Here is a 138,361-nt window from a genome sequence, read left to right as displayed (position 1 = left end):
GGCTGCAGGAGGTTGTGTATTAGGATATATTATACGTCGTCAGCCTTGTCTCCCCTTTATGTTACAGTCGTGTGATATTGGCTGCAGGAGGTTGTGTATTAGGATATATTATACGTCGTCAGCCTTGTCTCCCCTTTATGTTACAGTCGTGGGGCTGCAGGAGGTTGTGTATTAGGATATATTATACGTCGTCAGCCTTGTCTCTCCTTTATGTTACAGTCGTGGGGCTGCAGGAGGTTGTGTATTAGGATATATTATACGTCGTCAGCCTTGTCTCTCCTTTATGTTACAGTCGTGGGCTGCAGGAGGTTGTGTATTAGGATATATTATACGTCGTCAGCCTTGTCTCTCCTTTATGTTACAGTCGTGGGGCTGCAGGAGGTTGTGTATTAGGATATATTATACGTCGTCAGCCTTGTCTCTCCTTTATGTTACAGTCGTGGGGCTGCAGGAGGTTGTGTATTAGGATATATTATACGTCGTCAGCCTTGTCTCTCCTTTATGTTACAGTCGTGGGGCTGCAGGAGGTTGTGTATTAGGATATATTATACGTCGTCAGCCTTGTCTCTCCTTTATGTTACAGTCGTGGGGCTGCAGGAGGTTGTGTATTAGGATATATTATACGTCGTCAGCCTTGTCTCCCCTTTATGTTACAGTCGTGGGGCTGCAGGAGGTTGTGTATTAGGAAATATTATACGTCGTCAGCCTTGTCTCTCCTTTATGTTACAGTCGTGGGCTGCAGGAGGTTGTGTATTAGGATATATTATACGTCGTCAGCCTTGTCTCCCCTTTATGTTACAGTCGTGGGGCTGCAGGAGGTTGTGTATTAGGATATATTATACGTCGTCAGCCTTGTCTCTCCTTTATGTTACAGTCGTGGGGCTGCAGGAGGTTGTGTATTAGGATATATTATACGTCGTCAGCCTTGTCTCTCCTTTATGTTACAGTCGTGGGGCTGCAGGAGGTTGTGTATTAGGATATATTATACGTCGTCAGCCTTGTCTCCCCTTTATGTTACAGTCGTGGGGCTGCAGGAGGTTGTGTATTAGGATATATTATATGTCATCAGCCTTGTCTCTCCTTTATGTTACAGTCGTGAGGCTGCAGGAGGTTGTGTATTAGGATATATTATACGTCGTCAGCCTTGTCTCTCCTTTATGTTACAGTCGTGGGGCTGCAGGAGGTTGTGTATTAGGATATATTATACGTCGTCAGCCTTGTCTCCCTTTATGTTACAGTCGTGGGGCTGCAGGAGGTTGTGTATTAGGATATATTATACGTCGTCAGCCTTGTCTCTCCTTTATGTTACAGTCGTGGTGCTGCAGGAGGTTGTGTATTAGGATATATTATACGTCGTCAGCCTTGTCTCCCCTTTATGTTACAGTCGTGGGGCTGCAGGAGGTTGTGTATTAGGATATATTATACGTCGTCAGCCTTGTCTCTCCTTTATGTTACAGTCGTGGGCTGCAGGAGGTTGTGTATTAGGATATATTATACGTCGTCAGCCTTGTCTCCCCTTTATGTTACAGTCGTGGGGCTGCAGGAGGTTGTGTATTAGGATATATTATACGTCGTCAGCCTTGTCTCTCCTTTATGTTACAGTCGTGGGGCTGCAGGAGGTTGTGTATTAGGATATATTATACGTCGTCAGCCTTGTCTCCCCTTTATGTTACAGTCGTGGGGCTGCAGGAGGTTGTGTATTAGGATATATTATACGTCGTCAGCCTTGTCTTCCCCTTTATGTTACAGTCGTGGGGCTGCAGGAGGTTGTGTATTAGGATATATTATACGTCGTCAGCCTTGTCTCCTCTTTATGTTACAGTCGTGAGCTGCAGGAGGTTGTGTATTAGGATATATTATACGTCGTCAGCCTTGTCTCTCCTTTATGTTACAGTCGTGGGGCTGCAGGAGGTTGTGTATTAGGATATATTATACGTCGTCAGCCTTGTCTCCCCTTTATGTTACAGTCGTGGGGCTGCAGGAGGTTGTGTATTAGGATATATTATACGTCGTCAGCCTTGTCTCCTCTTTATGTTACAGTCGTGAGGCTGCAGGAGGTTGTGTATTAGGATATATTATACGTCGTCAGCCTTGTCTCCCCTTTATGTTACAGTCGTGAGGCTGCAGGAGGTTGTGTATTAGGATATATTATACGTCGTCAGCCTTGTCTCTCCTTTATGTTACAGTCGTGGGGCTGCAGGAGGTTGTGTATTAGGATATATTATACATCGTCAGCCTTGTCTCTCCTTTATGTTACAGTCGTGAGGCTGCAGGAGGTTGTGTATTAGGATATATTATACGTCGTCAGCCTTGTCTCCCCTTTATGTTACAGTCGTGGGGCTGCAGGAGGTTGTGTATTAGGATATATTATACGTCGTCAGCCTTGTCTCTCCCTTTATGTTACAGTCGTGGGGCTGCAGGAGGTTGTGTATTAGGATATATTATACGTCGTCAGCCTTGTCTCCCCTTTATGTTACAGTCGTGGGGCTGCAGGAGGTTGTGTATTAGGATATATTATACGTCGTCAGCCTTGTCTCCCCTTTATGTTACAGTCGTGGGGCTGCAGGAGGTTGTGTATTAGGATATATTATACGTCGTCAGCCTTGTCTCCCCTTTATGTTACAGTCGTGGGCTGCAGGAGGTTGTGTATTAGGATATATTATACGTCGTCAGCCTTGTCTCCTCTTTATGTTACAGTCGTGGGGCTGCAGGAGGTTGTGTATTAGGATATATTATACGTCGTCAGCCTTGTCTCTCCTTTATGTTACAGTCGTGGGGCTGCAGGAGGTTGTGTATTAGGATATATTATACGTCGTCAGCCTTGTCTCTCCTTTATGTTACAGTCGTGGGGCTGCAGGAGGTTGTGTATTAGGATATATTATACGTCGTCAGCCTTGTCTCTCCTTTATGTTACAGTCGTGGGCTGCAGGAGGTTGTGTATTAGGATATATTATACGTCGTCAGCCTTGTCTCTCCTTTATGTTACAGTCGTGGGGCTGCAGGAGGTTGTGTATTAGGATATATTATACGTCGTCAGCCTTGTCTCCTCTTTATGTTACAGTCGTGAGGCTGCAGGAGGTTGTGTATTAGGATATATTATACGTCGTCAGCCTTGTCTCTCCTTTATGTTACAGTCGTGGGGCTGCAGGAGGTTGTGTATTAGGATATATTATACGTCGTCAGCCTTGTCTCCCCTTTATGTTACAGTCGTGGGGCTGCAGGAGGTTGTGTATTAGGATATATTATACGTCGTCAGCCTTGTCTCTCCTTTATGTTACAGTCGTGGGGCTGCAGGAGGTTGTGTATTAGGATATATTATACGTCGTCAGCCTTGTCTCCCCTTTATGTTACAGTCGTGGGGCTGCAGGAGGTTGTGTATTAGGATATATTATACGTCGTCAGCCTTGTCTCTCCTTTATGTTACAGTCGTGGGGCTGCAGGAGGTTGTGTATTAGGATATATTATACGTCGTCAGCCTTGTCTCTCCTTTATGTTACAGTCGTGGGGCTGCAGGAGGTTGTGTATTAGGATATATTATACGTCGTCAGCCTTGTCTCTCCTTTATGTTACAGTCGTGGGGCTGCAGGAGGTTGTGTATTAGGATATATTATACGTCGTCAGCCTTGTCTCCCCTTTATGTTACAGTCGTGGGGCTGCAGGAGGTTGTGTATTAGGATATATTATACGTCGTCAGCCTTGTCTCTTCTTTATGTTACAGTCGTGGGGCTGCAGGAGGTTGTGTATTAGGATATATTATACGTCGTCAGTCTTGTCTCCTCTTTATGTTACAGTCGTGGGGCTGCAGGAGGTTGTGTATTAGGATATATTATACGTCGTCAGCCTTGTCTCCCCTTTATGTTACAGTCGTGGGGCTGCAGGAGGTTGTGTATTAGGATATATTATACGTCGTCAGCCTTGTCTCCCCTTTATGTTACAGTCGTGGGGCTGCAGGAGGTTGTGTATTAGGATATATTATACGTCGTCAGCCTTGTCTCTCCTTTATGTTACAGTCGTGGGGCTGCAGGAGGTTGTGTATTAGGATATATTATACGTCGTCAGCCTTGTCTCTCCTTTATGTTACAGTCGTGGGGCTGCAGGAGGTTGTGTATTAGGATATATTATACGTCGTCAGCCTTGTCTCTCCTTTATGTTACAGTCGTGGTGCTGCAGGAGGTTGTGTATTAGGATATATTATACGTCGTCAGCCTTGTCTCCTCCTTTATGTTACAGTCGTGGGGCTGCAGGAGGTTGTGTATTAGGATATATTATACGTCGTCAGCCTTGTCCCTCCTTTATGTTACAGTCGTGGGGCTGCAGGAGGTTGTGTATTAGGATATATTATACGTCGTCAGCCTTGTCTCCTCTTTATGTTACAGTCGTGGGGCTGCAGGAGGTTGTGTATTAGGATATATTATACGTCGTCAGCCTTGTCCCTCCTTTATGTTACAGTCGTGGGGCTGCAGGAGGTTGTGTATTAGGATATATTATACGTCGTCAGCCTTGTCTCTCCTTTATGTTACAGTCGTGGGCTGCAGGAGTTTGTGTATTAGGATATATTATACGTCGTCAGCCTTGTCTCCTCTTTATGTTACAGTCGTGGGGCTGCAGGAGGTTGTGTATTAGGATATATTATACGTCGTCAGCCTTGTCTCCTCTTTATGTTACAGTCGTGGGGCTGCAGGAGGTTGTGTATTAGGATATATTATACGTCGTCAGCCTTGTCTCCCCTTTATGTTACAGTCGTGGGGCTGCAGGAGGTTGTGTATTAGGATATATTATACGTCGTCAGCCTTGTCTCTCCTTTATGTTACAGTCGTGGGGCTGCAGGAGGTTGTGTATTAGGATATATTATACGTCGTCAGCCTTGTCTCTCCTTTATGTTACAGTCGTGGGGCTGCAGGAGGTTGTGTATTAGGATATATTATACGTCGTCAGCCTTGTCTCTCCTTTATGTTACAGTCGTGGGGCTGCAGGAGGTTGTGTATTAGGATATATTATACGTCGTCAGCCTTGTCTCCCCTTTATGTTACAGTCGTGGGGCTGCAGGAGGTTGTGTATTAGGATATATTATACGTCGTCAGCCTTGTCTCCCCTTTATGTTACAGTCGTGAGGCTGCAGGAGGTTGTGTATTAGGATATATTATACGTCGTCAGCCTTGTCTCTCCTTTATGTTACAGTCGTGGGGCTGCAGGAGGTTGTGTATTAGGATATATTATACGTCGTCAGCCTTGTCTCCCCTTTATGTTACAGTCGTGGGGCTGCAGGAGGTTGTGTATTAGGATATATTATACGTCGTCAGCCTTGTCTCTCCTTTATGTTACAGTCGTGGGGCTGCAGGAGGTTGTGTATTAGGATATATTATACGTCGTCAGCCTTGTCTCCCCTTTATGTTACAGTCGTGGGGCTGCAGGAGGTTGTGTATTAGGATATATTATACGTCGTCAGCCTTGTCTCTCCTTTATGTTACAGTCGTGGGGCTGCAGGAGGTTGTGTATTAGGATATATTATACGTCGTCAGCCTTGTCTCCCCTTTATGTTACAGTCGTGAGGCTGCAGGAGGTTGTGTATTAGGATATATTATACGTCGTCAGCCTTGTCTCTCCTTTATGTTACAGTCGTGGGGCTGCAGGAGGTTGTGTATTAGGATATATTATACGTCGTCAGCCTTGTCTCCCCTTTATGTTACAGTCGTGGGGCTGCAGGAGGTTGTGTATTAGGATATATTATATGTCATCAGCCTTGTCTCCTATTTATGTTACAGTCGTGGGGCTGCAGGAGGTTGTGTATTAGGATATATTATACGTCGTCAGCCTTGTCTCCCCTTTATGTTACAGTCGTGGGGCTGCAGGAGGTTGTGTATTAGGATATATTATACGTCGTCAGCCTTGTCTCCCTTTATGTTACAGTCGTGGGCTGCAGGAGGTTGTGTATTAGGATATATTATACGTCGTCAGCCTTGTCTCTCCTTTATGTTACAGTCGTGGGGCTGCAGGAGGTTGTGTATTAGGATATATTATACGTCGTCAGCCTTGTCTCCCCTTTATGTTACAGTCGTGGGGCTGCAGGAGGTTGTGTATTAGGATATATTATACGTCGTCAGCCTTGTCTCCCCTTTATGTTACAGTCGTGGGGCTGCAGGAGGTTGTGTATTAGGATATATTATACGTCGTCAGCCTTGTCTCTCCTTTATGTTACAGTCGTGGGGCTGCAGGAGGTTGTGTATTAGGATATATTATACGTCGTCAGCCTTGTCTCTCCTTTATGTTACAGTCGTGGGGCTGCAGGAGGTTGTGTATTAGGATATATTATACGTCGTCAGCCTTGTCTCTCCTTTATGTTACAGTCGTGGGGCTGCAGGAGGTTGTGTATTAGGATATATTATACGTCGTCAGCCTTGTCTCCCCTTTATGTTACAGTCGTGGGGCTGCAGGAGGTTGTGTATTAGGATATATTATACGTCGTCAGCCTTGTCTCTCCCTTTATGTTACAGTCGTGGGGCTGCAGGAGGTTGTGTATTAGGATATATTATACGTCGTCAGCCTTGTCTCCCCTTTATGTTACAGTCGTGGGGCTGCAGGAGGTTGTGTATTAGGATATATTATACGTCGTCAGCCTTGTCTCTCCTTTATGTTACAGTCGTGGGGCTGCAGGAGGTTGTGTATTAGGATATATTATACGTCGTCAGCCTTGTCTCTCCTTTATGTTACAGTCGTGGGGCTGCAGGAGGTTGTGTATTAGGATATATTATACGTCGTCAGCCTTGTCTCCCCTTTATGTTACAGTCGTGGGGCTGCAGGAGGTTGTGTATTAGGATATATTATACGTCGTCAGCCTTGTCTCTCCTTTATGTTACAGTCGTGGGGCTGCAGGAGGTTGTGTATTAGGATATATTATACGCCGTCAGCCTTGTCTCTCCTTTATGTTACAGTCGTGGGGCTGCAGGAGGTTGTGTATTAGGATATATTATACGTCGTCAGCCTTGTCTCCCCTTTATGTTACAGTCGTGGGGCTGCAGGAGGTTGTGTATTAGGATATATTATACGTCGTCAGCCTTGTCTCCCCTTTATGTTACAGTCGTGGGGCTGCAGGAGGTTGTGTATTAGGATATATTATACGTCGTCAGCCTTGTCTCCCCTTTATGTTACAGTCGTGGGGCTGCAGGAGGTTGTGTATTAGGATATATTATACGTCGTCAGCCTTGTCTCTCCTTTATGTTACAGTCGTGGGGCTGCAGGAGGTTGTGTATTAGGATATATTATACGTCGTCAGCCTTGTCTCCCTTTATGTTACAGTCGTGGGGCTGCAGGAGGTTGTGTATTAGGATATATTATACGTCGTCAGCCTTGTCTCTCCTTTATGTTACAGTCGTGGGGCTGCAGGAGGTTGTGTATTAGGATATATTATACGTCGTCAGCCTTGTCTCCCCTTTATGTTACAGTCGTGGGGCTGCAGGAGGTTGTGTATTAGGATATATTATACGTCGTCAGCCTTGTCTCTCCTTTATGTTACAGTCGTGGGGCTGCAGGAGGTTGTGTATTAGGATATATTATACGTCGTCAGCCTTGTCTCCCCTTTATGTTACAGTCGTGAGGCTGCAGGAGGTTGTGTATTAGGATATATTATACGTCGTCAGCCTTGTCTCTCCTTTATGTTACAGTCGTGGGGCTGCAGGAGGTTGTGTATTAGGATATATTATACGTCGTCAGCCTTGTCTCCCTTTATGTTACAGTCGTGGGGCTGCAGGAGGTTGTGTATTAGGATATATTATATGTCATCAGCCTTGTCTCCTATTTATGTTACAGTCGTGGGGCTGCAGGAGGTTGTGTATTAGGATATATTATACGTCGTCAGCCTTGTCTCTCCTTTATGTTACAGTCGTGGGGCTGCAGGAGGTTGTGTATTAGGATATATTATACGTCGTCAGCCTTGTCTCCCCTTTATGTTACAGTCGTGGGGCTGCAGGAGGTTGTGTATTAGGATATATTATACGTCGTCAGCCTTGTCTCCCCTTTATGTTACAGTCGTGGGGCTGCAGGAGGTTGTGTATTAGGATATATTATACGTCGTCAGCCTTGTCTCTCCTTTATGTTACAGTCGTGGGGCTGCAGGAGGTTGTGTATTAGGATATATTATACGTCGTCAGCCTTGTCTCTCCTTTATGTTACAGTCGTGGGGCTGCAGGAGGTTGTGTATTAGGATATATTATACGTCGTCAGCCTTGTCTCTTCTTTATGTTACAGTCGTGGGGCTGCAGGAGGTTGTGTATGATATATATATACGTCGTCAGCCTTGTCTCCCCTTTATGTTACAGTCGTGGGGCTGCAGGAGGTTGTGTATTAGGATATATTATACGTCGTCAGCCTTGTCTCTCCTTTATGTTACAGTCGTGGGGCTGCAGGAGGTTGTGTATTAGGATATATTATACGTCGTCAGCCTTGTCTCCCCTTTATGTTACAGTCGTGGGGCTGCAGGAGGTTGTGTATTAGGATATATTATACGTCGTCAGCCTTGTCTCTCCTTTATGTTACAGTCGTGGGGCTGCAGGAGGTTGTGTATTAGGATATATTATACGTCGTCAGCCTTGTCTCCCCTTTATGTTACAGTCGTGGGGCTGCAGGAGGTTGTGTATTAGGATATATTATACGTCGTCAGCCTTGTCTCCCCTTTATGTTACAGTCGTGGGGCTGCAGGAGGTTGTGTATTAGGATATATTATACGTCGTCAGCCTTGTCTCCTCTTTATGTTACAGTCGTGGGGCTGCAGGAGGTTGTGTATTAGGATATATTATACGTCGTCAGCCTTGTCTCCTCTTTATGTTACAGTCGTGGGGCTGCAGGAGGTTGTGTATTAGGATATATTATACGTCGTCAGCCTTGTCTCCCCTTTATGTTACAGTCGTGGGGCTGCAGGAGGTTGTGTATTAGGATATATTATACGTCGTCAGCCTTGTCTCTCCTTTATGTTACAGTCGTGGGGCTGCAGGAGGTTGTGTATTAGGATATATTATACGTCGTCAGCCTTGTCTCCTCTTTATGTTACAGTCGTGGGGCTGCAGGAGGTTGTGTATTAGGATATATTATACGTCGTCAGCCTTGTCTCCTCTTTATGTTACAGTCGTGGGGCTGCAGGAGGTTGTGTATTAGGATATATTATACGTCGTCAGCCTTGTCTCTCCCCTTTATGTTACAGTCGTGGGGCTGCAGGAGGTTGTGTATTAGGATATATTATACGTCGTCAGCCTTGTCTCCCCTTTATGTTACAGTCGTGGGGCTGCAGGAGGTTGTGTATTAGGATATATTATACGTCGTCAGCCTTGTCTCCCCTTTATGTTACAGTCGTGAGGCTGCAGGAGGTTGTGTATTAGGATATATTATACGTCGTCAGCCTTGTCTCTCCTTTATGTTACAGTCGTGGGGCTGCAGGAGGTTGTGTATTAGGATATATTATACGTCGTCAGCCTTGTCTCTCCTTTATGTTACAGTCGTGGGGCTGCAGGAGGTTGTGTATTAGGATATATTATACGTCGTCAGCCTTGTCTCCCCTTTATGTTACAGTCGTGGGGCTGCAGGAGGTTGTGTATTAGGATATATTATACGTCGTCAGCCTTGTCTCCTCTTTATGTTACAGTCGTGGGCTGCAGGAGGTTGTGTATTAGGATATATTATACGTCGTCAGCCTTGTCTCCCCTTTATGTTACAGTCGTGAGGCTGCAGGAGGTTGTGTATTAGGATATATTATACGTCGTCAGCCTTGTCTCCCCTTTATGTTACAGTCGTGGGGCTGCAGGAGGTTGTGTATTAGGATATATTATACGTCGTCAGCCTTGTCTCTCCCTTTATGTTACAGTCGTGGGGCTGCAGGAGGTTGTGTATTAGGATATATTATACGTCGTCAGCCTTGTCTCCTCTTTATGTTACAGTCGTGGGGCTGCAGGAGGTTGTGTATTAGGATATATTATACGTCGTCAGCCTTGTCTCCCCTTTATGTTACAGTCGTGAGGCTGCAGGAGGTTGTGTATTAGGATATATTATACGTCGTCAGCCTTGTCTCTCCTTTATGTTACAGTCGTGGGGCTGCAGGAGGTTGTGTATTAGGATATATTATACGTCGTCAGCCTTGTCTCCCCTTTATGTTACAGTCGTGGGGCTGCAGGAGGTTGTGTATTAGGATATATTATACGTCGTCAGCCTTGTCTCCCCTTTATGTTACAGTCGTGAGGCTGCAGGAGGTTGTGTATTAGGATATATTATACGTCGTCAGCCTTGTCTCTCCTTTATGTTACAGTCGTGGGGCTGCAGGAGGTTGTGTATTAGGATATATTATACGTCGTCAGCCTTGTCTCCCCTTTATGTTACAGTCGTGGGGCTGCAGGAGGTTGTGTATTAGGATATATTATACGTCGTCAGCCTTGTCTCCCCTTTATGTTACAGTCGTGAGGCTGCAGGAGGTTGTGTATTAGGATATATTATACGTCGTCAGCCTTGTCTCCCCTTTATGTTACAGTCGTGGGGCTGCAGGAGGTTGTGTATTAGGATATATTATACGTCGTCAGCCTTGTCTCTCCTTTATGTTACAGTCGTGGGGCTGCAGGAGGTTGTGTATTAGGATATATTATACGTCGTCAGCCTTGTCTCCCCTTTATGTTACAGTCGTGGGGCTGCAGGAGGTTGTGTATTAGGATATATTATACGTCGTCAGCCTTGTCTCCCCTTTATGTTACAGTCGTGGGCTGCAGGAGGTTGTGTATTAGGATATATTATACGTCGTCAGCCTTGTCTCTCCTTTATGTTACAGTCGTGGGGCTGCAGGAGGTTGTGTATTAGGATATATTATACGTCGTCAGCCTTGTCTCCCCTTTATGTTACAGTCGTGGGGCTGCAGGAGGTTGTGTATTAGGATATATTATACGTCGTCAGCCTTGTCTCCCCTTTATGTTACAGTCGTGAGGCTGCAGGAGGTTGTGTATTAGGATATATTATACGTCGTCAGCCTTGTCTCCTCTTTATGTTACAGTCGTGGGGCTGCAGGAGGTTGTGTATTAGGATATATTATACGTCGTCAGCCTTGTCTCTCCTTTATGTTACAGTCGTGGGGCTGCAGGAGGTTGTGTATTAGGATATATTATACGTCGTCAGCCTTGTCTCTCCTTTATGTTACAGTCGTGGGCTGCAGGAGGTTGTGTATTAGGATATATTATACGTCGTCAGCCTTGTCTCCCCTTTATGTTACAGTCGTGGGGCTGCAGGAGGTTGTGTATTAGGATATATTATACGTCGTCAGCCTTGTCTCCCCTTTATGTTACAGTCGTGGGGCTGCAGGAGGTTGTGTATTAGGATATATTATACGTCGTCAGCCTTGTCTCCCCTTTATGTTACAGTCGTGGGGCTGCAGGAGGTTGTGTATTAGGATATATTATACGTCGTCAGCCTTGTCTCTCCTTTATGTTACAGTCGTGGGGCTGCAGGAGGTTGTGTATTAGGATATATTATACGTCGTCAGCCTTGTCTCCCCTTTATGTTACAGTCGTGGGGCTGCAGGAGGTTGTGTATTAGGATATATTATACGTCGTCAGCCTTGTCTCTCCTTTATGTTACAGTCGTGGGGCTGCAGGAGGTTGTGTATTAGGATATATTATACGTCGTCAGCCTTGTCTCCTCTTTATATTACAGTCGTGGGGCTGCAGGAGGTTGTGTATTAGGATATATTATACGTCGTCAGCCTTGTCTCTCCTTTATGTTACAGTCGTGGGGCTGCAGGAGGTTGTGTATTAGGATATATTATACGTCGTCAGCCTTGTCTCTCCTTTATGTTACAGTCGTGGGGCTGCAGGAGGTTGTGTATTAGGATATATTATACGTCGTCAGCCTTGTCTCCTCTTTATGTTACAGTCGTGGGGCTGCAGGAGGTTGTGTATTAGGATATATTATACGTCGTCAGCCTTGTCTCCTCTTTATGTTACAGTCGTGGGGCTGCAGGAGGTTGTGTATTAGGATATATTACACGTCGTCAGCCTTGTCTCCTCTTTATGTTACAGTCGTGAGGCTGCAGGAGGTTGTGTATTAGGATATATTATACGTCGTCAGCCTTGTCTCTCCTTTATGTTACAGTCGTGAGGCTGCAGGAGGTTGTGTATTAGGATATATTATACGTCGTCAGCCTTGTCTCTCCTTTATGTTACAGTCGTGAGGCTGCAGGAGGTTGTGTATTAGGATATATTATACGTCGTCAGCCTTGTCTCTCCTTTATGTTACAGTCGTGGGGCTGCAGGAGGTTGTGTATTAGGATATATTATACGTCGTCAGCCTTGTCTCTCCTTTATGTTACAGTCGTGGGGCTGCAGGAGGTTGTGTATTAGGATATATTATACGTCGTCAGCCTTGTCTCCCCTTTATGTTACAGTCGTGGGGCTGCAGGAGGTTGTGTATTAGGATATATTATACGTCGTCAGCCTTGTCTCTCCTTTATGTTACAGTCGTGGGGCTGCAGGAGGTTGTGTATTAGGATATATTATACGTCGTCAGCCTTGTCTCTCCTTTATGTTACAGTCGTGGGGCTGCAGGAGGTTGTGTATTAGGATATATTACACGTCGTCAGCCTTGTCTCCCCTTTATGTTACAGTCGTGGGGCTGCAGGAGGTTGTGTATTAGGATATATTATACGTCGTCAGCCTTGTCTCTCCTTTATGTTACAGTCGTGGGGCTGCAGGAGGTTGTGTATTAGGATATATTATACGTCGTCAGCCTTGTCTCCCCTTTATGTTACAGTCGTGGGGCTGCAGGAGGTTGTGTATTAGGATATATTATACGTCGTCAGCCTTGTCTCTCCTTTATGTTACAGTCGTGGGGCTGCAGGAGGTTGTGTATAAGGATATATTATACGTCATCAGCCTTGTCTCTCCTTTATGTTACAGTCGTGGGGCTGCAGGAGGTTGTGTATTAGGATATATTATACGTCGTCAGCCTTGTCTCCCCTTTATGTTACAGTCGTGGGGCTGCAGGAGGTTGTGTATTAGGATATATTATACGTCGTCAGCCTTGTCTCTCCTTTATGTTACAGTCGTGGGGCTGCAGGAGGTTGTGTATTAGGATATATTATACGTCGTCAGCCTTGTCTCCTCTTTATGTTACAGTCGTGGGGCTGCAGGAGGTTGTGTATTAGGATATATTATACGTCGTCAGCCTTGTCTCCCCTTTATGTTACAGTCGTGGGCTGCAGGAGGTTGTGTATTAGGATATATTATACGTCGTCAGCCTTGTCTCCCCTTTATGTTACAGTCGTGGGGCTGCAGGAGGTTGTGTATTAGGATATATTATACGTCGTCAGCCTTGTCTCCCCTTTATGTTACAGTCGTGGGGCTGCAGGAGGTTGTGTATTAGGATATATTATACGTCGTCAGCCTTGTCTCCTCTTTATGTTACAGTCGTGGGGCTGCAGGAGGTTGTGTATTAGGATATATTATACATCGTCAGCCTTGTCTCCTCCTTTATGTTACAGTCGTGGGGCTGCAGGAGGTTGTGTATTAGGATATATTATACGTCGTCAGCCTTGTCTCCTCTTTATGTTACAGTCGTGAGGCTGCAGGAGGTTGTGTATTAGGATATATTATACGTCGTCAGCCTTGTCTCTCCTTTATGTTACAGTCGTGGGGCTGCAGGAGGTTGTGTATTAGGATATATTATACGTCGTCAGCCTTGTCTCTCCTTTATGTTACAGTCGTGGGGCTGCAGGAGGTTGTGTATTAGGATATATTATACGTCGTCAGCCTTGTCTCCTCTTTATGTTACAGTCGTGGGGCTGCAGGAGGTTGTGTATTAGGATATATTATACGTCGTCAGCCTTGTCTCCCCTTTATGTTACAGTCGTGGGGCTGCAGGAGGTTGTGTATTAGGATATATTATACGTCGTCAGCCTTGTCTCTCCTTTATGTTACAGTCGTGGGGCTGCAGGAGGTTGTGTATTAGGATATATTATACGTCGTCAGCCTTGTCTCCCCTTTATGTTACAGTCGTGGGGCTGCAGGAGGTTGTGTATTAGGATATATTATACGTCGTCAGCCTTGTCTCTCCTTTATGTTACAGTCGTGGGGCTGCAGGAGGTTGTGTATTAGGATATATTATACGTCGTCAGCCTTGTCTCTCCTTTATGTTACAGTCGTGGGGCTGCAGGAGGTTGTGTATTAGGATATATTATACGTCGTCAGCCTTGTCTCCTCTTTATGTTATAGTCGTGGGGCTGCAGGAGGTTGTGTATTAGGATATATTATACGTCGTCAGCCTTGTCTCTCCTTTATGTTACAGTCGTGGGGCTGCAGGAGGTTGTGTATTAGGATATATTATACGTCGTCAGCCTTGTCTCTCCTTTATGTTACAGTCGTGGGGCTGCAGGAGGTTGTGTATTAGGATATATTATACGTCGTCAGCCTTGTCTCTCCCTTTATGTTACAGTCGTGGGGCTGCAGGAGGTTGTGTATTAGGATATATTATACGTCGTCAGCCTTGTCTCTCCTTTATGTTACAGTCGTGGGGCTGCAGGAGGTTGTGTATTAGGATATATTATACGTCGTCAGCCTTGTCTCCCTTTATGTTACAGTCGTGGGGCTGCAGGAGGTTGTGTATTAGGATATATTATACGTCGTCAGCCTTGTCTCTCCTTTATGTTACAGTCGTGGGGCTGCAGGAGGTTGTGTATTAGGATATATTATACGTCGTCAGCCTTGTCTCCCCTTTATGTTACAGTCGTGGGGCTGCAGGAGGTTGTGTATTAGGATATATTATACGTCGTCAGCCTTGTCTCCCCTTTATGTTACAGTCGTGGGGCTGCAGGAGGTTGTGTATTAGGATATATTATACGTCGTCAGCCTTGTCTCCCCTTTATGTTACAGTCGTGGGGCTGCAGGAGGTTGTGTATTAGGATATATTATACGTCGTCAGCCTTGTCTCCCCTTTATGTTACAGTCGTGGGGCTGCAGGAGGTTGTGTATTAGGATATATTATACGTCGTCAGCCTTGTCTCCCTTTATGTTACAGTCGTGGGGCTGCAGGAGGTTGTGTATTAGGATATATTATACGTCGTCAGCCTTGTCTCCTCTTTATGTTACAGTCGTGGGGCTGCAGGAGGTTGTGTATTAGGATATATTATACGTCGTCAGCCTTGTCTCTCCTTTATGTTACAGTCGTGGGGCTGCAGGAGGTTGTGTATTAGGATATATTATACGTCGTCAGCCTTGTCTCCCTTTATGTTACAGTCGTGGGGCTGCAGGAGGTTGTGTATTAGGATATATTATACGTCGTCAGCCTTGTCTCCTCCTTTATGTTACAGTCGTGGGGCTGCAGGAGGTTGTGTATTAGGATATATTATACGTCGTCAGCCTTGTCTCTCCTTTATGTTACAGTCGTGGGCTGCAGGAGGTTGTGTATTAGGATATATTATACGTCGTCAGCCTTGTCTCTCCTTTATGTTACAGTCGTGGGGCTGCAGGAGGTTGTGTATTAGGATATATTATACGTCGTCAGCCTTGTCTCTCCTTTATGTTACAGTCGTGGGGCTGCAGGAGGTTGTGTATTAGGATATATTATACGTCGTCAGCCTTGTCTCTCCTTTATGTTACAGTCGTGGGGCTGCAGGAGGTTGTGTATTAGGATATATTATACGTCGTCAGCCTTGTCTCCCCTTTATGTTACAGTCGTGGGGCTGCAGGAGGTTGTGTATTAGGATATATTATACGTCGTCAGCCTTGTCTCCCCTTTATGTTACAGTCGTGGGGCTGCAGGAGGTTGTGTATTAGGATATATTATACGTCGTCAGCCTTGTCTCTCCTTTATGTTACAGTCGTGGGGCTGCAGGAGGTTGTGTATTAGGATATATTATACGTCGTCAGCCTTGTCTCCCCTTTATGTTACAGTCGTGGGGCTGCAGGAGGTTGTGTATTAGGATATATTATACGTCGTCAGCCTTGTCTCCCCTTTATGTTACAGTCGTGGGGCTGCAGGAGGTTGTGTATTAGGATATATTATACGTCGTCAGCCTTGTCTCTCCTTTATGTTACAGTCGTGGGGCTGCAGGAGGTTGTGTATTAGGATATATTATACGTCGTCAGCCTTGTCTCCTCTTTATGTTACAGTCGTGGGGCTGCAGGAGGTTGTGTATTAGGATATATTATACGTCGTCAGCCTTGTCTCCCCTTTATGTTACAGTCGTGGGGCTGCAGGAGGTTGTGTATTAGGATATATTATACGTCGTCAGCCTTGTCTCTCCCTTTATGTTACAGTCGTGGGGCTGCAGGAGGTTGTGTATTAGGATATATTATACGTCGTCAGCCTTGTCTCCCCTTTATGTTACAGTCGTGGGGCTGCAGGAGGTTGTGTATTAGGATATATTATACGTCGTCAGCCTTGTCTCCTCTTTATGTTACAGTCGTGGGGCTGCAGGAGGTTGTGTATTAGGATATATTATACGTCGTCAGCCTTGTCTCTCCTTTATGTTACAGTCGTGGGGCTGCAGGAGGTTGTGTATTAGGATATATTATACGTCGTCAGCCTTGTCTCTCCTTTATGTTACAGTCGTGGGGCTGCAGGAGGTTGTGTATTAGGATATATTATACGTCGTCAGCCTTGTCTCTCCTTTATGTTACAGTCGTGGGGCTGCAGGAGGTTGTGTATTAGGATATATTATACGTCGTCAGCCTTGTCTCCCCTTTATGTTACAGTCGTGGGGCTGCAGGAGGTTGTGTATTAGGATATATTATACGTCGTCAGCCTTGTCTCTCCTTTATGTTACAGTCTTTGTGCAGTTTGTGGCTGCGATGTAGTAACCACAGGCAGGAAGTCATTGAGGTGCGAGAGACTACTACCCTGTGCAGAGTAACTGGAGATGGTGATACACGGCCTGAACCCAATATTCTCTCTCACAGTATCCGGCACCGCACGGTACCGGTTCTGTACCCGGGGATCGGATGCATCAATCACGGCTGGTGCGGGGCAGCGAGGCCGGGCACTGGTTAATGTCCCACATTGTGTATTACTATTACTTTATTGTATTACTGAGGCCGGCAGTGCGTTATGTGGGTTCTTATGGTTCAGTGTAAAATATAAGACATTTTTGGTGGTCCCCATCACCGGTCCTGACTCCCTCATGAATTCTTACAGATTTGCCTCCATCCTCCCAGGAAACCAAGTTCTGCAAATCTGATCCGATGTGTAAGTGAGGACTTAGTGCTGATACCTGGATGTACTATGTGCTCGGTACTGACTGGGCTGGAGATCTCAGGAGCCCCTGAGGATGGGACAGCCTGGAGGACCCTGAGAGAACGTGAGTAACTGTATGGGCAGAGTAGCAGACACAGATCTTGTCACATTCAGAGGAAGCCTCCAGTGCTCAGCCGGTCTCCTCCTCTTCCTCCCTCGCTTCACTCGGCTTTCATGTCATGGTGTCACAAAGTGCATGGCGGGTCTTCTCCTTGACCAGACTCTGCTTCATCCTCCTTCTCTCAGGTAAATACTCTCATCATCTACATCTCAATATTCGGGGACGGGAGGGCAATGGATTGGGGGACGGGAGGGCGATGACCTTCTATAGATCCTAAAAATTGTCTCTAATAGCAAAAGGAACAACAAAAAGTCTAAGGAGGAGAGAAGAGTCTAAGAGGGACACAAAGAGGCAAGTGATGGCACAGAAGGGTCCAGGACAATAGGAGAACCAGAATAATGATCCGATAGAACAGAAACCCAACAGAACTGGAGGAAGACTCAACTCATCATCCATTATATATAGAGATACAGAGGAGTATAACCCCCATCATACTGATATCATACAGCGGAGTCATGTCAGATACAGAGGAGTATAACCCCCATCATAGTGATATCATAGAGCAGAGTCATGTCAGATACAGAGGAGTATAACCCCCATCATAGTGATATCATAGAGCAGAGTCATGTCAGATACAGAGGTGTATAACCCCCATCATAGTGATATCATAGAGCAGAGTCATGTCAGATACAGAGGAGTATAACCCCCATCATAGTGATATCATAGAGCGGATTCATGTCCGATACAGAGGAGTATAACCCCCATCATAGTGATATCATAGAGTGGAGTCATGTCAGATACAGAGGAGTATAACCCCCATCATAGTGATATCATAGAGCGGGGTGTGTAGCTGCAGAGCGTTGTGATCTGTGGGTGCGATGCTCTGCAGTTTGAATGTTCCGCTCTTGTGGTTGTGCAGTGGGTGACGCTTCTCTGAGGTTGGAAACATTCGTCTCTTCCTGTGACACATAAAGGGTTAATTATCAATGTGTGAAAATACAGACATGTAATGTCCCTGCACTCCCTCCTCTCCCTCCACTCCCTGCACTCCCTCCACTCCCTGCACTCCCTCCTCTCCCTCCACTCCCTGCACTCCCTCCACTCCCTGCACTCCCTCCTCTCCCTCCACTCCCTCCTCTCCCTCCACTCCCTGCACTCACTGCACTCCCTGCACTCACTGCACTCCCTCCACTCCCTGCACTCCCTCCACTCCCTGCACTCCCTCCACTCCCTCCACTCCCTGCACTCCCTGCACTCCCTCCTCTCCCTCCACTCCCTCCTCTCCCTCCACTCCCTGCACTCACTGCACTCCCTGCACTCCCTCCTCTCCCTCCACTCCCTCCTCTCCCTCCACTCCCTGCACTCACTGCACTCCCTCCACTCCCTCCTCTCCCTCCACTCCCTGCACTCCCTCCTCTCCCTCCACTCTCTCCACTCCCTCCTCTCCCTCCACTCCCTCCTCTCCCTCCACTCCCTGCACTCCCTGCACTCCCTCCTCTCCCTCCACTCCCTGCACTCCCTCCACTCCCTCCTCTCCCTCCACTCCCTCCACTCCCTGCACTCCCTCCTCTCCCTCCACTCCCTCCTCTCCCTCCACTCCCTCCACTCCCTCCACTCCCTCCACTCTCTCCACTCCCTCCTCTCCCTCCACTCCCTCCTCTCCCTCCACTCCCTGCACTCCCTCCTCTCCCTCCACTCCCTCCTCTCCCTCCACTCCCTCCACTCCCTCCACTCCCTGCACTCCCTCCACTCACTGCACTCCCTGCACTCCCTCCACTCCCTGCACTCCCTGCACTCCCTCCACTCCCTGCACTCCCTCCTCTCCCTCCACTCCCTGCACTCCCTCCACTCCCTGCACTCCCTCCACTCACTGCACTCCCTGCACTCCCTCCACTCCCTGCACTCCCTCCACTCACTGCACTCCCTGCACTCCCTCCACTCCCTGCACTCCCTCCACTCCCTCCTCTCCCTCCACTCCCTGCACTCCCTCCACTCCCTGCACTCCCTCCTCTCCCTCCACTCCCTCCACTCCCTCCACTCCCTGCACTCCCTCCACTCACTGCACTCCCTGCACTCCCTCCACTCCCTGCACTCCCTCCACTCCCTGCACTCCCTCCTCTCCCTTCACTGCCTCCATTCCCTCCACTCTTTCCACTCACTGCACTCCCTCCACTCCCTTCACTGCCTCCATTCCCTCCTCTCCCTCCACTCCCCCTACTCCTGCCACTCGCCCCTCTCCCTCCACTCCCTTAATTCCCTCCACTTCTTCCACTCCCACCATTCCCTCCATTCCCTCCAATACCTCCAATACCTCCACTCCCTCCATTCCCTCCACTCCCTCCATTCCCCCCATTGCCCCCACTCCCTCCACTCCCACTCCCTCCACTCCTCCCTGGTGGTGTCCACTACTCTATTCCCTTCATTCCCCCCATTTCTTCCCTTCCCTCAATTTCCTCCTGGTGCTGTTTACTACTCCATTCCATCCACTCCCTCCATTCACTTCACTTCCCCCATTCCCTCCATTTTGTCGTGGTGTTCACTACTCTGCTCCCTCCTGGTGGTGTCCCTCCTGGTAATGTCCACTACTCCATTCCCTCCGTTCCCTCCTGGTGGTGTCCACTACTCCATTCCCTCCGTTCCCTCCTGGTGGTGTCCACTATTCCGTTCCCTCCTGGTGGTGTCCAATACTCCGTTCCCTCCTGGTGGTGTCCACTATTCCGTTCTCTCCTGGTGGTGTCCAATACTCCGTTCCCTCCTGGTGGTGTTCACTATTCCGTTCCCTCCTGGTGGTGTCCACTATTCCGTTCCCTCCTGGTGGTGTCCACTATTCCGTTCCCTCCTGGTGGTGTCCAATACTCCGTTCCCTCCTGGTGGTGTCCACTATTCCGTTCCCTCCTGGTGGTGTCCACTATTCCGTTCCCTCCTGGTGGTGTCCAATACTCCGTTCCCTCCTGGTGGTGTCCACTATTCCGTTCCCTCCTGGTGGTGTCCACTATTCCGTTCCCTCCTGGTGGTGTCCAATACTCGGTTCCCTCCTGGTGGTGTCCACTATTCCGTTCCCTCCTGGTGGTGTCCAATACTCGGTTCCCTCCTGGTGGTGTCCAATACTCGGTTCCCTCCTGGTGGTGTCCAATACTCGGTTCCCTCCTGGTGGTGTCCAATACTCGGTTCCCTCCTGGTGGTGTCCAATACTCGGTTCCCTCCTGGTGGTGTCCAATACTCGGTTCCCTCCTGGTGGTGTCCAATACTCGGTTCCCTCCTGGTGGTGTCCAATACTCGGTTCCCTCCTGGTGGTGTCCAATACTCTGTTCCCTCCTGGTGGTGTCCAATACTCCGTTCCCTCCTGGTGGTGTCCAATACTCCGTTCCCTCCTGGTGGTGTCCAATACTCCGTTCCCTCCTGGTGGTGTCCACTATTCCGTTCCCTCCTGGTGGTGTCCACTATTCCGTTCCCTCCTGGTGGTGTCCAATACTCCGTTCCCTCCTGGTGGTGTCCAATACTCGGTTCCCTCCTGGTGGTGTCCAATACTCGGTTCCCTCCTGGTGGTGTCCAATACTCCGTTCCCTCCTGGTGGTGTCCAATACTCCGTTCCCTCCTGGTGGTGTCCAATACTCGGTTCCCTCCTGGTGGTGTCCAATACTCGGTTCCCTCCTGGTGGTGTCCAATACTCGGTTCCCTCCTGGTGGTGTCCAATACTCGGTTCCCTCCTGGTGGTGTCCAATACTCCGTTCCCTCCTGGTGGTGTCCAATATTCCGTTCCCTCCTGGTGGTGTCCAATACTCCGTTCCCTCCTGGTGGTGTCCACTATTCCGTTCCCTCCTGGTGGTGTCCACTATTCCGTTCCCTCCTGGTGGTGTCCAATACTCGGTTCCCTCCTGGTGGTGTCCACTATTCCGTTCCCTCCTGGTGGTGTCCAATACTCGGTTCCCTCCTGGTGGTGTCCAATACTCGGTTCCCTCCTGGTGGTGTCCAATACTCGGTTCCCTCCTGGTGGTGTCCAATACTCGGTTCCCTCCTGGTGGTGTCCAATACTCGGTTCCCTCCTGGTGGTGTCCAATACTCGGTTCCCTCCTGGTGGTGTCCAATACTCCGTTCCCTCCTGGTGGTGTCCAATACTCCGTTCCCTCCTGGTGGTGTCCAATACTCCGTTCCCTCCTGGTGGTGTCCAATACTCCGTTCCCTCCTGGTGGTGTCCACTATTCCGTTCCCTCCTGGTGGTGTCCACTATTCCGTTCCCTCCTGGTGGTGTCCAATACTCCGTTCCCTCCTGGTGGTGTCCAATACTCGGTTCCCTCCTGGTGGTGTCCAATACTCCGTTCCCTCCTGGTGGTGTCCAATACTACGTTCCCTCCTGGTGGTGTCCAATACTCCGTTCCCTCCTGGTGGTGTCCAATACTCCGTTCCCTCCTGGTGGTGTCCAATACTCCGTTCCCTCCTGGTGGTGTCCAATACTCCGTTCCCTCCTGGTGGTGTCCAATACTCCGTTCCCTCCTGGTGGTGTCCAATACTCCGTTCCCTCCTGGTGGTGTCCAATACTCCGTTCCCTCCTGGTGGTGTCCAATACTCCGTTCCCTCCTGGTGGTGTCCACTATTCCGTTCCCTCCTGGTGGTGTCCAATACTCCGTTATCTCCTGGTGGTGTCCACTATTCCGTTCCCTCCTGGTGGTGTCCAATACTCCGTTCCCTCCTGGTGGTGTCCAATACTCCGTTCCCTCCTGGTGGTGTCCAATACTCGGTTCCCTCCTGGTGGTGTCCAATACTCGGTTCCCTCCTGGTGGTGTCCAATACTCGGTTCCCTCCTGGTGGTGTCCAATACTCGGTTCCCTCCTGGTGGTGTCCAATACTCGGTTCCCTCCTGGTGGTGTCCAATACTCGGTTCCCTCCTGGTGGTGTCCAATACTCGGTTCCCTCCTGGTGGTGTCCAATACTCGGTTCCCTCCTGGTGGTGTCCAATACTCGGTTCCCTCCTGGTGGTGTCCAATACTCCGTTCCCTCCTGGTGGTGTCCAATACTCCGTTCCCTCCTGGTGGTGTCCAATATTCCGTTCCCTCCTGGTGGTGTCCAATACTCCGTTCCCTCCTGGTGGTGTCCACTATTCCGTTCCCTCCTGGTGGTGTCCAATACTCCGTTCCCTCCTGGTGGTGTCCAATACTCGGTTCCCTCCTGGTGGTGTCCACTATTCCGTTCCCTCCTGGTGGTGTCCACTATTCCGTTCCCTCCTGGTGGTGTCCAATACTCCGTTCCCTCCTGGTGGTGTCCACTATTCCGTTCCCTCCTGGTGGTGTCCACTATTCCATTCCCTCCTGGTGGTGTCCAATACTCCGTTCCCTCCTGGTGGTGTCCACTATTCCGTTCCCTCCTGGTGGTGTCCACTATTCCGTTCCCTCCTGGTGGTGTCCAATACTCGGTTCCCTCCTGGTGGTGTCCACTATTCCGTTCCCTCCTGGTGGTGTCCAATACTCGGTTCCCTCCTGGTGGTGTCCAATACTCGGTTCCCTCCTGGTGGTGTCCAATACTCGGTTCCCTCCTGGTGGTGTCCAATACTCGGTTCCCTCCTGGTGGTGTCCAATACTCGGTTCCCTCCTGGTGGTGTCCAATACTCCGTTCCCTCCTGGTGGTGTCCAATACTCCGTTCCCTCCTGGTGGTGTCCAATACTCCGTTCCCTCCTGGTGGTGTCCAATACTCCGTTCCCTCCTGGTGGTGTCCAATACTCCGTTCCCTCCTGGTGGTGTCCACTATTCCGTTCCCTCCTGGTGGTGTCCACTATTCCGTTCCCTCCTGGTGGTGTCCAATACTCCGTTCCCTCCTGGTGGTGTCCAATACTCGGTTCCCTCCTGGTGGTGTCCAATACTACGTTCCCTCCTGGTGGTGTCCAATACTCGGTTCCCTCCTGGTGGTGTCCAATACTCCGTTCCCTCCTGGTGGTGTCCAATACTCCGTTCCCTCCTGGTGGTGTCCAATACTCCGTTCCCTCCTGGTGGTGTCCAATACTCCGTTCCCTCCTGGTGGTGTCCAATACTCCGTTCCCTCCTGGTGGTGTCCAATACTCCGTTCCCTCCTGGTGGTGTCCAATACTCCGTTCCCTCCTGGTGGTGTCCAATACTCCGTTCCCTCCTGGTGGTGTCCACTATTCCGTTCCCTCCTGGTGGTGTCCAATACTCCGTTATCTCCTGGTGGTGTCCACTATTCCGTTCCCTCCTGGTGGTGTCCAATACTCCGTTCCCTCCTGGTGGTGTCCAATACTCCGTTCCCTCCTGGTGGTGTCCAATACTCGGTTCCCTCCTGGTGGTGTCCAATACTCGGTTCCCTCCTGGTGGTGTCCAATACTCGGTTCCCTCCTGGTGGTGTCCAATACTCCGTTCCCTCCTGGTGGTGTCCAATACTCGGTTCCCTCCTGGTGGTGTCCAATACTCGGTTCCCTCCTGGTGGTGTCCAATACTCGGTTCCCTCCTGGTGGTGTCCAATACTCGGTTCCCTCCTGGTGGTGTCCAATACTCGGTTCCCTCCTGGTGGTGTCCAATACTCCGTTCCCTCCTGGTGGTGTCCAATATTCCGTTCCCTCCTGGTGGTGTCCAATACTCCGTTCCCTCCTGGTGGTGTCCACTATTCCGTTCCCTCCTGGTGGTGTCCAATACTCCGTTCCCTCCTGGTGGTGTCCAATACTCGGTTCCCTCCTGGTGGTGTCCACTATTCCGTTCCCTCCTGGTGGTGTCCAATACTCCGTTCCCTCCTGGTGGTGTCCACTATTCCGTTCCCTCCTGGTGGTGTCCAATACTCGGTTCCCTCCTGGTGGTGTCCAATACTCGGTTCCCTCCTGGTGGTGTCCAATACTCCGTTCCCTCCTGGTGGTGTCCAATACTCCGTTCCCTCCTGGTGGTGTCCAATACTCCGTTCCCTCCTGGTGGTGTCCAATACTCCGTTCCCTCCTGGTGGTGTCCAATACTCCGTTCCCTCCTGGTGGTGTCCAATACTCCGTTCCCTCCTGGTGGTGTCCAATACTCCGTTCCCTCCTGGTGGTGTCCAATACTCCGTTCCCTCCTGGTGGTGTCCAATACTCCGTTCCCTCCTGGTGGTGTCCAATACTCCGTTCCCTCCTGGTGGTGTCCAATACTCGGTTCCCTCCTGGTGGTGTCCAATACTCGGTTCCCTCCTGGTGGTGTCCACTATTCCGTTCCCTCCTGGTGGTGTCCAATACTCCGTTCCCTCCTGGTGGTGTCCACTATTCCGTTCCCTCCTGGTGGTGTCCAATACTCCGTTCCCTCCTGGTGGTGTCCACTATTCCGTTCCCTCCTGGTGGTGTCCACTATTCCGTTCCCTCCTGGTGGTGTCCACTATTCCGTTCCCTCCTGGTGGTGTCCACTATTCCGTTCCCTCCTGGTGGTGTCCACTATTCCGTTCCCTCCTGGTGGTGTCCAATACTCCGTTCCCTCCTGGTGGTGTCCACTATTCCGTTCCCTCCTGGTGGTGTCCAATACTCGGTTCCCTCCTGGTGGTGTCCAATACTCCGTTCCCTCCTGGTGGTGTCCAATACTCCGTTCCCTCCTGGTGGTGTCCAATACTCGGTTCCCTCCTGGTGGTGTCCAATACTCCGTTCCCTCCTGGTGGTGTCCACTATTCCGTTCCCTCCTGGTGGTGTCCAATACTCCGTTCCCTCCTGGTGGTGTCCAATACTCGGTTCCCTCCTGGTGGTGTCCACTATTCCGTTCCCTCCTGGTGGTGTCCAATACTCCGTTCCCTCCTGGTGGTGTCCACTATTCCGTTCCCTCCTGGTGGTGTCCAATACTCGGTTCCCTCCTGGTGGTGTCCAATACTCGGTTCCCTCCTGGTGGTGTCCAATACTCCGTTCCCTCCTGGTGGTGTCCAATACTCCGTTCCCTCCTGGTGGTGTCCAATACTCCGTTCCCTCCTGGTGGTGTCCAATACTCTGTTCCCTCCTGGTGGTGTCCAATACTCCGTTCCCTCCTGGTGGTGTCCAATACTCCGTTCCCTCCTGGTGGTGTCCAATACTCCGTTCCCTCCTGGTGGTGTCCAATACTCCGTTCTCTCCTGGTGGTGTCCAATACTCCGTTCCCTCCTGGTGGTGTCCAATACTCGGTTCCCTCCTGGTGGTGTCCAATACTCGGTTCCCTCCTGGTGGTGTCCACTATTCCGTTCCCTCCTGGTGGTGTCCAATACTCCGTTCCCTCCTGGTGGTGTCCACTATTCCGTTCCCTCCTGGTGGTGTCCAATACTCCGTTCCCTCCTGGTGGTGTCCACTATTCCGTTCCCTCCTGGTGGTGTCCACTATTCCGTTCCCTCCTGGTGGTGTCCACTATTCCGTTCCCTCCTGGTGGTGTCCACTATTCCGTTCCCTCCTGGTGGTGTCCACTATTCCGTTCCCTCCTGGTGGTGTCCAATACTCCGTTCCCTCCTGGTGGTGTCCACTATTCCGTTCCCTCCTGGTGGTGTCCAATACTCGGTTCCCTCCTGGTGGTGTCCAATACTCCGTTCCCTCCTGGTGGTGTCCAATACTCCGTTCCCTCCTGGTGGTGTCCAATACTCGGTTCCCTCCTGGTGGTGTCCAATACTCCGTTCCCTCCTGGTGGTGTCCAATACTCCGTAACCTCCTGGTGGTGTCCAATACTCCGTTCCCTCCTGGTGGTGTCCACTATTCCGTTCCCTCCTGGTGGTGTCCAATACTCCGTTCCCTCCTGGTGGTGTCCACTATTCCGTTCCCTCCTGGTGGTGTCCACTATTCCGTTCCCTCCTGGTGGTGTCCACTATTCCGTTACCTCCTGGTGGTGTCCACTATTCCGTTCCCTCCTGGTGGTGTCCACTATTCCGTTCCCTCCTGGTGGTGTCCACTATTCCGTTCCCTCCTGGTGGTGTCCAATACTCCGTTCCCTCCTGGTGGTGTCCAATACTCCGTTCCTTCCTGTTGGTGTCCAATACTCCGTTCCCTCCTGGTGGTGTCCAATACTCCGTTCCCTCCTGGTGGTGTCCAATACTCCGTTCCCTCCTGGTCGTGTTCACTATTCCGTTCCCTCCTGGTGGTGTCCACTATTCCGTTCCCTCCTGGTGGTGTCCACTATTCCGCTCCCTCCTGGTGGTGTCCAATACTCGGTTCCCTCCTGGTGGTGTCCAATACTCGGTTCCCTCCTGGTGGTGTCCACTATTCCGTTCCCTCCTGGTGGTGTCCAATACTCGGTTCCCTCCTGGTGGTGTCCACTATTCCGTTCCCTCCTGGTGGTGTCCAATACTCGGTTCCCTCCTGGTGGTGTCCAATACTCGGTTCCCTCCTGGTGGTGTCCAATACTCGGTTCCCTCCTGGTGGTGTCCAATACTCGGTTCCCTCCTGGTGGTGTCCAATACTCGGTTCCCTCCTGGTGGTGTCCAATACTCGGTTCCCTCCTGGTGGTGTCCAATACTCGGTTCCCTCCTGGTGGTGTCCAATACTCGGTTCCCTCCTGGTGGTGTCCAATACTCGGTTCCCTCCTGGTGGTGTCCAATACTCGGTTCCCTCCTGGTGGTGTCCAATACTCGGTTCCCTCCTGGTGGTGTCCAATACTCGGTTCCCTCCTGGTGGTGTCCAATACTCGGTTCCCTCCTGGTGGTGTCCAATACTCGGTTCCCTCCTGGTGGTGTCCAATACTCGGTTCCCTCCTGGTGGTGTCCAATACTCCGTTCCCTCCTGGTGGTGTCCAATACTCCGTTCCCTCCTGGTGGTGTCCAATACTCCGTTCCCTCCTGGTGGTGTCCAATACTCGGTTCCCTCCTGGTGGTGTCCAATACTCCGTTCCCTCCTGGTGGTGTCCACTACTCCGTTCCCTCCTGGTGGTGTCCAATACTCCGTTCCCTCCTGGTGGTGTCCAATACTCCGTTCCCTCCTGGTGGTGTCCAATACTCCGTTCCCTCCTGGTGGTGTCCAATACTCCGTTCCCTCCTGGTGGTGTCCACTATTCCGTTCCCTCCTGGTGGTGTCCAATACTCCGTTCCCTCCTGGTGGTGTCCACTATTCCGTTCCCTCCTGGTGGTGTCCAATACTCCGTTCCCTCCTGGTGGTGTCCAATATTCCGTTCCCTCCTGGTGGTGTCCACTATTCCGTTCCCTCCTGGTGGTGTCCACTATTCCGTTCCCTCCTGGTGGTGTCCACTATTCCGTTCCCTCCTGGTGGTGTCCAATACTCCGTTCCCTCCTGGTGGTGTCCAATACTCCGTTCCCTCCTGGTGGTGTCCAATACTCCGTTCCCTCCTGGTGGTGTCCAATACTCCGTTCCCTCCTGGTGGTGTCCAATACTCCGTTCCCTCCTGGTGGTGTCCAATACTCCGTTCCCTCCTGGTGGTGTCCAATACTCCGTTCCCTCCTGGTGGTGTCCAATACTCCGTTCCCTCCTGGTGGTGTCCAATACTCGGTTCCCTCCTGGTGGTGTCCAATACTCGGTTCCCTCCTGGTGGTGTCCAATACTCCGTTCCCTCCTGGTGGTGTCCAATACTCCGTTCCCTCCTGGTGGTGTCCAATACTCCGTTCCCTCCTGGTGGTGTCCAATACTCCGTTCCCTCCTGGTGGTGTCCAATACTCCGTTCCCTCCTGGTGGTGTCCAATACTCCGTTCCCTCCTGGTGGTGTCCAATACTCCGTTCCCTCCTGGTGGTGTCCAATACTCCGTTCCCTCCTGGTGGTGTCCAAACTCCGTTCCCTCCTGGTGGTGTCCAATACTCCGTTCCCTCCTGGTGGTGTCCAATACTCCGTTCCCTCCTGGTGGTGTCCACTATTCCGTTCCCTCCTGGTGGTGTCCAATACTCCGTTCCCTCCTGGTGGTGTCCACTATTCCGTTCCCTCCTGGTGGTGTCCAATACTCCGTTCCCTCCTGGTGGTGTCCAATATTCCGTTCCCTCCTGGTGGTGTCCACTATTCCGTTCCCTCCTGGTGGTGTCCACTATTCCGTTCCCTCCTGGTGGTGTCCACTATTCCGTTCCCTCCTGGTGGTGTCCAATACTCCGTTCCCTCCTGGTGGTGTCCAATACTCCGTTCCCTCCTGGTGGTGTCCAATACTCCGTTCCCTCCTGGTGGTGTCCAATACTCCGTTCCTTCCTGGTGGTGTCCAATACTCCGTTCCCTCCTGGTGGTGTCCAATACTCCGTTCCCTCCTGGTGGTGTCCACTATTCCGTTCCCTCCTGGTGGTGTCCACTATTCCGTTCCCTCCTGGTGGTGTCCACTATTCCGTTCCCTCCTGGTGGTGTCCAATACTCCGTTCCCTCCTGGTGGTGTCCACTATTCCGTTCCCTCCTGGTGGTGTCCACTATTCCGTTCCCTCCTGGTGGTGTTCACTATTCCGTTCCCTCCTGGTGGTGTCCAATACTCCGTTCCCTCCTGGTGGTGTCCACTATTCTGTTCCCTCCTGGTGGTATCCAATACTTCGTTCCCTCCTGGTGGTGTCCACTACTCCGTTCCCTCCTGGTGGTGTCCACTATTCTGTTCCCTCCTGGTGGTGTCCACTACTCCATTCCCTCCTGGTGGTGTCCAATACTCCGTTCCCTCCTGGTGGTGTCCACTCTTTTAGGGGGTTTGGCAACAAGAGTATTGTAGGCAGCAACTTTCATTCCCAAACGGATCTGGAGCATCTGTGTAATATCTGGTTCCATTGAGGTCCATGATACCTTGTAATGCTGTGGAGGAGCAGCACGAAGCTGCAGGTTTCACCCCATTATGCAGCTAATTCTTGGGGGACACCCATATTATCTTTTCCCCAGTGCTTTAAGGGTTAATATCAGAGTGGCCAAAAGATGAATTTGCTATGGAGGCTCCTAAACGGCTGCACATCATAAGTTATAAAACACTACGGGGCAGCGATGCTGAAGTCCATGATACTGGAGACATGACCCTGTCAGATATCCTATAGCTATATCCCACAGCTAGAGGGGGGGATGACCGGCGTCATGGATAGGATCACACAGAGGCCGGCGCCCAGGGTCAGAGAAGGGATCTACGTGTTGCCATCCTCCATCAGAGACACTGATCAGACTCTGCAGGAAGTGGGAATCCTGGTCACATGTGACGTTGAGATTCTCTGCACCAACATCAGCAATCACCGGAGACGCAAAGCAGCAGAACATTTTCTTTGGTCCAAGTCAGCGGGTTCAGCACTTTGTGCAGATTCATAGCAGCTTCACTTTCAATAGGTTTTACAATGTATTCAAATAAAGGGGACCGCCATGGGGACGTCCTGTGCCCACTGTGCAAATGTACTCCTTGGTGGTGGGAAGAACTACAAGAAATCAGTAATACCCTAAATAACCACATCATCGCTATCACATTCTCCCTGCAGTATTGTAGGAGGGAGATCCATTACTAGGAGGGGAGTATTCTACTAACAGAACCAAAAACTACAAGACAAACCCAGCGACAAGAGTCATGGAAGCAAAAGGGAAAATCCTGCGTCTGAGATGGACGCTAGATCTATTCAGAGGGCTAAGAAACAAAAAGAACCCTCCAAGATAGAAACTATGATGTGAAACATTTACTAAGGGTCCGAATCGCGCATTTTCGTAGAATTTTTCTGATTTGCGCCGGATTGCCCCGGGATTTTGGCGCATCGGCGCCGGCTTTCACGCGACAGAAATGGGGGGGCATGGCAGTCTCAAAACCCTATGGATTCGAAAGAACGTGGAATTTTTTTTAAAAATTGTGTTGCAAAAATATACACCGAGACGGAGGAGGTGAATTCCGGCGGACTTCAGCGCAGCAGCGACACCTAGTGGACATCGCGCGCACAACCTTAGTGAATCCCAGCAGAACCCGAATCAGCGTCGGAGAGCGCGCCGCTGGACTACGACTGGAATGGGTAAGTAAATCTGCCCCAGTATAATACACAATATAGTACACAGTAATCCCTCTAAACTGTTGTTCACCAAGGACAGAACAAACTATGAAAAAGTGAGACTTATGGCCAGGACTCAGCAGTATAAGAGCCGGTCACGTGTCCAGATGCTATTACACACAGGAGACTCAGTAGAGGTTGATGCTCATCATAGAGTCAGTCACATAGGCAGGAAATTGCCCTTGTCAGGACACTAAGGTGTATAGAGGAGTCTCCTATAATTAGGGACAGGCAAATAATTGCCCTCATAGGGTGATAGTACAGGATTATACAACAATATCTGCCAGGCAGGATTATTAGCAACTATTGCATCATCCAGCAAGATCCTATCTCTGTCTAGTATTCAGCCGCAGAAACATCATCACTCATCATCATCAATCATCCCTTTTTTGCAAAGTTCCAACTATGAAAGAATATTGATCACTTTTGGTTAGTAAATGGCCCAACAATTGAGCTGCATCCCCAATACAGAGAGGGAGAATATATACCCTGATTGCCCTCTGGTGGGCTCCACTATGAAGGTCCCATGAGGGGTTAACATGATACCGATGAGGAGAAGCCGAAAGGTTTTGGTTGCTTTATCCAAAGGTTTTAAGATACGACGAAGCTCCTCATCTGCTTCCCGTTCCCCTGCAGTAACCGCTGAGCCTCTCCGGAAATCAATGGCACAGCTTGTATGTTTCTCCATCATTACAGATCCTGCCCTTGAATAGTGGTCATCCTCCAGCGAGATCCTATCAGTTCTACACTGAATATAATCTACACCAACATTATCAGGGTCCAGGAGAGGAGCATTGTCCTCTGTAACCACCGCTGACCCTCCGCTGTCACATGGGACCCCCCCCCCCCCCTCTGGTACCTGCTCTCACTACCATGAAAGATACACATTACTAAAGAGGACAATTGTGTCGCTTGTAAATAGTTTTAAAAAAAATTATGAAAACATTTTTTACACAAAAAGTTTTAATTTAATGTTTTCAAAAAGTTTCAGTTGATTCAGTGGGAGGAGAAGGCAAACTGGAGGCGAGGAGTGATGTCCGGGAATGCTGGGTGGGGGCAGGATGTGAGTCAGAGGGCCTCCTGCCTCGGGCCCAGTTGCCATTGTAGTAACCCAGTGGCAGTTGATGTAACGTCCCTGCCCGGGCTGACTTGTCCACCTATCAGTTGGGATGAGCACCCTACGACTATTGGCGTGATACAGTGCACACCCTGTTGGTGCTGGACAGGGATGGTCTGCCAGAAAAGTAATGGCGGCTGGGAACGACGTATAGTGGGTCAAACCTCCGCTTTCTCTCCATTGTTTGGGGGAGAGGAAGCTGAACCCTTCCCTGAGGTGGTGAGGACCGCCTTGGTGGTGGAGGTGTCACATCCCCTCTTGGGGGGGCCTCGTCCTTCGGGAGGAGGTGGTAGAGGCCGAGACGTCAGAAGCAGCAGAGGACCCTCAGGCGTTTCCACGTCTTTTCCCCTGCGTCACCCACTGCGGCTCATGTCGTGTTCGCCAGGGTCTGGTCCTACGTGTGGGGCTCAGGTTGTTCCTCACTTCAGGGACTGGGAGCACAGCGTGAATATGACACGTTTTGTCTTCTGCTCATTCCTCTGAGCCGCGCCTTTGTGTGCTCACGGTGACCACAGCCTCTTCCTCTGAACTATCTGGGTCTAGGACACCGTCCTCACCCCTCAGATCTTCTTCCACTGACCTCGCTGCTGCTCTCATTGTTAATCTCCACATTGCAGAGAGCTGACAGGTTGCTTTCATCATCAGGGTAGATGTCCTGCGATGGTCCTGCGATGGTCCTGCGATGGTCCACTGTCCACATCCTCATCCTCCAGCACAGGTTGTTGTGGATCTGGGGACTCTCTGGGGGAATTCATTCATGTGCTGCAGGCAGTGCGGAGCAGGAGAACGCTGGTCTAGTGTGAAGAAACACCCAGTGTAGGTCTTAGCTTGTCTAAACTGTGCGCCACAATGTGACAGACTAGGTTTTATCTGACGAGTCGGATGAGTTAAAGAAGTGCCAAAAAATGGTCTAAAATCCATCAGAAATGTGGGCACAAATTTTCCAGAAATCTGCTGCAGGAGATGAATCCCGGCTCGGAGAGTTATCATAGAGCATTAGCGGCCGCTCCGTGACCGGTGGCTGAGACGTCCTTGGTTTGTACAACATCCCCACCGGGGACTGACCTTTACCGCTGGCTGGAGAAAGCTGGGGTTTGATTACCGGAGGGTCTGGATAGTGCGGTCTTGTGCACGGCGATGATCACGGGCTTGGTATCAGGAGTGGAGGCCTTGTCCACAGCCTGGAAGGTCTCCAGCAGGTGGTGTGTGCAAGAAAATGGAGGAAAGAGTAGGTTTCTCCCTAGGGCAACCCCGGTGTGTAGAAGTGATCCCTGGGGATGGAGGATGGGGGACCCTTGGTGGTATACAGCCTAATCCAGGGATCACTCAGAGGCACGTTGGTGAAGAATAACTTACAGTTCTTTATTGGAACAGACAGCGGCCTTAACAGCAGCAGAACTTCAGCTGGGGGTAGGTTGCTGGTTGGAGTTCTGGCCTAGGTGGCATAATGATATACATATGACATACAATATATTATACCTGCTGTCTCTATGACATCTAGGTGTCACTGTTTAGACACCCCCGGTCCCCTAAAGACCCATGGTTAACAGAGGCCACACAAGTACAAAGCTTCGGTTTGAGGGATAAGCCTGCGGTCAGGATTTGACATAGATACAGATAGACGGTCTGTATCTATCCACAGCTGCAAAGCTGCAAACTAACATATAGGGGCAAATTTACTTACCTGGTCCTGTCCCGATCCCTGATTCGGACGGTCCGATGAGATGCATGAAGATTGTGCGCCCAGTTCCTGCATCCGTCGCTTCCCCGCCATGGTCCGCCGGAGTTCACCTTCTTCTTCTCGGTGCTTGCAAGTGCATGTCTTGCGACACTATTCAAAATGTTAAATCTTTCGCCAAATTCTGATCGCGCACGCCAAAAAACCCTGTTAAATGCGGCGAAATCACCGGTAAACCTGATGAAAATGCACTCCGCGGACCCTTAGTAAATGAGCCCCATAGTTTTTGTTACTATAATTGTGCAAAACTTCTCATTGGCAGTAGGCGTCACAAGGGGTACATCATTCGGAAAACATTATATAACGTTGGCTACTTTTAGCAGCAGTAGAAATGTCCATTTCCTGAAAGAGAAAGGTATAATACGCATAAAATCAATCAGCAGCAATAGTTTTATTATCTTAGTCCTTTTTCCTGAAAGGGAAAGCAAATATGGATAGCCACAACAATAATAAGAGTCCTTTTCCTTGTAGAATATAATGACCATCAGTCTCTCAGAGGGCTCCATTCTCTGGCAACAGTCCTTGCTGGAAGGAGAAGGGCAAAGAATCTCCTCTGCAATGAGGGGCACAGTCCTTGATAGATGAGGTAGTTGTATCTGCTTTCAGCAGAGATGGGTGCTTTCAAGCAAAACAGGGAATAAGTCCAGGAATGTCTCTAGCTTGGAAACAATTAGATAGGAGTCCAGGATAGTCTCTGGCTCCATAGGATAAAGGATTTTGGGCTCAGCTCAACTGGGATAGCAAGAATCAGCATTGTCATGTTTATGTACAAAGATGAAAAGTAGCTGTTTAAGGGTTGCAGCCTTTGAGGCAATCATTTCTGGAACAATTGTAGAAGGATCTTCCACAGGCACAACAGCAGCCTGGATGTTGTCATCTGCAGAAAGCTGAAGAGCCGTTCCTGTAGACTGGAGTGCATTGGTAGCAGCAGCCGGCTTGAGACACCAGGTACTGCAGGCGCAGTCAGGATGTTGTCTGTCACTGCTAGGGCTGGAGCAGGAGCATCATCAGCCTGGGTGGAGGCAGCAGTGGTTGGATCTGTTGCCTGGAGACATCTGATGGTGTAAACTGATCCCTGGATACGGCTGCCTGAGCAGCAGGGTTAGGCAGCACAGTCTAGTAGTAAAGGACAGTCTATAGTGCCAGTATAAGGCACAGAAGTAGATATCCTGACGCTACGTGTAACATCTCCCACAGGGGCCTTTTCTCGGGGCCTGGAGGCAGCCGGGGCCCAGAATACCGGAGTGGCTGGCGGTCGCGGCCTAGGCACGCTAGTGTCACGGTGCTTGGTATGGGGACCGGAGGGCTGTCCTACAGCCTGGCAGCTCTCCAGCAGGTGGTGTGTGCAAGAAATATGGAGGGAGAGGCTGAGGTACTGGTTCTCCCTGGGCCAACCCCTGAGTGTCTGTAAGATAAGTCCCTGGGTAATGGATGGGGAGCCCGTGGTGGTGACAGCCGTATCCAGGGATCGGACGGAGGCAACGTTGTGCAAATTAACTCACAGTTCTTTATTGGAACAGCAGCAAAACTTCAGCTGGATGGAGCTCAGGTAGTTGCCTCAGACCCTGCTTCTTCTTGGGTAGACTTACTTGTCCAAACTAAGACCATGGGCTCCCATCCACAAGTGATTTTATAACCTCCCCTTGTGAGGTCGCAGCATTTGTCCAACCAGCTTATTCCTTCCTTACAGCAAGTACAGAGCATTTAATTGGATAATGCATTTAACTCCTGACCTCCCAGGCAGAATCTACAGCTGCATTTACCAGGTTTCTCATGCTGAAGACAACACCTACCTCTCCCATGCATCGGCAGGGAGGTTGCAGTTGATGTTCAGAACTGTGGACAAAAGAGATGGAACTCAGTTGTAGGAATTCGGCGAACACGCTCATCTCTACTCAGCAAATATGTTCCAATCCATTGAGTCATCATTACCTAGGTTTGCATGTAGAAGAGCCTTTAGGCTTTGAAGCTGAAATATAATTTTGAGTTTATACTTAAAAATGACTGGAAACAAACTAAAGAAGAGCCAGAGAGACAGGACAATATGACCGGAGCTCAGGTATCCGTTGCACGGCGCCCAGGTGTCCCCTCCGTTGCACGGCGCCCAGGTGTCCCCTCCGTTGCACGGCGCTCAGGTGTCCCGTCCGGTGCACGGCGCTCAGGTGTCCCCTCCGTTGCACGGCGCTCAGGTGTCCCCTCCGTTGCACGGCGCTCAGGTGTCCCCTCCGTTGCACGGCGCTCAGGTGTCCCCTCCGTTGCACGGCGCTCAGGTGTCCCCTCCGTTGTGACCAGTGTTGTGTTTCTTGCAGGGACGGCGGTTACGAAGGACTCTGTGATCTATACGGCCCCGGAGCGAACTGTGGCCCTCAATATCCCAGCATGCTCAGTTTCTGATGACAATACTGTAGAATGGGAAACAAACAACACCCGCCTAGCAAAATGGTTCGTGATGAAGCCCCAATTATACGACTTCTGCAATTCCAGCTGTATCCTCTACAAGAACGGGAGCCTCATCATCCCCAGTCCAAAGGAGAAAAACTCCCAATACACAGTGAAGGTCTTCAACAGGAACGGCTCCGCAAAATGTACCAAGTTATTGGAGGTGGTCGTGCAAGGTAGGTGGGCAATTATATAGGACACCCCAAAATGCTGACACAAAAGACCCTAAAATAACGTTTGGAGAGAGGAAGAGCTGGACGGCTCCAAGTTCTCATTTTTCATTCGATCAAATTCCATTGGCCATTAACCCCTTCACGGTGACCTGGTTTTAGTGGATTATAGAATCCACATGAAATCCACCACGGCTGCAACGCACCACCAGCAGTGACCAAGACCCAGCAGCCCCCCAGCACGCATACGGGCAGGCATAGCTTCCGACCCGGATCCCCACCAGCACCCATACTCGCAGGCTAAGCCCCCATGGCTCCAGGCCCCCTCCAGCACCCATACTGGAAGGATAAGCCATCAAGGCCCCGGGTCCCCACCAGCACCCATACTGGCAGGTTAAGCCCTCATGGCTCCAGGTCCCCACCAGCACCCATATTGGCAGGCAAAGCCCTCATGGCTCCGAGTCTCCACCAGCACCCATACTGGCAGGCTAAGCCCTCATGGCTTCGGGCCCCGGGGCCCCTCCAGCACCCATAAAGATAGGCTATGCCATCAAGGCTCCGGGTTCCCACCAGCACCCATACTGGCAGGCTAAGCCCTCATAGCTACAGCCCTGAGTGCCCAAAATCTCCCATACTGACAGGCTAAGCCCTCATGGCTCCAGGCCCCGGTCCCCACTAGCACCCATACTGGCAAGCTAAGCTCTTATGGCTCCGAGTCTCCACCAGCACCCATACTGGCAGGCTAAGCCCTCATGGCTTCAGGCCCCGGGTCCCCACCAGCACCCATACTGGCAGGCTAAGCCCTCATGGCTCCGGGCCCCTGGTCCCCACCAGCACCCATACTGGCAGGCTAAGCCGTCATGGATCTGGGCCCCAGGACCCCACCACTACCCATGCGGGAAGCCTAAACCCTCATGGCTCCAGACCCCGGGTCCCCACCAGCACCCATCCTGTTGGACTAAGCCCTCATGGCTTTGGGTCCCCACCAGCACCCATACTAGTGAGCTTATCCCTCATAGCTCCCGGTCGCCACCAGCATCTATCCCGGTAGACTAAGCCCTCATGGCTCTGGGTCCCCACCAGCAACCATACTAGCGGGCCAAGTTCTCATAACTCCTGGTCCCCACCAACAGCCATACTGGAAGGCTAAGCCCTAATGGCTCCAAGTCCCAGGACCCCACCAGCACCCATACTGGAAGGCTAAGCCCTAATGGCTCCAAGTCCCAGGACCCCACCAGCACCCATATTGGAAGCCTAAGCCCTCATGGCTCTGGGCCCTGGGTCCCCACCAGCACCCAACTGGAAGGCTAACCCCTTATGGATCTGGACCCTGGGTTCCCAACAGCACCCATTCTGGTGGACAAAGCCCTCATAGCTCCGGGTCCCCACCAGCACCCATACTAGCGGGCAAAGCCCTCATGGCTCCGGGTGCCCACCAGCAACCATACTGGCTGGCTAAGCCCTCATGGCTCCGGGTGCCCACCAGCACCCATACTGGCGGGCTGCGCCCTCATGGCTCCCGGTCCCCACCAGCACCCATACTGGAAGGCTAAGCCCTCATGGCTCCCGGTCCCCTCCAGCACCCATATTGGAAGGCTAAGCCCTCATGGCTCCGTGTGCCCACCAGCAACCATACTGGCTGGCTAAGCCCTCATGGCTCCGGGTCCCCACCAGCAACCATACTGGCTGGCTAAGCACTCATGGCTCTGGGTCCCCACCAGCACCCATATTGGCAGGCTAAGCCCTCATGGCTTCGGGTCCCCACCAGCACCCATACTGCAGGCTAAGCCCTCATGGCTTCGGGCTACTAATCTCCACCAGCACCCAAACTGGCAGACTAAGCCCTCAGGTTGACAGGCCCCTGGTCCCCACCAGCACCCATACTGGCAAGCTAAGCCCTCATTGCTCGGGGTCCCCACCAGCACCCATACTAAAAGGCTATTCCCTCACGGCTCCAAATCTCCGCCAGCACCAAGACTGGCAGGTTAAGCCCTCATGGTTCCAGGCCCCGGGTCCCCACCAGCACCCACACTGCAGGCTAAGCCCTCATGGCTTCGGGCCCCTAATCTCCACCAGCACCCAAACTGGCAGACTAAGCCCTCAGGTTGACAGGCCCCTGGTCCCCACCAGCACCCATACTGGCAAGCTAAGCCCTCATTGCTCGGGGTCCCCACCAGCACCCATACTAAAAGGCTATTCCCTCACGGCTCCAAATCTCCGGCAGCACCAAGACTGGCAGGTTAAGCCCTCATGGCTCCAGGCCCCTGGTCCCCACCAGCACGCATACTGGCAGGCTAAGTCCTCATTGCTCCAGGTCCCCACCAGCACCCATACTGGCAGGCTAATCCCTCGTGGCTCAGTGCCCCAGGTTGCCTCCAGCACCCATACTGGCAGGTTAAACCCTCATAGCTCCGGCTCCCTTGTCCCCAAGAGCACCCATACTGGCAGGTTAGGCCCTCATGGCTCCAGGTCCCTGGTCCCCACCAGCACCCATACTGGCAGGCTAAGCCCTCATGGTTCCGAGCCCCAGGTCCCCTCAAGCACCCATACTGGCAGATTAAGCCCTCATGGCTCCGGGCTCCCTGGTCCCCACCAGCACCCACACAGGCAGGCTAAGCCCTCATGGCCCTGGACCTCGGGTCCCCACCAGCAGCCATACTGGCAGACTAAGCCCTCATGGCTCCGGTTCCCCTCCAGCACCCATACTGGCAGGCTAATACCTCGTGGCTCCATGCCCCAGGTTCCATCCAGTACACATACTGGCAAGTTAAGCCCTCATGGCTCCCGCCCCCTGGTCCCCACCAGCACCCATACTGGCAGGCTAATACCTCGTGGCTCCATGCCCCAGGTTCCATCCAGTACACATACTGGCAGGCTAAGCCCTCATGGCTCCGGATCCCCACCAGCACCCATACTGGCAGGCTAATACCTTGTGGCTCCGTGCCCCAGGTTCCATCCAGCACACATACTGGCAAGTTAAGCCCTCATGGCTCCCGCCCCCTGGTCCCCACCAGCATCCATACTGGCAGGCTAAGCCCTCATGGCCCTGGACCCCGGGTTCTCTTCAGCACCCATCCTGGCAGGTTAAGCCCTCATACCTCTGGCCCCCGGTCCCCACCAGAAACCATACTAGCAGACTAAGCCCTCATGATTCCAGGCCCAAGGTCCCTACCAGCACCCATACTGGCAGGCTAAGCCCTCATGGCTCCGGGCCCCAGGTTCCCTCCAGCACCCATACTGGCAGGTTAAGCCCTCATGGCTCCAGGTCCCTAGTCTGTGTATAATGCGCTGTGCGGGGAGTCACTAAGATCATGCGCCTGATATCCTGCATGTGTCGCTTCCCCGCTCAGGTCCCCGGAGTTCACCTTCTTCTTCCTGGTGCATGTAAGTGCATTGTCCGTGTATAATGCGCTGTGCGGGGAGTCACTAAGATCGTGCACCCAATATCCTGCATGTGTCACTTCCCTGCTCAGGTCCCCGGAGTTCACCTTCTTCTTCCTGGTGCATGTAAGTGCATTGTCTGTGTATAATGCGCTGTGCGGGGAGTCACTAAGATCCTGCGTCCGATATCCTGCATGTGTCGCTTCCCCGCTCAGGTCCCCGGAGTTCACCTTCTTCTTCCTGGTGCATGTAAGTGCATTGTCTGTGTATAATGCGCTGTGCGGGGAGTCACTAAGATCCTGCGTCCGATATCCTGCATGTGTCGCTTCCCCGCTCAGGTCCCCGGAGTTCACCTTCTTCTTCCTTTTGCATGTAAACGCATTGTCCGTGTATAATGCGCTGTGCGGGGAGTCACTAAGATCCTGCACCCGATATCCTGCATGTGTCACTTCCCCGCTCAGGTCCCCGGAGTTCACCTTCTTCCTGGTGCATGTAAGTGCATTGTCCGTGTATAATGCGCTGTGCGGGTAGTCACTAAGATCCTGCGCCCGATATCCTGCATGTGCCGCTTCCCTGCTCAGGTCCCTGGAGTTCACCTTCTTCCTGGTGCATGTAAGTGCATTGTCCGTGTATAATGCGCTGTGCGGCGAGTCACTAAGATCCTGCACCCGATATCCTGCATGTGTCGCTTCCCCGCTCAGGTCCCCGGAGTTCACCTTCTTCTTCCTGGTGCATGTAAGTGCATTGTCCGTGTATAATGTGCTGTGCGGGGAGTCACTAAGATCCTGCGCCTGATATCCTGCATGTGTCGCTTCCCCGCTCAGGTCCCCGGAGTTCACCTTCTTCTTCCTTTTGCATGTAAGTGCATTGTCCGTGTATAATGTGCTGTGCAGGGAGTCACTAAGATCCTGCACCCGATATCCTGCATGTGTCACTTCCCCGCTCAGGGCCCTGGAGTTCACCTTCTTCTTCCTGGTGCATGTAAGTGCATTGTCTGTGTATAATGCGCTGTGCGGGGACTCAGTAAGATCCTGCGCCCGATATCCTGCATGTGTCGCTTCCCCGCTCAGGTCCCTGGAGTTCACCTTCTTCTTCCTGGTGCATGTAAGTGCATTGTCCGTGTATAATGCGCTGTGCGGGGAGTCACTAAGATCCTGCCCCCGATATCCTGCATGTGTCGCTTCCCCGCACAGGTCCCCGGAGTTCACCTTCTTCTTCCTGGTGCATGTAAGTGCATTGTCCGTGTATAATGCGCTGTGCGGGGAGTCACTAAGATCCTGCGCCCGATATCCTGCATGTGTCGCTTCCCCGCTCAGGTCCCCGGAGTTCACCTTCTTCTTCCTGGTGCATGTAAGTGCATTGTCCGTGTATAATGCGCTGTGCAGGGAGTCACTAAGATCCTGCCCCGATATCCTGCATGTGTCACTTCCCCGCTCAGGTCCCTGGAGTTCACCTTCTTCTTCCTGGTGCATGTAAGTGCATTGTCCGTGTATAATGCGCTGTGCGGGGAGTCACTAAGATCCTGCCCCCGATATCCTGCATGTGTCACTTCCCCGCTCAGGTCCCCGGAGTTCACCTTCTTCTTCCTGGTGCATGTAAGTGCATTGTCCGTGTATAATGCACTGTGCAGGGAGTCACTAAGATCCTGCGCCTGATATCCTGCATGTGTCGCTTCCCCGCTCAGGTCCCCGGAGTTCACCTTCTTCTTCCTGGTGCATGTAAGTGCATTGTCCGTGTATAATGCGCTGTGCGGGGAGTCACTAAGATCCTGCGCCCGATATCCTGCATGTGTCACTTCCCCACTCAGGTCCCTGGGGTTCACCTTCTTCTTCCTGGTGCATGTAAGTGCATTGTCCGTGCATAATGCGCTGTGCGGGGAGTCACTAAGATCCTGCACCCGATATCCTGCATGTGTCGCTTCCCCGCTCAGGTCCCCGGAGTTCACCTTCTTCTTCCTGGTGCATGTAAGTGCATTGTCCATGTATAATGCGCTGTGCGGAGATTCACTAAGATCCTGCGCCCGATATCCTGCATGTGTCACTTCCCCGCTCAGGTCCCCGGAGTTCACCTTCTTCTTCCTGGTGCATGTAAGTGCATTGTCCGTGTATAATGCGCCGTGCAGGGAGTCACTAAGCTCCTGCGCCCGATATCCTGCATGTGTCACTTCCCCGCTCAGGTCCCCGGAGTTCACCCTCTTCTGTAAAGTGGGGTGTATACTGTGGGGGATGTTAAAGGTGTCTCTAGTGTCACATGTTCCTCTTCCCCGCAGACATCTTGGAGCAGCCGATGCTGGAATACAACTGCTCGGGGAAGACGACCTCCATTATCTGCTCCTCCGACGCCTCACGACCCTTTAATTTAACCCTTTACTACAACAGCAAAACTGAAACCACAAGTGAAAATAGAAAGATATTTATCAACACAAAAGAGCAAAAGGTGGAAGTGACCTGCAGCATCAGCAACCGGGTCAGCGCCAGCAGAACCACCCACAGCATCCGCTGCATCGGTAAAACCCGACCCAAATATAAGGAGGCGCATACAGATTATACACCACCACTAGGGGGAGATCACTACATACACATTATACACCACCACTAGGAGGAGATCACTACATACACATTATACACCACCACTAGGGGGAGATCACTACATACACATTATACACCACCACTAGGGGGAGATCACTACATACACATTATACATCACCACTAGGGGGAGGTCACTACATACAGATTATACACCACCACTAGGGGGAGATCACTACATACAGATTATACACCACCACTAGGAGGAGATCACTACATACACATTATACACCACCACTAGGGGGAGATCACTACATACACATTATACACCACCACTAGGGGGAGCTCACTACATACACATTATACACCACCACTAGGGGGAGATCACTACATACACATTATACACCACCACTAGGAGGAGATCACTACATACACATTATACACCACCACTAGGGGGAGATCACTACATACACATTATACACCACCACTAGGGGGAGATCACTACATACAGATTATACACCACCACTAGGGGGAGATCGCTACATACACATTATACACCACCACTAGGAGATCACTACATACACATTATACACCACCACTAGGAGGAGATCACTACATACACATTATACACCACCACTAGGGGGGAGATCACTACATACAGATTATACACCACCACTAGGAGGAGATCACTACATACACATTATACACCACCACTAGGGGGAGATCACTACATACACATTATACACCACCACTAGGGGGAGATCACTACATACAGATTATACACCACCACTAGGGGGAGCTCACTACATACAGATTATACACCACCACTAGGGGGAGATCACTACATACACATTATACACCACCACTAGGGGGAGATCACTACATACACATTATACACCACCACTAGGGGGAGATCACTACATACAGATTATACACCACCACTAGGGGGAGCTCACTACATACAGATTATACACCACCACTAGGGGGAGATCACTACATACAGATTATACACCACCACTAGGAGGAGATCACTACATACAGATTATACACCACCACTAGGGGGAGATCACTACATACACATTATACACCACCACTAGGGGGAGATCACTACATACAGATTATACACCACCACTAGGAGGAGATCACTACATACACATTATACACCACCACTAGGGGGAGATCACTACATACACATTATACACCACCACTAGGAGGAGATCACTACATACACATTATACACCACCACTAGGGGGAGATCACTACATACACATTATACACCACCACTAGGGGGAGATCACTACATACACATTATACACCACCACTAGGGGGAGATCACTACATACACATTATACACCACCACTAGGGGGATGTCACTACATACATATTATACACCACCACTAGGGGGAGATCACTACATACATATTATACACCACCACTAGGGGGATGTCACTACATACATATTATACACCACCACTAGGGGGAGATCACTACATACACATTATACACCACCACTAGGGGGATGTCACTACATACACATTATACACCACCACTAGGGGGAGATCACTACATACACATTATACACCACCACTAGGGGGATGTCACTACATACATATTATACACCACCACTAGGGGGAGATCACTACATACACATTATACACCACCACTAGGGGGATGTCACTACATACATATTATACACCACCACTAGGGGGAGATCACTACATACACATTATACACCACCACTAGGGGGAGATCACTACATACACATTATACACCACCACTAGGGGGATGTCACTACATACATATTATACACCACCACTAGGGGGAGATCACTACATACACATTATACACCACCACTAGGAGGAGATCACTACATACACATTATACACCACCACTAGGGGGAGCTCACTACATACACATTATACACCACCACTAGGAGGAGATCACTACATACACATTATACACCACCACTAGGGGGAGATCACTACATACACATTATACACCACCACTAGGGGGAGATCACTACATACAGATTATACACCACCACTAGGAGGAGATCACTACATACACATTATACACCACCACTAGGGGGAGATCACTACATACAGATTATACACCACCACTAGGAGGAGATCACTACATACACATTATACACCACCACTAGGGGGAGATCACTACATACAGATTATACACCACCACTAGGAGGAGATCACTAGATACAGATTATACACCACCACTAGGAGGAGATCACTACATACACATTATACACTACCACTAGGGGGAGATCACTACATACACATTATACACCACCACTAGGAGGAGATCACTACATACACATTATACACCACCACTAGGGGGGGATCACTACATACAGATTATACACCACCACTAGGAGGAGATCACTACATACACATTATACACCACCACTAGGAGGAGATCACTACATACAGATTATACATCACCACTAGGGGGAGATCACTACATACACATTATACACCACCACTAGGAGGAGATCACTACATACACATTATACACCACCACTAGGGGGAGCTCACTACATACACATTATACATCACCACTAGGGGGAGATCACTACATACACATTATACACCACCACTAGGGGGAGATCACTACATACACATTATACACCACCACTAGGGGGAGATCACTGCATACACATTATACACCACCACTAGGAGGAGAGCACTACATACAGATTATACACCACCACTAGGGGGAGATCACTGCATACAGATTATACACCACCACTAGGGGGAGATCACTACATACACATTATACACCACCACTAGGAGGAGATCACTACATACAGATTATACACCGCCACTAGGAGAAGATCACTACATACACATTATACACCACCACTAGGGGAGCTCACTACATACAGATTATACACCACCACTAGGGGGAGATCACTACATACACATTATACACCACCACTAGGGGGAGATCACTACATACACATTATACACCACCACTAGGAGGAGATCACTACATACACATTATACACCACCACTAGGGGGAGATCACTACATACACATTATACACCACCACTAGGGGGAGATCACTACATACAGATTATACACCACCACTAGGAGGAGATCACTACATACACATTATACACCACCACTAGGGGGAGATCACTACATACAGATTATACACCACCACTAGGGGGAGATCACTACATACATATTATACACCACCACTAGGGGGAGCTCACTACATACACATTATACACCACCACTAGGGGGAGCTCACTACATACACATTATACACCACCACTAGGGGGAGATCACTACATACAGATTATACACCACCACTAGGGGGAGATCACTACATACATATTATACACCACCACTAGGGGGAGATCACTACATACAGATTATTCACCACCACTAGGGGGAGATCACTACATACACATTATACACCACCACTAGGGGGAGCTCACTACATACACATTATACACCACCACTAGGGGGAGCTCACTACATACACATTATACACCACCACTAGGGGGAGCTCACTACATACAGATTATACACCACCACTAGGAGGAGATCACTACATACACATTATACACCACCACTAGGAGGAGATCACTACATACACATTATACATCACCACTAGGGGGAGCTCACTACATACACATTATACACCACCACTAGGGGGAGATCACTACATACACATTATACACCACCACTAGGAGGAGATCACTACATACACATTATACATCACCACTAGTGGGAGCTCACTACATACACATTATACACCACCACTAGGAGGAGATCACTACATACACATTATACACCACCACTAGGAGGAGATCACTACATACACATTATACACCACCACTAGGAGGAGATCACTACATACACATTATACACCACCACTAGGAGGAGATCACTACATACACATTATACACCACCACTAGGAGGAGATCACTACATACAGATTATACACCACCACTAGGGGGAGATCACTACATACACATTATACACCACCACTAGGAGGAGATCACTACATACACATTATACACCACCACTAGGAGGAGATCACTACATACACATTATACACCACCACTAGGAGGACATCACTACATACACATTATACACCACCACTAGGGGGAGATCACTACATACACATTATACACCACCACTAGGGGGAGATCACTACATACACATTATACACCACCACTAGGGGGAGATCACTACATATACATTATACACCACCACTAGGGGGAGATCACTACATACACATTATACACCACCACTAGGGGGAGATCACTACATACACATTATACACCACCACTAGGAGGAGATCACTACATACACATTATACACCACCACTAGGGGGAGATCACTACATACACATTATACACCACCACTAGGAGGAGATCACTACATACACATTATACACCACCACTAGGAGGAGATCACTACATACAGATTATACACCACCACTAGGAGGAGATCACTACATACAGATTATACACCACCACTAGGGGGAGATCACTACACACACATTATACACCACCACTAGGGGGAGATCACTACATACACATTATACACCACCACTAGGAGGAGATCACTACATACAGATTATACACCACCACTAGGGGGAGATCACTACATACACATTATACACCACCACTAGGAGGAGAGCAGTACATACACATTATACACCACCACTAGGAGGAGATCACTACATACAGATTATACACCACCACTAGGGGATCACTACATACAGATTATACACATTATACACCACCACTAGGAGGAGATCACTACATACAGATTATACACCACCACTAGGGGATCACTACATACAGATTATACACATTATACACCACCACTAGGAGGAGATCACTACATACACATTATACACCACCACTAGGAGGAGATCACTACATACACATTATACACATTATACACCACCACTAGGAGGAGAGCAGTACATACACATTATACACCACCACTAGGAGGAGCTCACTACATAAAGATTATACACCACCACTAGGGGATCACTACATACAGATTATACACATTATACACCACCACTAGGAGGAGAGCAGTACATACACATTATACACCACCACTAGGAGGAGCTCACTACATACAGATTATACACCACCACTAGGGGATCACTACATACAGATTATACAGATTATACACCACCACTAGGAGGAGATCACTACATACACATTATACACCACCACTAGGAGGAGATCACTACATACACATTATACACCACCACTAGGAGGAGATCACTACATACACATTATACACCACCACTAGGAGGAGATCACTACATACACATTATACACCACCACTAGGGGGAGATCACTACATACAGATTATACACCACCACTAGGAGGAGATCACTACATACAGATTATACACCACCACAAGGAGGCGATCACTACATACACATTATACACCACCACTAGGGGGAGATCACTACATACACATTATACACCACCACTAGGAGGAGATCACTACATACAGATTATACACCACCACTAGGGGGAGATCACTACATACAGATTATACACCACCACTAGGAGGAGATCACTACATACACATTATACACCACCACTAGGAGGAGATCACTACATACAGATTATACACCACCACTAGGGGGAGATCACTACATACAGATTATACACCACCACTAGGAGGAGATCACTACATACAGATTATACACCACCACTAGGGGGAGATCACTACATACAGATTATACACCACCACTAGGAGGAGATCACTACATACACATTATACACCACCACTAGGGGAGATCACTACATACACATTATACACCACCACTAGGAGGAGATCACTACATACACATTATACACCACCACTAGGGGGAGATCACTACATACAGATTATACAACACCACTAGGGGGAGATCACTACATACAGATTATACACCACCACTAGGAGGAGATCACTACATACAGATTATACACCACCACTAGGGGGAGATCACTACATACAGATTATACACCACCACTAGGAGGAGATCACTACATACAGATTATACACCACCACTAGGAGGAGATCACTACATACAGATTATACAACACCACTAGGGGGAGATCACTACATACAGATTATACACCACCACTAGGGGGAGATCACTACATACATAGTATACACCACCACTAGGGGTAGATCACTACATACACATTATACACCACCACTAGGAGGAGATCACTACATACAGATTATACACCACCACTAGGAGGAGATCACTACATACACATTATACACCACCACTAGGGGGAGCTCACTACATACACATTATACACCACCACTAGGAGGAGATCACTACATACACATTATACACCACCACTAGGAGGAGATCACTACATACAGATTATACACCACCACTAGGGGGAGATCACTACATACAGATTATACACCACCACTAGGAGGAGATCACTACATACACATTATACACCACCACTAGGGGGAGATCACTACATACACATTATACACCACCACTAGGGGGAGATCACTACATACAGATTATACACCAACACTAGGGGGAGCTCCCTACATACATATTATACACCACCACTAGGAGGAGATCCCTACATACACATTATACACCACCACTAGGGGGAGATCACTATATACAGATTATACACCACCACTAGGAGGAGATCAATACATACAGATTATACACCACCACTAGGGGGAGCTCACTACATACACATTATACACCACCACTAGGAGGAGATCACTACATACACATTATACACCACCACTAGGGGGAGATCACTACATACACATTATACACCACCCCTAGGAGGAGATCACTACATACAGATTATACACCACCACTAGAGGGAAATCACTACATACACATTATACACCACCACTAGGGGGAGATCACTACATACACATTATACATCACCACTAGGGGGAGATCACTACATACAGATTATACACCACCACTAGGGGGAGATCACTACATACAGATTATACACCACCACTAGGAGGAGATCACTACATACACATTATACACCACCACTAGGAGGAGATCACTACATACACATTATACATCACCACTAGGAGGATATCACTACATACAGATTATACACCACCACTAGGAGGAGATCACTACATACACATTATACATCACCACTAGGAGGAGATCACTACATACACATTATACACCACCACTAGGGGGAGATCACTACATACAGATTATACACCACCACTAGGGGGAGATCACTACATACACATTATACACCACCACTAGGAGGAGATCACTACATACACATTATACACCACCACTAGGGAGAGATCACTACATACACATTATACACCACCACTAGGGGGAGATCACTACATACACATTATACACCACCACTAGGGGGAGATCACTACATACAGATTATACACCACCACTAGGGGGAGATCACTACATACAGATTATACACCACCATTAGGAGGAGATCACTACATACACATTATACACCACCACTAGGGGGAGATCACTACGTACGCATTATACACCACCACTAGGAGGAGATCACTACATACACATTATACACCACCACTAGGAGGAGATCACTACATACACATTATACACCACCACTAGGGGGAGCTCACTACATACACATTATACACCACAACTAGGGGGAGCTCACTACATACACATTATACACCACCACTAGGAGGAGATCACTACATACACATTATACACCACTAGGGGGAGCTCACTACATACACATTATACACCACCACTAGGAGGAGATCACTACATACAGATTATACACCACCACTAGGAGGAGATCACTACATACAGATTATACACCACCACTAGGAGGAGATCACTACATACACATTATACACCACCACTAGGGGGAGCTCACTACATACAGATTATACACCACCACTAGGGGGAGCTCACTTTATACAGATTATACACCACCACTAGTGGGAGCTCACTACATACACATTATACACCACCACTAGGAGGAGATCACTACATACAGATTATACACCACCACTAGGAGGAGATCACTACATACAGATTATACACCACCACTAGGAGGAGATCACTACATACACATTATACACCACCACTAGGGGGAGCTCACTACATACAGATTATACACCACCACTAGGGGGAGCTCACTACATACAGATTATACACCACCACTAGGGGGAGCTCACTATATACAGATTATACACCACCACTAGGGGGAGATCACTACATACAGATTATGCACCACCACTAGGAGGAGATCACTACATACAGATTATACACCACCACTAGGGGGGGGGGGATCACTACATACAGATTATACACCACCACTAGGGGGGGGATCACTACATACAGATTATACACCACCACTAGGGGGAGCTCACTACATACAGATTATACACCACCACTAGGGGGAGATCACTACATACACATTATACACCACCACTAGGAGGAGATCACTACATACAGAGTATACACCACCACTAGGAGGAGATCACTAGATAAAGATTATACACCACCACTAGGAGGAGATCACTACATACAGATTATACACCACCACTAGGAGGAGATCACTACATACAGATTATACACCACCACTAGGAGGAGATCACTACATACACATTATACACCACCACTAGGAGGAGATCACTACATACAGATTATACACCACCACTAGGGGGAGATCACTACATACAGATTATACACCACCACTAGGGGGAGCTAACTACATACACATTATACACCACCACTAGGGGGAGCTCACTACATACAGATTATACACCACCACTAGGGGGAGATCACTACATACACATTATACACCACCACTAGGGGGAGATCACTACACACAGATTATACACCACCACTAGGAGGAGATCACTACATACAGATTATACACCACCACCAGGGGGAGATCACTACATACACATTATACACCACCACTAGGGGGAGCTCACTACATACAGATTATACACCACCACTAGGGGGAGATCACTACATACACATTATACACCACCACTAGGGGGAGATCACTACATACAGATTATACACCACCACTAGGAGGAGATCACTACATACAGATTATACACCACCACTTGGAGGAGATCACTACATACACATTATACACCACCACTAGGAGGAGATCACTACATACACATTATACACCACCACTAGGGGGAGATCACTACATACAGATTATACACCACCACTAGGAGGAGATCACTACATACAGATTATACACCACCACTTGGAGGAGATCACTACATACAGATTATACACCACCACTAGGAGGAGATCACTACATACAGATTATACACCACCACTAGGGGGAGCTCACTACATACAGATTATACACCACCACTAGGGGGAGATCACTACATACACATTATACACCACCACTAGAAGGAGATCACTACATACAGATTATACACCACCACTAGGGGGAGATCACTACATACAGATTATACACCACCACTAGGAGGAGATCACTACATACATATTATACACCACCACTAGGGGGAGCTCACTACATACAGATTATACACCACCACTAGGGGGAGCTCACTACATACAGATTATACACCACCACTAGGGGGAGATCACTACATACAGATTATACACCACCACTAGGGGGAGATCACTACATACACATTATACACCACCCCTAGGAGGAGATCACTACATACAGATTATACACCACCACTAGGAGGAGATCACTACATACACATTATACACCACCAGGGGGAGATCACTACATACACATTATACACCACCAGGGGGAGATCACTACATACACATTATACACCACCACTAGGAGGAGATCACTACATACACATTATACACCACTAGGGGGAGCTCACTACATACAGATTATACACCACCACTAGGGGGAGCTCACTATATACAGATTATACACCACCACTAGGGGGAGCTCACTACATACACATTATACACCACCACTAGGAGGAGATCACTACATACAGATTATACACCACCACTAGGAGGAGATCACTACATACAGATTATACACCACCACTAGGAGGAGATCACTACATACAGATTATACACCACCACTAGGAGGAGATCACTACATACACATTATACACCACCACTAGGGGGAGCTCACTACATACAGATTATACACCACCACTAGGGGGAGCTCACTATATACAGATTATACACCACCACTAGGGGGAGATCACTACATACAGATTATGCACCACCACTAGGAGGAGATCACTACATACAGATTATACACCACCACTAGGGGGGGGATCACTACATACAGATTATACACCACCACTAGGGGAGGGATCACTACATACAGATTATACACCACCACTAGGGGGAGCTCACTACATACAGATTATACACCACCACTAGGGGGAGATCACTACATACACATTATACACCACCACTAGGAGGAGATCACTACATACAGAGTATACACCACCACTAGGAGGAGATCACTAGATACAGATTATACACCACCACTAGGAGGAGATCACTACATACAGATTATACACCACCACTAGGAGGAGATCACTACATACAGATTATACACCACAACTAGGAGGAGCTCACTACATACACATTATACACCACCACTAGGGGGAGATCACTACATACAGATTATACACCACCACTAGAAGGAGATCACTTCATACAGATTATACACCACCACTAGGGGGAGATCACTACATACAGATTATACACCACCACTAGGAGGAGATCACTACATACACATTATACACCACCACTAGGGGGAGCTCACTACATACAGATTATACACCACCACTAGGGGGAGCTCACTACATACAGATTATACAACACCACTAGGGGGAGATCACTACATACAGATTATACACCACCACTAGGGGGAGATCACTACATACACATTATACACCACCCCTAGGAGGAGATCACTACATACACATTATACACCACCCCTAGGAGGAGATCACTACATACAGATTATACACCACCACTAGGAGGAGATCACGACATACACATTATACACCACCAGGGGGAGATCACTACATACACATTACACACCACCAGGGGGAGATCACTACCTACACATTATACACCACCACTAGGAGGAGATCACTACATACACATTATACACCACTAGTGGGAGCTCACTACATACAGATTATACACCACCACTAGGGGGAGCTCACTATATACAGATTATACACCACCACTAGGGGGAGCTCACTACATACACATTATACACCACCACTAGGAGGAGATCACTACATACAGATTATACACCACCACTAGGGGGAGATCACTACATACAGATTATACACCACCACTAGGGGGAGATCACTACATACACATTATACACCACCACTAGGAGGAGATCACTACATACAGATTATACACCACCACTAGGAGGAGATCACTACATACACATTATACACCACCACTAGGGGGAGCTCACTACATACAGATTATACACCACCACTAGGGGGAGCTCACTATATACAGATTATACACCACCACTAGGGGGAGATCACTACATACAGATTATGCACCACCACTAGGAGGAGATCACTACATACAGATTATACACCACCACTAGGGGGGGGGATCACTACATACAGATTATACACCACCACTAGGGGGGGGATCACTACATACAGATTATACACCACCACTAGGGGGAGCTCACTACATACAGATTATACACCACCACTAGGGGGAGATCACTACATACACATTATACACCACCACTAGGAGGAGATCACTACATACAGATTATACACCACCACTAGGAGGAGATCACTACATACAGATTATACACCACCACTAGGAGGAGATCACTACATACAGATTATACACCACAACTAGGAGGAGATCACTACATACACATTATACACCACCACTAGGAGGAGATCACTACATACAGATTATACACCACCACTAGGGGGAGATCACTACATACAGATTATACACCACCACTAGGGGGAGATCACTACATACAGATTATACACCACCACTAGGGGGAGCTCACTACATACACATTATACACCACCACTAGGGGGAAATCACTACATACAGATTATACACCACCACTAGGGGGAGCTCACTACATACACATTATACACCACCACTAGGGGGAGCTCACTACATACACATTATACACCAACACTAGGGGGAGATCACTACCTACACATTATACACCACCACTAGGAGGAGATCACTACATACACATTATACACCACTAGTGGGAGCTCACTACATACAGATTATACACCACCACTAGGGGGAGCTCACTATATACAGATTATACACCACCACTAGGGGGAGCTCACTACATACACATTATACACCACCACTAGGAGGAGATCACTACATACAGATTATACACCACCACTAGGGGGAGATCACTACATACAGATTATACACCACCACTAGGGGGAGATCACTACATACACATTATACACCACCACTAGGAGGAGATCACTACATACAGATTATACACCACCACTAGGGGGAGATCACTACATACACATTATACACCACCACTAGGGGGAGATCACTACATACAGATTATACACCACCACTAGGAGGAGATCACTACATACAGATTATACACCACCACTTGGAGGAGATCACTACATACACATTATACACCACCACTAGGAGGAGATCACTACATACACATTATACACCACCACTAGGGGGAGATCACTACATACAGATTATACACCACCACTAGGGGGAGATCACTACATACACATTATACACCACCACTAGGAGGAGATCACTACATACAGATTATACACCACCACTAGGAGGAGATCACTACATACAGATTATACACCACCACTAGGAGGAGATCACTACATACAGATTATACACCACAACTAGGAGGAGATCACTACATACACATTATACACCACCACTAGGAGGAGATCACTACATACAGATTATACACCACCACTAGGGGGAGATCACTACATACAGATTATACACCACCACTAGGGGGAGCTCACTACATACACATTATACACCACCACTAGGGGGAAATCACTACATACAGATTATACACCACCACTAGGGGGAGCTCACTAGATACACATTATACACCACCACTAGGGGGAGCTCACTACATACACATTATACACCAACACTAGGGGGAGATCACTACATACACATTATACACCACCACTAGGGGGAGATCACTACACACAGATTATACACCACCACTAGGAGGAGATCACTACATACAGATTATACACTACCACTAGGAGGAGATCACTACATACAGATTATACACCACCACTAGGAGGAGCTCACTACATACACATTATACACCACCACTAGGAGGAGCTCACTACATACAGATTATACACCACCACTAGGAGGAGCTCACTACATACAGATTATACACCACCACTAGGAGGAGATCACTACACACAGATTATACACCACCACTAGGAGGAGATCACTACATACAGATTATACACCACCACTAGGGGGAGATCACTACATACACATTATACACCACCACTAGGGGGAGATCACTACATACAGATTATACACCACCACTAGGAGGAGATCACTACATACAGATTATACACCACCACTTGGAGGAGATCACTACATACACATTATACACCACCACTAGGAGGAGATCACTACATACACATTATACACCACCACTAGGGGGAGATCACTACATACAGATTATACACCACCACTAGGAGGAGATCACTACATACAGATTATACACCACCACTTGGAGGAGATCACTACATACAGATTATACACCACCACTAGGAGGAGATCACTACATACAGATTATACACCACCACTAGGAGGAGATCACTACATACAGATTATACACTACTACTAGGGGGAGCTCACTACATACAGATTATACACCACTACTAGGGGAAACTCACTACATACAGATTATACACCACCACTAGGGGGAGCTCACAACATACAGATTATACACCACCACTAGGGGGAGCTCACTACATACAGATTATACACCACCACTAGGGGGAGATCACTACATACACATTATACACCACCACTAGGAGGAGATCACTACATACAGATTATACACCACCACTAGGAGGAGATCACTACACACAAATTATACACCACCACTAGGAGGAGATCACTACATACAGATTATACACCACCACTAGGGGGAGATCACTACATACACATTATACACCACCACTAGGGGGAGATCACTACATACAGATTATACACCACCACTAGGAGGAGATCACTACATACAGATTATACACCACCACTTGGAGGAGATCACTACATACACATTATACACCACCACTAGGGGGAGATCACTACATACACATTATACACCACCACTAGGGGGAGATCACTACATACAGATTATACACCACCACTAGGGGGAGATCACTACATACAGATTATACACCACCACTAGGGGGAGATCACTACATACACATTATACACCACCACTAGGAGGAGATCACTACATACACATTATACACCACCAGTAGGGGGAGATCACTACATACAGATTATACACCACCACTAGGAGGAGATCACTACATACACATTATACACCACCACTAGGGGGAGATCACTACATACAGATTATACACCACCACTAGGAGGAGATCACTACATACAGATTATACACCACCACTTGGAGGAGATCACTACATACAGATTATACACCACCACTAGGAGGAGATCACTACATACAGATTATACACCACCACTAGGAGGAGATCACTACATACAGATTATACACTACTACTAGGGGGAGCTCACTACATACAGATTATACACCACTACTAGGGGGAGCTCACTACATACAGATTATACACCACCACTAGGGGGAGATCACTACATACAGATTATACACCACCACTAGGGGGAGCTCACTACATACAGATTATACACCACCACTAGGGGGAGATCACTACATACACATTATACACCACCACTAGGAGGAGATCACTACATACAGATTATACACCACCACTAGGAGGAGATCACTACATACAGATTATACACCACCACTAGGGGGAGCTCACTACATACACATTATACACCACCACTAGGGGGAGCTCACTACATACAGATTATACACCACCACTAGGGGGAGATCACTACATACACATTATACACCACCACTAGGAGGAGATCACTACATACAGATTATACACCACCACTAGGAGGAGATCACTACATACACATTATACACCACCACTAGGGGGAGATCACTACATACACATTATACACCACCACTAGGGGGAGATCACTACATACAGATTATACACCTTAACTAAGAGGAGATCACTACATACAGATTATACACCACCACTAGGAGGAGATCACTACATACACATTATACACCACCACTAGGGGGAGCTCACTACATACAGATTATACACCACCACTAGGGGGAGATCACTACATACACATTATACACCACCACTAGGGGGAGATCACTACATACAGATTATACACCACCACTAGGGGGAGATCACTACATACACATTATACACCACCACTAGGGGGAGATCACTACATACAGATTATACACCACCACTAGGGGGAGCTCACTACATACAGATTATACACCACCACTAGGAGGAGATCACTACATACAGATTATACAACACCACTAGGAGGAGATCACTACATACACATTATACACCACCACTAGGGGGAGATCACTACATACACATTATACACCACCACTAGGGGGAGATCACTACATACAGATTATACACCACCACTAGGAGGAGATCACTACATACAGATTATACACCACCACTAGGAGGAGATCACTACATACACATTATACACCACCACTAGGGGGAGATCACTACATACAGATTATACACCACCACTAGGAGGAGATCACTACATACAGATTATACACCACCACTAGGAGGAGATCACTACATACACATTATACACCACCACTAGGGGGAGATCACTACATACAGATTATACACCACCACTTGGAGGAGATCACTACATACACATTATACACCACCACTAGGAGGAGATCACTACATACAGATTATACACTACTACTAGGAGGAGATCACTACATACAGATTATACACTACTACTAGGGGGAGCTCACTAAATACAGATTATACACCACCACTAGGGGGAGCTCACTACATACAGATTATACACCACCACTAGGGGGAGCTCACTACATACAGATTATACACCACCACTAGGGGTAGCTCACTACATACACATTATACACCACCACTAGGGGGAGATCACTACATACACATTATACACCACCACTAGGGGGAGATCACTACATACAGATTATACACCACCACTAGGAGGAGATCACTACATACAGATTATACACCACCACTAGGAGGAGATCACTACATACACATTATACACCACCACTAGGGGGAGCTCACTACATACAGATTATACACCACCACTAGGGGGAGCTCACTACATACAGATTATACACCACCACTAGGGGGAGCTCACTATATACAGATTATACACCACCACTAGGGGGAGATCACTACATACAGATTATGCACCACCACTAGGAGGAGATCACTACATACAGATTATACACCACCACTAGGGGGGGGGATCACTACATACAGATTATACACCACCACTAGGGGGGGATCACTACATACAGATTATACACCACAACTAGGAGGAGCTCACTACATACACATTATACACCACCACTAGGGGGAGATCACTACATACAGATTATACACCACCACTAGAAGGAGATCACTTCATACAGATTATACACCACCACTAGGGGGAGATCACTACATACAGATTATACACCACCACTAGGAGGAGATCACTACATACACATTATACACCACCACTAGGGGGAGCTCACTACATACAGATTATACACCACCACTAGGGGGAGCTCACTACATACAGATTATACAACACCACTAGGGGGAGATCACTACATACAGATTATACACCACCACTAGGGGGAGATCACTACATACACATTATACACCACCCCTAGGAGGAGATCACTACATACACATTATACACCACCCCTAGGAGGAGATCACTACATACAGATTATACACCACCACTAGGAGGAGATCACGACATACACATTATACACCACCAGGGGGAGATCACTACATACACATTACACACCACCAGGGGGAGATCACTACCTACACATTATACACCACCACTAGGAGGAGATCACTACATACACATTATACACCACTAGTGGGAGCTCACTACATACAGATTATACACCACCACTAGGGGGAGCTCACTATATACAGATTATACACCACCACTAGGGGGAGCTCACTACATACACATTATACACCACCACTAGGAGGAGATCACTACATACAGATTATACACCACCACTAGGGGGAGATCACTACATACAGATTATACACCACCACTAGGGGGAGATCACTACATACACATTATACACCACCACTAGGAGGAGATCACTACATACAGATTATACACCACCACTAGGAGGAGATCACTACATACACATTATACACCACCACTAGGGGGAGCTCACTACATACAGATTATACACCACCACTAGGGGGAGCTCACTATATACAGATTATACACCACCACTAGGGGGAGATCACTACATACAGATTATGCACCACCACTAGGAGGAGATCACTACATACAGATTATACACCACCACTAGGGGGGGGGATCACTACATACAGATTATACACCACCACTAGGGGGGGGATCACTACATACAGATTATACACCACCACTAGGGGGAGCTCACTACATACAGATTATACACCACCACTAGGGGGAGATCACTACATACACATTATACACCACCACTAGGAGGAGATCACTACATACAGATTATACACCACCACTAGGAGGAGATCACTACATACAGATTATACACCACCACTAGGAGGAGATCACTACATACAGATTATACACCACAACTAGGAGGAGATCACTACATACACATTATACACCACCACTAGGAGGAGATCACTACATACAGATTATACACCACCACTAGGGGGAGATCACTACATACAGATTATACACCACCACTAGGGGGAGCTCACTACATACACATTATACACCACCACTAGGGGGAAATCACTACATACAGATTATACACCACCACTAGGGGGAGCTCACTACATACACATTATACACCACCACTAGGGGGAGCTCACTACATACACATTATACACCAACACTAAGGGGAGATCACTACATACACATTATACACCACCACTAGGGGGAGATCACTACACACAGATTATACACCACCACTAGGAGGAGATCACTACATACAGATTATACACTACCACTAGGAGGAGATCACTACATACAGATTATACACCACCACTAGGAGGAGCTCACTACATACACATTATACACCACCACTAGGAGGAGCTCACTACATACAGATTATACACCACCACTAGGAGGAGCTCACTACATACAGATTATACACCACCACTAGGAGGAGATCACTACACACAGATTATACACCACCACTAGGAGGAGATCACTACATACAGATTATACACCACCACTAGGGGGAGATCACTACATACACATTATACACCACCACTAGGGGGAGATCACTACATACAGATTATACACCACCACTAGGAGGAGATCACTACATACAGATTATACACCACCACTTGGAGGAGATCACTACATACACATTATACACCACCACTAGGAGGAGATCACTACATACACATTATACACCACCACTAGGGGGAGATCACTACATACAGATTATACACCACCACTAGGAGGAGATCACTACATACAGATTATACACCACCACTAGGAGGAGATCACTACATACAGATTATACACCACCACTTGGAGGAGATCACTACATACAGATTATACACCACCACTAGGAGGAGATCACTACATACACATTATACACCACCACTAGGAGGAGATCACTACATACAGATTATACACCACCACTAGGAGGAGATCACTACATACAGATTATACACCACCACTAGGAGGAGATCACTACATACAGATTATACACCACCACTTGGAGGAGATCACTACATACAGATTATACACCACCACTAGGAGGAGATCACTACATACAGATTATACACCACCACTAGGAGGAGATCACTACATACAGATTATACACTACTACTAGGGGGAGCTCACAACATACAGATTATACACCACTACTAGGGGGAGCTCACTACATACAGATTATACACCACCACTAGGGGGAGCTCACTACATACAGATTATACACCACCACTAGGGGGAGCTCACTACATACAGATTATACACCACCACTAGGGGGAGATCACTACATACACATTATACACCACCACTAGGAGGAGATCACTACATACAGATTATACACCACCACTAGGAGGAGATCACTACACACAAATTATACACCACCACTAGGAGGAGATCACTACATACAGATTATACACCACCACTAGGGGGAGATCACTACATACACATTATACACCACCACTAGGGGGAGATCACTACATACAGATTATACACCACCACTAGGAGGAGATCACTACATACAGATTATACACCACCACTTGGAGGAGATCACTACATACACATTATACACCACCACTAGGGGGAGATCACTACATACACATTATACACCACCACTAGGGGGAGATCACTACATACACATTATACACCACCACTAGGGGGAGATCACTACATACACATTATACACCACCACTAGGAGGAGATCACTACATACACATTATACACCACCAGTAGGGGGAGATCACTACATACAGATTATACACCACCACTAGGAGGAGATCACTACATACACATTATACACCACCACTAGGGGGAGATCACTACATACAGATTATACACCACCACTAGGAGGAGATCACTACATACAGATTATACACCACCACTTGGAGGAGATCACTACATACAGATTATACACCACCACTAGGAGGAGATCACTACATACAGATTATACACCACCACTAGGAGGAGATCACTACATACAGATTATACACTACTACTAGGGGGAGCTCACTACATACAGATTATACACCACTACTAGGGGGAGCTCACTACATACAGATTATACACCACCACTAGGGGGAGATCACTACATACAGATTATACACCACCACTAGGGGGAGCTCACTACATACAGATTATACACCACCACTAGGGGGAGATCACTACATACACATTATACACCACCACTAGGAGGAGATCACTACATACAGATTATACACCACCACTAGGAGGAGATCACTACATACAGATTATACACCACCACTAGGGGGAGCTCACTACATACACATTATACACCACCACTAGGGGGAGCTCACTACATACAGATTATACACCACCACTAGGGGGAGATCACTACATACACATTATACACCACCACTAGGAGGAGAGCACTACATACAGATTATACACCACCACTAGGAGGAGATCACTACATACACATTATACACCACCACTAGGGGGAGATCACTACATACACATTATACACCACCACTAGGGGGAGATCACTACATACAGATTATACACCACCACTAAGAGGAGATCACTACATACAGATTATACACCACCACTAGGAGGAGATCACTACATACACATTATACACCACCACTAGGGGGAGCTCACTACATACAGATTATACACCACCACTAGGGGGAGCTCACTACATACAGATTATACACCACCACTTGGAGGAGATCACTACATACACATTATACACCACCACTAGGAGGAGATCACTACATACACATTATACACCACCACTAGGGGGAGATCACTACATACAGATTATACACCACCACTAGGAGGAGATCACTACATACAGATTATACACCACCACTTGGAGGAGATCACTACATACAGATTATACACCACCACTAGGAGGAGATCACTACATACAGATTATACACCACCACTAGGAGGAGATCACTACATACAGATTATACACTACTACTAGGGGGAACTCACAACATACAGATTATACACCACTACTAGGGGGAGCTCACTACATACAGATTATACACCACCACTAGGGGGAGCTCACTACATACAGATTATACACCACCACTAGGGGGAGCTCACTACATACAGATTATACACCACCACTAGGGGGAGATCACTACATACACATTATACACCACCACTAGGAGGAGATCACTACATACAGATTATACACCACCACTAGGAGGAGATCACTACACACAAATTATACACCACCACTAGGAGGAGATCACTACATACAGATTATACACCACCACTAGGGGGAGATCACTACATACACATTATACACCACCACTAGGGGGAGATCACTACATACAGATTATACACCACCACTAGGAGGAGATCACTACATACAGATTATACACCACCACTTGGAGGAGATCACTACATACACATTATACACCACCACTAGGGGGAGATCACTACATACACATTATACACCACCACTAGGGGGAGATCACTACATACAGATTATACACCACCACTAGGGGGAGATCACTACATACACATTATACACCACCACTAGGAGGAGATCACTACATACACATTATACACCACCAGTAGGGGGAGATCACTACATACAGATTATACACCACCACTAGGAGGAGATCACTACATACACATTATACACCACCACTAGGGGGAGATCACTACATACAGATTATACACCACCACTAGGAGGAGATCACTACATACAGATTATACACCACCACTTGGAGGAGATCACTACATACAGATTATACACCACCACTAGGAGGAGATCACTACATACAGATTATACACCACCACTAGGAGGAGATCACTACATACAGATTATACACTACTACTAGGGGGAGCTCACTACATACAGATTATACACCACTACTAGGGGGAGCTCACTACATACAGATTATACACCACCACTAGGGGGAGATCACTACATACAGATTATACACCACCACTAGGGGGAGCTCACTACATACAGATTATACACCACCACTAGGGGGAGATCACTACATACACATTATACACCACCACTAGGAGGAGATCACTACATACAGATTATACACCACCACTAGGAGGAGATCACTACATACAGATTATACACCACCACTAGGGGGAGCTCACTACATACACATTATACACCACCACTAGGGGGAGCTCACTACATACAGATTATACACCACCACTAGGGGGAGATCACTACATACACATTATACACCACCACTAGGAGGAGATCACTACATACAGCTTATACACCACCACTAGGAGGAGATCACTACATACACATTATACACCACCACTAGGGGGAGATCACTACATACACATTATACACCACCACTAGGGGGAGATCACTACATACAGATTATACACCACCACTAAGAGGAGATCACTACATAAAGATTATACACCACCACTAGGAGGAGATCACTACATACACATTATACACCACCACTAGGGGGAGCTCACTACATACAGATTATACACCACCACTAGGGGGAGATCACTACATACACATTATACACCACCACTAGGGGGAGATCACTACATACAGATTATACACCACCACTAGGGGGAGATCACTACATACACATTATACACCACCACTAGGGGGAGATCACTACATACAGATTATACACCACCACTAGGGGGAGCTCACTACATACAGATTATACACCACCACTAGGAGGAGATCACTACATACAGATTATACAACACCACTAGGAGGAGATCACTACATACACATTATACACCACCACTAGGGGGAGATCACTACATACACATTATACACCACCACTAGGGGGAGATCACTACATACAGATTATACACCACCACTAGGAGGAGATCACTACATACAGATTATACACCACCACTAGGAGGAGATCACTACATACACATTATACACCACCACTAGGGGGAGATCACTACATACAGATTATACACCACCACTTGGAGGAGATCACTACATACACATTATACACCACCACTAGGAGGAGATCACTACATACAGATTATACACCACCACTAGGAGGAGATCACTACATACAGATTATACACTACTACTAGGGGGAGCTCACTACATACAGATTATACACCACCACTAGGGGGAGCTCACTACATACAGATTATACACCACCACTAGGGGGAGCTCACTACATACAGATTATACACCACCACTAGGGGTAGCTCACTACATACACATTATACACCACCACTAGGGGGAGATCACTACATACACATTATACACCACCACTAGGAGGAGATCACTACATACAGATTATACACCACCAATAGGGGGAGATCACTACATACAGATTATACACCACCACTACGGGGAGATCACTACATACAGATTATACACCACCACTAGGGGGAGATCACTACATACAGATTATACACCACCACTAGGGGGAGATCACTACATACAGATTATACACCACCACTAGGGGGAGATCACTACATACACATTATACACCACCACTAGGGGGAGATCACTACATACACATTATACACCACCACTAGGAGGAGATCACTACATACAGATTATACACCACCACTAGGAGGAGATCACTACATACAGATAATACACCACCACTAGGAGGAGATCACTAAATACAGATTATACACCACCACTCGCGGGAGATCACTACATACACATTATACACCACCACTAGGAGGAGATCACTACATACACATTATACACCACCACTAGGAGGAGATCACTACATACACATTATACACCACCACTAGGAGGAGATCACTACATACACATTATACACCACCACTAGGGGGAGATCACTACATACAGATTATACACCACCACTAGGGGGAGATCACTACATACACATTATACACCACCACTAGGAGGAGATCACTACATACACATTATACACCACCACTAGGAGGAGATCACTACATACACATTATACACCACCACTAGGGGGAGATCACTACATACACATTATACACCACCACTAGGAGGAGGTCACTACATACACATTATACACCACCACTAGGAGGAGATCACTACATACAGATTATACACCACCACTAGGAGGAGATCACTACATACACATTATACACCACCACTAGGAGGAGATCACTACATACACATTATACACCACCACTAGGGGGAGATCACTACATACATATTATACACCACCACTAGGGGGAGATCACTACATACATATTATACACCACCACTAGGGGGAGATCACTACATACAGATTATACACCACCACTAGGGGGAGATCACTACATACACATTATACACCACCACTAGGAGGAGATCACTACATACACATTATACATCACCACTAGGGGGAGATCACTACATACAGATTATACACCACCACTAGGGGGAGATCACTACATACACATTATACAACACCACTAGGGGGAGATCACTACATACACATTATACACCACCACTAGGGGGAGATCACTACATACACATTATACACCACCACTAGGGGGAGATCACTACATACACATTATACACCACCACTAGGGGGAGATCACTACATACACATTATACACCACCACTAGGAGGAGATCACTACATACACATTATACACCACCACTCGGGGGAGATCACTACATACAGATTATACACCACCACTAGGAGGAGATCACTACATACAGATTATACACCACCACTAGGGGGAGATCACTACATACACATTATACATCACCACTAGGAGGAGATCACTACATACACATTATACATCACCACTAGGGGGAGATCACTACATACAGATTATACACCACCACTAGGGGGAGATCACTACATACAGATTATACACCACCACTAGGGGGAGATCACTACATACACATTATACACCACCACTAGGGGGAGATCACTACATACACATTATACACCACCACTAGGGGGAGCTCACTACATACACATTATAAATCACCACTAGGGGGAGATCACTACATACACATTATACACCACCACTAGGGGGAGATCACTACATACACATTATACACCACCACTAGGAGGAGATCACTACATACAGATTATACACCACCACTAGGGGGAGATCACTACATACACATTATACATCACCACTAGGAGGAGATCACTACATACACATTATACATCACCACTAGGGGGAGATCACTACATACAGATTATACACCACCACTAGGAGGAGATCACTACATACACATTATACATCACCACTAGGAGGAGATCACTACATACACATTATACATCACCACTAGGGGGAGATCACTACATACAGATTATACACCACAACTAGGGGGAGATCACTACATACACATTATACACCACCACTAGGGGGAGCTCACTACATACACATTATACACCACCACTAGGAGGAGATCACTACATACAGATTATACACCACCACTAGGGGGAGATCACTACATACAGATTATACACCACCACTAGGGGGAGATCACTACATACACATTATACACCACCACTAGGAGAGATCACTACATACACATTATACACCACCACTAGGAGGAGATCACTACATACACATTATACACCACCACTAGGGGGAGATCACTACATACACATTATACACCACCACTAGGGGGAGATCACTACATATAGAATATACACCACCACTAGGAGGAGATCACTACATACACATTATACACCACCACTAGGGGGGAGATCACTACATACACATTATACACCACCACTAGTGGGAGATCACTACATACACATTATACATCACCACTAGGGGGAGATCACTACATACACATTATACACCACCACTAGGAGGAGATCACTACATACACATTATACACCACCACTAGGAGGAGATCACTACATACAGATTATACACCACCACTAGGGAGAGCTCTCTACATACAGATTATACACCACCACTAGGAGGAGATCACTACATACACATTATACACCACCACTAGGGGGAGATCACTACATACAGATTATACACCACCACTAGGAGGAGATCACTACATACACATTATACACCACCACTAGGAGGAGATCACTACATACACATTATACACCACCACTAGGAGGAGATCACTACATACACATTATACACCACCACTAGGAGGAGATCACTACATACACATTATACACCACCACTAGGGGGAGATCACTACATACACATTATACACCACCACTAGGAGGATATCACTACATACATATTATACACCACCACTAGGGGGAGCTCACTACATACACATTATACACCACCACTAGGAGGAGATCACTACATACACATTATACACCACCACTAGGGGGAGATCACTACACACAGATTATACACCACCACTAGGGGGAGATCACTACATACACATTATACACCACCACTAGGAGGAGATCACTACATACACATTATACACCACCACTAGGGGGAGATCACTACATACACATTATACACCACCACTAGGAGGATATCACTACATACATATTATACACCACCACTAGGGGGAGCTCACTGTATACAGAGTATACACCACCACTAGGAGGAGATCACTACATACACATTATACACCACCACTAGGGGGAGATCACTACATACAGATTATACACCACCACTAGCGGGAGATCACTACATACAGATTATACACCACCACTAGGGGGAGATCACTACATACAGATTATACACCACCACTAGGGGGAGATCACTACATACAGATTATACACCACCACTAGGGGGAGATCACTACATACAGATTATACACCACCACTAGGGGGAGATCACTACATACACATTATACACCACCACTAGGGGGAGATCACTACATACACATTATACACCACCACTAGGAGGAGATCACTACATACAGATTATACACCACCACTAGGAGGAGATCACTACATACAGATAATACACCACCACTAGGAGGAGATCACTAAATACAGATTATACACCACCACTCGCGGGAGATCACTACATACACATTATACACCACCACTAGGAGGAGATCACTACATACACATTATACACCACCACTAGGAGGAGATCACTACATACAGATTATACACCACCACTAGGGGGAGATCACTACATACAGATTATACACCACCACTAGGGGGAGATCACTACATACACATTATACACCACCACTAGGAGGAGATCACTACATACAGATTATACACCACCACTAGGGGGAGATCACTACATACACATTATACACCACCACTAGGAGGAGATCACTACATACACATTATACACCACCACTAGGAGGAGATCACTACATACACATTATACACCACCACTAGGGGGAGATCACTACATACAGATTATACACCACCACTAGGGGAAGATCACTACATACACATTATACACCACCACTAGGAGGAGATCACTACATACACATTATACACTACCACTAGGAGGAGATCACTACATACAGATTATACACCACCACTAGGGGGAGATCACTACATACACATTATACACCACCACTAGGGGGAGATCACTACATACACATTATACACCACCACTAGGGGGAGATCACTACATACACATTATACACCACCACTAGGGGGAGATCACTACATACACATTATACACCACCACTAGGGGGAGATCACTACATACACATTATACACCACCACTAGGAGGAGATCACTACATACACATTATACACCACCACTCGGGGGAGATCACTACATACAGATTATACACCACCACTAGGAGGAGATCACTACATACAGATTATACACCACCACTAGGGGGAGTTCACTACATACACATTATACATCACCACTAGGAGGAGATCACTACATACACATTATACATCACCACTAGGGGGAGATCACTACATACAGATTATACACCACCACTAGGGGGAGATCACTACATACAGATTATACACCACCACTAGGGGGAGATCACTACATACACATTATACACCACCACTAGGGGGAGATCACTACATACACATTATACACCACCACTAGGGGGAGATCACTACATACACATTATACACCACCACTAGGGGGAGATCACTACATACACATTATACATCACCACTAGGGGGAGATCACTACATACACATTATACACCACCACTAGGAGGAGATCACTACATACACATTATACATCACCACTAGGAGGAGATCACTACATACACATTATACATCACCACTAGGGGGAGATCACTACATACAGATTATACACCACCACTAGGGGGAGATCACTACATACACATTATACACCACCACTAGGGGGAGCTCACTACATACACATTATACACCACCACTAGGAGGAGATCACTACATACAGATTATACACCACCACTAGGGGGAGATCACTACATACAGATTATACACCACCACTAGGGGGAGATCACTACATACACATTATACACCACCACTAGGAGAGATCACTACATACACATTATACACCACCACTAGGAGGAGATCACTACATACACATTATACACCACCACTAGGGGGAGATCACTACATAGACATTATACACCACCACTAGGGGGAGATCACTACATATAGAATATACACCACCACTAGGAGGAGATCACTACATACACATTATACACCACCACTAGGGGGGAGATCACTACATACACATTATACACCACCACTAGTGGGAGATCACTACATACACATTATACATCACCACTAGGGGGAGATCACTACATACACATTATACACCACCACTAGGAGGAGATCACTACATACACATTATACACCACCACTAGGAGGAGATCACTACATACAGATTATACACCACCACTAGGAGGAGATCACTACATACACATTATACACCACCACTAGGGGGAGATCACTACATACAGATTATACACCACCACTAGGAGGAGATCAATACATACAGATTATACACCACCACTAGGGGGAGATCACTACATACACATTATACACCACCACTAGGGGGAGATCACTACATGCACATTATACACCACCACTAGGAGGAGATCACTACACACAGATTATACACCACCACTAGGAGGAGATCACTACATACAGATTATACACCACCACTAGGAGGAGATCACTACATACAGATTATACACCACCACTAGGGGGAGATCACTACATACACATTATACACCACCACTAGGGAGAGCTCACTACATACAGATTATACACCACCACTAGGAGGAGATCACTACATACACATTATACACCACCACTAGGGGGAGATCACTACATACACATTATACACCACCACTAGGAGGATATCACTACATACATATTATACACCACCACTAGGGGGAGCTCACTGTATACAGAGTATACACCACCACTAGGGGGAGCTCCTCTCATACAGTATTTTCATGTCTGTCTTCTCTCTCCAGTGTGGGACATTTACCTCATTGTTAGTATTGCTGGAGGTTCTGTCGCTTTCATCATCTTCATTGCTTTGGTTTTCTACACTGTGAAGTATAAGCCGTGGAGGAGCCACACCAGTAGAGGTAAGTACCTCCTAGTACCTTCCTCCCCCGCATCCTCTCCTGCACCTCAGCGGTTTTAAAGCAGGAACAGAATTACAAGATGCATGAAAACCTTGATACGGGTTACATCGGGGTCATGACCTTTGTGGCGCTGAGCGACCCCAATGTAGAAGCTTTCAGACATTGCTCCCAGAGAAGTTGATGGGCGGAGCATGGAGTAACCTCCGAGTAGATGAATTGGAACCAAAGTGATGTGTGAGATCCAGATCCATGTCTGACATTCTCCATCTCCGAGGCTTCTCCTCTCCCAAGGACTGTCACAGCTATAAAGACCCAATCCATCACTGTGTCTGCACCAGGAGGGAGGACACTGCACATAGTACAGACTGCACAGGAGGGAGGACACTGCACATAGTACAGACTGCACAGGAGAGAGGACACTGCACATATTACAGACTGCACAGGAGGAAGGACACTGCACATAGTACAGACTGCACAGGAGGGAGGACACTGCACATAGTACAGACTGCACAAGAGGGAGGACACTGCACATAGTACAGACTGCACAGGAGGGAGGACACTGCACACAGTACAGACTGCACAGGAGGGAGGACACTGCACATAGTACAGACTGCACAGGAGGGAGGACACTGCACATAATTCAGTCTGCACCGGAGGGAGGACACTACACATAGTACAGACTGCACAGGAGGGAGGACACTGCACATAGTACAGACTGCACAGGAGGAAGGACACTGCACATAGTACAGACTGCACAGGAGGGAGGACACTGCACATAATTCAGACTGCACCGGAGGGAGGACACTACACATAGTACAGACTGCACAGGAGGGAGGACACTGCACATAGTACAGACTGCACAGGAGGAAGGACACTGCACATAGTACAGACTGCACAGGAGGAAGGACACTGCACATAGTACAGACTGCACAGGAGGAAGGACACTGCACATAGTACAGACTGCACAGGAGGAAGGACACTGCACATAGTACAGACTGCACCGGAGGGAGGACACTACACATAATACAGACTGCACCGGAGGGAGGACACTACACATAGTACAGACTGCACAGGAGGAGGACACTGCACATAGAACAGACTGCACAGGAGGGAGGACACTGCACATAGTACAGACTGCACAGGAGGAGGAGACTGCACAGGAGGAGGACACTGCACATAGTACAGACTGCACAGGAGGGAGGACACTGCACATAGTACAGACTGCACAGGAGGGAGGACACTGCACATAGTACAGACTGCACAGGAGGGAGGACACTACACATAGTACAGGCTGCACAGGAGGAGGACACTGCACATAGAACAGACTGCACAGGAGGGAGGACACTGCACATAGTACAGACTGCACAGGAGGAGGACACTGCACATAGTACAGACTGCACAGGAGGGAGGACACTGCACATAGTACAGACTGCACAGGAGGGAGGACACTGCACATAGTACAGACTGCACAGGAGGGAGGACACTGCACATAGTACAGACTGCACAGGAGGGAGGACACTGCACATAGTACAGACTGCACAGGAGGGAGGACACTGCACATAGTACAGACTGCACAGGAGGGAGGACACTGCACATAGTACAGACTGCACAGGAGGGAGGACATTGCACATAGTACAGACTGCACAGGAGGGAGGACACTGCACATAGTACAGACTGCACAGGAGGGAGGACACTGCACATAATACAGACTGCACAGGAGGAGGACACTGCACATAGTACAGACTGCACAGGAGGGAGGACACTGCACATAGTACAGACTGCACAGGAGGGAGGACACTGCACATAGTACAGACTGCACAGGAGGGAGGACACTGCACATAGTACAGACTGCACAGGAGGGAGGACACTGCACATAGTACAGACTGCACAGGAGGGAGGACACTGCACATAGTACAGACTGCACAGGAGGGAGGACACTGCACATAGTACAGACTGCACAGGAGGGAGGACACTGCACATAGTACAGACTGCACAGGAGGGAGGACACTGCACATAGTGCAGGCTGCACAGGAGGGAGGACACTGCACATAGTACAGGCTGCACAGGAGGGAGGACACTGCTTATAGTACAGGCTGCACAGGAGGGAGGACACTGCACATAGTACAGACTGCACAGGAGGGAGGACACTGCACATAGTACAGACTGCACAGGAGGGAGGACACTGCACATAGTACAGACTGCACAGGAGGGAGGAGACTGCACATATTACAGACTGCACAGGAGAGAGGACACTGCACATATTACAGACTGCACAGGAGGAAGGACACTGCACATAGTACAGACTGCACAGGAGGGAGGACACTGCACATAGTACAGACTGCACAAGAGGGAGGACACTGCACATAGTACAGACTGCACAGGAGGGAGGACACTGCACATAGTACAGACTGCACAGGAGGGAGGACACTGCACATAGTACAGACTGCACAGGAGGGAGGACACCGCACATAGTACAGACTGCACAGGAGGGAGGACACCGCACATAGTACAGACTGCACAGGAGGGAGGACACCGCACATAGTACAGACTGCACAGGAGGGAGGACACCGCACATAGTACAGACTGCACAGGAGGATGACACTGCACATAGTACAGACTGCACAGGAGGGAGGACACTGCACAGGAGGGAGGACCCTGCACATAGTACAGACTGCACAGGAGGAGGACACTGCACATAGTACAGACTGCACAGGAGGGAGGACACTGCACATAGTAGACTGCACAGGAGGGAGGACACCGCACATAGTACAGACTGCACAGGAGGGAGGACACTGCACATAGTACAGACTGCACAGGGGGGAGGACACTGCACATAGTACAGGCTGCACAGGAGGGAGGACACTGCACATAGTACAGACTGCACAGGAGGGAGGACACTGCACATAGTACAGACTGCACAGGAGGGAGGACACTGCACATAGTACAGACTGCACAGGAGGGAGGACACTGCACATAGAACAGACTGCACAGGAGGATGACACTGCACATAGTACAGACTGCACAGGAGGGAGGACACTGCACATAGTACAGACTGCACAGGAGGGAGGACACTGCACATAGTACAGACTGCACAGGAGGAAGGACACTGCACATAGTACAGACTGCACAGGAGGGAGGACACCGCACATAGTACAGACTGCACAGGAGGGAGGACACTGCACATAGTACAGACTGCAAAGGAGGGAGGACACTGCACATAGTACAGACTGCACAGGAGGGAGGACACTGCACATAGTACAGGCTGCACAGGAGGGAGGACACTGCACATAGTACAGGCTGCACAGGAGGGAGGACACTGCACATAGTACAGGCTGCACAGGAGGGAGGACACTGCACATAGTACAGAGTGCACAGGAGGAGGACACTGCACATAGTACAGACTGCACAGGAGGAGGACACTGCACATAGTACAGACTGCACAGGAGGGAGGAGACTGCACATAGTACAGACTGCACAGGAGAGAGGACACTGCACATATTACAGACTGCACAGGAGGAAGGACACTGCACATAGTACAGACTGCACAGGAGGAAGGACACTGCACATAGTACAGACTGCACAGGAGGGAGGACACTGCACATAGTACAGACTGCACAGGAGGAGGACACTGCACATAGTGCAGACTGCACAGGAGGAGGACACTGCACATAGTGCAGACTGCACAGGAGGAGGACACTGCACATAGTGCAGACTGCACAGGAGGAGGACACTGCACATAGTACAGACTGCACAGGAGGGAGGAGACTGCACATATTACAGACTGCACAGGAGAGAGGACACTGCACATATTACAGACTGCACAGGAGGGAGGACACTGCACATAGTACAGACTGCACAGGAGGGAGGACACTGCACATAGTACAGACTGCACAGGAGGGAGGACACTGCACATAGTACAGGCTGCACAGGAGGGAGGACACTGCACATAGTACAGACTGCACAGGAGGGAGGACACTGCACATAGTACAGACTGCACAGGAGGGAGGACACTGCACATAGTACAGACTGCAAAGGAGGGAGGACACTGCACATAGTACAGACTGCACAGGAGGGAGGACACTGCACATAGTACAGACTGCACAGGAGAGAGGACACTGCACATAGTACAGACAGCACAGGAGGGAGGACACTGCACATAGTACAGACAGCACAGGAGGGAGGACACTGCACATAGTAGACTGCACAGGAGGGAGGACACTGCACATAGTAGACTGCACAGGAGGGAGGACACTGCACATAGTAGACTGCACAGGAGGGAGGACACTGCACATAGTAGACTGCACAGGAGGGAGGACACCGCACATAGTACAGACTGCACAGGAGGGAGGACACTGCACATAGTACAGACTGCACAGGAGGGAGGACACCGCACATTATACAGACTGCACAGGAGGGAGGACACTACACATAGTACAGACTGCACAGGAGCGAGGACACTGCACATAGTACAGACTGCACAGGAGGGAGGACACTACACATAGTACAGACTGCACAGGAGGGAGGACACTGAACATAGTACAGACTGCACAGGAGGGAGGACACTACACATAGTACAGACTGCACAGGAGCGAGGACACTGCACATAGTACAGACTGCACAGGAGGGAGGACACTACACATAGTACAGACTGCACAGGAGCGAGGACACTGCACATAGTACAGACTGCACAGGAGGGAGGACACCGCACATAGTACAGACTGCACAGGAGGGAGGACACTGCACATAGTACAGACTGCACAGGAGGAAGGACAACGCACATAGTACAGACTGCACAGGAGGGAGGACACTGCACATAGTACAGACTACAGAGGAGGGAGGACACTACACATAGTACAGACTGCACAGGAGCGAGGACACTGCACATAGTACAGACTGCATAGGAGGGAGGACACTGCACATAGTACAGACTGCACAGGAGGGAGGACACTGCACATAGTACAGACTGCACAGGAGGGAGGACACTGCACATAGTACAGACTGCACAGGAGGATGGACACTGCACATAGTACAGACTGCACAGGAGGAAGGACACTGCACATAGTACAGACTGCACAGGAGGAAGGACACTGCACATAGTACAGACTGCACAGGAGGGAGGACACTGCACATAATACAGACTGCACCGGAGGGAGGACACTACACATAGTACAGACTGCACAGGAGGAGGACACTGCACATAGAACAGACTGCACAGGAGGGAGGACACTGCACATAGTACAGACTGCACAGGAGGAGGACACTGCACATAGTACAGACTGCACAGGAGGAGAATACTGCACAGGAGGGAGGACACTGCACATAGTACAGACTGCACAGGAGGAGGACACTGCACATAGTACAGACTGCACAGGAGGGAGGACACTGCACATAGTACAGACTGCACAGGAGGGAGGACACTGCACATAGTACAGACTGCACAGGAGGGAGGACACTGCACATAGTACAGACTGCACAGGAGGGAGGACACTGCACATAGTACAGACTGCACAGGAGGGAGGACACTGCACATAATACAGACTGCACAGGAGGAGGACACTGCACATAGTACAGACTGCACAGGAGGGAGGACACTGCACATAGTACAGACTGCACAGGAGGGAGGACACTGCACATAGTACAGACTGCACAGGAGGGAGGACACTGCACATAGTACAGACTGCACAGGAGGGAGGACACTGCACATAGTACAGACTGCACAGGAGGGAGGACACTGCACATAGTACAGGCTGCACAGGAGGAAGGACACTGCACATAGTACAGACTGCACAGGAGGGAGGACACTGCACAGGAGGGAGGACACTGCACATATTACAGACTGCACAGGAGGGGGGCCACTGCACATACTACAGACTGCACCGGAGGGAGGACACTACACATAGTACAGACTGCACAGGAGCGAGGACACTGCACATAGTACAGACTGCACAGGAGGGAGGACACTGCACATAGTACAGACTGCACAGGAGGGAGGACACTGCACATAGTACAGACTGCACAGGAGGGAGGACACTGCACATAGTACAGACTGCACCGGAGGGAGGACACTACACATAGAACAGACTGCACAGGAGCGAGGACACTGCACATAGTACAGACTGCACAGGAGGGAGGACACTGCACATAGTACAGACTGCACAGGAGCGAGGACACTGCACATAGTACAGACTGCACAGGAGGGAGGACACTGCACATAGTACAGACTGCACAGGAGGGAGGACACTGCACATAGTACAGACTGCACAGGAGGGAGGACACTGCACATAGTACAGACTGCACAGGAGGGAGGACACTGCACATAGTACAGACTGCACAGGAGGGAGGACACTGCACATAGTACAGACTGCACAGGAGGGAGGACACTGCACATAGTACAGACTGCACAGGAGGGAGGACACTGCACATAATACAGACTGCACCGGAGGGAGGACACTACACATGGTACAGACTGCACAGGAGGGAGGACACTGCACATAGTACAGACTGCACAGGAGGGAGGACACTGCACATAGTACAGACTGCACAGGAGGGAGGACACTGCACATAGTACAGACTGCACAGGAGGGAGGACACTGCACATAGTACAGACTGCACAGGAGGAAGGACACTGCACATAGTACAGACTGCACAGGAGGAAGGACACTGCACATAGTACAGACTGCACAGGAGGAAGGACACTGCACATAGTACAGACTGCACAGGAGGGAGGACACTGCACATAATACAGACTGCACCGGAGGGAGGACACTACACATAGTACAGACTGCACAGGAGGAGGACACTGCACATAGAACAGACTGCACAGGAGGGAGGACACTGCACATAGTACAGACTGCACAGGAGGAGGACACTGCACATAGTACAGACTGCACAGGAGGGAGGACACTGCACATAGTACAGACTGCACAGGAGGGAGGACACTGCACATAGTACAGACTGCACAGGAGGGAGGACACTGCACATAGTACAGACTGCACAGGAGGGAGGACACTGCACATAATACAGACTGCACAGGAGGGAGGACACTGCACATAGTACAGACTGCACAGGAGGGAGGACACTGCACATAGTACAGGCTGCACAGGAGGGAGGACACTGCACATAGTACAGGCTGCACAGGAGGGAGGACACTGCACATAGTACAGACTGCACAGGAGGGAGGACACTGCACATAGTACAGAGTGCACAGGAGGAGGACACTGCACATAGTACAGACTGCACAGGAGGAGGACACTGCACATAGTACAGACTGCACAGGAGGGAGGAGACTGCACATAGTACAGACTGCACAGGAGAGAGGACACTGCACATATTACAGACTGCACAGGAGGAAGGACACTGCACATAGTACAGACTGCACAGGAGGAAGGACACTGCACATAGTACAGACTGCACAGGAGGGAGGACACTGCACATAGTACAGGCTGCACAGGAGGGAGGACACTGCACATAGTACAGACTGCACAGGAGGGAGGACACTGCACATAGTACAGACTGCACAGGAGGGAGGACACTGCACATAGTACAGACTGCAAAGGAGGGAGGACACTGCACATAGGACAGACTGCACAGGAGGGAGGACACTGCACATAGGACAGACTGCACAGGAGGGAGGTCACTGCACATAGTACAGACTGCACAGGAGGGAGGACACTGCACATAGTACAGACTGCACAGGAGGAGGACACTGCACATAGTACAGACTGCACAGGAGGAGGACACTGCACATAGTACAGACTGCACAGGAGGGAGGTGACTGCACATATTACAGACTGCACAGGAGAGAGGACACTGCACATAGTACAGACTGCACAGGAGGGAGGACACTGCACATAGTACAGACTGCACAGGAGGGAGGACACTGCACATAGTACAGACTGCACCGGAGGGAGGACACTGCACATAGTACAGACTGCACAGGAGGGAGGACACTGCACATAGTACAGACTGCACAGGAGGGAGGACACTGCACATAGTACAGACAGCACAGGAGGGAGGACACTGCACATAGTACAGACTGCACAGGAGGGAGGACACTGCACATAGTACAGGCTGCACAGGAGGGAGGACACTGCACATAGTACAGACTGCACAGGAGGGAGGACACTGCACATAGTACAGACTGCACAGGAGGGAGGACACTGCACATAGTACAGACTGCAAAGGAGGGAGGACACTGCACATAGTACAGACTGCACAGGAGGGAGGACACTGCACATAGTACAGACTGCACAGGAGAGAGGACACTGCACATAGTACAGACAGCACAGGAGGGAGGACACTGCACATAGTACAGACAGCACAGGAGGGAGGACACTGCACATAGTACAGACTGCACAGGAGGGAGGACACTGCACATAGTACAGACTGCACAGGAGGAGGACACTGCACATAGTACAGACTGCACAGGAGGAGGACACTGCACATAGTACAGACTGCACAGGAGGGGAGGAGACTGCACATAGTACAGACTGCACAGGAGGGAGGACACTGCACATCGTACAGACTGCACAGGAGGGAGGACACTGCACATAGTACAGACTGCACAGGAGGGAGGACACTGCACATAGTACAGACTGCACAAGAGAGAGGACACTGCACATAGTACAGACTGCACAGGAGGGAGGACACTGCACATAGTACAGACTGCACAGGAGAGAGGACACTGCACATAGTACAGACTGCACAGGAGGGAGGTGACTGCACATATTACAGACTGCACAGGAGAGAGGACACTGCACATATTACAGACTGCACAGGAGGGAGGACACTGCACATAGTACAGACTGCACAGGAGGGAGGACACTGCACATAGTACAGACTGCACAGGAGGGAGGACACTGCACATAGTACAGGCTGCACAGGAGGGAGGACACTGCACATAGTACAGACTGCACAGGAGGGAAGACACTGCACATAATACAGACTGCACAGGAGGAGGACACTGCACATAGTACAGACTGCACAGGAGGGAGGACACTGCACATAGTACAGACTGCACAGGAGGGAGGACACTGCACATAGTACAGACTGCACAGGAGGGAGGACACTGCACATAGTAGACTGCACAGGAGGAGGACACTGCACATAGTACAGACTGCACAGGAGGGAGGACACTGCACATAGTACAGACTGCACAGGGGGGAGGACACTGCACATAGTACAGGCTGCACAGGAGGGAGGACACTGCACATAGTACAGACTGCACAGGAGGGAGGACACTGCACATAGTACAGACTGCACAGGAGGGAGGACACTGCACATAGAACAGACTGCACAGGAGGATGACACTGCACATAGTACAGACTGCACAGGAGGGAGGACACTGCACATAGTACAGACTGCACAGGAGGGAGGAGACTGCACATAGTACAGACTGCACAGGAGGAAGGACACTGCACATAGTACAGACTGCACAGGAGGGAGGACACTGCACATAGTACAGACTGCATAGGAGGGAGGACACTGCACATAGTACAGACTGCACAGGAGGGAGGACACTGCACATAGTACAGACTGCACAGGAGGGAGGACACTGCACATAGTACAGACTGCACAGGAGGGAGGACCCTGCACATAGTACAGACTGCACAGGAGGGAGGAGACTGCACAGGAGGAAGGCGCTGCACATAGTACAGGCTACACTACTTCTGATGAGTTTGGGCCAATAACATTTTTACAAGTTATTATATTACAGGGCCGTCTTCACCTCTTCTTCTTCTATAGAGATACACAATGTACTGGTATATAGAGATCACTACAGCTTGCATAGTGGCGCGCTGTTATACAGAGGCGCGCTGTTATACAGAGGCGCGCTGTTATACAGAGGCGCGCTGTTATACAGAGGCGCGCTGTTATACAGAGGCATGCTGTTATATAGAGGCATGCTGTTATATAGAGGCGCGCTGTTATATAGAGGCCCAGGGGCTGCCTGTACAACTGATGATTCTCTATACTTGTTGCAGATGACGTGGAGGTGAGTGGACTCCAGAACCACCCTGTGCCACGTCAGCTTCCCCAGCCCCCGGCCATCTGCCCCGAGCAGGGTGACCCAGCTGAGCCTGGCGCTGTACTGCCCCCACACAGACATGAGGCGCAAGGATCCGGGGGCAGGAAAGGGAAGACCACCAAGAGCCAACGACTCCCCCCACAGGCCCCAGGAGAGACTGCGCTCATGTATCAGCAGAAGACCCCTGCCTTACCCGGGAACCACCCCAACGAGCAACCCCCGAGACCCCAACCCCGGGGCAAGTCCAAGGCACCGCGGCAACAGCGCAAACACCACAACTAGCAGCCCCCACCTTATACCACAGCGGACCCCCACCAGGATGTGACCCCACAGGACTGTGATACTGAGTGATGGGAGGGGACCCTTGCATCAAATCATTGCACTGCGTGAATGCAAATAAACACAGACGTATACTATATGACCAAAATGTATCTATTAATATTCCAAAACACAACAAGAACAAACAAAAACATCCAAAAGTCCAAACCAAACAGGGCGACCACCCTGCACGCCACCAGCGCCCCCAGAATATGGAGGTGGAAAGCCGCGCTGGTCCCCAAGATGAAACATATTTGTCAAGTTGTTACAAATTGGGGAACAAAACCCAATAATAGCGTGAAGTGGGAGCGAGCACGGAAGTCACGCGTGTTTACCTGTGGTGATGGCAGGTGAGACCCCACGCGTATCGCTAGCCACCTAGGGGTGCTGTGTGATGCCCGTTATATGGGGGAGCGGATCTCAAGTGTCAGCTGGGCTCCAGTCATGTGACTTCCGGGGGAAGTGGCGTGCGCGATGAGTAAAGGGTTCCTACCTCGTAGCTATGGTGCCGGAATAAAGTATTTGCGCCTGCGCCACACGGCTGATGCCCGCTATGTAGTTTGGAAACATCTGCAAGTTGTTCTTCACACATATTGTTCTTCAAATACTATTGCGGAGAACACCGTTCTGCACGCGTGTCTCCCGAACATCTGCAATCTGTTCTGCACTGTGTTCTTTCACTGTTTTCTTCAATTAAACAATTAAATTAAATGTTTTAATTGTATCTTTTTACTATTCTTCACTTTTTTTTTTTTAAATTAAATGCTCGTTATCGAGCAGGGCATCAAGCTCGGACGAGTATACTCGCTCATCACTAGTCACAAGGTAATAAATAACTGATGTAATCCTGTGCTCCATCACTGACTCGTCTCTGCTGTGCCACAACAGTACTGCCTGCCAGGACCCACTACTACTGACCTACTGCCTGCCAGGACCCTCTACTACTGACCCTACTGCCTGCCTGGACCCTCATCTACTGACCCTACTGCCTGCCTGGACCCTCATCTACTGACCCTACTGCCTGCCTGGACCCTCATCTACTGACCCTACTGCCTGCCTGGACCCTCATCTACTGACCCTACTGCCTGCCTGGACCCTCTACTACTGAACGTTCTGCCTGCCAGGACCCTCTACTACTGACCGTACTGCCTGCCTGGACCCTCTACTACTGACCCTACTGCCTGCCTGGACCTTCTACTGCTGACAGTACTGCCTGCCAGGACCCTCTACTACTGACCCTACTGCCTGCCAGGACCCTCTACCACTGACCTACTGCCTGCCAGGACCCTCTACTACTGACCCTACTGCCTGCCTGGACCCTCATCTACTGACCCTACTGCCTGCCTGGACCCTCATCTACTGACCCTACTGCCTGCCTGGACCCTCTACTACTGAACGTTCTGCCTGCCAGGACCCTCTACTACTGACCGTACTGCCTGCCTGGACCCTCTACTACTGACCCTACTGCCTGCCTGGACCTTCTACTGCTGACAGTACTGCCTGCCAGGACCCACTACTACTGACCCTACTGCCTGCCAGGACCCTCTACTACTGACAGTACTGCCTGCCTGGACCCTCATCTACTGACAGTACTGCCTGCCTGGACCCTCATCTACTGACCCTACTGCCTGCCTGGACCCTCATCTACTGACCCTACTGCCTGCCTGGACCCTCATCTACTGACCCTACTGCCTGCCTGGACCCTCATCTACTGACCCTACTGCCTGCCTGGACCCTCTACTACTGAACGTTCTGCCTGCCAGGACCCTCTACTACTGACCGTACTGCCTGCCTGGACCCTCTACTACTGACCCTACTGCCTGCCTGGACCTTCTACTGCTGACAGTACTGCCTGCCAGGACCCTCTACTACTGACCTTACTGCCTGCCAGGACCCTCTACCACTGACCTACTGCCTGCCAGGACCCTCTACTACTGACCCTACTGCCAGCCTGGACCCTCATCTACTGACCCTACTGCCTGCCTGGACCCTCATCTACTGACCCCACTGCCTGCCTGGACCCTCATCTACTGACCCTACTGCCTGCCTGGACCCTCTACTACTGAAAGTTCTGCCTGCCAGGACCCTCTACTACTGACCGTACTGCCTGCCTGGACCCTCTACTACTGACCCTACTGCCTGCCTGGACCTTCTACTGCTGACAGTACTGCCTGCCAGGACCCTCTACTACTGACCCTACTGCCTGCCAGGACCCTCTACCACTGACCTACTGCCTGCCAGGACACTCTACTACTGACCCTACTGCCTGCCTGGACCCTCATCTACTGACCCTACTGCCTGCCTGGACCCTCATCTACTGACCCTACTGCCTGCCTGGACCCTCATCTACTGACCCTACTGCCTGCCTGGACCCTCATCTACTGACAGTACTGCCTGCCTGGACCCTCTACTACTGAAAGTACTGCCTGCCAGGACCCTCTACTACTGACCCTACTGGCTGCCTGGACCCTCTACTACTGACAGTACTGCCTGCCTGGACCCTCTACTACTGACCCTACTGCCTGCCTGGACCCTCATCTACTGACCCTACTGCCTGCCAGGACCCTCTACCACTGACCTACTGCCTGCCAGGACCCTCATCTACTGAACCTACTGCCTGCCAGGACCCTCTACTACTGACAGTACTGCCTGCCTGGACCCTCTACTACTGACATACTGCCTGCCTGGACCCTCTACTACTGACCCTACTGCCTGCCTGGACCCTCTACTACTGACCCTACTGCCTGCCTGGACCCTCATCTACTGACCGTACTGCCTGCCAGGACCCTCTACTACTGACAGTACTGCCTGCCAGGACCCTCTACTACTGACCGTACTGCCTGCCTGGACCCTCTACTACTGACCCTACTGCCTGCCAGGACCCTCTACTACTGACCCTACTGCCTGCCTGGACCCTCATCTACTGACCGTACTGCCTGCCAGGACCCTCTACTACTGACAGTACTGCCTGCCTGGACCTTCTACTACAGACCTACTGCCTGCCTGGACCCTCTACTACTGACCTACTGCCTGCCTGGACCCTCTACTACTGACCCTACTGCCTGCCTTGACCCTCATCTACTGACAGTACTGCCTGCCTGGACCCTCATCTACTGACAGTACTGCCTGCCAGGACCCTCTACTACTGACCGTACTGCCTGCCAGGACCCTCTACTACTGACCGTACTGCCTGCCAGGACCCTCTACTACTGACCGTACTGCCTGCCTGGACCCTCTACTACTGACCGTACTGCCTGCCAGGACCCTCTACTACTGACCGTACTGCCTGTCTGAACCCTCTACTACTGACCGTACTGCCTGCCAGGACCCTCTACTACTGACCGTACTGCCTGCCAGGACCCTCTACTACTGACCGTACTGCCTGCCTGGACCCTCATCTACTGACAGTACTGCCTGCCAGGACCCTCTACTACTGACCGTACTGCCTGCCAGGACCCTCTACTACTGACCGTACACTCCTGGGGCCCCTCTACTACTGACCGTACACTGCTGGGGTCCCTCTATTACTGACTGTACACTCCTGGGGTCCCTCTACTACTGACTGCACACTACTGGGGCCCCTCTATTACTGACTGCACACTCCTGGGGCCCCTCTACTACTGACTGTACACTCCTGGGGCCCCTATACTACTGACTGTACACTCCTGGGGCCCCTCTATTACTGACTGTACACTGCTGGGGCCCCTCTATTACTGACTGTACACTCCTGGGGTCCCTCTATTACTGACTGTACACTCCTGGGGTCCCTCTATTACTGACTGTACACTCCTGGGGCCCCTCTATTACTGACTGTACACTCCTGGGCTCCCTCTGTTACTGACTGTACACTCCTGGGGTCCCTCTATTACTGACTGTACACTCCTGGGGCCCCTCTATTACTGACTGTACACTCCTGGGGTCCCTCTATTACTGACTGTACACTCCTGGGGCCCCTCTATTACTGACTGTACACTCCTGGGGTCCCTCTATTACTGACTGTACACTCCTGGGGCCCCTCTATTACTGACTGTACACTGCTGGGGCCCCTCTATTACTGACTGTACACTCCTGGGGTCCCTCTATTACTGACTGTACACTCCTGGGGTCCTGGGGTCCCTCTATTACTGACTGTACACTGCCGGGGCCCCTCTATTACTGACTGTACACTCCTGGGCTCCTCTATTACTGACTGTACACTCCTGGGGTCCCTCTATTACTGACTGTACACTCCTGGGGTCCCTCTATTACTGACTGTACACTCCTGGGCTCCTCTATTACTGACTGTACACTGCCGGGGCCCCTCTATTACTGACTGTACACTCCTGGGGTCCCTCTATTACTGACTGTACACTGCTGGGGTCCCTCTATTACTGACTGTACACTCCTGGGGCTCCTCTATTACTGACTGTACACTCCTGGGGTCCCTCTATTACTGACTGTACACTCCTGGAGTCCCTCTATTACTGACTGTACACTCCTGGGGTCCCTCTATTTCTGACTGTACACTCCTGGGGTCCCTCTATTACTGACTGTACACTGCTGGGGCCCCTCTATTACTGACTGTACACTCCTGGGGTCCCTCTATTTCTGACTGTACACTCCTGGGGTCCCTCTATTACTGACTGTACACTGCCGGGGCCCCTCTATTACTGACTGTACACTGCCGGGGCCCCTCTATTACTGACTGTACACTCCTGGGCTCCCTCTATTACTGACTGTACACTGCTGGGGTCCCTCTATTACTGACTGTACACTCCTGGGGCTCCTCTATTACTGACTGTACACTGCCGGGGCCCCTCTATTACTGACTGTACACTCCTGGGGCCCCTCTATTACTGACTGTACACTCCTGGGGCTCCTCTATTACTGACTGTACACTCCTGGAGTCCCTCTATTACTGACTGTACACTCCTGGGGTCCCCCTATTACTGACTGTACACTCCTGGGGCCCCTCTATTACTGGCTGTACACTCCTGGGGCCCCTCTATTACTGACTGTACACTCCTGGGGTCCCTCTATTACTGACTGTACACTCCTGGGGTCCCTCTATTACTGACTGTACACTCCTGGGGTCCCTCTATTACTGACTGTACACTCCTGGGCTCCTCTATTACTGACTGTACACTGCCGGGGCCCCTCTATTACTGACTGTACACTCCTGGGGTCCCTCTATTACTGACTGTACACTCCTGGGGTCCCTCTATTACTGACTGTACACTCCTGGGCTCCTCTATTACTGACTGTACACTGCCGGGGCCCCTCTATTACTGACTGTACACTCCTGAGGTCCCTCTATTACTGACTGTACACTGCTGGGGTCCCTCTATTACTGACTGTACACTCCTGGGGCTCCTCTATTACTGACTGTACACTGCTGGGGTCCCTCTATTACTGACTGTACACTCCTGGAGCTCCTCTATTACTGACTGTACACTGCCGGGGCCCCTATATTACTGACTGCACACTCCTGGGGTCCCTCTATTACTGACTGCACACTCCTGGGCTCCCTCTATTACTGACTGTACACTGCCGGGGCCCCTCTATTACTGACTGTACACTCCTGGGGTCCCTCTATTACTGACTGTACACTCCTGGGGTCCCTCTATTACTGACTGTACACTCCTGGGGCCCCTCTATTACTGACTGTACACTCCTGGGGTCCCTCTATTACTGACTGTACACTCCTGGGCTCCCTCTATTACTGACTGTACACTCCTGGGGCCCCTCAATTACTGACTGTACACTCCAGGGGTCCCTCTATTACTGACTGTACACTCCTGGGGTCCCTGTATTACTGACTGTACACTCCTGGGGCCCCTCTATTACTGACTGTACACTCCTGGGCTCCCTCTATTACTGACTGTACACTCCTGGGGCCCCTCTATTACTGACTGTACACTCCTGGGGCCCCTCTATTACTGACTGTACACTCCTGGGGCCCCTCTATTACTGACTGTACACTCCTGGGGCCCCTCTATTACTGACTGTACACTCCTGGGGCCCCTCTATTACTGACTGTACACTCCTGGGGCCCCTCTATTACTGACTGTACACTCCTGGGGCCCCTCTATTACTGACTGTACACTCCTGGGGCCCCAATACTACTAACTGTACACTCCTGGGGTCCCTCTATTACTGACTGTACACTCCTGGGGTCCCTCTATTACTGACTGCACACTCCTGGGGTCCCTCTATTACTGACTGTACACTCCTGGGGTCCCTCTATTACTGACTGTACACTACTGGGGCCCCTCTTTTACTGACTGTACACTGCCGGGGCCCCTCTATTACTGACTGTACACTGCCGGGGCCCCTATATTACTGACTGCACACTCCTGGGGTCCCTCTATTACTGACTGTACACTCCTGGGGTCCCTCTATTACTGACTGTACACTGCCGGGGCCCCTATATTACTGACTGCACACTCCTGGGGTCCCTCTATTACTGACTGTACACTCCTGGGGCCCCTCTATTACTGACTGTACACTCCTGGGCTCCCTCTATTACTGACTGTACACTCCTGGGCTCCCTCTATTACTGACTGTACACTGCCGGGGCCCCTCTATTACTGACTGTACACTCCTGGGCTCCCTCTATTACTGACTGTACACTCCTGGGGCCCCTCTATTACTGACTGTACACTCCTGGGGCCCCTCTATTACTGACTGTACACTCCTGGGGTCCCTCTATTACTGACTGTACACTCCTGGGGCCCCTCTATTACTGACTGTACACTCCTGGGGTCCCTCTATTACTGACTGTACACTCTGGGCTCCCTCTATTACTGACTGTACACTCCTGGGGTCCCTCTATTACTGACTGTACACTCCTGGGGCCCCTCTATTACTGACTGTACACTCCTGGGCTCCCTCTATTACTGACTGTACACTCCTGGGCTCCCTCTATTACTGACTGTACACTCCTGGGGCCCCTCTATTACTGACAGTACACTCCTGGGGTCCCTCTATTACTGACTGTACACTCCTGGGCTCCCTCTATTACTGACTGTACACTGCCGGGGCCCCTCTATTACTGACTGTACACTCCTGGGGTCCCTCTATTACTGACTGTACACTCCTGGGGCCCCTCTATTACTGACTGCACACTTCTGGGGTCCCTCTATTACTGACTGTACACTCCTGGGGTCCCTCTATTACTGACTGTACACTACTGGGGCCCCTCTATTACTGACTGTACACTCCTGGGGTCCCTCTATTACTGACTGTAAACTCCTGGGGTCCCTCTATTACTGACTGTAAACTCCTGGGGCCCCTCTATTACTGACTGTAAACTCCTGGGGTCCCTCTATTACTGACTGTACACTGCCGGGGCCCCTCTATTACTGACTGTACACTGCCGGGGCCCCTATATTACTGACTGCACACTCCTGGGGTCCCTCTATTACTGACTGTACACTCCTGGGCTCCCTCTATTACTGACTGTACACTGCCGGGGCCCCTCTATTACTGACTGTACACTCCTGGGGTCCCTCTATTACTGACTGTACACTCCTGGGGCCCCTCTATTACTGACTGCACACTCCTGGGGTCCCTCTATTACTGACTGTACACTCCTGGGGTCCCTCTATTACTGACTGTACACTCCTGGGGTCCCTCTATTACTGACTGTACACTCCTGGGGTCCCTCTATTACTGACTGTACACTCCTGGGGCCCCTCTATTACTGACTGTACACTGCCGGGGCCCCTCTATTACTGACTGTACACTCCTGGGGTCCCTCTATTACTGACTGTACACTCCTGGGGTCCCTCTATTACTGACTGTACACTGCCGGGGTCCCTCTATTACTGACTGTACACTCCTGGGGTCCCTCTATTACTGACTGTACACTGCTGGGGTCCCTCTATTACTGACTGCACACTCCTGGGGCCCCTCTATTACTGACTGTACACTCCTGGGGCCCCTCTATTACTGACTGTACACTGCTGGGCTCCCTCTATTACTGACTGTACACTCCTGGGCTCCTCTATTACTGACTGTACACTCCTGGGGCTCCTCTATTACTGACTGTACACTCCTGGGGCCCCTCTATTACTGACTGTACACTGCTGGGCTCCCTCTATTACTGACTGTACACTGCTGGGCTCCCTCTATTACTGACTGTACACTCCTGGGCTCCTCTATTACTGACTGTACACTCCTGGGGCTCCTCTATTACTGACTGTACACTCCTGGGGCCCCTCTATTACTGACTGTAGACTCCTGGGGCCCCTCTATTACTGACCGTACACTCCTGGGGTCCCTCTATTACTGACTGTACACTCCTGGGGCCCCTCTATTACTGACTGTACACTCCTGGGGCCCCTCTATTACTGACTGTACACTCCTGGGCTCCCTCTATTACTGACTGTACACTGCTGGGGACCCTCTATTACTGACTGTACACTCCTGGGCTCCCTCTATTACTGACTGTACACTCCTGGGGTCCCTCTATTACTGACTGTACACTGCTGGGGACCCTCTATTACTGACTGTACACTCCTGGGCTCCCTCTATTACTGACTGTACACTCCTGGGGTCCCTCTATTACTGACTGTACACTCCTGGGGTCCCTCTATTACTGACTGTACACTCCTGGGGTCCCTCTATTACTGACTGTACACTCCTGGGGTCCCTCTATTACTGACTGTACACTCCTGGGGTCCCTCTATTACTGACTGTACACTCCTGGGCTCCTCTATTACTGACTGTACACTGCCGGGGCCCCTCTATTACTGACTGTACACTCCTGGGGTCCCTCTATTACTGACTGTACACTCCTGGGGTCCCTCTATTACTGACTGTACACTCCTGGGCTCCTCTATTACTGACTGTACACTGCCGGGGCCCCTCTATTACTGACTGTACACTCCTGGGGTCCCTCTATTACTGACTGTACACTGCTGGGGTCCCTCTATTACTGACTGTACACTCCTGGGGCTCCTCTATTACTGACTGTACACTGCTGGGGTCCCTCTATTACTGACTGTACACTCCTGGAGCTCCTCTATTACTGACTGTACACTGCCGGGGCCCCTCTATTACTGACTGCACACTCCTGGGGTCCCTCTATTACTGACTGCACACTCCTGGGCTCCCTCTATTACTGACTGTACACTGGCGGGGCCCCTCTATTACTGACTGTACACTCCTGGGGTCCCTCTATTACTGACTGTACACTCCTGGGGTCCCTCTATTACTGACTGTACACTCCTGGGGCCCCTCTATTACTGACTGTACACTCCTGGGGTCCCTCTATTACTGACTGTACACTCCTGGGCTCCCTCTATTACTGACTGTACACTCCTGGGGCCCCTCAATTACTGACTGTACACTCCAGGGGTCCCTCTATTACTGACTGTACACTCCTGGGGCCCCTCAATTACTGACTGTACACTCCAGGGGTCCCTCTATTACTGACTGTACACTCCTGGGGTCCCTGTATTACTGACTGTACACTCCTGGGCTCCCTCTATTACTGACTGTACACTCCTGGGGCCCCTCTATTACTGACTGTACACTCCTGGGGCCCCTCTATTACTGACTGTACACTCCTGGGGCCCCTCTATTACTGACTGTACACTCCTGGGGCCCCTCTATTACTGACTGTACACTCCTGGGGCCCCTCTATTACTGACTGTACACTCCTGGGGCCCCTCTATTACTGACTGTACACTCCTGGGGCCCCTCTATTACTGACTGTACACTCCTGGGGCCCCAATACTACTAACTGTACACTCCTGGGGTCCCTCTATTACTGACTGTACACTCCTGGGGTCCCTCTATTACTGACTGCACACTCCTGGGGTCCCTCTATTACTGACTGTACACTCCTGGGGTCCCTCTATTACTGACTGTACACTACTGGGGCCCCTCTTTTACTGACTGTACACTGCCGGGGCCCCTCTATTACTGACTGTACACTGCCGGGGCCCCTATATTACTGACTGCACACTCCTGGGGTCCCTCTATTACTGACTGTACACTCCTGGGGCCCCTCTATTACTGACTGTACACTCCTGGGCTCCCTCTATTACTGACTGTACACTCCTGGGCTCCCTCTATTACTGACTGTACACTGCCGGGGCCCCTCTATTACTGACTGTACACTCCTGGGCTCCCTCTATTACTGACTGTACACTCCTGGGGCCCCTCTATTACTGACTGTACACTCCTGGGGCCCCTCTATTACTGACTGTACACTCCTGGGGTCCCTCTATTACTGACTGTACACTCCTGGGGCCCCTCTATTACTGACTGTACACTCCTGGGGTCCCTCTATTACTGACTGTACACTCTGGGCTCCCTCTATTACTGACTGTACACTCCTGGGGTCCCTCTATTACTGACTGTACACTCCTGGGGCCCCTCTATTACTGACTGTACACTCCTGGGCTCCCTCTATTACTGACTGTACACTCCTGGGCTCCCTCTATTACTGACTGTACACTCCTGGGCTCCCTCTATTACTGACTGTACACTCCTGGGGCCCCTCTATTACTGACAGTACACTCCTGGGGTCCCTCTATTACTGACTGTACACTCCTGGGCTCCCTCTATTACTGACTGTACACTGCCGGGGCCCCTCTATTACTGACTGTACACTCCTGGGGTCCCTCTATTACTGACTGTACACTCCTGGGGCCCCTCTATTACTGACTGCACACTTCTGGGGTCCCTCTATTACTGACTGTACACTCCTGGGGTCCCTCTATTACTGACTGTACACTACTGGGGCCCCTCTATTACTGACTGTACACTCCTGGGGTCCCTCTATTACTGACTGTAAACTCCTGGGGTCCCTCTATTACTGACTGCACACTCCTGGGGTCCCTCTATTACTGACTGTACACTGCCGGGGCCCCTCTATTACTGACTGTACACTGCCGGGGCCCCTATATTACTGACTGCACACTCCTGGGGTCCCTCTATTACTGACTGTACACTCCTGGGCTCCCTCTATTACTGACTGTACACTGCCGGGGCCCCTCTATTACTGACTGTACACTCCTGGGGTCCCTCTATTACTGACTGTACACTCCTGGGGCCCCTCTATTACTGACTGCACACTCCTGGGGTCCCTCTATTACTGACTGTACACTCCTGGGGTCCCTCTATTACTGACTGTACACTCCTGGGGTCCCTCTATTACTGACTGTACACTCCTGGGGTCCCTCTATTACTGACTGTACACTCCTGGGGTCCCTCTATTACTGACTGTACACTGCCGGGGCCCCTCTATTACTGACTGTACACTCCTGGGGTCCCTCTATTACTGACTGTACACTCCTGGGGTCCCTCTATTACTGACTGTACACTGCCGGGGTCCCTCTATTACTGACTGTACACTCCTGGGGTCCCTCTATTACTGACTGTACACTGCTGGGGTCCCTCTATTACTGACTGCACACTCCTGGGGCCCCTCTATTACTGACTGTACACTCCTGGGGCCCCTCTATTACTGACTGTACACTGCTGGGCTCCCTCTATTACTGACTGTACACTCCTGGGCTCCTCTATTACTGACTGTACACTCCTGGGGCTCCTCTATTACTGACTGTACACTCCTGGGGCCCCTCTATTACTGACTGTACACTCCTGGGGCCCCTCTATTACTGACCGTACACTCCTGGGGTCCCTCTATTACTGACTGTACACTCCTGGGGTCCCTCTATTACTGACTGTACACTGCTGGGGCCCCTCTATTACTGACTGTACACTCCTGGGCTCCCTCTATTACTGACTGTACACTGCTGGGGACCCTCTATTACTGACTGTACACTCCTGGGCTCCCTCTATTACTGACTGTACACTCCTGGGGTCCCTCTATTACTGACTGTACACTGCTGGGGACCCTCTATTACTGACTGTACACTCCTGGGGTTCCTCTATTACTGACTGTACACTCCTGGGGTCCCTCTATTACTGACTGTACACTCCTGGGGTCCCTCTATTACTGACTGTACACTCCTGGGGTCCCTCTATTACTGACTGTACACTCCTGGGGCCCCTCTATTACTGACTGTACACTCCTGGGGTCCCTCTATTACTGACTGTACACTGCTGGGCTCCCTCTATTACTGACTGTACACTCCTGGGGTCCCTCTATTACTGACTGTACACTCCTGGGGTCCCTCTATTACTGACTGTACACTCCTGGGGCCCCTCTATTACTGACTGTACACTCCTGGGGCCCCTCTATTACTGACTGTACACTCCTGGGGCCCCTCTATTACTGACTGTACACTCCTGGGGTCCCTCTATTACTGACTGTACACTCCTGGGGTCCCTCTATTACTGACTGTACACTACTGGGGTCCCTCTATTACTGACTGTACACTCCTGGGCTCCCTCTATTACTGACTGTACACTCCTGGGGTCCCTCTATTACTGACTGTACACTCCTGGGGCCCCTCTATTACTGACTGTACACTCCTGGGGTCCCTCTATTACTGACTGTACACTGCTGGGGCCCCTCTACTACTGACTGTACACTCCTGGGGCCCCTCTATTACTGACTGTACACTCCTGGGGTTCCTCTATTACTGACTGTACACTCCTGGGGTCCCTCTATTACTGACTGTACACTCCTGGGGCCCCTCTAATACTGACTGTACACTCCTGGGGCCCCTCTATTACTGACTGTACACTCCTGGGCTCCCTCTATTACTGACTGTACACTCCTGGGGCCCCTCTATTACTGACTGTACACTGCTGGGTCCCTCTATTACTGACTGTACACTCCTGGGGTCCCTCTATTACTGACTGTACACTCCTGGGGCCCCTCTATTACTGACTGTACACTCCTGGGGTCCCTCTATTACTGACTGTACACTGCCGGGGCCCCTCTATTACTGACTGTACACTCCTGGGGTCCCTCTATTACTGACTGTACACTCCTGGGCTCCCTCTATTACTGACTGTACACTGCTGGGGCCCCTCTATTACTGACTGTACACTCCTGGGCTCCCTCTATTACTGACTGTACACTCCTGGGGTCCCTCTATTACTGACTGTACACTCCTGGGGCCCCTCTATTACTGACTGTACACTCCTGGGGTTCCTCTATTACTGACTGTACACTCCTGGGCTCCCTCTATTACTGACTGTACACTCCTGGGGCCCCTCTATTACTGACTGTACACTCCTGGGGTCCCTCTATTACTGACTGTACACTCCTGGGGTCCCTGTATTACTGACTGTACACTCCTGGGGCCCCTCTATTACTGACTGTACACTCCTGGGCTCCCTCTATTACTGACTGTACACTCCTGGGGCCCCTCTATTACTGACTGTACACTCCTGGGGCCCCTCTATTACTGACTGTACACTCCTGGGGCCCCTCTATTACTGACTGTACACTCCTGGGGCCCCTCTATTACTGACTGTACACTCCTGGGGCCCCAATACTACTAACTGTACACTCCTGGGGTCCCTCTATTACTGACTGTACACTGCTGGGGTCCCTCTATTACTGACTGCACACTCCTGGGGCCCCTCTATTACTGACTGTACACTCCTGGGGTCCCTCTATTACTGACTGTACACTCCTGGGGCCCCTCTATTACTGACTGTACACTCCTGGGGCCCCTCTATTACTGACTGTACACTCCTGGGGTCCTTCTATTACTGACTGTACACTCCTGGGCTCCCTCTATTACTGACTGTACACTCCTGGGGTCCCTCTATTACTGACTGTACACTGCTGGGCTCCCTCTATTACTGACTGTACACTCCTGGGCTCCTCTATTACTGACTGTACACTCCTGGGGCTCCTCTATTACTGACTGTACACTGCTGGGGCCCCTCTATTACTGACTGTACACTCCTGGGGCCCCTCTATTACTGACTGTACACTGCTGGGCTCCTTCTATTACTGACTGTACACTGCTGGGCTCCCTCTATTACTGACTGTACACTCCTGGGCTCCTCTATTACTGACTGTACACTCCTGGGGCTCCTCTATTACTGACTGTACACTCCTGGGGCCCCTCTATTACTGACTGTAGACTCCTGGGGCCCCTCTATTACTGACTGTACACTCCTGGGGCCCCTCTATTACTGACTGTACACTCCTGGGGTCCCTCTATTACTGACTGTATACTGCCGGGGCCCCTCTATTACTGACTGTACACTCCTGGGCTCCCTCTATTACTGACTGTACACTCCTGGGGTCCCTCTATTACTGACTGTACACTCCTGGGCTCCCTCTATTACTGACTGTACACTGCTGGGGCCCCTCTACTACTGACTGTACACTCCTGGGCTCCCTCTATTACTGACTGTACACTCCTGGGGTTCCTCTATTACTGACTGTACACTCCTGGGGTCCCTCTATTACTGACTGTACACTGCTGGGGTCCCTCTATTACTGACTGTACACTCCTGGGGCCCCTCTATTACTGACTGTACACTCCTGGGCTCCCTCTATTACTGACTGTACACTCCTGGGGTTCCTCTATTACTGACTGTACACTCCTGGGGTCCCTCTATTACTGACTGTACACTGCTGGGGTCCCTCTATTACTGACTGTACACTCCTGGGGCCCCTCTATTACTGACTGTACACTCCTGGGGTCCCTCTATTACTGACTGTACACTGCTGGGCTCCCTCTATTACTGACTGTACACTGCTGGGGTCCCTCTATTACTGACTGTACACTCCTGGGGTCCCTCTATTACTGACTGTACACTCCTGGGGTCCCTCTATTACTGACTGTACACTGCTGGGGTCCCTCTATTACTGACTGTACACTCCTGGGGCCCCTCTATTACTGACTGTACACTCCTGGGGCCCCTCTATTACTGACTGTACACTCCTGGGGCCCCTCTATTACTGACTGTACACTCCTGGGGCCCCTCTATTACTGACTGTACACTCCTGGGGCCCCTCTATTACTGACTGTACACTCCTGGGGTCCCTCTATTACTGACTGTACACTCCTGGGGTCCCTCTATTACTGACTGTACACTACTGGGGTCCCTCTATTACTGACTGTACACTCCTGGGGTCCCTCTATTACTGACTGCACACTCCTGGGCTCCCTATATTACTGACTGTACACTCCTGGGGTCCCTCTTTTACTGACTGTACACTCCTGGGGCCCCTCTATTACTGACTGTACACTCCTGGGGTCCCTCTATTACTGACTGTACACTGCCGGGGCCCCTCTATTACTGACTGTACACTCCTGGGGCCCCTCTATTACTGACTGTACACTCCTGGGGTTCCTCTATTACTGACTGTACACTCCTGGGGTCCCTCTATTACTGACTGTACACTCCTGGGGCCCCTCTACTACTGACTGTACACTCCTGGGGCCCCTCTATTACTGACTGTACACTCCTGGGCTCCCTCTATTACTGACTGTACACTCCTGGGGCCCCTCTTTTACTGACTGTATACTGCTGGGTCCCTCTATTACTGACTGTACACTGCTGGGGTCCCTCTATTACTGACTGTACACTCCTGGGGCCCCTCTATTACTGACTGCACCCTCCTGGGGTCCCTCTATTACTGACTGTACACTCCTGGGGTCCCTCTATTACTGACTGTACACTCCTGGGGCCCCTCTATTACTGACTGTACACTCCTGGGGTCCCTCTATTACTGACTGTACACTGCCGGGGCCCCTCTATTACTGACTGTACACTCCTGGGCTCCCTCTATTACTGACTGTACACTCCTGGGCTCCCTCTATTACTGACTGTACACTGCTGGGGCCCCTCTATTACTGACTGTACACTCCTGGGGTCCCTCTATTACTGACTGTACACTCCTGGGCTCCCTCTATTACTGACTGTACACTCCTGTGGTCCCTCTATTACTGACTGTACACTCCTGGGCTCCCTCTATTACTGACTGTACACTCCTGGGGTCCCTCTATTACTGACTGTACACTCCTGGGCTCCCTCTATTACTGACTGTACACTGCCGGGGCCCCTCTATTACTGACTGTACACTCCTGGGGTCCCTCTATTACTGACTGTACACTCCTGGGGTCCCTCTATTACTGACTGTACACTGCTGGGGTCCCTCTATTACTGACTGTACACTCCTGGGGTCCCTCTATTACTGACTGTACACTCCTGGGGTCCCTCTATTACTGACTGTACACTGCTGGGGTCCCTCTATTACTGACTGTACACTCCTGGGGCCCCTCTATTACTGACTGTACACTCCTGGGGCCCCTCTATTACTGACTGTACACTCCTGGGGTTCCTCTATTACTGACTGTACACTCCTGGGGTCCCTCTATAACTGACTGTACACTGCTGGGGTCCCTCTATAACTGACTGTACACTGCTGGGGCCCCTCTATTACTGACTGTACACTGCTGGGGCCCCTCTATTACTGACTGTACACTCCTGGGCTCCCTCTATTACTGACTGTACACTCCTGGGGCCCCTCTATTACTGACTGTACACTCCTGGGGTCCCTCTATTACTGACTGTACACTCCTGGGGTCCCTGTATTACTGACTGTACACTCCTGGGGCCCCTCTATTACTGACTGTACACTCCTGGGCTCCCTCTATTACTGACTGTACACTCCTGGGGCCCCTCTATTACTGACTGTACACTCCTGGGGCCCCTCTATTACTGACTGTACACTCCTGGGGCCCCTCTATTACTGACTGTACACTCCTGGGGCCCCTCTATTACTGACTGTACACTCCTGGGGCCCCTCTATTACTGACTGTACACTCCTGGGGCCCCAATACTACTAACTGTACACTCCTGGGGTCCCTCTATTACTGACTGTACACTCCTGGGGTCCCTCTATTACTGACTGCACACTCCTGGGGTCCCTCTATTACTGACTGTACACTGCTGGGGACCCTCTATTACTGACTGTATACTGCTGGGTCCCTCTATTACTGACTGTACACTCCTGGGGTCCCTCTATTACTGACTGTACACTCATGGGGTCCCTCTATTACTGACTGTACACTACTGGGGCCCCTCTATTACTGACTGCACACTCCTGGGGTCCCTCTATTACTGACTGTACACTCCTGGGGTCCCTCTATTACTGACTGTACACTGCCGGGGCCCCTCTATTACTGACTGTACACTCCTGGGGTCCCTCTATTACTGACTGTACACTCCTGGGGCCCCTCTATTACTGACTGCACACTCCTGGGGTCCCTCTATTACTGACTGTACACTGCCGGGGCCCCTATATTACTGACTGCACACTCCTGGGGTCCCTCTATTACTGACTGTACACTCCTGGGCTCCCTCTATTACTGACTGTACACTGCCGGGGCCCCTCTATTACTGACTGTACACTCCTGGGGTCCCTCTATTACTGACTGTACACTCCTGGGGCCCCTCTATTACTGACTGCACACTCCTGGGGTCCCTCTATTACTGACTGTACACTCCTGGGGTCCCTCTATTACTGACTGTACACTCCTGGGGTCCCTCTATTACTGACTGTACACTCCTGGGGTCCCTCTATTACTGACTGTACACTCCTGGGGCCCCTCTATTACTGACTGTACACTGCCGGGGCCCCTCTATTACTGACTGTACACTCCTGGGGTCCCTCTATTACTGACTGTACACTCCTGGGGTCCCTCTATTACTGACTGTACACTCCTGGGGTCCCTCTATTACTGACTGTACACTGCCGGGGTCCCTCTATTACTGACTGTACACTGCTGGGGTCCCTCTATTACTGACTGCACACTCCTGGGGCCCCTCTATTACTGACTGTGCACTCCTGGGGCCCCTCTATTACTGACTGTACACTGCTGGGCTCCCTCTATTACTGACTGTACACTGCCGGGGTCCCTCTATTACTGACTGTACACTCCTGGGGCCCCTCTATTACTGACTGTACACTCCTGGGGCCCCTCTATTACTGACTGTACACTCCTGGGCTCCTCTATTACTGACTGTACACTCCTGGGGCTCCTCTATTACTGACTGTACACTCCTGGGGCCCCTCTATTACTGACTGTACACTGCTGGGCTCCCTCTATTACTGACTGTACACTGCTGGGCTCCCTCTATTACTGACTGTACACTCCTGGGCTCCTCTATTACTGACTGTACACTCCTGGGGCTCCTCTATTACTGACTGTACACTCCTGGGGCCCCTCTATTACTGACTGTACACTCCTGGGGCCCCTCTATTACTGACTGTACACTCCTGGGGCTCCTCTATTACTGACTGTACACTCCTGGGGCTCCTCTATTACTGACTGTACACTCCTGGGGCCCCTCTATTACTGACTGTACACTCCTGGGGCCCCTCTATTACTGACTGTACACTGCCGGGGCCCCTTTATTACTGAATGTACACTCCTGGGCCCCTCTATTACTGACTGTACACTCCTGGGGCCCCTCTATTACTGACTGTAGACTCCTGGGGCCCCTCTATTACTGACTGTACACTCCTGGGGCCCCTCTATTACTGACTGTACACTCCTGGGGTCCCTCTATTACTGACTGTATACTGCCGGGGCCCCTCTATTACTGACTGTACACTCCTGGGGTCCCTCTATTACTGACTGTACACTCCTGGGGTCCCTCTATTACTGACTGTAAACTCCTGGGGTCCCTCTATTACTGACTGTACACTCCTGGGGTCCCTCTATTACTGACTGTATACTGCCGGGGCCCCTCTATTACTGACTGTACACTCCTGGGCTCCCTCTATTACTGACTGTACACTCCTGGGGCTCCTCTATTACTGACTGTACACTCCTGGGGCCCCTCTATTACTGACTGTACACTGCTGGGCTCCCTCTATTACTGACTGTACACTGCTGGGCTCCCTCTATTACTGACTGTACACTCCTGGGCTCCTCTATTACTGACTGTACACTCCTGGGGCCCCTCTATTACTGACTGTAGACTCCTGGGGTCCCTATACTACTGACTGTACACTCCTGGGGCCCCTCTATTACTGACTGTACACTGCTGGGGTCCCTCTATTACTGACTGCACACTCCTGGGGCCCCTCTATTACTGACTGTACACTGCTGGGGTCCCTCTATTACTGACTGTACACTCCTGGGGCCCCTCTATTACTGACTGTACACTCCTGGGGTCCCTCTATTACTGACTGTATACTGCCGGGGCCCCTCTATTACTGACTGTACACTCCTGGGGCCCCTCTATTACTGACTGTACACTCCTGGGGTCCCTCTATTACTGACTGTATACTGCCGGGGCCCCTCTATTACTGACTGTACACTCCTGGGGCTCCTCTATTACTGACTGTACACTCCTGGGGCCCCTCTATTACTGACTGTACACTGCTGGGCTCCCTCTATTACTGACTGTACACTGCTGGGCTCCCTCTATTACTGACTGTACACTCCTGGGCTCCTCTATTACTGACTGTACACTCCTGGGGCTCCTCTATTACTGACTGTACACTCCTGGGGCCCCTCTATTACTGACTGTAGACTCCTGGGGCCCCTCTATTACTGACTGTACACTCCTGGGGCCCCTCTATTACTGACTGTACACTCCTGGGGTCCCTCTATTACTGACTGTACACTCCTGGGCTCCCTCTATTACTGACTGTACACTCCTGGGCTCCTCTATTACTGACTGTACACTCCTGGGCTCCCTCTATTACTGACTGTACACTCCTGGGGTCCCTCTATTACTGACTGTACACTCCTGGGCTCCCTCTATTACTGACTGTACACTCCTGGGCTCCTCTATTACTGACTGTACACTGCTGGGGCCCCTCTATTACTGACTGTACACTGCTGGGGCCCCTCTATTACTGACTGTACACTCCTGGGGCTCCTCTATTACTGACTGTACACTCCTGGGGCCCCTCTATTACTGACTGTACACTCCTGGGCTCCTCTATTACTGACTGTACACTGCTGGGGCCCCTCTATTACTGACTGTACACTGCTGGGGTCCCTCTATTACTGACTGTACACTGCCGGGGTCCCTCTATTACTGACTGTACACTCCTGGGGCCCCTCTATTACTGACTGTACACTCCTGGGGTCCCTCTATTACTGACTGTACACTCCTGGGCTCCCTCTATTACTGACTGTACACTGCTGGGGACCCTCTATTACTGACTGTACACTCCTGGGCTCCCTCTATTTCTGACTGTACACTCCTGGGGTCCCTCTATTACTGACTGTACACTGCTGGGGTCCCTCTATTACTGACTGTACACTCCTGGGGCCCCTCTATTACTGACTGTACACTCCTGGGGTCCCTATATTACTGACTGTACACTGCTGGGCTCCCTCTATTACTGACTGTACACTCCTGGGGTCCCTCTATTACTGACTGTACACTACTGGGGTCCCTCTATTACTGACTGTACACTCCTGGGCTCCCTCTATTACTGACTGTACACTCCTGGGGTCCCTCTATTACTGACTGTACACTCCTGGGGCCCCTCTATTACTGACTGTACACTCCTGGGGTCCCTCTATTACTGACTGTACACTGCCGGGGCCCCTCTATTACTGACTGTACACTCCTGGGGCCCCTCTATTACTGACTGTACACTCCTGGGGTTCCTCTATTACTGACTGTACACTCCTGGGGTCCCTCTATTACTGACTGTACACTCCTGGGGCCCCTCTACTACTGACTGTACACTCCTGGGGCCCCTCTATTACTGACTGTACACTCCTGGGGCCCCTCTATTACTGACTGTACACTCCTGGGGCTCCTCTTTTACTGACTGTACACTCCTGGGGCCCCTCTTTTACTGACTGTATACTGCTGGGTCCCTCTATTACTGACTGTACACTGCTGGGGTCCCTCTATTACTGACTGTACACTCCTGGGGCCCCTCTATTACTGACTGTACACTCCTGGGGTCCCTCTACTACTGACTGTACACTCCTGGGGCCCCTCTATTACTGACTGTACACTCCTGGGGCCCCTCTATTACTGACTGCACCCTCCTGGGGTCCCTCTATTACTGACTGTACACTCCTGGGGTCCCTCTATTACTGACTGTACACTCCTGGGGCCCCTCTATTACTGACTGTACACTCCTGGGGTCCCTCTATTACTGACTGTACACTGCCGGGGCCCCTCTATTACTGACTGTACACTCCTGGGGTCCCTCTATTACTGACTGTACACTCCTGGGCTCCCTCTATTACTGACTGTACACTGCTGGGGTCCCTCTATTACTGACTGTACACTGCTGGGGCCCCTCTATTACTGACTGTACACTCCTGGGCTCCCTCTATTACTGACTGTACACTCCTGAGGTCCCTGTATTACTGACTGTACACTCCTGGGGCCCCTCTATTACTGACTGTACACTCCTGGGGCCCCTCTATTACTGACTGTACACTGCCGGGGCCCCTCTATTACTGACTGTACACTCCTGAGGTCCCTGTATTACTGACTGTACACTCCTGGGGCCCCTCTATTACTGACTGTACACTCCTGGGGCCCCTCTATTACTGACTGTACACTCCTGGGGTCCCTCTATTACTGACTGTACACTCCTGGGCTCCCTCTATTACTGACTGTACACTGCCGGGGTCCCTCTATTACTGACTGTATACTCCTGGGGTCCCCTGTATTACTGACTGTACACTCCTGGGGTCCTGGGGTCCTGGTGTGGAGTAAGTGTCCGGTGATCTGGTTCCATCACATTTTCCTGGAGCCGCAGTTGAGCAGATTATGGGGATCTAATTATCCGGCGCTGGAGCACGAGGGGGGGGGGGGGATCCCCCAGTATAACATGACATGTGTCCTGGAAAGAGAACCAGCACATAGACAAGGGGGAGGGGATCTGGGGGTAACTGAAGGATGGAGCACCCCTATAACTGGCAGGACCCCATGGTCACTGACAGGACCCCCAGGATCCCCTCCCCCCCCACTTACTGACAGGACCCCCAGGATACCCGCAAAACTCACTCACTGACAGGACCCCCAGGACCTCTCCCCCTCCCCCCATTCACTGACAGGACCCCCAGTCATTAACAGGACCCCCACTCACTGACAGGACCCCCAGGACCTCCCCCCCCCATTCACTGACAGGACCCCCAGTCATTGACAGGACCCCCAGGACCTCCCCCCCGTTCACTTACAGGACCCCCACTCACTGACAGGACCCCCAGGACCTCTCCCCCCCCATTCACTGACAGGACCCCCAGTCATTGACAGGACCCCCAGGACCTCTCCCCTCCCATTCACTGACAGGACCCCCAGTCATTGACAGGTCCCCAGGATCCCCCCCCCCATTCACTGACAGGACCCCCACTCACAGGACCTCCCCCCCCCCCATTCACTGACAGGACCCCCAGTCATTGACAGGACCCCCAGGATCCCCCCCTCCCATTCACTGACAGGACCCCCACTCACTGACAGGACCCCCAGGACCCCCCCCCCCCATTCACTGACAGGACCCCCAGGACCTCCCCCCCGTTCACTGACAGGACCCCCACTCACTGACAGGACCCCCAGGACCTCCCCCCCGTTCACTGACAGGACCCCCACTCACTGACAGGACCCCCAGGACCTCCCCCCCGTTCACTGACAGGACCCCAAGTCACTGACAGGACCCCCAGGACCTCCCTGGAAACTGACAAGATCCTGCCCAACACTGGATTCCCGTTGGTAGTGGCTGGCGGAGCGTGGCCTAGAGCTCTACGGGGTCACGGTCGCTGTCCACCGGAGGATCAGGGCTCGTCCACGCCCCGCATATATCCGGCAGGTGGTTTGCATGAAAAGAGGGAGATGCAGCGAATGTATAGCAGACATCCCTGGGGCTACCCCGATGGGTGTGAGGGTCCCTGGGCAGATGGTGGGTAGGAGGCTCTCGCCGTTGTGCAGCTTTTGCAGGGATCACACAGAGACAAGGGACGTCCAACATAAACTCACAGTCCTTCTGCAGGAATTGCTCATGCAACACCCCTGCCAACGCATAGGCAAGGTGGTAGTAGCAAATAGCGCCCTATCCGTGTCAGGAGCTGTTAGGGGGCCCGATCACCTCTCTAGGAGGTCTCTAAGAACTGGAGAACTTAGTCATTGCAGCTATAGCCACTTCCCGGTTAGGCAAGAGTTAACAAAACCAAATCCTATTGTCCAATGATGTTCTTGTAAATCAAGCTGGAAGCTGATTGGAGAAGTGCTCCCACCTGACCAAGGGAGTATATAAACCCCTGGTGGGCGGGAGCACAGGCTCTTCTGAGAGAATCAGACCTTGTGGTCTGTCTAAAGAGTGAGCAAAGGAGTGAGTAGCACAAAGCAGTGCTGCACCAACCAGTGTCCTAATACCAGGAACCACAGGAGCCTCAGGCCCCTGCCTGGCACCCAGGGCAAGTCAGGAGACTCAAGGCCCAAAGCTGAGCTCCACCACCTGGACTCAGCTCCCTCTCTACCAGCTCCCTAGTCACTGACCGGACTCCCAGGACCTTCCCCCAGTCACTGACAGGACCCTCGGGTTCCCCCAGTCACTGACAGGACCCCCAGGATCTCCCAATTCACTGGCAGGACACAAAGGCCTTCCCAGTCACCGATAGAACTAATATTAGAAAACCAAACAATCTTGCATTACAAGGACACATACGTTTCAATGCTGCATCAGGAGATCCGTCCTATCATATCTCCAGAACCGAAAATAAGACTTTGTGAATGAAAACGAGTCTTTACTGCACAATTTATTCATAAATGACATCACAAAATATTATCTGACTAAAAATACCCCATTAAAAACACAAAGCGAGACAACACGGACAGTGGGAACCTTCATGGAGAGGCGACACATAAAACAAGAGATTACATCATCGGCGCTGGCCAAAGGATTCCCAAAGTGCTGAGGGTCCACACAACAGACAAGCGATCGGTACCGCAGATCAGAATCACTCAATGAATAACATCAAAGCCCAATCCCGTGCCTGCGCAAACCTAATAAACATTACAGGACCAAATTATATACCCACCATCGCCATGTTACCTCACCTCGTCACACCGTCCGCCACCCCGACACGCGTTTCGCACCCAACTTCGCCAGGGGGTGTGCGGACTGTGGGGCAGATTTACTTACCCGGTCCATTCGCAATCCAGCGGCGCGTTCTCTGCGGTGGATTCGGGTCCGGACGGGATTTAATAAGGTAGTTCCTGTGCCGTCCACCAGGTGGCGCTGCTGCGCTGAAGTCCCCTGGAATGCCCTGAAATACACCGGCCTATTCCTAGTGAAGGTAAGTGCAATTTTCGCGACACATTTTTTTTTTTTAAATGCGGCGGTTTTTCCGAATCCGTCGGGTTTTCCCTCGGCCACGCCCCACGATTTCTGTCGCGTGCATGCTGGCGCCGATGCGCCACAATCCGATCGCGTGCGACAAAATCCCGGGGCAATTCAGGTACAATCGGCGCAAATCGGAAATATTCGGGTTACACGTCGGGAAAACACAAATCGGGCCCTTAGTAAATGACCCCCTGTGTGTCAGCCGGACTTTAAATGTAAGAATAACGGGTGGAATTAATTACCTCATGAATGCTCTGGCGGCGCATGTCCGGGATTGCCGGTCATTCAACTTCCGGTCGTCAGCGTCCCGGGATCCGCGATGTGTGAATATTGTGAGATCTCGTGTTGGACGCTCGCCGGAAGCAGAAGGAGCGACAAATCACCAGGCATACGCACAGCGTTAAGGTGGCGGCCATTTTCTTGAAGATGTGTAATAGAACCAAGCAGTCACTGACAGGACCCCCAGGACCCCCCAGTCACTGTAAGGACTCCCAGGACCTCCCTGCATTCACTGACAGGAGCCCCAGGACCTCCCTGCATTCACTGACAGGACTCCCAGTACCTAACTGGTAACTTACAGGACCCCCAGGACCTCCCCAGTCACTGACAGGACCCCCAGGACCCCCCAGTCACTGTAAGCACTCCCAGGACCTCCCTGCATTCACTGACAGGACTCCCAGTACCTAACTGGTAACTTACAGGACCCCCAGGACCTCCCCAGTCACTGACAGGACCCCCAGGACCCCCCAGTCACTGTAAGCACTCCCAGGACCTCCCTGCATTCACTGACAGGACTCCCAGTACCTAACTGGTAACTTACAGGACCCCCAGGACCTCCCCAGTCACTGACAGGACCCCCAGGACCCCCCAGTCACTGTAAGCACTCCCAGGACCTCCCTGCATTCACTGACAGGACTCCCAGTACCTAACTGGTAACTTACAGGACCCCCAGGACCTCCCCAGTCACTGACAGGGCCCCTGGTCACTAACACCCTCCCACGTCCTCCACGGTCACTGATAACGCACCATCCCCCATTTCTCAGTGGCCGGAGGAAGCTGCTTGGAGCTCAGGTCCTGAGGGAGGTGGCACACAGCAGGGTAAGTAGCTCTGGACTGGTTCTGTTGGGGCAGAGTCCTTGTAGTCTGGGGTCAGGGCAGCCTCAGACACTGCTTCTTCCTGGATTGTATGAGAGAAGACCCCTGGTCAGGCTCCTGACATGGAGGGGGATAAGGTTGCAGCACCTATTAACCCTTGGCAGGGTTGTTACATTACTCCTTAGTAATTGATTGAGCTGCGCAGACAGCAGATTCATCGGACGAGGGCGCGGGCGCGGAGAAAAGAGGCTACCGGGGCGTGGAGAAGCCGCATAAGGAAATTTGAATATTGGGACAATAAAACTTTTCAAAACATTGCGGGGACGTGAGGATTACCTACCTACCACCCGATCCACCTTTATTCCCTTTAATACATACATGAGTACAATACAGTTGGTAGCTAATCGCCCTTAATCCAACCGTTTACTAAGGTAGGTCGTGGTGTCATGTCCTGTATCCACTCCTTGCACCAAGGTGGCAGAACCACAGACACACATGAAATACAATGTACAGTGTACCTGCCGTCTTACCCCAGTGTATGACATCTACGTGCAGTCAGGATTCGACATTAATACAGTTGTAGCCACAATGGGGGTCATTTACTAAGGGCCCGATTCGCGCTTTCCCGACGTGTTACCCGAATATTTCCCATTAGCGCCAATTTTCCCTGTATTGCCCCGGGATTTTGGCGCACGCGATCGGATTGTGGTGCATTAAAAGCCTATGAAAGGGTTACTGCAAACTAACATATTGGGGCTTATTTACTAAGGGTCCCGCGAATCGCACTTTCGTCGACTTTCATACGACAGGAATCGGGGGCGGGCCAGATGATCTGACTGATTTGGACTGAGCGCGGGATTTAATTTAAAAATTTTGTTGCAAGACAATGCACTTACATGCACCAGGAAGAAGAAGGTGAACTCCGGGGACCTGAGCGGGGAAGTGACACATGCAGGATATCGGGGGCAGGATCGTAGTGACTCCCTGCACAGCGCATTATACACGGACAATGCACTTACATGCACCAGGAAGAAGAAGGTGAACTCCGGGGACCTGAGCGGGGAAGAGACACATGCAGGATATCGGGCGCAGGATCTTAGTGACTCCCCGCACAGCACATTATACACGGATAATGCACTTACATGCACCAGGAAGAAGAAGGTGAACTCCTGGGACCTGAGCGGGGAAGCGACACATGCAGGATATCAGGCGCAGGATCTTAGTGACTCCCTGCACAGCGCATAATACACAGACAATGCACTTACATGCACCAGGAAGAAGAAGGTGAACTCCGGGGACCTGAGCGGGGAAGCCACACATGCAGGATATCGGGCGCAGGATCTTAGTGACTCCCCGCACAGCACATTATACACGGACAATGCACTTACATGCACCAGGAAGAAGAAGGTGAACTCCGGGGACCTGAGCGGGGAAGAGACACATGCAGGATATCGGGCGCAGGATCTTAGTGACTCCCCGCACAGCGCATTATACACGGACAATGCACTTACATGCACCAGGAAGAAGAAGGTGAACTCCGGGGACCTGAGCGGGGAAGAGACACATGCAGGGTATCGGGCGCACAATCTTAGTGACTCCCCGCACAGCGCATTATAGACGGACAATGCACTTACATGCACCAGGAAGAAGAAGGTGAACTCCGGGGACCTGAGCGGGGAAGCGACACATGCAGGATATCGGGCGCAGGATCTTAGTGACTCCCCGCACAGCACATTATACACGGATAATGCACTTACATGCACCAGGAAGAAGAAGGTGAACTCCTGGGACCTGAGCGGGGAAGCGACACATGCAGGATATCAGGCGCAGGATCTTAGTGACTCCCTGCACAGCGCATAATACACAGACAATGCACTTACATGCACCAGGAAGAAGAAGGTGAACTCCGGGGACCTGAGCGGGGAAGCCACACATGCAGGATATCGGGCGCAGGATCTTAGTGACTCCCCGCACAGCACATTATACACGGACAATGCACTTACATGCACCAGGAAGAAGAAGGTGAACTCCGGGGACCTGAGCGGGGAAGAGACACATGCAGGATATCGGGCGCAGGATCTTAGTGACTCCCCGCACAGCGCATTATACACGGACAATGCACTTACATGCACCAGGAAGAAGAAGGTGAACTCCGGGGACCTGAGCGGGGAAGAGACACATGCAGGGTATCGGGCGCACAATCTTAGTGACTCCCCGCACAGCGCATTATAGACGGACAATGCACTTACATGCACCAGGAAGAAGAAGGTGAACTCCGGGGACCTGAGCGGGGAAGAGACACATGCAGGATATAGGGCGCAGGATCTTAGTGACTCCCCGCACAGCGCATTATACACAGACAATGTACTTACATGCACCAGGAAGAAGAAGGTGAACTCCAGGGACCTGAGCGGGGAAGTGACACATGCAGGATATAGGGCGCAGGATCTTAGTGACTCCCCGCACAGCGTATTATACACGGACAATGCACTTACATGCACCAGGAAGAAGAAGGTGAACTCCGGGGACCTGAGCGGGGAAGTGACACATGCAGGATATCGGGTGCATGATCTTAGTGACTCCCTGCACAGCGTATTATACACGGACAATGCACTTACATGCACCAGGAAGAAGAAGGTGAACTCCAGGGACCTGAGCGGGGAAGCGACACATGCAGGATATCGGGTGCAGGATCTTAGTGACTCCCTGCACAGCGTATTATACACGGACAATGCACTTACATGCACCAGGAAGAAGAAGGTGAACTCCTGGGACCTGAGCGGGGAAGCGACACATGCAGGATATCGGGTGCAGGATCTTAGTGACTCCCCGCACAGCGCATTATACACGGACAATGCACTTACATGCACCAGGAAGAAGAAGGTGAACTCCAGGGACCTGAGCGGGGAAGCGACACATGCAGGATATCGGGTTCAGGATCTTAGTGACTCCCCGCACAGCGCATTATACACGGACAATGCACTTACATGCACCAGGAAGAAGAAGGTGAACTCCAGGGACCTGAGCGGGGAAGAGACACATGCAGGATATCGGGCGCAGGATCTTAGTGACTCCCCGCACAGCGCATTATACACAGACAATGCACTTACATGCACCAGAAAGAAGAAGGTGAACTCCAGGGACCTGAGCGGGGAAGTGACACATGCAGGATATCGGGAGCAGGATCTTAGTGACTCCCCGCACAGCGCATTATACACGGACAATGCACTTACATGCACCAGGAAGAAGGAGGTGAACTCCGGGGACCTGAGCGGGGAAGCGACACATGCAGGATATCGGGGGCAGGATCTTAGTGACTCCCCGCACAGCACATTATACACGGACAATGCACTTACATGCACCAGGAAGAAGAAGGTGAACTCCAGGGACCTGAGCGGGGAAGCGACACATGCAGGATATCAGGCACAGGATCTTAGTGACTCCCTGCACAGCGCATTATACACGGACAATGCACTTACATGCACCAGGAAGAAAAAGGTGAACTCCGGGGACCTGAGCGGGGAAGCGAAACATGCAGAATATCGGGGTGCATGATCTTAGTGACTCCCCGCACAGCACATTATACACGGACAATGCACTTACATGCACCAGGAAGAAGAAGGTGAACTCCAGGGACCTGAGCGGGGAAGTGACACATGCAGGATATCGGAGCAGGATCTTAGTGACTCCCCGCACAGCACATTATACACAGACAATGCACTTACATGCACCAGGAGGAAGAAGGTGAACTCAGGGGACCTGAGCGGGGAAGTGACACATGCAGGATATCGGGGGCAGGATCTTAGTGACTCCCTGCACAGCGCATTATACACGGACAATGCACTTACATGCACCAGGAAGAAGAAGGTGAACTCCTGGGACCTGAGCGGGGAAGCGACACATGCAGGATATCGGGCGCAGGATCTTAGTGACTCCCCGCACAGCGCATTATACACGGACAATGCACTTACATGCACCAGGAAGAAGAAGGTGAACTCCTGGGACCTGAGCGGGGAAGCGACACATGCAGGATATCGGGCGCAGGATCTTAGTGACTCCCCGCACAGCGCATTATACACGGACAATGCACTTACATGCACCAGGAAGAAGAAGGTGAACTCCAGGGACCTGAGCGGGGAAGTGACACATGCAGGGTATCGGGTGCAGGATCTTAGTGACTCCCCGAACAGCGCATTATACACGGACAATGCACTTACATGCACCAGGAAGGAGAAGGTGAAACTCCGGGGACCTGAGCGGGGAAGCGACACATGCAGGATATCGGGCGCAGGATCTTAGTGACTCCCCGCACAGCGCATTATACATGGACAATGCACTTACATACACCAGGAAGAAGAAGGTGAACTCCGGGGACCTGAGCGGGGAAGTGACACATGCAGGATATCGGGCGCACAATCTTAGTGACTCCATGCACAGCGCATTATACACAGACAATGCACTTACATGCACCAGGAAGAAGAAGGTGAACTCCGGGGACCTGAGCGGGGAAGCGACACATGCAGGATATCGGACGCAGGATCTTAGTGACTCCCCGCACAGCGCATTATACACGGACAATGCACTTACATGCACCAGGAAGAAGAAGGTGAACTCCGGGGACCTGAGCGGGGAAGCGACACATGCAGGATATCGGGCGCAGGATCTTAGTGACTCCCCGCACAGCGCATTATACACGGACAATGCACTTACATGCACCAGGAAGAAGGTGAACTCCAGGGACCTGAGCGGGGAAGCGACACATGCAGAATATCGGGCGCAGGATCTTAGGGACTCCCCGCACAGCGCATTATACACGGACAATGCACTTACATGCACCAGGAAGAAGAAGGTGAACTCCGGGGACCTGAGCGGGGAAGCGACACATGCAGGATATCGGGCGCAGGATCTTAGTGACTCCCCGCACAGCGCATTATACATGGACAATGCACTTACATGCACCAGGAAGAAGAAGGTGAACTCCGGGGACCTGAGCGGGGAAGCGACACATGCAGGATATCGGGCGCAGGATCTTAGTGACTCTCCGCACAGCGCATTATACACGGACAATGCACTTACATGCACCAGGAAGAAGAAGGTGAACTCCAGGGACCTGAGCGGGGAAGTGACACATGCAGGATATCGGGCGCAGGATCTTAGTGACTCCCCGCACAGCACATTATACACAGACAATGCACTTACATGCACCAGGAAGAAGAAGGTGAACTCTGGGGACCTGAGCAGGGAAGTGACACATGCAGGATATCGGGCGCAGGATCTTAGTGACTCCCTGCACAGCGCATTATACACGGACAATGCACTTACATGCACCAGGAAGAAGAAGGTGAACTCCAGGGACCTGAGCGGGGAAGTGACACATGCAGGATATCGGAGCAGGATCTTAGTGACTCCCCGCACAGCACATTATACACAGACAATGCACTTACATGCACCAGGAAGAAGAAGGTGAACTCTGGGGACCTGAGCAGGGAAGTGACACATGCAGGATATCGGGCGCAGGATCTTAGTGACTCCCTGCACAGCGCATTATACACGGACAATGCACTTACATGCACCAGGAAGAAGAAGGTGAACTCCAGGGACCTGAGCGGGGAAGTGACACATGCAGGATATCGGGCGCAGGATCTTAGTGACTCCCAGCACAGCGCATTATACACGGACAATGCACTTACATGCACCAGGAAGAAGAAGGTGAACTCCGGGGACCTGAGCGGGGAAGTCACACATGCAGGATACCGGGTGCAGGATCTTAGTGACTCCCCGCACAGCGCATTATACACGGACAATGCACTTACATGCACCAGGAAGAAGAAGGTGAACTCCGGGGACCTGAGCGGGGGAAGCGACACATGCAGGATATCGGGCGCAGGATCTTAGTGACTCCCCGCACAGCACATTATACACAGACAATGCACTTACATGCACCAGGAAGAAGAAGGTGAACCCCGGGGACCTGAGCAGGGAAGCGACACATGCAGGATATCGTGTGCACGATCTTAGTGACTCCCCGCACAGCGCATTATACACGGACAATGCACTTACATGTACCAGGAAGAAGAAGGTGAACTCCGGGGACTGAGCGGGGAAGCGACACATGCAGGATATAGGGCGCAGGATCTTAGTGACTCCCCGCACAGCGCATTATACACGGACAATGCACTTACATGCACCAGGAAGAAGAAGGTGAACTCCGGGGACCTGAGCTGGGAAGCGACACATACAGGATATGGGGCACAGGATCTTAGTGACTCCCCGCACAGCGCATTATACACGGACAATGCACTTACATGCACCAGGAAGAAGAAGGTGAACTCCGGGGACCTGAGCGGGGAAGCGACACATGCAGGATATCGGGCGCAGGATCTTAGTGACTCCCCGCACAGCGCATTATACACGGACAATGCACTTACATGCACCAGGAAGAAGAAGGTGAACTCCAGGGACCTGAGCGGGGAAGCGACACATGCAGGATATCGGGCGCAGGATCTTAGTGACTCCCCGCACAGCGCATTATACACGGACAATGCACTTACATGCACCAGGAAGAAGAAGGTGAACTCCAGGGACCTGAGTGGGGAAGCGACACATGCAGGATATCGGGCGCAGGATCTTAGTGACTCCCCGCACAGCGCATTATACACAGACAATGCACTTACATGCACCAGGAAGAAGAAGGTGAACTCCGGGGACCTGAGCGGGGAAGCGACACATGCAGGATATCGGAGCAGGATCTTAGTGACTCCCCGCACAGCGCATTATACACAGACAATGCACTTACATGCACCAGGAAGAAGAAGGTGAACTCCGGGGACCTGAGCAGGGAAGTGACACATGCAGGATATCGGGCGCAGGATCTGAGTGACTCCCCGCACAGCGCATTATACACGGACAATGCACTTACATGCACCAGGAAGAAGAAGGTGAACTCCGGGGACCTGAGCGGGGAAGTCACACATGCAGGATATCAGGTGCAGGACCTTAGTGACTCCCCACACAGCGCATTATACACGGACAATGCACTTACATGCACCAGGAAGAAGAAGGTGAACTCCAGGGACCTGAGCGGGGAAGCGACACATGCAGGATATCGGACGCAGGATCTTAGTGACTCCCCGCACAGCGCATTATACACGGACAATGCACTTACATGCACCAGGAAGAAGAAGGTGAACTCCGGGGACCTGAGCGGGGAAGCGACACATGCAGGATATCGGGCGCAGGATCTTAGTGACTCCCCGCACAGCGCATTATACACGGACAATGCCCTTACATGCACCAGGAAGAAGAAGGTGAACTCCAGGGACCTGAGCGGGGAAGTCACACATGCAGGATATCGGGCGCAGGATCTTAGTGACTCCCCGCACAGCGCATTATACACGGACAATGCACTTACATGCACCAGGAAGAAGAAGGTGAACTCCGGGGACCTGAGCGGGGAAGTGACACATGCAGGATATCGGGGGCAGGATCTTAGTGACTCCCCGCACAGCGCATTATACACGGACAAGGCCCTTACATGCACCAGGAAGAAGAAGGTGAACTCCAGGGACCTGAGCGGGGAAGTGACACATGCAGGGTATCGGGTGCAGGATCTTAGTGACTCCCCGCACAGCGCATTATACACGGACAATGCCCTTACATGCACCAGGAAGAAGAAGGTGAACTCCAGGGACCTGAGCGGGGAAGTCACACATGCAGGATATCGGGCGCAGGATCTTAGTGACTCCCCGCACAGCGCATTATACACGGACAATGCACTTACATGCACCAGGAAGAAGAAGGTGAACTCCGGGGACCTGAGCGGGGAAGTCACACATGCAGGATATCGGGTGCACGATCTTAGTGACTCCCCGCACAGCACATTATACACGGACAATGCACTTACATGCACCAGGAAGAAGAAGGTGAACTCCGGGGACCTGAGCGGGGAAGTGACACATGCAGGATATCGGGGGCAGGATCTTAGTGACTCCCCGCACAGCGCATTATACACGGACAATGCACTTACATGCACCAGGAAGAAGAAGGTGAACTCCGGGGACCTGAGCGGGGAAGAGACACATGCAGGATATCGGGCGCAGGATCTTAGTGACTCCCCGCACAGCGCATTATACACGGACAATGCACCTACATGCACCAGGAAGAAGAAGGTGAACTCCAGGGACCTGAGCGGGGAAGCGACACATGCAGGATATCGGGGGCAGGATCTTAGTGACTCCCCGCACAGCGCATTATACACGGACAATGCACTTACATGCACCAGGAAGAAGAAGGTGAACTCCGGGGACCTGAGCGGGGAAGCGACACATGCAGGATATCGGGCGCAGGATCTTAGTGACTCCCCGCACAGCGCATTATGCACAGACAATGCACTTACATGCACCAGAAAGAAGAAGGTGAACTCCGGGGACCTGAGCGGGGAAGCGACACATGCAGGATATCGGGTGCAGGATCTTAGTGACTCCCCGCACAGTGCATTATACACGGACAATGCACTTACATGCACCAGGAAGAAGAAGGTGAACTCCGGGGACCTGAGCAGGGAAGCGATACATGCAGGATATCAGGTGCAGGATCTTAGTGACTCCCCGCACAGCACATTATACACGGACAATGCACTTACATGCACCAGGAAGAAGAAGGTGAACTCCGGGGACCTGAGCGGGGAAGTGACACATGCAGGATATCGGGCGCAGGATCTTAGTGACTCCCCGCACAGCGCATTATACACGGACAATGCACTTACATGCACCAGGAAGAAGAAGGTGAACCCAGCGGACCTGAGCGGGTAAGTTACACATGCAGGATATCGGGCGCAGGATCTTAGTGACGCCCCGCACAGCGCATTATACACGGACAATGCACTTACATGCACCAGGAAGAAGAAGGTGAACCCCGGGGACCTGAGCGGGGAAGGGACACATGCAGGATATCGGGCGCACGATCTTAGTGACTCCCCGCACAGCGCATTATACACGGACAATGCACTTACATGCACCAGGAAGAAGAAGGTGAACCCCGGGGACCTGAGCGGGGAAGGGACACATGCAGGATATCGGGCGCACGATCTTAGTGACTCCCTGCACAGCGCATTATACACAGACAATGCACTTACATGCACCAGGAAGAAGAAGATGAACTCCGGGGACCTGAGCGGGGAAGCGACACATGCAGGATATCGGGTGCAGGATCTTAGTGACTCCCCGCACAGCGCATTATACACGGACAATGCACTTACATGCACCAGGAAGAAGAAGGTGAACTCCGGGGACCTGAGCGGGGAAGCGACACATGCAGGATATCGGGCGCAGGATCTTAGTGACTCCCTGCACAGCGCATTATACACGGACAATGCACTTACATGCACCAGGAAGAAGAAGGTGAACTCCAGGGACCTGAGCGGGGAAGTGACACATGCAGGATATCGGGCGCAGGATCTTAGTGACTCCCCGCACAGCGCATTATACACGGACAATGCACTTACATGCACCAGGAAGAAGAAGGTGAACTCCGGGGACCTGAGCAGGGAAGCGACACATGCAGGATATCGGACGCAGGATCTTAGTGACTCCCTGCACAGCGCATCTTACACGGACAATGCACTTACATGCACCAGGAAGAAGAAGGTGAACTCCAGGGACCTGAGCGGGGAAGCGACACATGCAGGATATCGGGCGCAGGATCTTAGTGACTCCCCGCACAGCGCATTATACACGGACAATGCACTTACATGCACCAGGAAGAAGAAGGTGAACTCCGGGGACCTGAGCGGGGAAGCGACACATGCAGGATATCGGGTGCACGATCTTAGTGACTCCCCGCACAGCGCATTATACACGGACAATGCACTTACATGCACCAGGAAGAAGAAGGTGAACTCCAGGGACCTGAGCGGGGAAGAGACACATGCAGGATATCGGGCGCAGGATCTTAGTGACTCCCCGCACAGCGCATTATACACAGACAATGCACTTACATGCACCAGGAAGAAGAAGGTGAACTCCTGGGACCTGAGCGGGGAAGTGACACATGCAGGATATCGGGCACAGGATCTGAGTGACTCCCCGCACAGCGCATTATACACGGACAATGCACTTACATGCACCAGGAAGAAGGTGAACTCCGGGGACCTGAGCGGGGAAGCGACACATGCAGGATATCGGGCGCAGGATCTTAGTGACTCCCGCACAGCGCATTATACACGGACAATGCACATACATGCACCAGGAAGAAGAAGGTGAACTCCTGGGACCTGCGCGGGGAAGCGACACATGCAGGATATCTGGCGCAGGATCTTAGTGACTCCCCGCACAGCGCATTATACACGGACAATGCACTTACATGCACCAGGAAGAAGAAGGTGAACTCCGGGGACCTGAGCGGGGAAGCGACACATGCAGGATATCGGGGCAGGATCTTAGTGACTCCCCGCACAGCACATTATACACGGACAATGCACTTACATGCACCAGGAAGAAGAAGGTGAACTCCGGGGACCTGAGCGGGGAAGTGACACATGCAGGATATCGGGGCAGGATCTTAGTGACTCCCCGCACAGCACATTATACACGGACAATGCACTTACATGCACCAGGAAGAAGAAGGTGAACTCCGGGGACCTGAGCGGGGAAGCGACACATGCAGGATATCGGGGCAGGATCTTAGTGACTCCCTGCACAGCGCATTATACACGGACAATGCACTTACATGCACCAGGAAGAAGAAGGTGAACTCTGGGGACCTGAGCGGGGAAGCGACACATGCAGGATATCGGACGCAGGATCTTAGTGACTCCCTGCACAGCACATTATACACGGACAATGCACTTACATGCACCAGGAAGAAGAAGGTGAACTCCTGGGACCTGAGCGGGGAAGCGACACATGCAGGATATCGGCGCAGGATCTTAGTGACTCCTCGCACAGCGCATTATACACGGACAATGCACTTACATGCACCAGGAAGAAGAAGGTGAACTCCGGGGACCTGAGCGGGGAAGCGACACATGCAGGATATCGGCGCAGGATCTTAGTGACTCCTCGCACAGCGCATTATACACGGACAATGCACTTACATGCACCAGGAAGAAGAAGGTGAACTCCGGGGACCTGAGCGGGGAAGTGACACATGCAGGATATCGGGCGCAGGATCTTAGTGACTCCCTGCACGGCGCATTATACACGGACAATGCACTTACATGCACCAGGAAGAAGAAGGTGAACTCCAGGGACCTGAGCAGGGAAGTTACACATGCAGGATATCGGGCGCAGGATCTTAGTGACTCCCCGCACAGCGCATTATACACGGACAATGCACTTACATGCACCAGGAAGAAGAAGGTGAACCCCGGGGACCTGAGCGGGGAAGGGACACATGCAGGATATCGGGCGCACGATCTTAGTGACTCCCCGCACAGCGCATTATACACGGACAATGCACTTACATGCACCAGGAAGAAGAAGGTGAACCCCGGGGACCTTAGCGGGGAAGGGACACATGCAGGATATCGGGCGCACGATCTTAGTGACTCCCTGCACAGCGCATTATACACAGACAATGCACTTACATGCACCAGGAAGAAGAAGATGAACTCCGGGGACCTGAGCGGGGAAGCGACACATGCAGGATATCGGGTGCAGGATCTTAGTGACTCCCCGCACAGCACATTATACACGGACAATGCACTTACATGCACCAGGAAGAAGAAGGTGAACTCCGGGGACCTGAGCGGGGAAGCGACACATGCAGGATATCGGGGGCAGGATCTTAGTGACTCCCCGCACAGCGCATTATACACGGACAATGCACTTACATGCACCAGGAAGAAGAAGGTGAACTCCAGGGACCTGAGCGGGGAAGTGACACATGCAGGATATCGGGCGCAGGATCTTAGTGACTCCCCGCACAGCGCATTATACACGGACAATGCACTTACATGCACCAGGAAGAAGAAGGTGAACTCCGGGGACCTGAGCAGGGAAGCGACACATGCAGGATATCGGACGCAGGATCTTAGTGACTCCCTGCACAGCGCATTATACACGGACAATGCACTTACATGCACCAGGAAGAAGAAGGTGAACTCCGGGGACCTGAGCAGGGAAGCGACACATGCAGGATATCGGACGCAGGATCTTAGTGACTCCCTGCACAGCGCATTATACACGGACAATGCACTTACATGCACCAGGAAGAAGAAGGTGAACTCCAGGGGCCTGAGCGGGGAAGCGACACATGCAGGATATCGGGTGCAGGATCTTAGTGACTCCCCGCACAGCGCATTATACACGGACAATGCACTTACATGCACCAGGAAGAAGAAGGTGAACTCCGGGGACCTGAGCGGGGAAGCGACACATGCAGGATATCGGGTGCACGATCTTAGTGACTCCCCGCACAGCGCATTATACACGGACAATGCACTTACATGCACCAGGAAGAAGAAGGTGAACTCCTGGGACCTGAGCGGGGAAGTGACACATGCAGGATATCGGGTGCAGGATCTTAGTGACTCCCCGCACAGCGCATTATACACGGACAATGCCCTTACATGCACCAGGAAGAAGGTGAACCCCAGGGACCTGAGCAGGGAAGCGACACATGCAGGATATCGGGCGCAGAATCTTAGTGACTCCCCGCACAGCGCATTATACACGGACAATGCACTTACATGCACCAGGGAGAAGAAGGTGAACTCCTGGGACCTGAGCGGGGAAGTGACACATGCAGGATATCGGGCGCACGATCTTAGTGACTCCCCGCACAGCACATTATACACGGATAATGCACTTACATGCACCAGGAAGAAGAAGGTGAACTCCAGGGACCTGAGCGGGGAAGCGACACATGCAGGATATCGGACGCACGATCTTAGTGACTCCCCGCACAGCGCATTATACACGGACAATGCACTTACATGCACCAGGAAGAAGCAGGTGAACTCCTGGGACCTGAGCGAGGAAGTGACACATGCAGGATATCGGGTGCAGGATCTTAGTGACTCCCCGCACAGCGCATTATACACAGACAATTCACTTACATGCACCAGGAAGAATAAGGTGAACTCCGGGGACCTGAGCAGGGAAGCGACACATTCAGGATATCGGTTGCAGGATCTTAGTGACTCCCTGCACAGCGCATTATACACGGACAATGCACTTACATGCACCAGGAAGAAGAAGGTGAACTCCGGGGACCTGAGCAGGGAAGTGACACATGCAGGATATCGGGCGCAGGATCTTAGTGACTCCCCGCACAGCGTATTATACACGGACAATGCACTTACATGCACCAGGAAGAAGAAGGTGAACTCCGGGGACCTGAGCGGGGAAGCGACTCATGCAGGATATTGGGTGCAGGATCTTAGTGACTCCCCACACAGCACATTATACACGGACAATGCACTTACATGCACCAGGAAGAAGAAGGTGAACTCCGGGGACCTGAGCGGGGAAGCGACACATGCAGGATATCGGGCGCAGATTCTTAGCGACTCCCCGCACAGCGCATTATACACGGACAATGCACTTACATGCACCAGGAAGAAGAAGGTGAACTCCTGGGACCTAAGCGGGGAAGTGACACATGCAGGATATCGGGTGCAGGATCTTAGTGACTCCCCGCACAGCGCATTATGCACGGACAATGCACTTACATGCACCAGGAAGAAGAAGGTGAACTCCGGGGACCTGAGCGGGGAAGCGACACATGCAGGATATCGGGCGCAGAATCTTAGCAACTCCCCGCACAGCGCATTATACACGGACAATGCACTTACATGCACCAGGAAGAAGAAGGTGAACTCCGGGGACCTGAGCGGGGAAGCCACACATGCAGGATATCGGGCGCAGGATCTTAGTGACTCCCCGCACAGCGCATTATACACGGACAATGCACTTACATGCACCAGGAAGAAGAAGGTGAACTCCGGGGACCTGAGCGGGGAAGCGACACATGCAGGATATCGGGGGCAGGATCTTAGTGACTCCCCGCACAGCGCATTATACACGGACAATGCACTTACATGCACCAGGAAGAAGAAGGTGAACTCCAGGGACCTGAGCGGGGAAGCGACACATGCAGGATATCGGGCACAGGATCTTAGTGACTCCCCGCACAGCACATTATACACGGACAATGCACTTACATGCACCAGGAAGAAGAAGGTGAACTCCGGGGACCTGAGCGGGGAAGCGACACATGCAGGATATCGGGGGCAGGATCTTAGTGACTCCCCGCACAGCGCATTATACACGGACAATGCACTTACATGCACCAGGAAGAAGGTGAACCCCGGGGACCTGAGCGGGGAAGTGACACATGCAGGATATCAGGTGCAGGATATTTGTGAATCGCGTCAAAGTTCATTCTCGTCGGACTACGCACAGCGGGGATCACGCAGGACCGGGTAAGTGAATGTGCCCCATAGTATTCGTTACTATATTAGTGCAAAACATCTCATTGGCAATAGATGAGTACCTTACTTAAGAAAGGTTACATAACGTTACATTATTACTACTTTTAGTAGCGATAAGTGATAGAGTCCTTCCCTATAAAACAAAGGCATAATATGGATAAGTGCATTCAGCAGCAATAGTTGTACTATCTTAGTCCTTTTTCCTGAAAGGGAAGATACTGATAGCAACAATAGGGAATTCCTTTTTCCTGTGAGTATAATGACCATCAGTCTCTGAGAGAGCTCCATTATACTAGAGTTATTCCCTGGGCACAGTTCTTGAGAAAGGGAAAAGGCTAAGAATCTCCTCTATAATGAGGGGCGCAGTCCTTAGTAGAAGTAGTTGCATCTGCTTTCAGCAGAGAGGGGTGCTTTCAAACACAACAGGGCAAAGGTCCAGGAATGTTTCTGGCTTTTTAATAAATAGATAAGAGTCCATATTGGCCAGCCTTGAGGCCCACCGTTACTCCAGTGCCCCGAGTCGGGCAGTAATCAAATGCGCCAAGGGGCTGGAGTCAGTAAGGACGGTGAAGAAGTAAGCGGCCAATTAGCCCTTAATGTTTTTGGTCACTTCCACAGACTAATGCCAGGAACTCCAATTTGAATGAACTATAATCTGTCTCTCTGAGGGAGCGGCTGGCGTAGGCAATGACCTGTGCGGTTCCGTTTTTGTGCTTGGATAGCAAAGCCCCAAGGCCGTGTTTGCTGTCATCGGTGTAGAGTATGAAAGTCATATTGTAGTCTGGATGTCCTAACACCAGAGGCTCGGTCAGAACCTGGAATGCAGCTTCTTGATTGGCTGTCCAGTCGATGGGCGATCAAGACCATTGGCCATCCTTAGGAAGCCCCCTTAGCAGTTCTTGCAGGGGTGCAGCTAGCTGGGCAAACTTTGGGATAAACCGCTGGTAGTAGCTGGAAAATCCCAAGAACGATGGTTGACATCACGGATGGTTGTCGGGGTAGGCCAGTGGTGGACAGCTACAACCTTCTCTGGGTCTGGCTTACACTCACTCACCACATGTCCCAGGTATTTCACACTCGGTTATAGCCGATGACACTTGGATGGTGTGGCCTTCAGCCCATGCTGGGTCAGGACTTGGAACACTTCCGCCAGATGGTGGAGATGATCCTCGTAGGTTTTGGAGTAGATGGTGATGTCGTCCAGGTATAGGAGGACGGTCTCAAAGTTCCCATGTCCCAAACATCTCTCCATTAACCGCCAAAAAGTGCTCGGGGCACTGCACAAGCAAAAGGCCATGTTGTAGATTTCAGAGAGGCCCATTGGGGCGGTGAAAACCGTCTTCTCCCTGTCTTCATGCGCCATGACCACTTAGCAGCAGTCACTGGTCATGTGGGGGGGGGGGAGTAAGCAGCGGACCCCAGGGCCGTGGGGGATTCCAGGCAGCGGATAAGTGTCCTTGTGGATGATATTGTAATCAACGCAGAGGCAGAGGATTCCTTCCTTCTTCTTTACAAGGACCAGAGGGGCAGCCCACGGGCCATGGCTCTCCCGGGTAACATGTCTTCCTCTCCTGCACCAGCTTCTTCACCTCCTGGTAACGGACACAAGTGATTGGTCAGTATCTCTCCTTGATAGGAGGCTGAGGGCCAGTAGGGATGGAATAAAGGTGATGTGCCCTAAGTCCAGCGGGTGATTGCTGAAGGCCTGGTGGTGCTGCATGATGACTTCCAGGACACCTTGTACTTGGTCCGCAGGAGTGAGATCGTCACCCCCAATATTGAGCTGAAGCCACCAGCAGCACCAGCCGAATTACACAGTCTGAGCTCAGTCACAGCGGGCCCGGAGCCGGAGCAGGGTCAGGCAGCACAGTCTTTATAAAACGCCAGTATAAGGCACAGAAGTAGATATCCTGACGCTATGTGCAACATCCCCCACCGGGGCCTTTTCTTGGGGCCTGGAGGCAGCCGGGCCTGGGATACAGGAGGGGCTGGTGGTTGCGGCCTAGGGCACGCTGTGGTCACGGTGCTTGGTATGGGGACCGGAGGGTTGTCCTACAGCCTGGCAGCTCTCCAGCAGGTGGTGTGTGCAAGAAATATGGAGGGAGAGGCTGATGTACTGGTTCTCCCTGGGGCAGCCCCTGATATGTCCCTGGGTAATGGATGGGGAAGTCCGCGGTGGTAACAGCCGTATCCAGGGATCAGACGGAGGCAACGTTGTACAAATCAACTCACAGTTCTTTAGTTTCCATGTAGTGGAGCTCTGCTTTAGTCTGGGGTCAGGGCAGCCTCAGACACTGCTTCTTCCTGAATTGAGTGAAGACTCCTTCTGGTCAAAGACCCCTGAACTTTACAGGCAGAAAGTTACAGCTGCATGCTATATATTCATGCTGGAGACCCCTAGAGAGGTGATCAGGCTCACCAGACGCTCCTGACATGGAGAGGAATAAGGTTGCAACATCCCCCACCAGGGCCTTTTCTTGGGGCCTGGAGTCATCCGGGGCCCGCAGTACCTGAGTGGCTGGCAGTTGCGGCCTAGGGCACGCTGTGGTCACGGTGATTGGTATGGGGACCGGAGGGCTGTCTCTATCCAGCAGGTGGTGTGTGCAAGAAATATGAAGGGAGAGGCTGAGGTACTGGTTCTCGCTGGGGAAACCCGTGAGTCCCTGGGTAATGGATGGGGGAGCCCGTGGTGGTAACAGCCGTATCCAGGGATCAGACGGAGGCAAACCCAGGATCCCCATGGTCACTGACAGGAACCCCAGGATACCTCCGGTCACTGACAGGACCCCCAGGATCTCCCCAGTCACTGACAGGACCCTCAGGATCCCCCCAGTCACTGACAGGACCCTCAGGATCCCCCCAGTTACTGACAGCACCCCCCAGGATCCCCCCGGTCACTGACAGGACCCCCATGATACCCCCAGTCATTGATAGGACCCCCAGGATGCCCCGGTCACTGACAGCACCCCCAGGATCCCCCCAGTCACTGACAGCACCCCCAGGATCCCCCTGGTCACTGACAGGACCCCCATGATACCCCCAGTCATTGACAGGACCCTCAGGATCCCCCCAGTCACTCACAGGACCCCCAGGATCTCCCCAGTCACTGACAGGACCCTCAGGATCCCCCCAGTCACTGACAGGACCCTCAGGATCCCCCCAGTCACTGACAGCACCCCTAGGACCCCCCAGTCACTGACAGGACCCCCATGATACCCCCAGTCATTGATAGGACCCCCAGGATGCCCCGGTAACTGACAGCACCCCCAGGATCCCCCCAGTCACTGACAGCACCCCCAGGATACCCCTAGTCACTGACAGGACCCCCATGATACGCCCAGTCACTGACAGGACCCCCAGGATCTCCCCAGTCACTGACAGGACCCCCATGATACCCCCAGTCATTGATAGGACCCCCAGGATGCCCCGGTCACTGACAGCACCCCCAGGATCCCCCTGGTCACTGACAGCCCCCCCAGGATACCCCTGGTCACTGACAAAACCCCCATGATACCCCCAGTCATTGACAGGACCCTCAGGATCCCCCCAGTCACTGACAGCACCCCCAGAATCCCCCTGGTCACTGACAGCACCCTCAGGATCCCCCCAGTCACTGACAGCACCCCCAGGATCCCCCTGGTCACTGACAGCACCCCCAGGATCCCCCCCAGTCACTGACAGCACCCCCAGGATCTCCCTGGTCACTGACAGGACCCCCATGATACCCCCAGTCATTGATAGGACCCCCAGGATGCCCCGGTCCCTGACAGCACCCCCAGGATCCCCCCAGTCACTGACAGCACCCCCAGGATCTCCCTGGTCACTGACAGGACCCCCATGATACCCCCAGTCATTGATAGGACCCCCAGGATGCCCCGGTCACTGACAGCACCCCCAGGATCCCCCCAGTCACTGACAGCACCCCCAGGATCCCCCTGGTCACTGACAGGACCCCCATGATACCCCCAGTCATTGACAGGACCCTCAGAATCCCCCTAGTCACTGACAGCACCCCCAGGATCCCCCTGGTCACTGACAGCACCCCCAGGATCCCCCCAGTCACTGACAGCACCCCCAGGATCCCCCCAGTCACTGACAGCACCCCCAGGATCTCCCTGGTCACTGACAGGACCCCCATGATACCCCCAGTCATTGATAGGACCCCCAGGATGCCCCGGTCATTGACAGCACCCCCAGGATCCCCCTGATCACTGACAGCACCCCCAGGATCCCCCTGGTCACTGACAGCAGCCCAAGGATCTCCCTGGTCACTGACAGCACCTCCAGGATCCTCCTGGTCACTGACAGCACCCCTAGGATCCCCCTGGTCACTGACAGCACCCCCAGGATCTCCCTGGTCACTGATAGGACCCCCATGACACCCCCAGTCATTGATAGGACCCCCGGGATGCCCCGGTCATTGACAGCACCCCCAGGATCCCCCTGATCACTGACAGCACCCCCAGGATCCCCCTGGTCACTGACAGCAGCCCAAGGATCTCCCTGGTCACTGACAGCACCTCCAGGATCCTCCTGGTCACTGACAGCACCCCTAGGATCCCCCTGGTCACTGACAGGACCCCCATGATACCCCCAGTCATTGATAGGACCCCCAGGATCCCCCTGGTCACTGACAGCACCCCCAGGATCCCCCCAGTCACTGACAGCACCCCCAGGATCTCCCTGGTCACTGACAGGACCCCCATGATACCCCCAGTCAGTGATAGGATTCCCAGGATACCCCGGTCACTGACAGCACCCCCAGGATCCCCCCAGTCACTGACAGCACCCCCAGGATCCCCCTGGTCACTGACAGGACCCCCATGATACCCCCAGTCATTGACAGGACCCTCAGGATCCCCCAGTCACTGACAGCACCCCCAGGATCCCCCTGGTCACTGACAGCACCCCCAGGATCCCCCCAGTCACTGACAGCACCCCCAGGATCCCCCTGGTCACTGACAGCACCCCCAGGATCCCCCCAGTCACTGACAGCACCCCCAGGATCTCCCTGGTCACTGACAGGACCCCCATGATACCCCCAGTCATTGATAGGACCCCCAGGATGCCCCGGTCACTGACAGCACCCCCAGTATCCTCCTGGTCACTGACAGGACCCCCATGATACCCCCAGTCATTGATAGGACCCCCATGATACCTCCAGTCATTGACAGGACCCTCAGGATCCCCCCAGTCACTGACAGCACCCCCAGGATCCCCCTGGTTACTGACAGCACCCCTAGGATCCCTCCAGTCACTGAGAGCACCCCCAGGATCCCCCTGGTCACTGACAGCACCCCCAGGCTCCCCCCAGTCACTGACAGCACCCCCAGGATCTCCCCAGTCACTGACAGGACCCCCATGATACCCCAAGTCATTGATAGGACCCCCAGGATCCCCCTGGTCACTGACAGGACCCCCAGGATCCCCCTGGTCACTGACAGGACCCCCTGGATCTTTTTGGTCACTGACAGGACCCCCAGGATCCCACAGGTCACTGACAGGACCCCAGGATCCCCCTGGTCACTGACAGCACCCCCAGGAACCCCCCAGTCACTAACAGCACCCCCAGGATCTCCCTGGTCACTGACAGGACCCCCATGATACCCCCAGTCATTGATAGGACCCCCAGGATTCCCCGGTCACTGACAGCACCCCCAGGATCCCCCCAGTCACTGACAGCACCCCCAGGATCCCCCTGGTCACTGACAGGACCCCCATGATACCCCCAGTCATTGACAGGACCCTCAGGATCCCCCCAGTCACTGACAGCACCCCCAGGATCCCCCTGGTCACTGACAGCACCCCCAGGATCCCCCCAGTCACTGACAGCACCCCCAGGATCCCCCCAGTCACTGACAGCACCCCCAGGATCTCCCTGGTCACTGACAGGACCCCCATGATACCCCTAGTCATTGATAGGACCCCCAGGATCCCCCTGGTCACTGACAGCACCCCCAGGATCCCCCCAGTCACTGACAGCACCCCCAGGATCTCCCTGGTCACTGACAGGACCCCCATGATACCCCCAGTCATTGATAGGACCCCCAGGATGCCCCGGTCACTGACAGCACCCCCAGGATCCCCCCAGTCACTGACAGCCCCCCCAGGATCCCCCTGGTCACTGACAGGACCCCCATGATACCCCCAGTCATTGACAGGACCCTCAGGATCCCCCAGTCACTGACAGCACCCCCCAGGATCCCCCCAGTCACTGACAGCACCCCCAGGATCCCCCCAGTCACTGACAGCACCCCCAGGATCTCCCTGGTCACTGACAGGACCCCCATGATACCCCCAGTCATTGATAGCACCCCCAGGATGCCCCGGTCACTAACAGCACCCCCAGGATCCCCCTGGTCACTGACAGGACCCCCATGATACCCCCAGTCATTGATAGGACCCCCATGATACTTCCAGTCATTGACAGGACCCTCAGGATCCCCCCAGTCACTGACAGCACCCCCAGGATCCCCCTGGTCACTGACAGCACCCCTAGGATCCCCCCAGTCACTGAGAGCACCCCCAGGATCCCTCTGGTCACTGACAGCACCCCCATGATCCCCCCAGTCACTGACAGCACCCCCAGGATCTCCCCAGTCACTGACAGGACCCCCATGATACCCCCAGTCATTGATAGGACCCCCAGGATCCCCCCGGTCACTGACAGGACCCCCAGGATCCCCCTGGTCACTGACAGGACCCCCTGGATCTTTTTGGTCACTGACAGGACCCCCAGGATCCCACCAGTCACTGACAGGACCCCAGGATCCCCCTGGTCACTGACAGCACCCCCAGGATCCCCCCAGTCACTAACAGCACCCCCAGGATCTCCCTGGTCACTGACAGGACCCCCATGATACCCCCAGTCATTGATAGGACCCCCAGGATGCCCCGGTCACTGACAGCACCCCCAGGATCCCCCTGGTCACTGACAGGACCCCCATGATACCCCCAGTCATTGACAGGACCCTCAGGATCCCCCCAGTCACTGACAGCACCCCCAGGATCCCCCTGGTCACTGACAGCACCCACAGGATCCCCCCAGTCACTGACAGCACCCCCAGGATCCCCCCAGTCACTGAGAGCACCCCCAGGATCCCCCTGGTCACTGACAGCACCCCCAGGATCCCCCAAGTCACTGACAGCACCCCCAGGATCTCCCCAGTCACTGACAGGACCCCCATGATACCCCCACTCATTGATAGGACCCCCAGGATGCCCCGGTCACTGACAGCACCCCTGGGATCCCCCTGGTCACTGACAGTACCCCCAGGATCCCCCCAGTCACTGACAGCACCCCCAGGTTCTCCCTGGTCACTGACAGCACCTCCAGGATCCTCCTGGTCACTGACAGCACCTCCAGGATCCACCTGGTCACTGACAGGACCCCCATGATACCCCCAGTCACTGACAGCACCCCAGGGTTCTCCCTGGTCACTGACAGCACCCCCAGGATCCCCCTGGTCACTGACAGCACCCCCAGGTTCTCCCTGGTCACTGACAGCACACCCAGGATCCCCCTGGTCACTGACAGCACCTCCAGGATCCTCCTGGTCACTGACAGCACCTCCAGGATCCACCTGGTCACTGACAGGACCCCCAGGGTCTCCCTTGTCACTGACAGGACCCCCATGATACCCCTAGTCATTGATAGGACCCCCAGGATGCCCTGGTCACTGACAGCACCTCCAGGATCCTCCTGGTCACTGACAGCCCCTCCAGGATCCACCTGGCCACTGACAGGACCCCCATGATACCCCCATTCATTGATAGGACTTCCAGGATCTCCTGGTCACTGACAGCACCTCCAGGATCCTCCTGGTCACTGACAGGACCCCCAGGATCCCCTCGGTCACTGACAGGACCCCCAGGATCCCCCTGGTCACTGACAGGACCCCCTGGATCTTTTTGGTCACTGACAGGACCCCCAGGATCCCACCGGTCACTGACAGGACCCCAGGTTCCCCCCACGGTCACTGACAGGACCTCCAGGATACCTCTAGTCACCGACAGGACCCCCAGGATCCCCCCGGTCACTGACAGGACCCCCAGGACTATTGCAGGCAGGGGTATACGCTGATGATCTTGTGCCTCTGCTGACTAGTGTTGTATCCTCAGACGCGGTCCAGTGTCCCCCCCTCCGGCTCCTCCATCTCCGAGTCTTGGAACTTTCTGTTGATGATGTTTCTCTCAATGTCACTCAGGGGAGAAGTAACCAATAATTGTATCCAGTGATCGTAACGAGAACCCAGGCAGCCGAAAACCTCATCATCCCCGCTGTATCCGAGCTGAGATACACCGAAACCTCGTCAACCCGCTGTATCCAAGCTGAGATACACCGAAACCTCATCAACCCCGCTGTATCCGAGCTGAGATACACCGCAACCTTATCATCCCCACTGTATCCGAGCCGAGATACACCGAAACCTCATCAACCCCGCTGTATCCGAGCTGAGATACACCGAAACCTTATCATCCCCACTGTATCCGAGCCGAGATACACCGAAACCTCATCATCCCCGCTGTATCCGAGCTGAGATACACCGAAACCTCATCATCCCCGCTGTATCTGAGCTGAGATACGATGCAACCTCATCATCCCTGCTGTATCCAAGCTGAGAAACACTGCAACCTCATCATCCCCGCTGTATCCAAGCTGAGAAACACAGCAATCTCATCAACCCTGCTGTATCCAAGCTGAGAAACACAGCAATCTTATCAACCCCGCTGTATCCGAGCTGAGATACACCGCAACCTCATCATCCCTGCTGTATCCAAGCTGAGAAACACTGTAACCTCATCATCCCCGCTGCATCCGAGCTGAGATACACCGCAACCTCATCATCCCTGCTGTATCCAAGCTGAGAAACACCGCAACCTCATTATCCCCGCTGTATCCGAGCTGAGATACACCGCAACCTCATCAACCCCACTGTATCCGAGCTGAGATACACCACAACCTCATCAACCCCGCTGTATCCGAGCTGAGATACACCAAAACCTCATCATCCCCACTGTATCCGAGCTGAGATACACCGAAACCTCATCATCCCCGCTGTATCCGAGCTGAGATACGATGCAACCTCATCATCCCTGCTGTATCCAAGCTGAGAAACACTGCAACCTCATCATCCCCACTGTACCCAAGCTGAGAAACACAGCAATCTCATCAACCCTGCTGTATCCAAGCTGAGAAACACAGCAATCTCATCAACCCTGCTGTATCCGAGCTGAGATGCACAGCAATCTCATCAACCCCGCTGTATCCGAGCTGAGATACACCACAACCTCATCAACCCCGCTGTATCCGAGCTGAGATACACCACAACCTCATCAACCCCGCTGTATCCGAGCAGAGATACACCGCATCCTCATCATCCTCATCACCGCATCGCACTACAACCTCATTAAACACTCCCCCATTACACAGTGCTGTATATAAGCACACACAGGACGGGCTGAGATACACCACAAGCTCATCAACCCCATGGGGCAGTGCTGCCACTGAGAGATGAACTCGTGACATTGGAGCGTGTACCTTTATTCCTATCATTACGGTATAGGGTTATGTCTCCTCTATTAGTAACATTAAGGTATAGGGTTATGTCTCCTCTATTACTATCATTATGGTATTGGGTTATGTCTCCTCTATTACTATCATTACGGTATAGGGTTATGTCCCCGCTATTACTATCATTACGGTATAGGGTTATGTCCCCGCTATTACTATCATTACGGTATAGGGTTATGTCTCCTCTATTACTATCATTAAGGTATAGGGTTATTTCCCCGCTATAACTATCATTACGGTATAGGGATATGTCCTCTCTATTACTATCATTACGGTATTGGGTTATGTCTCCTCTATTACGATCATTACGGTATTGGGTTATATCCCCGCTATTACTATCATTACGGTATAGGGATATGTCCTCTCTATTACTATCATTACTGTATAGGGTTATGTCTCCTCTATTACTATCATTACGGTATTGGGTTATTTCCCCGCTATTACTATCATTACGGTATAGGGATATGTCCTCTCTATTACTATCATTACTGTATAGGGTTATGTCTCCTCTATTACTATCATTACAGTATAGGGTTATGTCTCCTCTATTACTATCATTACTGTATAGGGTTATGTCTCCTCTATTACTATCATTACAGTATAGGGATATGTCCTCTCTATTACTATCATTACGGTATAGGGTTATGTCTCCGCTATTACTATCATTACTGTATAGGGTTATGTCTCCTCTATTACTATCATTACGGTATAGGGTTATGTCCCCGCTATTACTATCATTACGGTATGGGGTTATGTCCCCGCTATTACTATCATTACGGTATAGGGTTATGTCCCCGCTATTACTATCATTACGGTATAGGGTTATGTCCCCGCTATTACTATCATTACGGTATAGGGTTATGTCTCCTCTATTACTATCATTACGGTATAGGGTTATGTCTCCGCTATTACTATCATTACGGTATAGGGTTATGTCTCCTCTATTACTATCATTACGGTATAGGGTTATGTCTCCTCTATTACTAACATTACGGTATAGGGATATGTCCTCTCTATTACTATCATTACGGTATAGGGTATGTCCCCGCTATTACTATCATTACGGTATAGGGATATGTCTCCTCTATTACTATCATTACAGTATAGGGTTATGTCTCCGCTATTACTATCATTACGGTATAGGGTTATGTCTCCTCTATTACCATCATTACGGTATAGGGTTATGTCTCCTCTATTACTATCATTACGGTATAGGGATATGTCCTCTCTGTTACTATCATTACGGTATAGGGATATGTCCTCTCTGTTACTATCATTACGGTATTGGGTTATTTCCCCGCTATTACTATCATTACGGTATAGGGTTATGTCTCCTCTATTACCATCATTACGGTATAGGGTTATGTCTCCTCTATTACTATCATTACGGTATAGGGATATGTCCTCTCTGTTACTATCATTACGGTATAGGGTTATGTCTCCTCTATTACTATCATTACGGTATAGGGATATGTCCTCTCTGCTACTATCATTACGGTATAGGGTTATGTCTCCTCTATTACTATCATTATGGCATAGGGTTATGTCTCCTCTATTACTATCATTACGGTATAGGGTTATGTCCCCGCTATTACTATCATTACTGTATAGGGTTATGTCCTCTCTATTACTATCATTACGGTATAGGGTTATGTCTCCTCTATTACTATCATTATGGCATAGGGTTATGTCTCCTCTATTACTATCATTACGGTATAGGGTTATGTCTCCTCTATTACTATCATTACGGTATAGGGTTATGTCTCCGCTATTACTATCATTACAGTATAGGGTTATGTCTCCTCTATTACTATCATTACGGTATAGGGTTATGTCTCCGCTATTACTATCATTACAGTATAGGGTTATGTCTCCTCTATTACTATCATTACGGTATAGGGTTATGTCTCCGCTATTACTATCATTACAGTATAGGGTTATGTCTCCTCTATTACGATCATTACGGTATAGGGTTATGTCCCCGCTATTACTATCATTACTGTATAGGGTTATGTCCTCTCTATTACTATCATTACGGTATAGGGTTATGTCCCCGCTATTACTATCATTACGGTATAGGGTTATGTCTCCTTTATTACTATCATTACAGTATAGGGTTATGTCCCCGCTATTACTATCATTACTGTATAGGGTTATGTCTCCTCTATTACTATCATTACGGTATAGGGTTATGTCCCCGCTATTACTATCATTATGGCATAGGGTTATGTCTCCTCTATTACTATCATTATGGTATAGGGTTATGTCTCCTCTATTACTATCATTACTGTATAGGGTTATGTCTCCTCTATTACTATCATTATGGCATAGGGTTATGTCTCCTCTATTACTATCATTACGGTATAGGGTTATGTCTCCTCTATTACTATCATTACTGTATAGGGTTATGTCCCCGCTATTACTATCATTACTGTATAGGGTTATGTCCTCTCTATTACTATCATTACGGTATAGGGTTATGTCTCCTCTATTACTATCATTATGGCATAGGGTTATGTCTCCTCTATTACTATCATTACGGTATAGGGTTATGTCTCCTCTATTACTATCATTACGGTATAGGGTTATGTCTCCGCTATTACTATCATTACAGTATAGGGTTATGTCTCCTCTATTACTATCATTACAGTATAGGGTTATGTCTCCTCTATTACTATCATTACGGTATAGGGTTATGTCTCCTCTATTACTATCATTACAGTATAGGGTTATGTCTCCGCTATTACTATCATTACAGTATAGGGTGATGTCTCCTCTATTACGATCATTACGGTATAGGGTTATGTCCCCGCTATTACTATCATTACTGTATAGGGTTATGTCCTCTCTATTACTATCATTACGGTATAGGGTTATGTCCCCGCTATTACTATCATTACGGTATAGGGTTATGTCTCCTCTATTACTATCATTACGGTATAGGGTTATGTCTCCTCTATTACTATCATTACGGTATAGGGTTATGTCTCCTCTATTACTATCATTACGGTATAGGGTTATGTCTCCTCTATTTCTATCATTACTGTATAGGGTTATGTCCCCGCTATTACTATCATTACTGTATAGGGTTATGTCCTCTCTATTACTATCATTACGGTATAGGGTTATGTCTCCTCTATTACTATCATTATGGCATAGGGTTATGTCTCCTCTATTACTATCATTACGGTATAGGGTTATGTCTCCTCTATTACTATCATTACGGTATAGGGTTATGTCTCCGCTATTACTATCATTACAGTATAGGGTTATGTCTCCTCTATTACTATCATTACGGTATAGGGTTATGTCCTCTCTATTACTATCATTACGGTATAGGGTTATGTCTCCTCTATTACTATCATTACGGTATAGGGTTATGTCTCCTCTATTACTATCATTACGGTATAGGGTTATGTCTCCGCTATTACTATCATTACAGTATAGGGTGATGTCTCCTCTATTACGATCATTACGGTATAGGGTTATGTCCCCGCTATTACTATCATTACTGTATAGGGTTATGTCCTCTCTATTACTATCATTACGGTATAGGGTTATGCCCCCGCTATTACTATCATTACGGTATAGGGTTATGTCTTCTCTATTACTATCATTACGGTATAGGGTTATGTCTCCTCTATTACTATCATTACGGTATAGGGTTATGTCTCCTCTATTACTATCATTACGGTATAGGGTTATGTCCCCGCTATTACTATCATTACGGTATAGGGTTATGTCTCCTCTATTACTATCATTACTGTATAGGGTTATGTCCCCGCTATTACTATCATTACTGTATAGGGTTATGTCTCCTCTATTACTATCATTACGGTATAGGGTTATGTCCCCGCTATTACTATCATTACAGTATAGGGTTATGTCTCCTCTATTACTATCATTACGGTATAGGGTTATGTCCCCGCTATTACTATCATTACTGTATAGGGTTATGTCTCCTCTATTACTATCATTACGGTATTGGGTTATTTCCCCGCTATTACTATCATTACGGTATAGGGTTATGTCTCCTCTATTACTATCATTATGGCATAGGGTTATGTCTCCTCTATTACTATCATTACGGTATAGGGTTATGTCCCCGCTATTACTATCATTACGGTATAGGGTTATGTCCCCGCTATTACTATCATTATGGCATAGGGTTATGTCTCCTCTATTACTATCATTATGGTATAGGGTTATGTCTCCTCTATTACTATCATTACTGTATAGGGTTATGTCTCCTCTATTACTATCATTATGGCATAGGGTTATGTCTCCTCTATTACTATCATTACGGTATAGGGTTATGTCTCCTCTATTACTATCATTACTGTATAGGGTTATGTCCCCGCTATTACTATCATTACTGTATAGGGTTATGTCCTCTCTATTACTATCATTACGGTATAGGGTTATGTCTCCTCTATTACTATCATTATGGCATAGGGTTATGTCTCCTCTATTACTATCATTACGGTATAGGGTTATGTCCCCGCTATTACTATCATTACTGTATAGGGTTATGTCCTCTCTATTACTATCATTACGGTATAGGGTTATGTCTCCGCTATTACTATCATTACAGTATAGGGTTATGTCTCCTCTATTACGATCATTACGGTATAGGGTTATGTCCCCGCTATTACTATCATTACTGTATAGGGTTATGTCCTCTCTATTACTATCATTACGGTATAGGGTTATGTCTCCTCTATTACTATCATTACTGTATAGGGTTATGTCTCCTCTATTACTATCATTATGGCATAGGGTTATGTCTCCTCTATTACTATCATTACTGTATTGGGTTATGTCTCCTCTATTACTATCATTACTGTATAGGGTTATGTCCCCGCTATTACTATCATTACTGTATAGGGTTATGTCTCCTCTATTACTATCATTACGGTATAGGGTTATGTCCCCGCTATTACTATCATTATGGCATAGGGTTATGTCTCCTCTATTACTATCATTATGGTATAGGGTTATGTCTCCTCTATTACTATCATTACTGTATAGGGTTATGTCTCCTCTATTACTATCATTATGGCATAGGGTTATGTCTCCTCTATTACTATCATTATGGTATAGTGTTATGTCTCCTCTATTACTATCATTACTGTATAGGGTTATGTCTCCTCTATTACTATCATTATGGTATAGGGTTATGTCCCCGCTATTACTATCATTATGGCATAGGGTTATGTCTCCTCTATTACTATCATTATGGTATAGGGTTATGTCTCCTCTATTACTATCATTACTGTATAGGGTTATGTCTCCTCTATTACTATCATTACGGTATAGGGTTATGTCTCCTCTATTACTATCATTACTGTATAGGGTTATGTCCCCGCTATTACTATCATTACTGTATAGGGTTATGTCCTCTCTATTACTATCATTACGGTATAGGGTTATGTCTCCTCTATTACTATCATTATGGTATAGGGTTATGTCCCCGCTATTACTATCATTACGGTATGGGGTTATGTCTCCTCTATTACTATCATTATGGCATAGGGTTATGTCTCCTCTATTACTATCATTACGGTATAGGGTTATGTCTCCTCTATTACTATCATTACGGTATAGGGTTATGTCTCCGCTATTACTATCATTACAGTATAGGGTTATGTCTCCTCTATTACTATCATTACGGTATAGGGTTATGTCTCCGCTATTACTATCATTACAGTATAGGGTTATGTCTCCTCTATTACTATCATTACGGTATAGGGTTATGTCTCCGCTATTACTATCATTACAGTATAGGGTGATGTCTCCTCTATTACGATCATTACGGTATAGGGTTATGTCCCCGCTATTACTATCATTACTGTATAGGGTTATGTCCTCTCTATTACTATCATTACGGTATAGGGTTATGTCCCCGCTATTACTATCATTACGGTATAGGGTTATGTCTCCTCTATTACTATCATTACGGTATAGGGTTATGTCTCCTCTATTACTATCATTACGGTATAGGGTTATGTCTCCTCTATTACTATCATTACGGTATAGGGTTATGTCTCCTCTATTACGATCATTACGGTATAGGGTGATGTCTCCTCTATTACGATCATTACGGTATAGGGTTATGTCCCCGCTATTACTATCATTACTGTATAGGGTTATGTCCTCTCTATTACTATCATTACGGTATAGGGTTATGTCCCCGCTATTACTATCATTACGGTATAGGGTTATGTCTCCTCTATTACTATCATTACGGTATAGAGTTATGTCTCCTCTATTACTATCATTACGGTATAGGGTTATGTCTCCTCTATTACTATCATTACGGTATAGGGTTATGTCCCCGCTATTACTATCATTACTGTATAGGGTTATGTCTCCTCTATTACTATCATTACGGTATAGGGTTATGTCCCCGCTATTACTATCATTACTGTATAGGGTTATGTCTCCTCTATTACTATCATTACGGTATGGGGTTATGTCCCCGCTATTACTATCATTACTGTATAGGGTTATGTCTCCTCTATTACTATCATTACGGTATAGGGTTATGTCCCCGCTATTACTATCATTATGGCATAGGGTTATGTCTCCTCTATTACTATCATTATGGTATAGGGTTATGTCTCCTCTATTACTATCATTACTGTATAGGGTTATGTCTCCTCTATTACTATCATTATGGCATAGGGTTATGTCTCCTCTATTACTATCATTACGGTATAGGGTTATGTCTCCTCTATTACTATCATTACGGTATAGGGTTATGTCTCCTCTATTACTATCATTACTGTATAGGGTTATGTCTCCTCTATTACTATCATTACGGTATAGGGTTATGTCTCCTCTATTACTATCATTACTGTATAGGGTTATGTCCTCTCTATTACTATCATTACGGTATAGGGTTATGTCCCCGCTATTACTATCATTACTGTATAGGGTTATGTCCCCGCTATTACTATCATTACTGTATAGGGTTATGTCCTCTCTATTACTATCATTACTGTATAGGGTTATGTCCCCGCTATTACTATCATTACTGTATAGGGTTATGTCCCCGCTATTACTATCATTACTGTATAGGGTTATGTCTCCTCTATTACTATCATTACGGTATAGGGTTATGTCTCCTCTATTACTATCATTACGGTATAGGGTTATGTCCCCGCTATTACTATCATTATGGCATAGGGTTATGTCTCCTCTATTACTATCATTATGGTATAGGGTTATGTCTCCTCTATTACTATCATTACTGTATAGGGTTATGTCTCCTCTATTACTATCATTATGGCATAGGGTTATGTCTCCTCTATTACTATCATTACGGTATAGGGTTATGTCTCCTCTATTACTATCATTACGGTATAGGGTTATGTCTCCTCTATTACTATCATTACGGTATAGGGTTATGTCTCCTCTATTACTATCATTATGGTATAGGGTTATGTCTCCTCTATTACTATCATTACGGTATAGGGTTATGTCTCCTTTATTACTATCATTACGGTATAGGGTTATGTCTCCTCTATTACTATCATTATGGCATAGGGTTATGTCTCCTCTATTACTATCATTACTGTATAGGGTTATGTCTCCTCTATTACTATCATTACTGTATAGGGTTATGTCCCCGCTATTACTATCATTACGGTATAGGGTTATGTCTCCTTTATTACTATCATTACGG

At 50.2% G+C, this 138,361-nt stretch overlaps 1 protein-coding gene across 1 annotated transcript; it reads left to right on the top strand.

Annotated features, from left to right (window-relative positions):
* The first annotated feature begins 17,218 nt into the window (after positions 1–17,218).
* CD2 (CD2 molecule) lies at positions 17,219–82,057 on the top strand. The gene is made up of 5 exons (XM_072132098.1): positions 17,219–17,490; positions 35,327–35,632; positions 41,277–41,513; positions 70,887–71,003; positions 80,987–82,057. The coding sequence occupies exons 1-5, from the start codon at positions 17,424–17,426 to the stop codon at positions 81,310–81,312; spliced, it is 1,053 nt and encodes a 350-aa protein (XP_071988199.1). The 5' UTR covers positions 17,219–17,423; the 3' UTR covers positions 81,313–82,057.
* The last annotated feature ends 56,304 nt before the right edge of the window (positions 82,058–138,361 follow it).

Source organism: Engystomops pustulosus, unplaced genomic scaffold, assembly GCF_040894005.1.
Source record: "Engystomops pustulosus unplaced genomic scaffold, aEngPut4.maternal MAT_SCAFFOLD_226, whole genome shotgun sequence".
Lineage (NCBI taxonomy): Eukaryota > Metazoa > Chordata > Amphibia > Anura > Leptodactylidae > Engystomops > Engystomops pustulosus.
The sequence above is the reverse complement of the archived record's forward strand: the minus strand, read 5'-3'. Positions and strand labels throughout refer to the sequence as shown.

Bases quoted from the DNA above. Each gene is read 5' to 3' on its own strand.
- CD2 (XM_072132098.1), top strand. From the start codon at position 17,424: ATGGTGTCACAAAGTGCATGGCGGGTCTTCTCCTTGACCAGACTCTGC. The intron at 35,633-41,276 runs GTAGGTGGGCAA...TCTTCCCCGCAG, and splicing joins ATTGGAGGTGGTCGTGCAAG to ACATCTTGGAGCAGCCGATG. The intron at 41,514-70,886 runs GTAAAACCCGAC...TTCTCTCTCCAG, and splicing joins CCACAGCATCCGCTGCATCG to TGTGGGACATTTACCTCATT.